Here is a 122,196-nt window from a genome sequence, read left to right on the forward strand (position 1 = left end):
TCCAGGGAGGAGGGAGAGGAAGACAGTTTATATTCACAGCAGGGGTTTGAGGGGGGTCACAGCTCTCAGATGAGGGGGGAAGTTGGGAAATAATGGGATAGGAGGAGGAGGAGGAAGCATCAGGGGGATGACAACTGACAGAAAGAGGCATAGCAAGCCCAGGTGGTACCCTGTGCGAAAATATTTTTGTCACACACACACACACACACCCCACATCGACAGCTCGGGGTAAGCTGGGGAGTCATGGGCAGGCGCCGAATGTCCCCCTGTCAGCGATTAAACGGGTGGTCTGCCTCCTTCCTACACCTCCGCGCCTCTGCGCCCCCACCCCCACAACTCCTAAGTACTCCGAGCCATCAGGGGAAGTGGGGGAGTTATGCTGCTTTGCTGGGATGCTGACAAAGCTGCGAAGCTCATCCTCTCGAGAGCCACAGCTCCCATCCATCCCCCTCCCTCCCTTCCTGGCTCGCTGTAAAGCGGCAAAGCGGGAACCGCTTACAGCGAGTCAGGGAGGGAGGCTGGGAGGGGAGGCCCTGGCTCGCCATAAGCGGCTCCTGCTTTGCCACTTTACAGTGAGCTGGGGAGAGAGGGAGGGGGGGCCGTGGCTCCCATCCGCCCCTCCCTGGCTCACTGCAAAGCGGCAAAGCAGGTGCTGCTTGCGGCGAGCCGGGGAGGGGGGGAGGGAGTGCTCCAGCGGTGCCAGCAGCAAACCGCTATGTACAGCGCATGTGCAGTGTCGCTATGCACAGCACATGCGTGCGACAATGTGCATGCATTGTACGTAGCAATTTGCCGCCCAAGCACCGTTTGGACAGTGACAGGATCCTCTGATCGCGGCTGCAGCCATGAATGGAGGATCCTCCACATGCGGCTGCGGCGGCATGATGGCTGCTTGTGCCGCTGTGCCCGGGGGCGGTGGGGCGAGCACCCCATGGGGTGCGTTCTTCACACACACACACAGAGCACACAGGGCGAACCACTCCCTGCCCCTCCCTCGTGATGCCACTGCTGATATACACAGTGTCTTTAGAAAGCATTCCAGACCCTCCCTCTCCCAGAACCCAGTGAACATTAAAAGTAGGAGAGCAAAGAGCTCAGAGGGCATGAAGCACCACCCATAGAAGTGATGAATGAGGAAGTGGGAGAGACGGAGGGTGGAGATTCACTCAGGACAGTGCCATTAGCCTAGAGGCTGGGTTCTATAACCTCTCTGTGTAAATACTGAATAAAAAGAGGACAGTAAGAAACATTCCCTTGTCTTTGTGAGTTCCTTGCAAATGGCTGGGAGTTGCAGACAGCTGCCTGACACCATGATAGTTTTGCACAGGCTCTCTATCACAGGTCTGTCCCACCCACTTTTTCTGCAGATTTTAAAAAGAAATGCATGGAAAATCCAGATTCCCATTCTTTTTTTTGTAAATGTATACATTTCTGTGCACTCTCTCACACAACTGAAACGGCGCTGAAAATTTCGAAGAAGCCATTCTGCGTATAAACCTGAGATGGGTGCATGAGTCTAAAATGCAGACCAGACAGATCTCTCCTCCATCCGTGTGTGCAGTCTTAACCCAGCACACTTCTTCAGGTAGCCTAAAGCTCTACCGCTTTACTGCCCAGGCTGTAGCTTCTGTTCCAAAGCATCCAGGGAAAGCCTCGGGTTTTGTGAGACGCGGGAAGATCTGCTTTTGTGTCACCTTTTCTGGCAAAGCTTGCAACTCTTACATAGAACGAAGGAGCAATTGTTGCTAAATCATTAGTGGAAAGAGCTTATGTTTGCTCCTGCGATGGAACAGCTGCTCTCTTCGTGGGAAGGAAATGTCATTCAGTCACAAGTTCTGCACCTGGGGTTTGTCTCTGGCATTTTTGTCTACAAGGCTGCAATAAATGCAAAAGGTTTTGTCTTTTCCCTTTGCCTCCAATCCCTTGTGACTTATATAGATGACTTCCGCCAGGTTTTGCAGTGGCATTGGATTGGACCTTCTTCCTCTCCTAGCTAATTGTCAGGGGCTACCGGGACTAGATCTGGGATCTGACAGATCTGTTTTGTGCTGCTTCCTGTCTGTGGCAAGCATTTCTTAACTGAGAAAAATAAAGAATAGCATCCAATTCACTCAGTAAACGCATTGCAATTACCGGACATGACTAACTTATGTCCATGAATTTCAATGGGTCTACTCCGAGTAAAATATCATTGGCTGCAACTGAAGGGGAAATGCATATTAACAAGGGAGAATTGCCCTTTGGCTTTGTTTTGCAGCATGTCGGTAGGTAGATAGAGAAGGACTAGGAAAGTTTGTGGTTTGTGCTACAGGATGAGCAGTCTGTGCAAAATATCTAGCTTGTTGCAAAAGTCAGTGCTTGGGTAGCTTGCAAAAAATGACAAAATTGAGGACAATAGATAGTTGTCAATGTGTTGATCAAACTGAGAGGTTGCTGAAGAAGAAGAAGAAGAAGAAGAAGAAGAAGAAGAAGAAGAAGAAGAAGAAGAAGAAGAAGAAGAGTTTGGATTTGATATCCCGCTTTTCACTACCCTAAGGAGTCTCAAAGCGGCTAACATTCTCCTTTCCCTTCCTCCCCCACAACAAACACTCTGTGAGGTGAGTGGGGCTGAGAGACTTCAGAGAAGTGTGACTAGCCCAAGGTCACCCAGCAGCTGCATGTGGAGGAGCGGAGACGCGAACCCGGTTCCCCAGATTATGAGTCTACTGCTCTTAACCACTACACCACACTGGCTGAAGACTGCCCCGTCACAATGCACCTGCCCCAGGAGTTGGGGTGATGTTTGCCATGTGCCATAAAATGTCACGTATGCTCTAGAATGCTACGATTGGATGTTTTGAACCATTCCCGGTTTTGTGAAGCTATAATTGTTTGCTTCCACAAATTTCAGTGTGGTCCGTGCTCCTTGCACTCCACCTGAGCACTCAGTAAACTGTTTTCCCCTTCAAGGATGCCTCTTCTCTGGGGCCCCAGCCGCCGAACAGTAAAAATTCTCGGACACAACCTATATAGCTTCTAAGAACATAAGATCCACCTGCTGGGTCCAACCAATGACCCATCTCATCCATCGTCCTGTTCTCACAGAGGCCACAGGCAGGATTCAAGCACATCCCTTGCTCATGTGGCCAATTATCAGGTACAAAATGCACCTGGTGCCTGGCTAATTTCAGACGCATTGAGGAATGCTGTTCTTTGCTGCCTTCTGCATCCTCTCTTATATCCTGCTTTTGAGCTGCTGGCAGCCTTTTGCTGTTGCTGCTGTGTAGATAGGGGTTGTTATGATAATTATAAGGTCTAAGATAAGGTTACCAGACATCCCCGTTTCCTGGGGACAGTCCCCGGATTTACAAACCAGTCCCCGTGCAAAATCCATTGAAGATGAAAAGTGTCCCCGGATTCATTGGGAAAAAATCTGGTAACCTTAGACTCTAAGATATAAAATAAATGTTCATAAATGGTACCAGGCAAACACATACATAAATATATAAACCACATGTCTAAAACAGTACAGTAAAAACAATCCTAAAGCCATTCTGACTCTTTCAGTGACCTCAAATATTCTACTGCAGTTTGGATGGAAATGGGAAAAGTCTCCCCATTGTCTCTGCGCTCACAAATCCTTGCCTTAAGGGCACATTTGTGTATGAATAGGGTGAGCCTGTGACCTGGACTCAGGAATTAAGTATTTATCATCACAAATGAATGGCCAGCCCTGTCCTGGTAAACCTATTAACAGGTTTCCTGCCAGACAGGATTCTGCTGTAGACTGCCCTTCTGTGATGTATGTGTGATTCAAAAGTCTATATAAGGGCTTGCACACCATGGTTCTGGATTCCTTCTCCCTCCTGTGTGTGTGGGGGGGGCGGGTGAGACCCTGTTGCAACAGTTTAATGAACATCAGGCTTACTAGCTGCTTTGCTTCTCAATATTCTCTGGTTGTTGTTGTTCAGTCGTTCAGTCGTGTCCGACTCTTCGTGACCCCATGGACCAGAGCACGCCAGGCACGCCTATCCTCCACTGCCTCACGCAGTTTGGCCAAACTCATGCTAGTTGCTTCGAGAACACTGTCCAACCATCTCATCCTCTGTCGTCCCCTTCTCCTTGTGCCCTCCATCTTTCCCTGCGTCAGGGTCTTTTCCAGGGAGTCTTCTCTTCTCATGAGGTGGCCAAAGTACTGGAGCCTCAACTTCAGGATCTGTCCTTCCAGTGAGCACTCAGGGCTGATTTCTTTAAGGATGGATAAATTTGATCTTTTTGCGGTCCATGAGACTCTCAAGAGTCTCCTCCAGCACCACAATTCTCTGGTTGGCCTCTGTTATTTTCTTCTACCAATAGAGAACCTACATAAGGATTCTATACGGGCTCTTGGGTACCGAAGAAGAAGAAGAAGAAGAAGAAGAAGAAGAAGAAGAAGAAGAAGAAGAAGAGTTTGGATTTGATATTCCGCTTTATCACTACCCGAAGGAGTCTCAAAGCAGCTAACATTCTCCTTTCCCTTCCTCCCCCACAACAAACACTCTGTGAGGTGTGTGAGGCTGAGAGACTTCAAAGAAGTGTGACTAGCCCAAGGTCACCCAGCAGCTGCATGTGGAGGAGCGGAGACGCGAACCCGGTTCACCAGATTACGAGTCTACCGCTCTTAACCACTACACCACACTGGAAAAGGAGAAGTTTTGTTCCTGCCATTTTCATCTAGCACCTTCCTCATGCATGCTTGCTTAGGAGTAAGCCCTGCTCCGCTTCACAGGAGTTGCTCCCTGGCAGGAGTGCCAGAGGATTGCTACCTTAAGCCTCTCTTCCCTGTCACTGTTTGGCAGGCATTATGTAACTAGCCAAGGAAGAACTACTCCGATAATGGAGTTTTTTTAGAAATGGGGGGATTATTGGTGCTTCTCTCCTGCTATGGCGCCTCGCCAAATCCCTTCCGGTCCCTGGACTATTGACCCGGTGTTGTGAATGGCTTCCTCACAGGCATTGTTCAGAGAGGTAGGGGAGCTTCAGAGTGCAGCCACCAGAAAGGAGAGAGGTAAAACAAAGCAGAGAACATCGGACAAAAGAAAGAGCCCCAGAGATAAGTGGAAGAATGCAAAGGCATTTTATTACTTCTGCTGAAGCAGAATCCCAGGGCTTGAGCTGAAACTGATCTCCCGATATTATCTTCTCAGTCTCTCGGCTTCTAAAGATGTCCCAGCTAATCTCCCTGGGGACCAGAGCATCAGGCCTGCGAATCGGTGAGCCTGTCGGAATAGGAGTTGGAAGGTCACCTGCTCTTGACACTTCCATCAGCTTTCTTTACCAGTTCTTTAGCCGCTGGCCAGATAGAATGACAGAGAGCCTTGCGGCATCTTAAAAGAGGAACACCTTTATTACGGCAGAAGCTTCCTTGACCGTTGCAAGCTCTTGTTAATTAACTAAATTAATTAATACACCGCTTATGTGCTGAAATGGCTTCTAAGTGGTTTGGATATTATGAATTTAATTTTTAAAAAATCCCTCCATAATTAAAACAATGAAACAATCCCACCAAAACATTAAAACACCTATTATTATTATTATTATTATTATTATTATTATTATAAAACGGACAGGTAGAAGAGCATAACAAAACAGTTTATTGTTGTATTCATTCATTTATTCCTAAAGGTGGTGTACGTAGGTCTCCTCCTGCCCATCTCATTCTCACAACAACCCTGTGAGGGAGGTTGGGCTGAGAGGCAGTGAGTAACCCAGCATTCCCCAGTGAGCTCCATGGCTGAGTGGGGATTCAAACCCTGGTCTCTCAGGTCCTAGTCCAACACTCTAACCACTACACCACACTGGTTCAGTTGAAAAAGCAATTAAAACAATTAGATCGCAAGTTCAGGGGAAAGCTCTCTTGTACAGGTGTATCTTCAAGAGGGCCAGTGCTGATGGGGCTTCTCATATTTCAATCTGTGTGGGGTTCTACAACACTCCTGCAGCCATAGTCCCACAAGCTAGTAATCACCAGGCACATTATAGCTCTGCCATATATGATGAGTTACAGCCCTATAATATAAAGACGTGGTTTGGTGGTGGAAGAGTTGTCAAGAGCAAAGTCAGAGGGAAAGGAAATGCAGAAAGCGCAGAGACAGTGATGATTATAACATAATTAAGAGTAGTCATTCACAGAACAGTTGTTGATAACCCAGACATTCTGGCATTGGCAGGCAAATGGCCATGTATAGTGTGGCAAATGTCCTTTATCTCAACTCAGTCCACGAGTGATAGTGCCAGTGCTTTTTTTCTTTAAAAAAATGTTTAGGGGTACTCTCATTTTCCTACTCATATTGAAATACTGCCCCTCAATGAGGCCAAACTTAGATTCACAAAATGTTTAGGGGTATGCGTACCCCTGCATCCCCCCAGAAAAAAGCACTGGATAGCACTGAATCTAAACTAGAAATCATGTGGTTTCTAAACTAGAAGCAGTTCATATCTAAAACCACTGTTTCCAAATGCAGATATCAAGGCTAACTGGTTTAAGGAACGAAGAGGCAAGTCAGTTCCCGCAGGCCTGCAGTTGAGGCCAATCTCTATGCCAAAGAATAAATGGACACAAATGTGATATCAAAACTGGCAATTAGCGTTTTTCAGGAAGCGGAAGAGATCCTGTGGGGAGACTGCCTCTCTCTCTCTCTCCTCTGACAGTTGCCATGGCGTCAAGGTTACTGCGGGTGTGCGGGGCCCTGTGAGGCCTCAGCGCGGGCCAGAGTTCCCTGGGCCGGGGGCCGCTGCACCTGCCGGGGGCCCCCCGCTCCATGGGGGCCGGAGGTATCCCCACTGATGAAGAACAGGCTACAGGAATGGAGAGGAAAACCATGAAAGCTTTAGAGAAGGGGCTGGATCCTTACAACATGCTACCACCCAAACGATATGCTGGGACAAAGGAAGACCCCAACATAGTCCCTTCAATTACAGACAAGAGGCTTGTGGGCTGCATCTGTGAAGAGGACAACAGCACTGTGATCTGGTTCTGGCTACACAAGGGAAATCCCAGCGCTGCCCCTCCTGTGGAGCCCATTACAAGTTGGTTAGCTACCAGTTGCCCTGATTTGGCTTCAAAGCTTTGCTGAGCTCTCCATTTATGATTTCTGGATACAGGGCTGAGCTATGTAGCTGTATCACATTCCTTGAAACCTAATAAAGTCTTTGACTCATAAAAAACAAAAACAAAAAACTGGCAATTAGCACTTTCCAAAACAGTACACAAACCTAAACACAGAAAGCTTTCGAAATTTGCATTTATCTGAATTTTGCAATGCAGTTCTCTGGCCAACTTATGGGTGCAAAAATGCCTATAGTAGGGTAAAATGTGAATACAAACGCATACTTCTATGAAAATAACAAACAAAAATGCATGTTATTCTGGAGAACAGCTTTAAAAATGTGTCTATTAGGCAAAATTGCACGCAAGCATATGTCAATTTGCAGAAATCCTGAAATGCTGATGTATTTTTAAGAGGTGTTGTTTTACCATCACAAACTATTGGGTAAATTGGGAGGAGAACTGAATTTAGGTTTGGAAAAATGACAAGCTGAAATAGACAGATTTTCCCATTCCTGGGTACAAGCCATCAAAAGTCCAGTGCTTTTCAATGGGAGAGCTGAGGATATTTCAACCTGTTGAAATCAGTGGGATTTTTGCAGTGGGGTTTTACGTTTCGAGAATTGGTCTTGCACTCTCTTTGCCTGTATTTTGTTTCTGCAGCAGATGCCCTCAGAGGGAGAACTCACCTGCTTCTTAAATAGGTCAGTCAATATGCAAAGGGGAATTGGAACTGGCTATTGCAGGTAAGAAAAATGGAGATTTTCAGTATCTGCTGAGGCAGCCCATTGGGAAAACAACATCAAAGAGGGGAAGAAGGGAGGAAACCACCCACTTTTATGAAAAGAGAAATAGTAAATGTGAAGAAGGAGAATAATAAGCTATAAATAGTGCAGACTCACATTTTTTTCCACTCAAGCCATTGCGATGGTTTTGCAGAATTTACTTCTATAAAAATTGATTTGCTGTCCCTTCTTCTGTTTGATGGAGGCTTCATTTTTTCTCCAACTCTTGCCATGCTGTGGCTGATTAGCTGTATGGAAGGTGATGTCAGCAGGCCTGGTGGGTGTTGGAGCTGTTGATAGTCAGTGTAGACATGACTGTGCTAGGAGAACCAATGGTCCAACTCAATATAAGGCAGCTTCCTATTCTCCAATGGATTGTACTTTTCTTTTATACACACCCAATATTCATTCTCTCTCTCTCTCTCTCTCTCTCTCTCTCTCTCTCTCTCTCTCTCTCTCTCTCTCTCTCTCCTGTTATGGATTTGGGGTTTGCCTCTTTAATTGACAGCTCTACTTGTACTGCCTCATTTCAGAAGAAGATGGGGAGACTTGCAAATGCCAGACAACCTTGCAATCTCATTAGCAAAGAGCACGGAGTTTTTCTATTAAAGTTGTCAAAAGAATAATGGGCGTCAAACAAAACAAAGCCAAAAAACGGTACCCAGGGCCTATTAACAAACAAATTGGGGTAGACAAGTTGGCTCCTGCCCACACTTGTTTTCTGTCTCCAGCATCATATGTTTATTAGCACCAGGACAAGGCTGCATTTCACGCAAAAGGTAGTCACAAATGAACAAAAAGAGACTTCCTTATCTGGAAAGTGAATGTTGTTGTTGTTGTTGTTGTTGTTGTTGTTGTTGCTGCTGCTGCCACTGCCACTGCCACTGCCACTGCTACTGCTACTGCTACTGCCACTGCTACTGCTGCTGCCGCCGCCGCTGCTACTACTGCTACTGCTGCTGCCGCTGCCACTGCTGCTGCCGCTGCCGCTGCCGCTGCTGCTGCTACTGCCGCCGCTGCTGCTGCTACTGCTACTGCTACTGCTACTGCTACTGCTACTGCTACTGCCACTGCCACTGCTACTGCTGCTGCTGTCATTATGGTCCATTACCTTGGGCTCTGACTTTCCCTTTGCAAGGGATGTATTGTGGACTTGGAGTAGCGATGGCTGGTACCCATTGGTACTGGCAGGGCCAAATGCAGGCCGGCCAGTGGTAAGTGCTAGCAACAGACAGACACAACTAGTCCTACTTTTGTCCCCATTCTCCGCCCTGCTGAGTTCTACAAAGGCAGCACAGAAACGAAGGTGGAGGGAGCTAACAGCTAGGAGCAGTTGTATGCAAGAAGGTTGCAGATGGAAGGCAGGCTGAGGTTGGCGGGGCAGTTCTCCCTAATGGACTAGCCTCTGTTGACTTGCAGGTCTAGTCACAGAGTAAGAGGGGAATTGCCAGGGGGGGTCCCCACACCCTCAGAAGTTCCAGCACATGAAGAAGTCATTCTGCCAACACCTTTCTAGTCTGAGGAGGTTGCACTGCTGCGCTCTGAGGACTCCAGTCCAGAAGCTACAACAGAGCTAGCATCTCCCATGTGCCTCAGGAGTTCCTGGCTGCTGACCCAAGCAAGGCTTCTTTTACTGGAGTTAAGAACTCAGACCAAGCTGTAGCCCTGCTTCAGGTTCAATCTAGGGCTGACAGCTGCTGAAGCAACATACTCAATTTGCCCTGGCTTGAGCTGTACACAGAGCTGGCCACCCAGAACGCCTTGCCTTATCTGTCTGTTGGGGCCATTCCTTGGATCTGAACAAGTATGATCAGGCCCAAGGCCCATCTGGTCCAGCATCCTGTTCTCACAGTGGCCAGCCAGAGATTCCTACGTAAAACCTGCAAGGAGGACCCTTGCAGCATTTCCCACACTTTCATTACTGGAAAGGCTACAGAAAATTGAGCAATTGCATAGCCTGATTAATAACCTGCTCTTTTTATTAGCATGTACTGTATTTTCCGGCGTATAAGATGACTGGGCGTATAAGACGACCCCCAAATTTTCCAGTTAAAATATAGAGTTTGAGATGTACTCAATCGCAGATTCTCCACCCGGCATATAAGACGGCCCCCGACTTTTGAGAAGATTTTCCTGGATTAAAAAGTAGTCTTATACGCCAGAATATACAGTATATGTGTCATGCACATTTTGCCAGCTTATTTTTAACACAGTAGTTTGCCCTTCAGATCCAACTCACGACAAGTGGAAAATGAAAGGTTTAAGTTTTACAATTGATTTCCCCCCCCCCCCATTTATCATCACTGGACTGATCTCATCTGTTCAAGGGCTCAGAAGAATTTGCCTTAAAAAAAATCCACATAGCCATAAGTGATGTAATGTAACTCTTCCATTTATGTCCTACATACATCATCCTATATTCTAATTCTGATTCAATTCTCTTGAGTGCCATTGCTTCTGCAGCCAAAAGGGTAGCAGGCCTCATGAGATGGAGACACCAGTAAATTCAGGGTAAGCCAGAGGAGGAGGAGGAGGAAGATGCTGACTGTCTGTTAAGGAGTGGAAATAACCGGTGGTCACTTATTTCTCCCGTGTCTAGAATGGAAATCAACCCAGTTAATACAACTGATATCCAGTTGTTGTTGCTGCTTTCAGTATGCAGGCAATATATATTTGATTACGTGTCCTGCCCCCAATATGCATTGCATTTCCTTTGCATTGAAATGAATGGGGCAGAATAAAATAATGACAACATAATTTTTGCAGTTTACATAATTCTGTATGTGACCTCATTGCACCACAGCGGCATAGCTGTCAAGTTTCAGATTTGAAAATAAGGGATCAGCACCCTCAGTCTACGGTTCTCAGGGACAGTCCACACCGCGATAATCCCGCCAGGCTACAAATTAATTTACACCAGGAAAGAGAAATCAGGGAAGAGAAAAGAAAGCACTTATTCACGCAGCACACAGTTAACCTCTGGAACTCCCTGCCACAGGGAGCAGCGATGGCCACCAACTTGGATGGCTTTAGAAAAGGATTAGGCAAATTCATGCAGGAGGAGAGGACCACTGATGGCTTCTGGCCAGGTTGGCTCTGCTCTGCCTCCAGTTAGGGGCAGCAATGCTTAATCTGAGAACCTGTTGCCGAGAAACATTCATCTATTTTATCTTCTTTATATATCTGTCTGTCTGTCTGTTTGTTATTAGGTATTTATATTCCACCTTTTTCTCCAAGGATCTCCCTGGTCCTAGTCCTCATATAATCCCCACAACAGTCCTGTGAGGCAGGCAGGCAGGCAGGCAGGGCTGAGAAATGCAGGGACCCAAGGAGTACCCGGACTCCAACTCTCCTTCCCGGAAATAAGGGAAATTTAAGGGATATCAACAATAAGGGATAGCAGCAGGAAACGGCTTGGAATAAGGGAGTTTCCCTGCAAAAAAGGGAGACTTGACAGCTATGCACAGTGGACAGCGAAAAAAGTACCATCGCTTTCGGCAGAAGATGAATTGTATCAAAATAGAAACAGTGCTGCGTGAAATGAATTCAACACAGATCACCCTCTCACTGCCCAGATCAGAAAACAAGGTCCAGAGTGTGGCCTGCCACATGTGCTGGGCCAGTGACATTTGTGACAGCCCCATGGTCATCGTGGCAGTCGTGAAGTCCCGAGCCACCCCAGAGCCAGCTTCCTCGGCATGGATGTCGAAGTCCACCAGAACCAGCAGTCTGGGAGTCCTCAACACTGCCTCCGAGACCAGCTCAGTCAGATCAAAGGGTTGTATCCAATGTCAGTCCTGCTCAGAGTCAGTGGTGGCTGGTAGATTAGTGGAACAGACCCTTACCAGAGCCAACCACAGGGAGAACCAACTCATTCTAGTTTTGTCCCCATCCTCCTCCTGCCTGCTGTGTTAAGGGGAACACTGAGACTAAAGAGAAGGAAGCTGGCAGGCTGTAAGTAAGAAGGCAGACAGGTGGGGCTGTGCCCCCTTTGCCCTAAGAAATCAACCTCCAGGAAATTGCATCAATCATTGTGCCATCCAGCAGATCTTTTCCAGGCAGTGTGGGGCCTCTTGCAGTCTGGCCTGAAGGAGGTGGCAGAACCAACAGTAGCTCACTGTGACTTGTTTGCAAAGCGTTTTGAGGATCATTTTCAGTGGCAGAGGAAGCCTCTTGGCTGCCTGGGGCGGTGCGCGGAGGCACCCCCCTGGGGGCAGGGTGTCGCGACGCACATCGGACGGGCTGCACATGTGCGGAAATGCCGCGCATGTTCAGTCCATCTGGCCCGGCTCTACTGCTCCCATGGCGACTGAGGGAGCCACCGGGCGAGCGGCGGCTCGTGGGACTGCCCTGGCCATCCATGGAAGAAGAAGAAGAAGAAGAAGAAGAAGAAGAAGAAGAAGAAGAAGAAGAAGAAGAAGAAGAAGAGTTTGGATTTGATATCCTGCTTTTCACTACCCGAAGGAGTCTCAAAGCGGCTAACATTCTCCTTTCCCTTCCTCCCCCACAACAAACACTCTGTGAGGTGAGTGGGGCTGAGAGACTTCAGAGAAGTGTGACTAGCCCAAGGTCACCCAGCAGCTGCATGTGGAGGAGCGGAGACACGAACCCGGTTCCCCAGATTACGAGTCTGCCGCTCTTAACCACTACACCACACTGGCTCTTGGTGCAGCACGGACGGGGTGCTGGGCGGCGGGGAGTGGCGGGAGGGGCAGCAGAGTGTCACCCCCCTCCCCTGGAACACGGGGCGCCCTGTCCTTATTGCCCCTCCCTTGCTACGCCACTGATCATATTGCTTGCATCCACCGGGATCTTGACTCCACTGTTACAGCAGAAGAATCTCAAGGGGTGTCCAGAGTGCTGTCTAGTCCTGTTGCATTGGATGAGTTTCAGCTAGTAAGGCTTGGGGATTTGGACAAGGTGCTTGAATTGGTCAGCAGCCAGGTTCCTTATAGCCCAGAATTGAAAAGGGGAGAAAATACCAACAATTCAAGAATGGTTGATTAAATTCGTGGAATTCATGAATTTGGCTAAGATGACGGCAGCAATTAGAAATATATCAAAACAAAGATCTAAGGCTGAGTGAAAATATGTGGATGAGGTGTAGCAAGTTTTATTTTATTATATAATCTAGACATAATAATCCACAAAAGATAATATATGAAAAGACAAAGAACACAGGGGGGGAAACAAAGAATTAGAAATAACAATTAAAAATTGACTTCCAATTGTCTGCATATCGCTTCCCTTAGTAATAAAATAAAACTTGCTACACCTCATACAATAATTGAAAAGTAAATAGCTAAATAAGTAGCTCACATTTAAATATAAATCTCCCCACAGATATCTCAGTCTAAGCAAATCACCAAATCCGTTCTTATACCTTCTTTTTTCAGATAGTCTTCCACATATTTTCACTCAGCCACTGAGTGGGTGGTTGCAGGCCTGGACTGGGTGCTATTGGAGGAAACTTAGGTCCATTTCAGTCGTGGTTTAGGTCTCGTTTAGGCACAGAAACTGCTTTGGTTGCCCTGTATGATGACCTCTGTCAGAAGGGAGACAGGGGAAATGTGCTCCTCTTAATTCTCCTTGACCCATCAGTGGCTTTTGACACCATCAACCATGGCATCCTTCTTGAGTAGCTGTCTGAGTTAGGGATGGGTGGCATTGCTTTGCAGTTGTTCCAGTCCTACTTGGATGGTTGTGAGGCAGTGGAAGTGCTGGACCAGCATCTTGCCTCGGTAATGGACTGGATGAGAGCCAACAAACTGAAGCTCAATCCAGATGAGACTGAGGCACTGCTAGTGGCTGCCCCTGACTACATCTCCTATCATCCCTGACCATTGGAGTCCAGCATCATCTGGATGAAGGCAGGTTAGGGAAGGCTGGTGTAAATTGTCAATTGCCCCTAACATGAGATCTCACCACAACATAAGGTCCCCTTTCCCCTGAAAAATGAAAGCTGCAGAGTTGACTACTATATCAGCCAAACAAATTCAATATAGGGCAAACAATTTGGCTGGAATAGCAGAAAATTTAGCAAGGATGACATCTGTCACCAAGGGCTAGCTTTGCTTATGGAGACATAAATCCAAGGAGACAAACGAAATGCTGCTGTTTTGGTATGTGTAGCTTTCTATATTTGGCGTCTGAGGTCAGGATTTGCTTTTTTATAAGGCAATAATTTATCCACAAATGTTTAGCAGCATGCAGGTGTTTTTTCTTTAAAAGCGGCAATTCGCTTTGGCAGATATTTACGGGGCTGAGGGGCAACCCAATTCTCTAAGTCCACCTTTTGCTGTCATAGTGCAGTGATTTGTGCTGCTGTTGTGAAAGCAGCATCCATCATATGGCAAACATTTCCTTTTGCATTAAATTTGAACCCCACACTTTGCAAAACAATACACAGATTGAAACACAACCACCCTCAAAATGCACATTTCTCTGAATTTTGCAATGCAGCTCACCAGCCAAATAACGTGTATGAAAATGAATAAACAAGGGTAAAGTGTGTAATAAAACATATATATTAGTGAACATACAATACAAAGTGCATTAAGTTATGGGAAATTGTTTTGCAAAATTGTTTATATTGGGCAAAATTGCATACAAAAATGTATCTATTAGGAGAAATTCACACTAAAATGCTGGTGAGGATTTTTTTTAAAATGAAAACTTATGTGGAAGTATGGAGAAATGAGTAAGGGAGAGAAACTCAAACTGATAGATTCATTCATCCCTATTCCTGACAAATTCTCCATTTATCCATTAGTATTATTGTTACAGAGCAATCCGCACATCCCTGATGCTGCGCCAGGCTGGATAGACTGGGTGAAGGTACTGCTCTCTAAAGCACAGGAGCAGCCCCATCCTCTCCAATGGCAGCCCTGTTTGATTGGCAACAAACTCCTTGTCTATGAAATCTCCAGCCTTCCAAGCTGCTTGACAGACAGAATTGCAACAGGTAGTGCAGCATTCCCTAGCTTAGAAATGCAGCAACTGAGAAAGTCGCACGTTTTCATCTCTGCTCCTTGCAAAGCTTTAGAAAGCACAGGTGATGCTGTTCCAGAAAAAGAAAATGGTAGCAATTCTGGGCACAGTGAGTGAGGGAGTCTGTGGTCCTTTGGATGTTGCTGAACTCCACCTCCCATTGGCCATGTGGGCTGGGACTGGGGATCCGACAACATCAGGAAGGGACCAGTTTCCCGGCCATCCTGTCCAACCTTTCAAATAAATGTTCTTATGCCTTGAACTTCAAAAGGGGATAAGAGTGGAGAGGAAGAGGGTTTCATGATTGTCATGAAAGTCAGAGGTAAACAAGTTAAAGGGCCCCTGGATGGTAAAGTCCAGTCAAAGGAGACTATTGGGTGCAGCGTCTTTCTGGGTCACGTGGCCAGCAGGACTAAGCAGCACCAGGCCCAGTATTGTCAGCTTCAAACAGGGGAAACAGGTCTCCTCTCTCATCAAACCCAGGGGACGTTTATGGCTGACCAAAATGCATCCAGACCAATTTGGCTTAAGGGATAAATGAATAGAGCAACCTATGTTTTCTCTCTTTGCCACCTGTTTTATGTCTGTCTGTGTGTCATCTGAACACACCCTCTTCCTCCCAGCCCAGGCGCAGATCACTCGCCCCAGAGGGTTTCTCCCCACCTCCTTACGTTGGCTGTCTCTTCTAGTTCTTCCTCCCACTTGCTTTTTCTCTCTCCCACCTTCATAATCTCCCTTCAGGCTCTCCCTCCCGACGAGCTCCCTCCACACCTGAAATCGAGCAACTCTTGAGCAAGTACAAATTGAAGGGCATATGGAACTTAGAATTCTTCAGCACTGGAACTTGGAAGGGGGAAAAGCTAAGCGATCTTGCAGATTTTTTGCTCTCTTCGTCTTTTGCTTCCTGTCACCCACTTTCCAAACCTACTGCCCGCCCCCGCCCCCTGGAAAGAATTATCCTTGTCAAAGAAACATGAGATATAATCAGTGGGATTACGGGCTTTAGAGAAAAGATTGATAAAAACCAATCAGTTAACATTCACTCAGTTTATATTGAATTTTAAGGGAAAGGAAAAGATGAAATATTTTAGAACTACCGTTTTGCAAATGGTCATGCAGCAGTTCCAAGGACACTGCCCAGAGGATTATAGGGGTTTAAATGGAGAAATATACTTAAGTGAGACACACAATATGTTGTCATGTGCCCTGGCCCCTAAAAGTACTCCTGTTGAGGGTTTCCACCAGCCTTGAAGTCCACCAGAATAATAAAAGCTGCAAGGGGTTTAAAGCTGCTAAATTTATCCCTCCTTACTTTTCATCAGTCATTTCCAGCTGACACTGAACAATTCATGTCTCCTGGAGGCCAGCAGTAAGTTCAGTTTTCACTGGGCTATGTTTTTTCTTTCTGGCCCCTTTTGGGTTTCCCTTTTTAAAATGTTCTGTATTTCTCCATAGGTCAGGGTTCATCCAAGGATGCAAATACGCCTTTCATTTTTCATTGGCCCTGTTGTGGATCCAATGCTGTTGGCACAAACCACAATTCCAAGTGTTTTAAGTCCTAAACAGCTTCAGCCCTATATACCTGAGGGAGGGTCTCCACCCCCATTGTTCAGCCCAGACACTGAGGTCCAGCTACGAGGGCCTTCTGGCAGTTCACTCACTGTGCAAAGTGAGATAACAGGGAACCAGGCAAAGGGCCTTCTTGGTAGTGGTGCCCGTCCTGTGGGATGCACTCCCATTAGATTTCAAGGAAATAAGTAACTACAGTTGTACCTTGTTTTGTGACCGGGATCCATTCTGGAGCCCCAGCCGCTAGCCAAAAAGGACGCAGGGCAAAGCGCCGCACCTGCGCACTGAGCGGTTTGTGCTTCTGCACATGCGTGAACGACAAACCTGGAAGTAACCCATCCTGCGGACGTTGGCCGACGAGGATGCTAGACAAGGTGGATGTTTGCAGAGGTATTGCTGTATACAACCAAGTAACTATCCCTTTATAAAACATCTAAAGACAGTCCTGTATGGAATTTTTAACGTTTAACATTTTATTATTATTTTTTATATGCTGGAAGCCATCCAGAGTGGCTGGGGCAACCTGGTCAGATGGGTTTGGTATGAATGAATGAATGAATGAATGAATGAATAAATATTATGTCCACATGACAAACAGTACTGATGCATTAGATATTGTTGACAGCAATTTCTCAGTTGTGGTCTTTGCCTAGCAGCTTGAGATAACAAAAAAAGTATGGGTGCAGGAAGACAAGAACTGCAACAAGATCTCAGGCAGCTTCTGGGCAATGATAGGAATATGAAACAGGATAAGCAAGCCAATATGGTAAGTAGAGAAGTACTGTAGTAGTGCTTATAGTAAGACCAAGTTCAAATCCCCACTCAGCTGCAAAGTTCATTGGTTGACCTTGGGCTGGTTACAATCTCTCTGCCAACCTATCTCAAGGCTGAATGTGAAGATATGGGGAAAGAGAAGAGAGCAATTCAGGTAATTCAACTGAATGTCTGGATAGGGTTCTGGTAAAAAAAAGCTGCTTCGTGTTTTCATGCTTAAAATTACTACTGGAAATATTGCAAACACTCATATATGGGTGTGTTATGATGGATAACAGAAAAACAGCCTCAAAGTCTTGCTTTTATCAGTGTTTTATTTTTAAAAACAGGTGAATCCACTTTTTTATACACATCATTGCACTTCAACAAGTACACACATCACAAGTTCATGCATCTACAGGTATGCCACAATCTAAGAACCCTGTTATGTCTGTGACTCTACAATCAATCTTTAAATCAACATGAAAACTTAATGTCAAACATAAACAAACCAGTTGCATAGAGTATCACCATGCTCTAACATTAGCATTTAAGCAAAGTAAATTATAAAATTCTGCCTGAATTGAATGTACAAGAAGAATGTGAACACATCAGTGCAAAAGGATGAGAAATTTACATGATTTAACAAAAAAAAATCACTTAAAAAGTAATCATAATATTTATAAACTAAAGATTTTTACTGCAGCTCATCACCACCAATCAAACTATTCCAGTTCTTGCAGTCTTTGATAATATAACCAAGCCCATCTTTATAGATTAAGCCCTTAGGATAATTTATGTAGCTTCTCTTAAGTACTGGACATAATTCACTTATCTCTCAGACACAGAATATAATGAATGAATTCAGCATCTTAAAAATCAAACATTTACTGTAATTTGGTTTCCCCTCCCAAAAAATATAAATATATACTGTATATATTTTAGGTTTTGCTGTACTTTTACAAAAGTTATCACTAGATGGCAGCAGTGCATCTTTGAGTTTTGCTAGTCTTAACAGCTACATTAAGTAAAAAATGCTGCATGCATGATTGGACTTTTTTTACTTGTAATACTTAATAGTCTCAAAGAAAAGAAAGCAACAGTCACAGCACATCAAGCCAAAAATAGTTTACATCCTCTATACTGAAGCATTATTAAATGTGTTGGATAGGTCATCCTTACTGGAGAGGCTAAATAAGGCATGCTTTAGACAGTCATTGTTGCTCACTTGAAAAGAAAAAAACACACATCAGAGATGGGACTGGAGTTTGAAAACCAACCATTTCAATTATTCAATTTAGCCGGTGATATTCCCTTCAGTCTCTCATACTTAAAGCTCTGAAAAATGAGAACAGTTCAGTGGTTAACTACATCACAAATATGTCATCCAAAAAAGCACAGTAAAAAAACATATAAAGCCAAGCAAACTGCATTTATATCTGTTTTTAATAGTTCTTTTCCATATGTTATCTAATCACTTAAACTATCAGAAAGGAAAGTTATGTAGTAAAAAATATGTTCAGAAAGCACCAGATAAAAATTCCAAACTGTTTTACAGAATTGCTAAACAGTATTAAAAAAAACAATGTCACATGCATTAAAAACATTCAACCACACTGAAAGCTCAACAGAATAGAAAGGTCTCAAGAGCATGCCTGAAGCATAAAGGGAACCAACTGCCCTGTCTATCGGCTCTATAGGCTCATGTGGAAGGAGGTGGCCCTTCAGATACTGTGCTCCCAAACCATTTAGGGCTTTGCAGGCAAGAGTCAACGCTTTGAATTGAGCCTGGTCACAAATTAGAAGCCAGTGCAGATGAAACAAAACTGCATTCTGGAGACAAGCGTGGCAGCCGCATTTTTCAGCAGCTCACATTTCCAGATGCTTTTCAGAGGCAGCCTCACATAAAGCACATTACTGTGAACCAACCTGGGTGTGACCAGGGCATGTATAACAGACCCATCAGAAGTCAAGGGAATAGACAACTACCTGACATTTAGAAAATACCTGAAGGCAGCCCTGTTTAGGGAAGTTTTTAAACTGTGATATTTTAAATGTATTTTAATGTTTGGTGGAAGCTGCCCAGAGTGGCTGGGGAGACCCAGCCAGATGGGCGGGGTACAAATAATATATTATTATTATTATTATTATTATTATTATTATTATTATTATCATCATCATCATCATCATCTAGGAACAGCTGGCTCACCTGTTGAAAATTTGCAAAAACCACTCCTGGCCATAGCCACCACCTGGCATCAAACAGCAAGGCTAGGTAAAAAGTACTCCCTGGTCTATGCACTCGCAGGGGAAGTACAACCACCTTCCAGAAAATTGTTTCCAAAGCAACTTTTCTAGTTCTTCCCAACTTCTAAACCAGGGATCCCCAAACTCAGTCCTCCAGCTGTTTTGGGACTACAATTCCCATCATCCCTGACCACTGGTCCTGTTCGCTAGGGATGATGGGAGTTGTAGTCCCAATACAGCTGGAGAGCCAAGTTTGGGGACGCCTGTTCTAAACCATTTTAGAGTGTCTCCTGTGCAGTTACTGGTGCCTCAGCGCACTGATTTCAAGTGTTTTCAACAAGTGTGTTGAGACCTCATGCTGCAATAGATCAGGTTCCCTCTCTTGTCTAGTTAAGTTTGTCCTTCATTTCTTTACCTAGGGTTTTAAAAAGTCACAATACGAAAAAAGATATAGTCGACAGAACTCAGATTTTAGAGAAGGCTTACATTAGCATTATTTTAATTTGTGTTTCTCTGGCGTAGATTTTTGTCTTTATGGTTGTTTGTGGAGTTGGTTTTCCTAGGAAAGAAAAAAGGCATAGAATTAAACTTGTGAAAAATAAAGTCAGCAAGAATAAACCTTTTTAAGATACTGAATGGATACAGCACAAAAGAAAAGCAGCATGCGTACAAAAATTGCAAGAGTTTTATGGATAGAAAAGTGGTCAGGTTCCGTAGCAGTCAGGCAGCTGAATGAACAATTTAGACTTTTCACACAGCACATCAGTTTCTGGGCGATTACAGACAATAACTGGTTCAATTTGCATTTCTTTGCTTCTCACCCTTTCAAAATTGGCCCAACCATATATGTCAACACTATTTATTGATGGTGTCACCTTTGGATTCCTCCTGGCTATGTCAACTGTTAAGCCACCTATGAATCTAGAGATTATGCCTAGTATTGTAGCTATCAATAGATTCTACCTTAGTGGATCTCCCTTTGGAAGCTATCAATAGTTAAAAGGAATTTGCTGTATTCTATAATGGTGAAATTGCTGTATTCTTTTTTTTTTTTAATAAACCTTCTTCCTCTATAAAACAGCCAGTTAAAGATAAAAACAAAGTATTAGTGTTAGTTGAACAATTTAAGACCAACAACATGTAAAACAGCAAACGCCACACTGAAATAAACCCAAACTCAGAAATCCAATCCTAGCATTTGTATACTGGAAAAGTTTTAACTGTTGCACATTGTTAACTTTGAATTGCTTATTCTATTTTTATATTGTTCTGTGATTAAGTTATTGTGCTGGGATATGTAAGCTGCCTTGTGAGGGCAGTGTGTCCTGAAAGGTTTAGTAAAAGTGTATTAAATAAGCAGCAATGCCAACTCTCCAAAGATCAGTTCTTCTTTACCCTCTGAATTCAGCATCAATTTAGACCACTGGCATTCTAAGGCCTAACGCAGTAATTTTTCAAACTGGGTTTTGAGCTCCGTGGGTTCCTTGGATGATTCAGGGGTTTCTGAATGGGAAGTACAATTGTGCCAGAGAAACTTCCTTGGAAGATAGCTTGTTCATCATTACCAGTCGTCCTTTGCAATGTGAAGCCATGGAGTGTAAAATGCAAGCTCAGCACACACAAGGCAGTGGCACGGTCTAAAACACTTGCCCAAAGCTCTCCAGGACCTATGTGAATGCTGTTGATTAAATTTATATTTATTTAAAATATTTATACCCCACTCTGCATTACCTAAATGAAACTAATTCATAATTACATAAGAATACATACTGTAAAATAAACCAACTGAACAAAAACAACATATAAAGCTACTAAAACAATACCCAAACACATCACTAACAGAAGTTTTAAACTGCTTAGATAAACAAACAAAATTTTTTCCTAGCACCTGAGCAATAAAACTGGGCCTCCTTGGGGATGGCATTTCCACAGCTGAAAAATACTTCCTTGTTGACATCTGTTTCACCTCTGACTCGGACAATTTAGCAGAGATCTTGGAATGCAGGCAGTTTGATATAAGAGCAGAGGTTTCATCAGGTAGCTGGACCCAGATGCTTATGGCTCAAAAATTCAGCGCTGCCAATTTTTAACTGAGCTTGAAAGTGAGCCTGTGGAGCCAGTGAAGCTCTTTAGAGGCTGGCATGATATGGTCAAAACAAGGCATGCCAATTAATAATAATTTTATTAACCAACATTTAATTATTTGTACCCCACTCATCTGACCAGGCTGCCCCAATTCTAGAAGGTTCTGGAAGACGTATCTCTGCGTAACTGAAGCTTTTGTAACACCTTAAAAGGTAGTTCCACAAGTGATGCAGTGCCTTGGAACCATGGTAGACAGGTGATCATAAGGATGGGTTCCCTGGAAGGTGGAAAAGTCTAAAAGTCATTGCCTCCCATATGAAAAATATGTAGTCAGTTATGAAATACTTACATTGGCCCAACTGGTTCATCATCTGCAGCAGGAATTCATTGTGATCCAGTGAAGGAAAGAGAGAAGGAAAGAAGAGTCTAGTTAAGAATCCATAGTAAACTTTTACTGGGCTGCAAACAGTATTATCTACAGACAGCATTTATTTAAAGGCCATTCCATTTGTATTGCAAGGATTCATGAAGTTATTTTTTCTGGCTTTGAGTTTAGATGACAAGTATGTTGTTCAAAATGATTTCAGTTAACACTTTTAATGCTCATCATGAAAAACTGCAACTGTAGTGGACAGATTGTTGCAATGTGGTCATACTCATCTTGTCCCAAAGTTCCAGTGGTTCAATCTTAACAAGGTAGATGAGAAGACAAACCAACATTTCAGTTGTAAAATCCTGCTGTTTTGTTTCTAAAAATAAAGGTTTTCCCCCGCCTCTTAACTGTTGATGGACAAAACACAGGAAATCATACCACCCTCTTCTCCTAGACCATCTTTCACACACTTTTGCCTGATCTCTTAATAAAATTAAGTTCCAGAAAGTGGAAGAGGCAATTTTGACTGATACTAAAAAGGCAGTCCTTCTGATAGCAGCAAACTTCTGTGATTCCATGTATAAATATGAAAAAAAGTTTCTGGCAAACAGCATAAAGGTTACAGTTCACAGAGACTTCAGCTTGTGAGATGGGAGAGCCAGAAAGTTGTCCCATTTTTAAGGTATATTTTTTAGAAAAAAGAAAAAATCAACATGTGGCTTTTCACATAGGCTTCTTTCATTGAACATTTCATTGATGCTTTAAAATGATGCAGTACATTAAACAACAAAAAGGCATTTTTTGAACAAGGAAATACCCAATCCATAAACTTGTGAAAAAACTTCTGTAGAACTTCTACGGATGACCATGTTTTCTGCATTTCATCATTTTTCCAAGCTAAAAAAAACTTTCTCCAAAATCTTTATTATTATTATTATTATTTTAAACTCAGCAGGATTCCACAAGGGGTCTTAGGGCACACAAAGCAGTTATGGAAACTACAGTCTTAACAGTGTTGGCAACTGCATGAGCACACACTAGGAGTAATGTTGATCAAAGCTGAACATTACTCCACCTGTACCTTCGAGGCAACGGATAGGCAAAGCCACCGCCAGCACAGTTATCAGAACAAAAATAAATAAATAAAACATTCAAAATAAAGAGAGCTAACCACAAACCAACAGCTTGACAGCCAAAATAACACACTAGCAACACACTAGTGTCCACAAAAGTCTGTTACTAACAGTAAACTATCAGAACAAGGTACAGAAAGAACTAGGACTAGTAAGGACAACCAGACATCAATGTGCTGTATATACAGTGGGGATATACAGAGACACATCAGGTATTGAAACATAAAGCACATTAGAGCAAAACTAAGTCTCCCCTCAAAATGAACACCTTTCAATCCCCAAAAGATTTCAGAGGCACCCTAAGCTATAGACTCTACATTATAAACAGTAGATTTAAGAGCCATTTACTAGAATCTGTGATACCTTGGTGAGAGTTCTTAGGTTTTTGTTTTTTAAACAAGAAATGAGCAGGGTTAGTAGTACCACATTAAAGCAGTCATTCTACTCAAATCCTTGCTTTGGTCACGACAGCCTACAAAAAAAAGACACCCGAAGTTCTGTCCCCTATGCAGTTCTGAAAAAGATGCAGGCTCCTGTCCTTCTCTTAATCATTCTGCAAGCTCTAATTTGTACCACCTGAAACAATGATCCTCAAGCATTCTGGGTGGTAAAAGACAGCTTGAAAACAGAGGTTTTGTTGAATAAGCTTAACCAAAAGGTTTTGCACTTTACAAAGTCAGGTAAGTGCTCTGGCACTTATGCATTAGGTGCTGGAGTGTGGCCTGCACTGTTCACATGCGACAATCCTATTGGACTGGCAGGACTTCCATCACCTCCCTCTATGTCCAGTAAAGCATGGTTGTCAAGTGAAAACCTTAATACACCACTAGCTTGTGGGTCAGCCGCTTGAGCATTACAAAATCGGCCCCAGCATGGTACAATACGTGACAGACAAAAGGACCGAATCCTAGAGAAGTCGACCAATAAAAGGGAGGAACAGAACTACAGAAAAATGGTACAAATTAGAAAATGAAATTCAACAGCAAACTTAAACCCAAATTAGTTGTGAACGTGAATGAGTAAAACTAAGAAAAGTGTTAACATTATGAACTGTGCATTGTATAGACTGAAGCGGAGATTAAACAAACTCCAAAGCATGCAGATCTCTCACTTACCACCATTTTTAAAGGAATGATGCAATTGAAGGGGGAAAAAAAGAAGTCATAGTAACTGACAAATAACAATACAACTCAAACAGCATGATCTAGTAATAATCTAATTTGCTAGTAGTTGAGCTGGTGGACACACAAGACAAGATGTGCCTCTGTATTCCAATCTGATGGGTGCAGGTCCAGAGTAATGTACCTTGCCCATTTTCTGGCCGCTGATAAATATGCTTCCATCACAGAAGGTACTCTGCCAACTTCTTCATTAGATTTGTAAACTATAAAAACCAACTGCAGGCACAGGATACATGTGCATTTGAGAGAGATATTATATGCTCAGCAGTTCTTAAGGGTCATATTTCAAAAATTAAAAGCATGCATTGTGCAGTTTAGTGGTGGAGAAGGCATTGAACAGCGTTCCTACCTGTCTGAAATTCTGACTTCTGACTTTACACTTTTGTGTATGTAAACATAAATACAGTAACTCTGAACTAGTCTGAAGAACAAAGGTATGTTTTCCTCCCCTTTAAAGCCCCTTATAATCCTCTAAAGTAAGGCCTCAATGACTTCCTAGCTGCCACTTAAGAATATTTCTAAAAAGAAACATATGCCAACTTTACCTACAGAATCTTACAGATACACCTACACACCCCTTGCGAACCTGTAAATTCAGATTTTTAAAAAGAGATGTTTGTAGCTGCTTTGGGAAAATTATAGTTGAAGAGCAAGAAAGAAGTACAAAGATCAAAGTAATGGCTAAAACGAAGTGCCTCTATTTTGTTCACCAGCATCTGTACCAGAGAAACAATACAAAATGTAAAAGTGAGAATCCACGCCAAGAAGCCAGAGCACAAAATGTATTGTCTTAAGGTGGTGTGATGGAACAGCACTACTCATTGACTCTCCCCACTAGAGGAGCTAGATATGCAGCAATTACTGATGAACTATATATATCTTTTTACAGCTTTGGTACCCTGCTCTTAAGCTTAAAAAGCTCCCAAAGTGTCTTTCATACTATCAATTAAAACTAGATAGCCCTGGCCTGCAGGCTTCTACTTGTAACAAACAGCAATCCAAGGGCTAAAACTGCTCCCTCATGTCTTCAAATAGCTGGGGGGTGGGTGGGTAAAGGGAGGAGAAAAGTGATAGAAGCAGGAGAAAATGAACAAAAGGAATCACCCACTTCTTAATGGCATACCCAGGCCTGTATCTGCATTAACCACCATCCTCCTTAATAGGAAAGGAGGCAGTGTTGAGAACCAACACCAGCAGAAGTTCATTCCTTCTGCAGTTGTGCTCCTGTCTGGGCCCCCATTTTCACATAGTGTAGTTTGGATTTACTGTGAAGCAGCTGATCCACCAGGGATGGGGACAGGGGACTTTAACCTCACTCCCTGCATGGGTAATCAGTAAAAGTAGTTGCCAACTGAGATGTTATATAGAGGGGAAAATATTGATGAAAAGACAAGAGTACATTAAGCTAAAATGAAAGCCCTAATTTTGTGGATGCTATGCTGAACCAAATTCTGAGCAAGAAACAGGCAGATGCTTGGGGTGGGGGGAGAGAGAGGGTGGGTGGCAGCTGTAAAGAAGTACCCTGGAAACCATTAAGGAATGAATCTGAAATGTTTGCTTCAATTAGCCATATTATTGGTTAATTTTTTAAAAAATTAACATTTCAGGGGTCAAAGAAAATATCTGGCACCCAAAACATATTTGACTTTTGGACTATTTCCCCAATTGCAAAGTTCTAGCATGAACAGTGACTGAAATATGCACAGGATTCAATCACATTACACATTTGTGGGTTGCACTTTCCATACACAAAAGTATGTTTCACATAAAAATTAGAACATGACAAATGTCCAAATTTTAAAATGCAATGATCCTATGCATGTATTGGCTGCTCAAGTGTACAAATTCTGTATCAGATTTTTTCAAAGAGAGAAGCTACAGAAGGATAGTCCATAGACTTTTTAATTGAGATTATTTCCCCCCACCCCCCAGTTCCACAGCATTCTAACATATGGGGGCGCATTTCAAGAGCAGCCAAGCCTGCTCCAGATTAACACCAAGCTCTACATTCTACACTGAAGAGCAGAAATGCTTTCAACTCGTTTCCCTGTTTTCCTAGAATCACACCCCTCAGCAACAACACTGGAAATAAAATGGAGTAAGCTTGAGAGCTTCCTACAGTAAGTACTCTAAGACTTAACACAGCTGAAAGTTTTAACATAAAAAGAAACTGTTGAGAGATGCCATTAAAGGGCTTTTGAGAAACATTTTACAACAGCTTTTGAGTTGTTATTTTTTATCAGTATATTGAAATGCCTGAGATACATAAATGGCATTCTATTGAAATAAATGGTATTTCAACAGAAATACCAGTGCAACCCATCTGAAAGAGAATGGAGGGACAAACTTCTAGAAGTGGCAACGGTCTGGCCACAGTCAGTCCAAATAGATGTGGAATAGCACCTACCAGAACTAACAAGTTAGGGAAGGCAATTAACAAAGCTATGCTTTTGGGGCTGCTAGAATACTAGAACTCCTAGGCTGCAGGCAAAATTACGGTAGTTCCTTTTCATTCAGAAATGAAGCCAGTTTTCATGAAGTATAGCTACCTTTTGCTAGGAAGATTAGATGTGCACAGAAGTGAAGGATAGGAAGAAAGGCGGGGGAGAAGACAATTAGAAGTTTTCTTAATGTTACTATTTATAAACTAGGATCAAGGCAAAAAAAAAAATTAGTATCAGAATGGAAGTAGGACAGTGGAATAAGACTGTTGCACATCCAGTGCAGAAGAACACACATGAATTTTTATTACACAAATTAGGTGTAATTAGGTGTAAGTTCACAAATTAGAAAAAATAATAAAAGCAGTTACCACAGCTTAATAAACTAAAATATATGAAGCAAAAAGGATTCCAAAGTAGAAACCATATGTTTGTCATGTATATCTGGATAAAAATAAGGAGTCTTTATTTTTTTAATTACCCCCAAAACACATAAAGAAGAAAATGCTACATGCCACCATTTAAGCAACAAAGGCTACATTCAGACAATGGCCATGTTTGGACAATAAAATCCTATCTTAATGAGACAGGATAGGCACAAGTTCCATGCACCTCTTGGCAGATGTGGGGAAATAAACTGGAAGCTGCCTGCAGTTAAAAACAGAGCTTCTCAGTATGTCCAAACTGGGAACTATGGTTAATGGCTTTGAAGCAAGTCAGGATTCATGAGCCCACTTTAAAGCATGGCTTCATATTCTGGCTAGTCTGCAAGTCACAGTTTCTTAGTTTGGATTTATCAAGAAGCTATGCGGCTTCCTGGCTTGTTTCCATGTTCATGTGTGAGTGCATGGAGCATGATCAAATCCTGGTCAATGTAATAAAACCTTAAAACCCCTTTGCCCCCCCCATCCTGAACGGAAAGAAAAGCAGCCAATAAAAAAGGTGCCAGTCATGTAATTATGATCTGATGTCATGTAGGAAGCTGAGGAGGATCATATTATGAGAGGCAGTTGTATGTTTCAGTCACTTAGTAACACTGAATTTCCAAATAACAAGCATCTTGTTGCCTCTGTGACCAGAATATCACAGGGAACAACAGGCTGCAGGTTCTTCATGTTGGAGCTGCAGGCAAACAGCACAGATGTGGGGGTGCTTAGCTGTGCTTATCAAGGCTGGATTGGCAGATTTCTTTCTCAAATCCTGCCCCCAAAGCAGTAAATTCAACGATGCATCATCAGTGGAGCATAGAACAAGAGAGGAAGCCGAGAATGAGTTTGTCACTGTGGAACATTGTACTTGTAGGAAGTACAATGCTCATTCACTACTGGGGGACGGGGGACGGGGGGCTTCAACAAGCATAGCAGAAGGCCAAGTGTTTCATTTACTAACATAATATACACCAGTGTCTATGGGGGGAAATGTAAAAAAATAAGGGTGTGGTAAACAGAAGCCACCGACTTACGTGGATCAACTCGATGCAATTTTGTTACAGGGAACTGCTTACCCTTAAACACAGGAAATATTTATTTTGTTTGTGGCATATATATCCCACCTTCTCCAACACGCTCCAGGTGGCATACATAGTCTTCCCCTCTCCCTATTTTATGCATATGAAAGGTTCATGCACCAATTAGGCATTCAAGTGCCAAGGTAAAGAATACTCAGCCACTTGTAAATTAGGACACCAATTACAGCAGCATCACTCAGGCAGTAACATCTCTCAACTGAATCTGAAGCTAGCATACCACAGGTGAACTGTCACTGGAGGGGTAAAAGAAATATACTGATCCTGGCCTGATTCACAAAACCATTTAAAACAATGTTATAATGAGTTGAAGAAAATTTCTGACACAAGGTATGTAACTTCTTATTAGAAGTCAGAAGGCACCAATATAAGGAAAAGGCAGAGGGAAGAAACCTTTTGAGTACTCTTTCATTTGAAAACTGGTTGTTCTAACTTTGTTGCTCTGGATTATGTCACTCTTTATAGTAGTATGTAAGATGTGTTTGGAGAGCTGATGATAGACTGGTCAGGCTAACAGGTTAACTACATGACATCAACCCAAGGGTTCTCTTCTCTCATTGCAAATAGATGATTTTGGCCATCTTTGCACAGGCCAGTTATCTCTGAAAAATGAAATTTTATGGTTGAAACTTTATTATTTTGGGAGGAAAAAAGAAAAGAAAAATGCTTATGAAATATCTAGCAGGAGTGAATCACCAAGCAAAGGCCTTCTTCTGAAGCAGTAACTGAAAGTTAAAGTCAGCACGAACATAGCGCAATTCAGTCAAGTAACAATGAAACATTCTTTTGCTGAGGGAGAAGCAAAGAGAATGATCACCAATTTATGTTTGGAGTGTGAAAAGATACATACACCCTTATTTTTCAGAAATCAATAATATGTAGCTAGTGCAAACATGGTGCATGTTGGCATTGGTTTAATTGTATTTCAAGAAACCTCCCTTCATGTGATTATGCTGATGTGCAAACAAGATATTACAGGTAAAATGGAAGTATCCATAGGCTATGTAACTCTGGCGGTAATGGTAATATTCTTGGTGGAAGCAACCTTATACTGACTCAGACAACTGGTCCATCTACCTCAGTATTCTCTACACTGACTGGCATCAACTTTCCAGGTTATCAGACATGGTTCTCATCCAGCCCTAACTAGAGGTGCCCAAGAATGTACCTGGGACCTTCTGCATGCAAAATAGATGCTCTACCACGGAGCTATGATCCTTCAAAGTTCATAGGCAAGAACCTATACGCATATGCAAGAGTATTTGTTACATGGAAAAAGCTTTGCCAATATATGTTTCACTTTGCTACATTCGTCAGAAAGCATATTCTTTGTTTACTTTCTGATTATCATCCAAGGGAGTTGATACTAACATTCCTGTACTACAAATTACAAAGACCTTTGGACATGAGGAGGCACCTAGAATATTATGCAGAAATCAGCCCTAAAAGTGGGAAAAAATATAAATCACCTGTGGGAAGAGAGAATATTACAAACTATTTACATCACCTGTTACAAACGGATGAAATCAGAGGTTATATTAGAACTGGCCTGGTTAGGCTGTAATCCACAAACCAATTGAAATGGCATATGTACTTGATCGATTCAGTTAACTTTGGTTATCTATCGGGCATAAGTCCACATCAGCAGACTATCCACAAGGATAATGATTCAAGATCTCCTTTTGTTTTCTTGACATTATCAATTATTGGGATTGCTAACTTGGCTTAAGGAAAGCTAGCTTCTCTTTTATTCCCCCCGTGAACCACTCTAAATTTGGATGGCTTTCCTCACAGCAAGAGTTGAACAAACAAACAAACAAAAATATTTATGGAGCCAAAAGGAAAAGGCAGCCAACTCCTGACAGGTACACAACATGAAACCTACTCCCGTTAATGAAAGGGGTAATGTAGATACTGGGATTTCTTCAAAACATGCAGCCTTGATGTTTCAGAACTTCTATTAAGCTTAGAAGGAAGCATCAATTCCATAGCTAAGAAATATTGCTATGTCAAAATAAGGATTCCAATTGTGAGCTATTTGGCCAACAGCAGCAGGGTGCCATCAATATCAGGCAACAGCCCCCCCCCCCTACCCTCTTTCCCCGATTTCTCAAATAGCTGAGAACACAATAGGGAACACCATCCTGGCACATGCATCTTTCTATGAGTGCATTAAAATGAACCCAGCACATTGGCAAATGCTTATAATCTGATCAAACAGTAACCAGCATCTTCCAAATAAGGCCATGCACAACTATTTTCATGCCAGACTGCAAGCTGCAGCCAACCAATCTGGCTCTAGACCTGCTTGGGTCTTGTTAAGAGGTGGTAAAAAGCTTTAGCATTAATCAAACACTTCCCTACAGAGAAGCCATCTGCAGAGGAAGCGGCAATCAAAATAACACAGCTTTCTCCTGCTCCTAGCCTTTGGCCAAGTGGGAAGGACTTGCACAAACACACACTTTTCCATGTTAGTATGCACAAACACACACACAAGCAATCTTCTCAGAGCTGTTCTATAGCCATCCTGCAGTGTTAGCTCTACATAACCATAGACACACATGCCTAGTAATACGACTGCTATTTGCACTTTGAAGAAGCAGAGCAAAAGGAAAAGAAAGGTAATATCTTTTGGCCTGCTTAAAGTTGCTTGTTTACATCTGGGACTAGTGTCTTCTAGTCTCAGAACATGCAATCCACTTGAGCGAGCATGTCAGAGTCAGTCTTCCTGTGTGACCACACAGACATATTTTACAGCTGGGAGAAGCAAAATTTCCATTACAGGGTTTTACTCAAAAATGTTGACCTTTTTTGCTACAAACTTACCCAAGAAGCTTCCCTTTGAGCACCAGACATGTTCATCTTAAATAGGTGAATATTTTGACAAGTTAGCTGTGCAAAAACAGGACTATAGGACGGAATCCATTATGAGATCTTAGGTTGAAGCACTAGTTATGTCCATGATAGTAATAATGCTTTTTACCGTGTCTTACACACTCTAAGCAGGCCAGAATTATTACATTTTATAGGCAGCATTTACCTCTATATATTTCCAATAGCTATTTAAAAGCATTATACTGCCCACATGATACCCAGTATCACTCACCCCTGCTGAGGAAACGAAAGCTATCTTACACAAGACCCTCCAGCTGGTGTGCCCACCACTAGGTGTGCTTCCATAATCATACAGTGGTACCTCTGGTTATGAACGGGATCTGTTCCGGAGCCCCGTTCGTAACCCGTGACGTGCGTAACCTGAATAGCCGCGTCTGCGCATGCGCGTGACGCAATTTGGCGTTTCTGCACATGCGTGTGACGTCATATGACGCGCTTGCGCGAATCATCAAACCCGGAAGTAACGCATTCTGTTATTTCCGGGTTCGGCGCGTTCGTAACCCGTGTTGTACGCATCCTGAAGCATTCGTAACAAGAGGTACGACTGTATTTGGTTCATTTTTGTTTAATTTTGTTACAAAATATTTCTATGGTGCCTTTCCTTTAAGGTTATACCTTTTCAAGGTGGCTTACAATATGAAAAAGCTGATCTGGGGGATTAAAGTCTCTTACAAATCTGGGTGTTTTAAAAATAAACAAAAATAAGGAGTGTATGAACAACAGTTTTTTCACTACAAAGAGTTGCAGGTGCTTTTAGGTAACCAGTCTTTACACTACACAAGCAAAAGGTAGCCTTGTGAGCATATTTGATTAAACATCTGTTTTGTTAGAAGTATCCAAAATGTTGTTCTGAAAGACACCACAACATTGAACTGAGGAAAGGAAGCTGCATTTGAGCAAAATCAACTAAGTAACTTCTAATGTTACCTTTAAAACCATCAATTCCCCTATAATTATTTCAAGAGGCAACAAAAACCATTCCATGTAATATGAAGCCCTCCCTCATTTCTTAGTACTGCCCAGCAGCTCAGCTAAGCAATGCTTCCTAAATGATCTCTGCTGAATACAATGTCAAGTTATCTTGACTGTAAAGACACACATAACCAAGCAGACTCCTTGTTCTGCAAACCACATATTATGAAGTTGAAATTATGGTCCTATAATTAACCCATTATGAGGCAGAAGAGAGGCAAAGTTTATTATGTAGCCTGCAGCACTGTGGATTTCTGAACTACTGATTTATGAGGTTCCCACATTTTGAAAGGAAGTCTCTTCCTGAAGCAAAGAGGAGGAGGCTGGTTCCCCTAGGAAATACAGTTAGTTGAGAAAACACTCTTACCGTCAGGGACCTCGTCTGGCCGCTTCCTCTTCTCATAAACCACAATGATAACAACAAGAATTATAATCTCCGCCAGAATCCCCAAGAAGGGCCACAGAGGAGCCAGGTGACTGCGAACACGCAGGATGGTTTCTTCAGCCTTCCAGCCAATTGAGTTGGTTGCATTGCATTCATACACGCCAGGATCCTCATCGATCTGTAGGTTCACTATGACCAGTTCAGTGTAGTTATCTTTATTGGTAATGAAGAAGCGGCCAGTAACATTTTTGATGGGCTAATGAAAAGCAGTAAAAGAGCAAAGGCCAAAATAATAATTGTTAGCAAGTGTTGTAGACAACTGGCTCATTTACTACACACACATATTTTTTTTAATCATTCTTTGTGTTCTCTGCCATGCAGGCTTAACACCAGTCATATGGGAAGGAGTGAAGTATGACAGCCTTCTTACAGTAACAATTCAAGGATTTGACTGGCTTTCTTCTGAGTGTTTAAATGTATAGCAATGCCAAGGTTAGGCCCTATTACCACCACCTGCTGGCAACAGTGCAATCACATTTCAGTCACAATCTCTGATAGAGACTTTTATCATTCATGCACTGCTATAAACTATGTAACACAAAACCCCAGACTTGTCTCAGAGGGGAGCCCCCACAGACAAATTTGTAATGTCCAAACCACAAATCCTATGAAGGAGAGGCCCACTGTCTTTCACATACCTCAAACAATCCCATGAAATATGATCAACCGTTTCTTCCACTCCATAAAACTCACAATATCCAGTCTCAATCCTCCTAGCCAGATACAAGCCACTCTGAAAGGCACTATGCCCCATCAGAAATCTATTCAGATTAAATCAGGGGTTGGCAAGGCTTACCGGGCATAGGCCAGGTCACTCCTGCGGAGATCCTCCATGGGCCAGGCGGGCGCAGCGTGACACCCTAAATCACATCTGTGCATATCCGCAGCACCGAAAATCGCTTCTGCGCATGCCCAGATGCTGAAAATCATGCCTGTGCAGAAGCGATTTTCAGTGTCTGGCCATGTGCAGAAGCAATTTCCGGGGCCGCTCGGCAAGTCCCCGTGCCGCATTGCACCAGTTTAGCGCAGTGCGTGGGGACTCGCCGAGCAGGCGGCTCGGTTCGGGGGCAGCTCATGGGCCGGTTAAGTGACCCTCATGGGCCACTTCCAGCCCATGAGCCTTAGATTGCCGACCTCTGGATTAAATTGGCTCTGCCACTGTCTCAGTTTAAAAATTCAGAAATCCTCAAATGATGAACAAAAGGAAAATATCCTCCTACCTATAGAATCAAATACCCACTGTCTGTGCCATTCACCTAATAAGTCTTTTGAAACCAGCTTTTAACTTTCAAGTAGCATAATGGTAGCACAAGATCTGTGTCCCTGTGTCCTAAATTCTTCCTAGCCATCTGATCAGCCATCTCATTCCCAAAGATGCCCACTCAAGCAGGAATTCAACAGAACGAAACCAGAATGCCCATTGACTGTCTTTTCCCTACCTTTTTGCAGCCTTTGCAATGAAAAATAGGATTTGTATCACAATAAAATAAACATCCAGGCATGGTCAGTATGTTATCTAGCAGGGTTTAGATCAGGCAGAATAAGATAAAAACCACCACAGGCTAACTCTCATAATAATTAGTAGAACTGAGACCTGAAATAAATTACCAAGTTTTAACAGCAACACATTCAGACTTTGATTCAGGCACCATTATAACAAGGGAGCACAGATGCTTTGCATGTAGCAGGCCCCAGGTTTGATCCCCAATATCTCCAGCTAAAAGGAGACCAGTGGTAGTGCTGGGAAAGATCTCTGTTTGAGTCCTTCAAGATTTGCTGTCTATTGGAAATAATACTACTGCTATTATCTAACTGATCTTAATGTGTTTTATCTCCTAACTGAAATGTCAGCCAGCAGCTCAGGCTTGCCTAGCAGCATCACATCTTATACTCACCTCAGAAAAGCCATTATTCTTCTTATACCATGTCCATTCAGGGTATGGGAAGCCTACAGACTTGCAATACATCAGTGCTTCCTGTCCTTCATTCTTGTTCTCACTTCGTTTGTGCCCGGTAATATCAGGAGCAGCTAATATAGACACACGTACACAAAAAGAATACAGTGCTCCTAAAAATTTATGTTTTGATAGTAGGTTCAAGAAAGAGTTAAAAGCTTTGATTATGGTAAAAGCTTCAATTATAGATTGTCATTATCTTGTGGTATGTTCATATGTTACATTAGGTTTTCCTTGTCACCAGATCGTGCAGATTTCTCCCATTAGAAACTGTTGTATTTATTTAGCAGTAGTTCCTTCTAAGTCAAAAACGAACTGGGTCCGATGAACCTAAAAGCCAAGAGAGATGCAAAGAAGGTCCATAGTTCATGGACAGTGAGAACTAAATGTCTCTAGTTTGTAAGATGATCTCTAATTAGTTGCCTCTTTGACGACATCAACTAAAGTACAGAAGAGCAAAAGAAACACTTGTTGGATAAATTTTTAGGAAAGCTTATTAAATTTGTAAGACCATGAATACTGGTTTAAGATAATCAACTGTATAAATCTTCTCTTCTGTATTACTGAATCAAGGTTTTTTAAAAGCTTTTTTTAAATTATTAATAATCATTAACAATGGGAGCTGAATAGAGGAAGCATTTATAGAACCAATAAGATGTTATTCTTTTAAAGCATGGCCAACACCTGTAAGATGTAGCAAAAGCATATGAAAATAACTAGAAATGTTTATACATGTATAATGTATAAACACTACCATCATTATTTAATATACTGAATGAATTTCTCAGGTATGACTCATAAGACATCCTGAATTAGTTGTCCTTCTACAGTAGAAATGTTAGCTTTATCTATTTTAAAATCAAGCCTATTTTAAAATCAAGCAATTTATTGTGAATAACCAAAAGCCTTTACAATGTACAGCAGGTGATAAGAATAATACTTTCCTCTGAAATTATACAGCAGGACCTGTAAAAGTTTACAGCAAAAAATTTTACACCATGGGGTTATAAAATTAGGAATCATTAACATATCTAGAATGGAGATTCTTAGCTGCCAGAGCAAATTTGGCTACCAGGTGTGTAATCGGAAGATCTTTATCAGCTAAGAGTTCAACTGTCACTTCCTGGGGGATCTGCCTGAGAAACAGTAAAGAATAGATGATAAAAAAAAATTCTCTGGGTGCTGTATATAAGGGGCAAATCAACAGGTCAATGCAGTATATCCTTGACCTGATTGCATCCATAAATGCATTCATGTTCCATATGGGGAACTCCCACATACCTCCCCTCTAAATATGCTGAGGTTTATTTAATGGGGCCTGCTAGGGCCTGATCTGTTAATCCAGCCAGAGTCCAAGCCCAGGTCTCTGACACATATCAAATACACATCACAGCATACAAGGAATCCTGGCTTACTGTTAACACGCAGCTTGCTGGTGCACACTGCGCATTCACTCATATTCCATTCCTTTTTTGGCAAGACTGGGTAAAATAAACCAGGAAGTCACAATTATATTTGCCTTCCCATGACATACAAACCTGGCATCCTGGTTTGTTGTTCCCAAACAAGCCACGATCAAGCCAATATAACAAGTGCTGAAGTTGGATTTAAAAATTCTGGCTTATCTGGAGCAACAAAATGGATTCAGGCTTTGTACATCATGGGAAGCCAACCTCAACTGCTGCATATTGGTTTGTTTTACCCACTTGCATGAAGGAATGAAAAAGTTACGTGCACCAGCACACTCTTCATTCACAGTAAATCCTGCCTTACAATGGTGTGTGAAAGTGGCCTTTGTAGCCTTCCCCCCCCCCCCCATTTCCTTTTTCTTAAGAGACACCACTGAATAACAGACCTGCACATTTAGGGATATGAAGAGTATATAAAAGCCAATCTTTCTAGTGCATAAGAAATAATAATTCAATATATCTTTTGTATATTTTGCATACAAGGAAACTTTTCACACCAGGAAAACTAACTCGACACTTATAAATATATATTGCTTCTTTTCTAAACAAGTCTGTAAGTTGTCTCCAGAAGCATCTGCACATCTATGACTCATGTTTAATGTGTAATTCCAAAACAACTGAATGTTTGACCTACAACAGTGTGAAGAGTAAATGTTGAATGTAAGAAAGAAGGGGACACGCACAAATTATCTTTTGGACTTTTTATAACACTCTGCTCAGTAATGTATTTGTTTAAACCAGCACAATTTTGACACTTGAAAAGGTAAACTTTCATGTGAAGCAAAGAACTTCTTCACTCTTAAAGACCCCACACCATCACACTTGCTCCTGCCTAAGCAGGTCCACTGCCACTCACTTGGCCATTTCATTAACTCCCAAGACCTGTTGTAGAGTAATACTTTCGAGAGATTATGTGAGATCAATGAACTGCCTGAGATGAACCTTCATTAGCAGATGGCTTGGTATGCTTCAGTTACCACCTCTAAAACCCATTCGCTTTCAAGGCAGCTAATTTTGTCACACGTGTCCTTCTAGGCGACTGCAAGGGCCTGATCTGTTAATCCAGCCAGAGTCCAATCCCAGGTCTCTGACACATATATCAAATACAATGGAAGTTATTCAAGGGCCCATTCATTCTTTACTACATACAAAAGAATGCAGAATCATGAGGTTTTGCAATGTTTTGTTTTTAAAAAAGCTCACTGCATAACCACAAAAGTATAGTCCACAAAAATAGATTGCTGCTTATCCAGTGGGAAGAATGATGAGTGTTGTAGAACAGCAATACCCAGAGGGTCACAGGTTGCCAGTGGGAGGACAAGAAAAATGAAGGACTAATAATTTGTGACTGAATCCTAAAAAGACACGCCCTATGAAAGGGTGGTTCCAAGTTCAGGGATCTACAGCTGACAACTGTGAGAATTTTTTGTTTTGATGAAGTATGAAACAGGATGAAATCCAGGACATATTGTCTAACAAACTGCGGTGTTCGGATAAATTGTTATTAACAGTCAGAAAACCTGGGGGGAAATGGAATGGGTTCAAGTATCTTGAAAGAAAGCATGGCTGGGTAGCATGTATATTGAACAGGAGAACTCACACAGACACATTTTATTGCACTTGTAAACATGCTAAATCTCATCTTCATTGTTTGAGTAGTGGGAAATCCTCATATTTTTTCCAAGAAGACCCATGCACCCAGAAGGGTTACAAATAGAGGCAGGAAGAGACAAATAGACACACACATTTGAATAATCTAAAGTTTGAAATGAAAGGACCAAAGTGAAGAGACATGGTCACATAGAAAGTTGAAGATATGGAAGGTTGCAGTCTGGACAACAATGATTTTCAATTAAGTAAAGAGATCCTCAAAAAGTATTTTATAATAATCAGGTTTAGATAAAGTAAGTGAACAGAGTTCTAGCTATCCTTTGAAAAGCAATAAAATATTTTCAGAAAGCTGATTAGTTAAAGAACCTGAATTTGTAGCGAAAAAGGCAAAGAAGCATCAAAGATCACAGACAGGTTCTTGTCACAAAATATCAACAGGAGTTAAACAGAAGCAGCTGAGAGAGGAAAAAAGAATTTGCATTTTATAACAATTCAGCAAAGCATGATCATTCAACAAGAAAGGACAGCAAATTGAAGATAAGGCAAAACCTTTGATAGAGAACCAAGTCTAAAGGAGTGTAGAAATTATAGTTAGTACAAGAAAGTAGTCCAGGTGGCAACAGGTGAAAAAAGTCTCTGCACAAAACCCTGGAAAGTAGGATGGTTAGAAGCATGAAAATCAGCTGATGAGCCCAAGAAGGGGAAAGAAAGAAGGTGCTGGAGGATGAAACAAACCGTTAAACTTTAGGGGGAGGGGCGGGAACCTAGATGTAGAGAGAAAATTAAGAAAGTAAATGGCACTGTGCTGAAGCAGAAATGGGGAACTTCAGTCCCTGGGGCCAGATGGGAACACTGTGCAAGCAGTTGAGAGAATTGAGTTATTAATTTACACTTGGTAATGATTAAGCAGTCATGTGGACAAAATACAAAATCTATAGGAAACAGTGTACTTAACTATTTTTCAACTTGCTATGTGTAACATTTACGATTCAAAGTTAGAGACTAGATTTAATGTCCTGTGCCCTATTGCTCTTTACAGCTCTAAATGATCACCATTTAAGTATCAAGGTAATGATGACTATCATGCCCCCAAGCTTTTCACAGTGCTGTAGAGTTACTTTCTGCCTCTCTTAAAAAGAAAGTAGTTTGAGCACCTTTGAAATGTTGTGGGGCAGAGAAGGGGGAGCCTGGGATTCACAGAGTATTGGACTTCTGCAATACTGTACGGCACTCTCTTCTAGACCCAATGAAGATGCACAATAAGATCTTTACAGGAGAGTCTTTCACATTCGCTCCTGAACTGGCCCCACCCAAAACTCTATTCTGAACCTAAGGAGAGATATGACATTTTCTACAAGGAGACAAATTCTGAAGAGAGCTGAAGCTTGGAGAGACTGATTCTTAGCAGCAAGGGAAATTGTTCTGATAAAACATAGTTGGGCAGCTGATTAAGCAGGGTAAAAGAATGCAGCAAGGAACAATACCAATGTACACACTATTCTAAGAATACAAAGTTTACTGTGGGCAATTTAACTAAGCAATTCAACATATGATTTAAATTTATTGAGACACGTGTGGAAGATGACCACTCATGCAGTAAGATACAACTGTGAGATGGCAAGAACTAAATAAAGTGATTCAAGATAGTGATACAAAGAAACAATTAGTAGAAATTAAGCTTTTTAAAAAAGGAAGCAGAAAATAAAAATAAAGGCATACCTTTCACTTCTATAGTGGCATTTGCTACAGGGGAACCCGCAAATACGAACACACACAAATATTCCCCTGAATCATCTGCTCTGGGCTTTGGAATTCTGCAAAGAAAAGAAATGTGGGTCCAGATAGTTAGCTCACAATTGGTAACAAATCAAAAATTGAGCAGTAGCTCAATCATCTCTGGTTTATTCTGTGAATGAAAAAAGTGAATTTAAACCACTCCAAAAATGATTATGTTACATATAGTTTAAGTTTTCTTCTACACAAGAAAATGCAGGAGTCAAATAACTACTCATGGCACATATTTAAAGCGGGATCTTGTCTAATGCTGTGCATTTTTTTGTTGGTTTAAGGTAGCTTACTGGGAGATGCTTTGGCTGGAAATTAAATAAAACCTTTCTAGTGTTCAAGATGGTTAAGAGTGATTTTAAATCACTTGTCCTACCTTTCTGCACAGCAACCTCACTAGATTATGAGTTATGGGCATCACTAGCAATCTGGTAAGTGCTTTTATAGAGAAACAAACCATTTGTTTCTCAAAGATTCAATGCCACAACTGAGTAAGTTCTGCTATGTGGAAAGCAGAACCCCCTGTGTTGGTTGAATTTTAAAGCAGGGGCTCCTCTGTAGATATTAACAGTTAGAAGACAACTGGGAATTTTAACAAAATGTTGCATTGTAAAGTGCTCCTGTTCACTGTTTCAGTCAGTCCTACACTCCTGCATGACACACCATCCCACGCCCAGGTGGTTTTCAGTTTCCTTTTCCAGTCAGCCAGAATTCTGTGGGCACTGAGCACATTCAGGTACTTTGGCAACTTCTGAAGAGCTTTTCAAACAGCAGCCCCACATAATAATCTCCTCATACCACAATCTCCCTCCAGCTCACCATGTCTTTAATCAATTTCACATCCACTAAACGCCCGCCCCCCAGCGATATATTGTAGTTATTAAGCACACATCAGTTATAAAGACTGTTTTCCCCTGCTCTGAAGTTAAGGACTAGAATATGAATATTTCTAAGGTGACCAACAGTGCTAACCAAGTTGTATTCCAGCTTCTATTCTTAAACTCAAAATTAGTGTGCCGAGTTGGGCAAAATTACCCAATTTTAATATATATTGCAACTCAAGTCACATATCCATATACTTGAATTTTAAACACTGACAAATACTATACATTGCCCCAAAGATCATGAAGACCAGACAATGCACTTGTGTGCAGTCACTGCCATGTTGAAGATGCTAGTAGCAAGGAAGTAGCTACTATTTCTAAGCCAGGCTGATACCCCTTTAAATCACCATAAATTAGAGTACACCCTTAGAAGTTCTCTAGCAGGAGCTAAAGGTACCCAAAGTTCTGTCAGTACTATGCCCTAAGCATGGACCAAACCTTGAAATAAGCCACAAACAACTGGGCAGCAACTGCTAGCTCTAGATTTGATCCATTGTTGGAACACAGAACAACCCAACTGCCTGATCTGGAGCATAGAACAGAAATATGCAACCCTAGCATATAGTATTGTCTAGATTGGACTTTTCACATGCTACAATTTAAAAGAAAATTGCACCAAGGGAACTCAAATTCTATATGAGTCTTACACATACTACAAACTGAGGAGGTTTGCATGTGATTATGTTGCAGAGTTTACTCTTATTAAAGGAAGATGAGATAAATTATACAAAAAAGAATATTCACAGCACAGAAAAAACAACTTCTGACCAGCAAAAACTGTATTACTTTGAACATTACTCCTTGATGACATAATGCTCAACATGAATCCACAGTAATGGGTCTTAAATGTCACCTAAAATTTATTAGCCACACATGTCAAATTTCACTGGAAAAAGTTTAGCTACACTGTAGCTTCATTCATTTTTTAGGGACAATACCAAAGCCACTTGAAGGCTTACCTGTACTGGGTAGTGTCTGTGTTCTCTCTAGTATCCGAAATCTCTACACCATTTTTCACCCAATAGCTGTCAGTGAGAGGGCTGGGAAATGATGTGAGGTTGCACTGTAGTGTGATGGGAGGTGTAGTGTGTGGAACGATGATTGTATCATTACTGGCATTGATCCTGGGCTCTAAAAAAGAAGGTACATTAAAAAGAAGAGTAATTAGTTTCTACACACTAAAATGCCCTACACATCACAACTAAATGGCAGAGGAACTGGGAGAGGGAAGAGAACTACACATGGAACACAGCTTCACTAGCTTAAGAGACATCAAGAAAGTCATACAGCGAACAGCTGAGCAGCAGAGAAAGGCAACAAGGACCAGTCCCCCTATATGAAAAGGGAAAAAAGAAAAGAATGAAATACATTCTGGAGTTTCTCATATTTAATATAATCACACGTAAGGTTAAAGTTAGTAACATGTACACCTTATCAGACTCAACAATGGAAGAGGCATAGTTAACAGCTATGCAAGCAAAATAAGCTCCATCCAAGTAATAGCCAATTCACCATTGTGAAGTTTTGACATGTACACATAACATCAGTTTGAAACACCTTCAACCTCATTTATGCAAGCAACATTCAGCCTATTCCACTAAAATAAAATAAAATACAGAGCTGTATCCAATATAGCGCTAAGTAACTTGTTTCATTAGCCCAAGGATTTACACTTGCACAAAGGAACTGCCCTCACCCCACATGCCCCATAAATCTGTTCTGGGGGTTTCCCCAACCCTCTGGATCAGGGGGTCAGCAATTTTTTTCAGCAGGAGGCTGGTCCACTGTCCCTCAGACCTTGTGGGGGGCCGGACTATATTTTGGAGGGGGGGTGAATGAATTCCTATGCCCCACAAATAGCCCAGAGATGCATTTTAAATAAAAGCACATTCTATTCATGTAAAAACACCAGGCAGGCCCCACAAGTAACCCAGAGATGCATTTTAAATAAAAACACATTCTACTCATGTAAAAACACGCTGATTCCCAGACAGTCTGAGGACCAGATTTAGAAAGCAATTGGGCCGCATCCGGCCCCTGGGCCTTAGTTTGCCTACCTATGCTCTGGCTCATGTACAGTGGGAAGAGAGGGTGTGAAAGTTGAGTTTTACAAGCATAAATCATTGTGCTGATGGGATGCAATAGTTGGATACTACTGATATTTTGGATGCTCTCATATACACCACTATAGATAAAATGCTGTTGCTGAAACAGACAAATACCCTATTAAACATATCAGTAAAGCACAATAAGCTGTGTCTCTGCTAAACCCTGTATAGAGTTTTCCAAACTGAGTTGCCAATGCCAAACTTCCAAGAAGCTAACAAAGAAAATCATTTCATTATCAGACACTTAGATTGCATATAATAAATACTTACATAACTTAAAAATACCAAGATTGTATTATGATATATACCAAAATACAATCTAAAAGAGATCAATGCACCACTTTAAACCACAGGCACACACTGGTGTTTTGTTTTTAAATTACGTGTCAGGTTATGATATAAATAGAGGAAAATTATAATGTTTGCATGCATATGCACATGCAAACAACCCCACACAATATCTAGGACTAAAGAGGTTACTCTGGAACAAGCAGCAACTAGTTCAACCAAACGGGCATGGAACAAATCCATTTGCTCCAGTACCTTAACCTCAAATATTGTGATATCACTTTGGATCCCTCCAACATTGTTCCTTTACCTTTTAAAATTTGCAATTTGGGTTCACCCACACTGTATTTTATAGTGTGCAACTATGCATCACAAATTCAACATGAAATTACAACAGAGGATATGTGAACAACAGTTTATATATAGTGACGTGTCCTTACAAACACAGCCTTGGTTTATGGGGACTCTAAGTTTTATATACCATAGAACTGAAGTGCATTAAGTTCAGTTCTCAATAACAGTTTTCATTTCAACATTCAAAGGAAAAAAGAATGGAAGTTCTTCTGATCCCTCTTCTTTATACTTTTAAGTTAAAAACAGACATTCTTTTGAGACATTTCCAGAATAAATCAAGCCATGGCAGTTAAGCAGTCTGTAGATTTTTTTTTACTGTTGGATTTTTGAGCCCTTAAGGGCTCTGGGGCTAATTTATACAAGGCATGGGAGATCCATAATCAGGTCTCCCAATGTTTTTATTCAGGTTTTTTTCTTCAGCCAGAACTCAACAGAATTCTGTTCTGGCACCTCTCAGGTGGGCACCACTGGCATCGTAAGAGAACAGGGTGAGTTCCGGAACCTCTTTTTCCTAGAAAAATAGCACTGTTTTTACTTTTATTACGTATGAAGTGCTAATAGGTAGCAATTAATGTTTCTTCTGAAAGGTTCTACAAAACTTGTTTCCTGCTTTAATATGTTCTGAAGTCACACCAGAGAAGATTTAAAAGGTCCATCTGTGTAAACACTCTGAAAGCAATGTATTAATTGAAAGGTAGAAAAATTATTTCAATAGTTGTTTGCATTTTATGCCTCCATTAACAAAACATGTCGTTTTTGCCAGTCTACAGTGAGAAATTTCACTATTTTAAATGTTTCATTTCTTTTCCTACCCAGCCACCTGCCTGCCTGCCTGCCCCTTAAGAAAAATAGTAAATGTCAGAATAAGTTAGATTTTTAAAATAAAGTTTTTGTATTTTCTGTATCCTGTTCAGCATTAAAATGTATTAGCCCTTCAACTCTGTCCTGCAGCTACAGCTACTCATGTATAAGGGCCACAGGATTATAACATGGCAAAACATTTTAAATAGCAAGTAGCAGGTCTATTTTTGAAACACCTCTTTCCAAACCAGTCTCTCATTTCATGTAATACACAAATCCATACTTCTGGTGAACTGTTGGGTGGGGAGAAAGTACAAGCAGATTTATAGAAGAGGAGTGAGGAGGGAGACTGAGGAGCACAAAGAAGACGGCCAAAAGATAAGGGTACAATTTGGGGGAGTTGAAGATGGGGGGGGGGGAATGACTCAGAAATTATTTTCAGGAAAGGAAAGGTGGTGGTGGGACTTCTATCCCAATTTAGGATTCCATGTAGGAACTGATCTAGGTACAACTGTGGCCCAAACAACTACAGGGTTACTAGTGCAGGATCCTCTTGAAGCCCCTCCCTTGGTGCTATGACAGGTGCTATTATGCAGACGTGATTAAAGAAGGGAGGAGAACAAGAACTCTATAAAAGGTGAAAGTGTGTTTTAAACTGGTTTATAGTTCATAATTTATTTTAAGACTGATATTTAGGAGACATAGTTTCATTAGGATTTTCCCCCCCTCTCCTTTCATTTGGCATCATGTGATTGTCAAAGGGCAGCAGTCAGAGCTATCAGCAGGTATTTCCCATGATTCCTCTAAGTCCAAGAGATAGATCTATATTGCATTCTCCCATATTGCAAGTTATTTGCTACACTTTTCCTACTGCAACCTGAACACCAGAAATCTAAAACTCAACTGAAAATGAGAGCAGAACATCAGCAACTAAATGTCCTCCCAGCTCCATTCTTCAGGTGCTGTTACCTTGACGTTAAAAGGTTACACATTCTTGTTACCCACAAACCGTGACCAACCAAACTCACTCGTACAGTTGCAGCAATAAGAAAAAATAAAATGAATAGCAGTTCTAGATCAAAGATACTTGATGAGCCAGTTATTACTGCATGTAAAAAATGATGCACTGTCAATATTTGCAAAGGACACACCCAGACCTCTATTAGGAAAAGTTGTAAGTATATGAACAATGTTCCGAGTGACTGTTAAGCAGGAAAACGTGGAAACCAAAGCAGAAGGAAGGGGGAAGGGGAAAGATGCACAAGACTTTGGGAGATATCAAATGGCATAGTTACTAGTTTGTCTCTTGGAATTATCCAGCTTAAACTGCAGAAGCATTGTTTTGTCACAAGGTTGTTATCTGTATTTTGGAAGATTCTAATTACCATAATTGGAAAGAAGCATATTTATAAATCTGAGCTCAGAACATGAAGCCAGTACTGTAAGTCAAAATATCCTCATCAAATTGTTGACCATCTACATTAGCAGCTTTACTCATGACTTGTATGTTGACCCAGAGCCATTTTCCATTTCGTGTAGGAAGATTCTGTAATCCAATGCAATATGCTGGCTGCTTTCTTTTAATGTCTTTTTTTTTAATTGCAAGAGCTGTTACCTTAGATAGCTTTACATGTTTCCACATCCACTATCAGTTTTACATAATTAGGACACCCTTCCAGTGCTCTATAAAACATAAGTCTCAAAATTACAAATGAACACAAAGCATATCTTCCTGACGTACAGTATTAAACTTTGTGCTTTGAGTTTATATGAAAGTTATACACAACACTAAAAACTGCATTTCAGAAACCCAAGTAAACTATAACAGAGAAACTGGACAATGGCAAAACAGATGGAGTGTGATATTTGACTAAGTTTTACTCAGCATAGACCTACAAGAATTAATGGATCTAACTTAGTCATGCTAATTAATTTCAATGGGTCTACTCTGAACCAAACAGTCCTCCTCTGTGTGTTTATTACTGTCTTTGTGGGGCCTAAAATGGCTAGCATCCACTTACATAAACTCTATTATAGAGAACTACAGTATTGTCTTGCTCACCATTGTCTTGGCAAAGCAGCACTGTAAAATAGGTATGCTGGGGATGGCAACTGAAGTTCTGGCTTATCAGTTCCTTGTCACCCAAGCTGCCTGCCTGCCTATGTTAGCCACTACACATTATCTAGCACCTATTTGTAGCTAATGGTGACCCTATTGCTTCACCCTATATGGACTTCCACTTCTTTGACCAACACCTTTTCCTTCCACCCTATACCGGTACTTAACACAGTGTTTTCTTACACTTAAACCATAGAACTCTGTACCCACATTTGTTCCCTTGCTAGGCTTATAGCTCCAACCATTTCTTTTACTGTGGTCTAAAATGTACATTTCTTTGAAGCAGGTTCTGTATGTTACTGAGAAGACACTACTGTAAAAGGCCATGACTGCACTGTATAGAAGTGTAATTTCTGGCCTGGACTACCAGTTTTACCCAAGACTCTATTCCTCAGGCAGAGGGACCACAGCAACTTAGCCTAGTTATTTTCAAATGGTATGGGCTATATGAGGAGAAATGAAAGAAATGCTGGTGAGCTAAAGGAAGAAGTACCTAGAAAAGAACAAAGCCATAACTGCACACACATGAACATACAAATTTCACACAAGAATGATACCTTCTGCCATGCCAGATTCTTCTTTTACCCATTTGCCTTTGAGATTCTTTGGCATACTCCACTTCCTCCCATCCACATTCCCAGCTACTATGTTCTCAAACTACATACACATTTCCCCCCAAATACATGTCTATGCAACAGGTATGTACACACAAACCCAGATGTTACATTACTCACTCATATGCTCTTTCCAGACAAATTGCAATATTAAATGAAGTAATTATTTCTACAATTTTTTGATTTTTTTGTGCGACTATATTCTTCTAGACCTGTTCTATTTTTGTGTTAAGATAGGAAACTTGAAGCGATACTTTAACAATAACAAACATTATGGAATGAAGTTTGCAAATAGGTTGTGCCAAGGACTATAAATTAAGAAAAACAAAGGCTCAAAATTTGCAGGTGGAAGAAACAGCAGCAAAAATGTTGCATCACAAACCCTGTATGCTCTCTAAGGTAAACTGGAGCAGCTCTCTTGCACATTTCACTTCTGTCCGAGGCATGCTCAGTAGGAACATGAGAAAGGGCCTTTTCCATAGTGACACCCAAGCTGTGGAACTTCATGCCCTGGAATAAAAGTCTGGCTTTCCCACCTGACCTGTATTTTAATTGCCTTTTCTGGACCTTTTATTTAGGCAGATGTTTGGCTAGCTTGCTTTTTTATAGAGATGTTTACATCTGCCATGTTCATATATTCCTTTTCCAATGCTAGGATTTCATGATTCCGAATTGTTTGGGGGTCATTAGATTTTGATGAATCATAAGCTGGGGTACCATGAATGGAGTTGAGGTTTGTCTGAAGTGACGCGGGATCGGTGCTAGAGCATTCACGTCAGAGAAATGAATTCTGACAAGTTTCACAGTGCCTCAGCAATCCAGACATCCAAAATTGCTGCAGATGAGGATCTACTGAAAGCAAAAGTGTGTCTCCAGGTCTATCATATTTAAGGAAAAGGCAAGAACGTTTGCGGGGGGGGGGGGGGCCAGCATTGCAAAAGCAAAACCTATTATTTATTAAATTTATATACCACCCTTAATCTGAGGATCACAGGGCAGTTTGCAGTACAAAAACACAAAAATACTTAATATAACAGCAAACAAAACAATCAGACGCAACCCATCAGAATGGAAGCGGGTTAAGCTCCTTTGTAACCAACAAGTTTAGCTTGTATTTAAAGTGAATGACTTTACCTGGACAGCTCATCATTTTAGATTCTTCCTCCTCAAAATCAATTTTTGAAAGCTGCCTAGCACAAAAGCTCCTGAAACTATTCAACTGCAATTTGAATGTTTTGTTTGTTTGTTTTGACCCAGGAGCACCTTTTGCGTCTGCAATTTTTAAACCAACTTTCCATAAAACACCAGGGGAGATTAAATAATTCCTCCTTTTTTTACACACACAAAAACTGTGATAGCTACGCTTGTAAGGACAACCACTGCAGCTGCTCTTCTGAAATTTGGCAGGATTTATGCCCTAGCAACCTTGCTTGCAAATGTCACCCAATTCTTACACAAAACCAAGTTACAATATTTCTTGTTGAAAAAAGGTCCAATTTCACAAGTGCCTAATACAAAAAGGCCTTGGACCTATTTGTGCGCATTTGAAAAGCTTTATCCAGAATGGAGGGGCAAGTGAATTGGCAAAAACGTTATCCACTTCTCTCAAAAGTTATAGCCATTTTCTAATTTCCCAACAGTGAACTAGAGGGTGGGGGAACAAAGCAGACTCAGACCCTGAAACAAACTGAGTATCCTTCCAAGAAGCTTGGACAGCAAGCAGGTCTGAACTGAAGATTGTGGTTGGTTGGTGTAGACTTTTATCATTTTAATTTGGTTGTCAGCTTAGCATGAGCTGCTGTGGGAGACAGAGCAGAATAGTGGCACAACTCTTCTGATGAACAAGACAAATGAGAAAAGGGATCTATGGGAAAGATAATATGAAAATGTTCTAATAATAACCTTACTAATATTTTATCTTGGTTATTTCGGAGACCAAATTCCATTCTCTAACTGGCTCTGTTCTCTCACATATAAACTACAATAATTGTAGGGTACAGAAGATTGAAAGCAGATTTGACAGTTCTTCACTATGAATCCCAGCTCATCCTTGTACTTACAGGCTGGCTTGAGCATGTTATTTTCTCTGCCACAGCTCACCCATTCCCAATGGGGGAAGGAAATTCACAGAAGAGAATCAGGAAATACTGCCAATATTAATTTAAAGGAAGTGGTGGCCTTCAGATACAATCAGCCAAATACATTAAATGAAACCAAGTTGAACAAGAAGATGCCCATTTTAAATCCTGCATCTTTGTGAGGACTTTCTTTTCTTCAAGTTATCCATCAACATTTTACTATAGCCAAAGTGTTGTGTTTATCACAAGTTATCATTCCATTCAGCAGTGACAGACACTTGATTCTTCCTGCTTTAACATTCTCTTAAAATTATTATTAATAAATACAATTGATCCAGTATTTGTTCATCTACTTCTGCTTTATCTATCACTGCCAGGAATAGGATGCATGCTCTTAAACCAATGATCAAAATGTCGCAGCTTGGGGGCACCAGGTTCTCAAGACTGCTTTCCAAAACATTGGGTGAGATCAGAATACAGTTTAATAATAAATGGAAGCATAAAGTGTTTTATATTATTGTGGGCACTCCCTCCAAATGTAGAGTCTCATGAGTATGTGTCATCTAAGCTGCAACAGAAAACGAAAATGGAAGCCCAGGATGTGATGCCTTGGGACACAGCAGCAATTCTTAGAGAGAGGTAAACAATATTTTAAAACAATCTGACCAAGTAAAAATTCAGCCTAAATTTGTATCAAAATATATAATTTGTTACAAGATGGACAGCTCAATGGTAGCTTAACACTGCAAATGAAATGTGTATGTGTCAGTTCTATTTCTGCTTACTTTATAGCAGATTCTTATTGATTTACCTGTCATTTGTACAATGAAGCCATTAAGGACCCAGCTCACATGGCATGTAATAAAATCAAGCCCACTATCATTCAGCTTTCCATGTAAAGATGCTTAACGCATGCCATAAGCATGAGAAAGGGGAGATTCTTGGCTACCACTTCTACATGATAAGTAATGAGCAGGACTCACTTTTTATATCCTGGGGCAAAAACATCTGCATCCGTAATCAAAGGACCAACTTTTGAGAGGTCTGGGTATATACATATATGCTATTTATAAAAGTAAAGTGCTGTGACTTGAAGGGAAAATCCAGGCTTTCACATGTAACAGAATTCAAATGGGAAGGATTTATACAGAAGTCTATGAACTCAAAATCATGTGAAAAAGAAAGGCATTCCACGAGATCCCAACAAAAGAAAAAAAATGGTTAGAAATGGTTAGATCAGGGAACAACACAAAGTAGAAAGGCACTCAATGAAGAAGCCAGCATTAGGATAGCAGGAAGCCTAATATAGAAAGTAAAAGGGAGGTAACAAACAATCCAATACTGGGCTTGTTTTCACAGAGGAACTAGAAGACAGTTCCAGAGATTCTCCCCAGTCCTTTGATCCTAGGAAGGAGGAGACACAGTAAGAAGGTGGCAAACACAGTAAAGCACTACAACCAGAGGAATAGTCTTGGGTTCAAAACCAAAAAATGTGACAAAGACAATGGGTGGGTTATACCAGGGTCACAGGAGGGGTAAGGGTCACTTGACTGCCTCTAGATACTACAGTACTACCACTGTAGGGTGCTGAACTCACTCTGAAGGACGCTTATGGTAGCCTGGGCTCGTATCCACGTTATGGCAGGATTTTGCCTCAAGTCATTCCTTCTGGGATCGTTGCTCGCCCTGCACTCATAAGTCCCAGAGTCTTCCAAGATAAGGCGAGTAATTCTCAGCACGCTCACGCCATTCACCCCGTAGGCAGTGTTAATGGTGACACGGCGCTTTCGAGCACCATCCCATAGCTGTTTGAAAGATTCAGCCCGGTTGACTTCAGCATACCACCACTGGATCTCTGGAGTGGGATTCCCAACCACGTCACAGTACAGCTCAAAGGCGTCCCCCGTGAGTTTAGTTTCTGACATGGGCGACTTGACAAACCCAGCTAGAGGGAGGGGCAGCAGAAATGTAGTGACAGACCAGCAGAAAACAGATCTTATAAAGAATAAAGCAAATGAATTGCAGAAAAGAAAAGAAAAACAAAGAAAGACATGCTCATCTGCAATAGCAGCTATTACATGACTTTTAGAAGAAAACAGACAGAGCTTATAGCTTGCAGAAAGCTTTTATTTTGCTTGCAACCTTGCAAAAAGCTGAGCTCTTGGCATATGAGCCATCAGGTTTTAACAATTTTACTGGCTATGAGAGTAAACTGGATTGGAATAAAATATTGCATCTGGAAAATGCACACATTTTCTCTTTACTTTCTAAAATGCCTAACAAATGGCTAGTGGGGCATATAAAATAATACTTCAATAACAATTGCTTTTGTTGAACACAAATACATTCTCTTATTACAACTTTTGGGTTTAAATGCTGGTATTAGGAAAAGCTGTCCATCATAAGAAATGCTCTGCTATGACTCTGCTTTGACCTCATTATGATGTATCAGGAATTCAGAGATACAAAGTGACCTAAATTTCCTGCAATGGCCAACAGCCAGATATTCTAAGTTACAATCCTACCAGTACAAAGAATATATTACATTTATTTAAAAGCTATTCTTCCACAGAACCTATCTAAAAAAGATTACACAAGTTGTCATGCTACAATGTTTTTAATTTATGAACTCTCTGAAAGTCTTGGTCATTATTTATGATATTCAGTTTCCTTTAAACAATTTTGGTAAAAGTGGAACAGATTTAAAAGGTATTCTCCATACACAGATTTCCAGGGAAGACTGCTGATCACACAAACTGTGTAAAGACTTATTAGAGCTCTGTATCAGTTATCAAGTCCTAAAGAACCAGCTACTAACAGTTACAACCAGGGTCAACTCCACTCAGCACATGGGAAAAACCTGAAGCCCCCATAATTCCTCACATATAGGATGTAAAGTTGTTTTGACAAAATAATCCAAAAAATAAAATCCAAATATCATGTTACACTCCTTTTATTCAAACAGGCCCATAAACTGGATTGTCAAGTAAGTTCAAGATAACTGTTATACATATGTTTGTGCAGGAACTACCAGTACATAGCCCTTCTAAGAGTTGGTTTTGTCAGATGGCCATTTTTACAAAGGAATGTGCTGGAGTGGGTCAAATCTCTATCTGCCCTCTGGCACCCCTTGACCTGCTTCCATATTCCTGCATATCCATGCTAGTCTTGTTCCTTGGCTTGGCAAAACCTGAACTTTGTTTGTTGCCGACTTCTTACGGTATAATAAAATTGTCTTTAAAGACAGAGAAAATGCTATCATTCTACAAAGCAATATCTAATACCAGAAAACATGCAAAACTAGAGAACCAGTGAGGTAATATTCACAATTTTCTTTTGCTGGATATGACACCACAACAAGTACCAACACTTTGTATGTCTACTTAAACATGAAGCTCACTGGCTAGCCTTGGGTAAGTCACTATCGTCTAGCACAGGGGTGGCCAACTCCCAAGAGACTGTGATCTACCCCCTTTTTGGGGGTTCGGGTCAAAGTTGTTGAGTTTTTTCAGGGAGGAGGTAAAATATTGAGCTTTTTTTAGGGGAGCCACAGTTCAGCTTCTTTGGAGGGGGAGCCAACGATCTACCAGTGATCTACCGCAGATGTCCAGTGATCTACCGGTAGATCATGATCTACCTGTTGGACGTGCCTGGTCTAGCATATATCAACAAGTAACAGCAGCCCTCTAATTCTGCAACATTTTTGATTCCCTAGAAGCAGGGGTGTTGTCAGTGGATGGCTCCAGGGGCTCAGGTTTTTTGCACTAGGCCGTTTATCTCCTTCCTCTTACTTCTCTTTTTTAAACTCATGAAAAAATGTTCTTCACAGGGTGGATTTCTCCCTGAAAATCAGCCTATAATAGCACCTATACTTACAAATTAGCATGTGCATATTTGTGCCATGAGCTTGTGCCTCAACACCCCACCTGCAGCCTGAAGGCATACTGTGAACTGAGATGCTACCCATCTCCTCCCTCTTTGAATCTGCTTGTTCCCAGCAGCTCTGAAACTTAGCACTTGTTTGGTTCTCTTTGAAGAGTACCGAAAATTAGACATTCACATTCCAGCAGCTAGCCTTCCAACAAAACCACAGACACACACTATTATGTAGCAACAGTTATATGTTCAGTTTCCCATAGCCTTACTCCGTTTGATATTAGAATACCAAGCTTATGGACTGGGTATTTCAGATTGTTTTCCCCAGTCTCCAGACTTTAAAATATAGGCATATATTGGAAACCTACTCTGCAACTCCTGTAGCCAAGCTGGTGCCAAACTTGTACTCTGCTTTCCTCTGGACTACATCAGTGAGAGTGGGGTCTTCTCATCTGGGCAGCTCAGGACCTCCATACATACTGCCCAGGCTTGCCGCTCAAGGTGATCACTTTGGCCCTGTTAACACAGCGGTTTGACTTCACCCCCCAGAGGTGCACTACATGGTAACTCGTGACAGTATGTCAAAAACTCCTTGTTAAGTAAGTCTGGATCACTTTAAATACATCAACCTCTGTACTTTTCTTGATAGAATTTAGATTAGTTTATCTTCTAATGGAAAGGAACACTGCAATATTGTACAATTTAGTCTCTTGCCAAACATACACATTCATGCAAGAACCATGGCTGACATTCTGAGTTACTAAAAATTAAACAATATGCTGGGGTTTTAATAAATTCAGCAGAAGTTTGAGTAATTTGTTTAAAATTTGTTTGTATTTATAAGCAGAGGGAAAGGATGAAAGGTCCTCCAATGCAAATATAAATCCCAACATTAAAACATAATGTGGTTCAGTTCTCAATTTCTACCTAGCTAGTCATGAACTGGATCACATTATGTCTTCTTAATAAATTTATAATGTGACTTACTGAGAGCTTTTCTGGATAACATTAATGCTGCAGAAACATAATACATGCCTGTGCTGCTTTCCTATCATGCTGAGCCACTTCCATTCAGTCTGAAGAAGCTGCTAAAATATACATAGCCTAAATATAAACACAAATGTATTTTTCATCTCTTAGGTTCCAGCTCAACTAACCTCTGCATATGATTCAGGCACCAGTTCAACTACTTCTAATACATTTCATAAATACTTATGCAACTTATATGGCTAAAGAGAGCCAGTGTGGTGTAGTGAGAGCCAGTGTGGTATAGTAGTTAAGAGTGGTAGACTCGTAATCTGGTGAACTGGGTTCACGTCTCCACTCCTCCACATGCAGCTGCTGGGTGACCTTGGGTTAGTCACACTTCTTTGAAGTCTCTCAGCCCCACTCACCTCACAGAGTTTTTGTTGTGGGGTAGGAAGGGAAAGGAGAATGATAGCCGCTTTGAGACTCCTTTGGGTAGTGATAAAGCAGGATATCAAATCCAAAATCTTCAAATTCTTCTAAAGTGCAACTCCTTAAATCAGAAGTGAGTATTGTTTAAAAACAGTTTATATGCATGCATTAATACCACAATCTCCAGGACTCTGTCAAGCCATGCCTGACCACTGAGAAGACACAGTAAATATCAGCCTCCAAAATGATATTTCTATGCCAGCACACAAAAAGGAAGCAGCAACAATTCTAGCATCAATAAGCTTGGATCTTAAAGGTTAGTTAACTTAAGCAAGTTCACAGAAGGCAAGTTTCCCATCTCCTCCTGCCCACTGAAGGCACCTGTAGAAGCCCTTACAGAGCATAAGGGAGAAGGCTCTTCTGAATTGTGTGGGATGGGGTGCTGTGGACTAAAGGGCTAGTAGAAACTTGTCATATGGACTTAAAGGCTGTTGGAAGCCATTAACACTCAAGGCAATTGGTTCAAATAATTAAAAATAACAACAAATAAGCCTCTAAATGGTTGGGGGAATCTGGGTTCATTTTCATTCTCGTCTACATAGATTGCTTTTATTCTTTTTTCATATTTTAATTCTAGTGAAGCACAGAAGGCTAAACTGAACTTCTCCAAGAGTATTCAGTAATGTTTTTAATGTCAGCACTGTAAGTGACAATTAAGCAGCCCAGTCAGCATCAGGATAGAGGTAGAGGAAAGCCCAGCACGTGGCAGGAAGCAATGCTCGCAGTTTGGCAGCAAGAACATCCTCCCATTGAATGTAGTAGAAACATTGCCAAGCTGAGGCGTCATTTTGAAATCTGAAAACAAAGCTCTAACCTAGTACTACACACTTACAAAACTAAGTCATGACTGCTGTTAAAAACATAGGAAGAGTTCAAAAAGAATGCTAAGTCTTCATAGATTCCGGCACTTGCAAATCAAATCACCAGAGGCAATAGCCCCAACTCAGCAGTACACATGCCCCCTCTATGCAGCACATAGGTCTTTGGATCAGCCAGAAACAGCATGAGAGATTTGCACTAGTTCTAAACAAAAGAAGTTACTGGTACCTTAACCCAAGTCAGGCTACCGGTCCCTATCAAAACTCAGTATTGTTTTCACTGACAGACCATACTGTCTCCAGGGTCTCAAGCAGGGGTCTTTCTCAGTCCTACCTGGAGATAAGCTAAACCTGGCAAAAGTAGAATGTGCTCTGTGTGGTGGTGGTGAGAAGAAAAGCTGGATGGAACTCTAGGTCAGACCCAGCAGTGCTCACCTTACCCTGTGCCTCTTTTTTCTTTGAGGAATTAATAATAATGATGGTTATGTCTCCATTTATAGCCTTCCTTCCTCCCAAAGAAGCCCAGCGTAGGTCTGAGTTGGCTGGTACTGTATTGGGGAAAGTACTCTTTAAAGTACCTGGGTCCCAAGTCATGTAGGGCTTTGTATTCTAGTACTATTATCTTGTATTTATGACAAGTGAGACTCCTCCATCAAAGTATAAGCAATTGTAATGGGTCTGTCTTCCGTATTGTATGACTCTTGGCACCATCCCTCCTTTCCGGCAGACAGAAGTTGCCTTATTTCTTCTTTAGAGCTGATTTTATTTGATTTTGGCCTTTGTGTCACACCCTTCATAGTAGCTCCCCTCTCCTTTCCTCCTCCTCTTTAAGAGATCCAACTTTTGGGTTTCAGTATTGGAGAAGGGAAGGTTGCTAGCTTCTGACTTAATAACATTGGAGAAGTTGAGAACTGAACTTTGATGTTCATCTTAAATCATATTTTGCTTTTCTTTCAATCCTGCTCCTTTCCAATCCTACTAACTTCTGAGACAAAGTAATTCCCTTCCTTAATTTGTGTTGTCACCTAAAAGCTATTTATAGATCAGTTATATTCCACTGAGCCTTCACTTTTTGCAAATTTAGTTCTTACTCTTCACCAGTCTGTTGTGATCATTTTATACATGTTGCCTTTATTGGCATTTTGCCCAGCTTTCTTGGATAGCCTATCACCATGGTCATGGGAAGCCACAGTTCACACTAGCCATAGCTGAAAATCAATGCACAGTTTACAACATTTTCATGCCACTTTGCAAGATACTGAAAGCAGCTTCCATAATGCAAGTAACATTTGAGCTTCCAAACAAAGCGTCTAGAGTCACAGCAACAACCGTTAACTATAGTTTGTCAATTCAATCATGCCAAAACATAGTTAATTCAAATCATGCTTGCTAGTTCAGGTTTATCACTTCCAACATCACTGCCAAACTATCATGGTTTTTGGCACAGTCTGTTTGGAAGCAACTACATTGGCACCACAGAGCAGTATTAGTTTTCTTACATGGACGCTGGGTACCCTCCTGTATCTCCTGTGATGTGCAACCATTTTGAAATATTGTCAACCATTCAATCAAATAGTAGAGAATGATATCCAACTCATTTTAGGGGGGGGGGGGTTTAAAAGGAACTATGGAAAGTCTTCCAGTTAATAGAAAGCACTACTCCATCATTCAAAACACACATTACTGAGGTAGTATAAGTCTCAACTCCCATTTGTGGGTTTTCTTTTACTCCTCAGGGCTTTTAAAAATGATAGTAATTCTGAATCTTTTAATTTAAAAAATCAGCATAACTGAGCTAACTGACCTACCTGCTTTGCATTATGTGTTATGAATTTTATTTTAACAAAACCTGCTGTAGGATTGTTTGGGCAACGAGAAGCTGGAAAGAAATGTTTTAAATAAATAAATGCTTTAATAAAGGCAGATTTTAATTTCTGAAACACGATCTCAAACTTTTGAAAAACCTTGCAAAGGTGTTCTAGTGATTCATATTGGGAGGCTACAATAAAAGGTAAAGGACCCCAGGATGGCTAAGTCCAGTCAAAGGTGACTATGGGGTGCGGCACTCATCTCGCTTCAGCCTGAGGGAGTTGATGTTTGTCCATAGGTCATGTGGCCAGCATGACTAAACCACTTCTGCCACAACAGAACATGACGGAAGTCAGAGTGCATGGAAATGTCATTTACCTTCCTGCCGCAGTTGTACCTATTTATCTACCGGGTACTTGCACTAGCATGCTTTTGAACTGCTAGGTTGGCAGAAGCTGGGACAGAGCAACGGGAGCTCATCCTGTTGTGCAGATTTGAACTGCCAACCTTCCGATCGGCAAGCCCAAGAGGCTCAGTGGTTTAGACCACAGTGCCACACACATCCACAATATTGCTTCCAAAGAACAAATGCATGCTTCAATAATCATGTTACATGGGCATGAATGGATAGAATGAGACAATGTCCTTCACTGGCAGCTCCACCTATCACAGAAGCTGTGACTTTGCAAACCGAAAGAAAAAGGTTCTTCCCAATGAAAGCCAGTGTGATTAGTGTGTCTCCAAGACCAGGACCTGGGAGACCAGTATTCTGTTACTGTTCTATACATGCCTAAATTTAAGTCCCACTATGCTCTCTGTGTGACCTGTTTTGCTATGGCTGGTCACAACCCTCCAAATACCACAAATTGCAAAAAAGAACCAAATAAATTCTCAATGAAAAAAAGGACAGAAAGTGTTGCAGCATGGGGGGGGGGGGTGACAACTAGCCATTCAGTTTTTGGGCCCATAACCTAGGTTCCAGGAGCCATGTGACAAATAGCTTTTCTATCCCAGTTTCTAACACTGGTCACAGTTGGTTATTGGAAAGACTGCTCCTCCCCCCCCCACACACACACATCCCTGCCTATTCACTACATTCAGCTGGAGAATCTTTATTGGGGACACCAAATGCAGCAGTTGACAGGAAAGGGGCATAATGCCTTTTCTGGCTAGTTCCCTTTATGGAGCTTCATTCTATGCATATAAGTCACAAAATGACTTTTGCTATTAGTAACGTTTTTACACAAGCCTTTTCTGATTAAGGTGTACTTTTATCTCTTCACACATTGTTTCTGGTGTTAACACATTTATATATATTGTAACTGGGATCTGTATCTTAACTTATTTGCACTGGATATACTGTATTGATTTCACTGTATGCTGCTTAGATACATTAGTGGCATCTGAATTCATCTCCAGTATCCAAAGCTGAACTCTGTACATACCGTAATTTTGCTGTCTACTTCAACTTCGTACACCTTCAAAACCAAAGATATATTCTGATCTCATTTTGAACAGCAGAACTTAAAACAGTGCTGATAGAATGCGCAGTACCCCAATATAGAATTTTGAGTCTGAAGTGACCAGGATAGAGTGGGCTGAAAACCAGGGCCCATTTATAATTCGTATAGTTCTTTTGTTTTATTTATTACCGGTAATCTTTCATTTTATAGTTCTTTTGTTTTATGTATTGTTTTATTTAACAGAATTTATATACTGCTTAATCATCAAAACCTCTAATCAGTTTACTTAGCTGATTATCAAATGTTCTGCCTTGAAGAATTCAGTAATGAGTCTTTCAAGTCCAAGCCAGTGAGAATAATACAGTATCACTGGCATGTACTGTAGTAACTAAGAGATTTCTGAGCAGACCAGTCTGAGCAAGTGGTGTTCTCAAGCAGAGTTTTAGAGGAGAGGTTATTTAAATAAACATTAAACTGCACAGGGGCTAGAGCACACCTATGTCATCCAGACAAATTAGGGGAAAGAAATAGGATGCTGTAATTATAATATCTGCATAGACAAAAGCATCACCACCTTCAGGAGTTATAAAAAGTTGTGTGCACAGGATTGGTTTTTTGTTGTTTTTTAAAAGGATTCAATTGGTTATTTTCCAGCTAGAAACAGAAGATAATAATTACTGTTAAGTTCATTTCAATATGACAACAACCAAATGCAAAAATATGAGCATTGTAATCTTCCAATTACTGTTAATAATAGGAAAAAGAAAAAGAAACAGCAGCATCTGATAGTGACCGTTAAGTAAAATACTAATGCACAAAGAGGCGAGGGTCTAATAGTCCATTTCAATTCTGAGATACTGGCATGAAAAATTATACAGATACTGCAAAAGCATATGGGAAGGTTGCCTCAGCAAGGAGACATCCAGATCGTTGCCTCTTGCCCTATCAGTGTTGGTAGACTGGGGGCAAACCAAATGCTCCGCAAGAAAACAGCTACGGGCAGAGTAGCTTGGACTTCACCTCAGTGACAAGACACTCAGTGAGGTAAAAGGACTATGTCCAAAGCTTTATAAGAGCAGGAGCAGGTCTACTAGAACCCAGTGTCACCTAACCACCACTGTATTAGAAACTGCAGTACTAGCCAGGTGGTACAGGCATCCCCCATTTTAGGCACGACCAATGTGTGTGTGATTGTGCGCACGTGCAGAGTGCTGACCCGGAAATATCCTAAAAGATGCCACTAAAAGGGCAGAACAGAGGAGGAGCAGGTTGTTTGCAGGCTTTTACAGAGTTTTTTTTTCCAATTACAAGTGATTTCACAAAAGCATGTGAAGGCCCAGAACACAAGACCCATGTAAATTGGGGGTTGCCTGTATTAGCAACACTTTGTGTGGTATCAGCAGCCCCTCTTCTGCAAACTGTTGTGGTATCACAGATTGAAAGGCACAGGGGGAAAGCCTACACTCTTCCACTCTCAGAGCCACCCTCAGCCCATAGTTGCTTCTTTTTCCTTTCTAAAAGTAACTACTAGCAAATGTGAAGTAAACCATGTCTACATCATAGACTTGTCCCAAAGAAGAATGGAGAGTATACCTAAAGTAGACATTTTTAAAATATTGGGAAAGCAAACAGAGCTAATATTTTCTGTTCGGTGCTTGGTTCTATTATTTAAGTCCAACTGATAAGGGTATTCTAAAGTTTACAATTTGTCCTACTACTTGGTTGCCTGCACCATATTGTGGGTTGTCACTGGGGATTTCATCTTTGCTGTACATGGCTCACAAGAACACATGCTGAAAGATCCAAATGAATATTTTGCTTAAGTTGTTCACTCTAAATCTTTACTGACTTCCAATTCTACTTTCACAGGGGAGTGTACATGAGATAATTATGGTGGTTTTACTGTTAGCAAGGTTCTTCAGGCAGTTTCCAGCTGCAATCTAAATAGCCATCAGTTATATAGGAAAAACCCAACCCACTGAAGGAAAAAGCCTGAGGGCAGGGACTAACTTACCACTGATTTTTATCATTCATTCCGGGAAACTTTTTGGCTTAAAAACCAGGGAAACACACTTTAAATCAGGCTTCCTCATCCTCGGCCCTCCAGATGTTTTTGGCCCACAACTCCCATGATCCTTAGCTAGCAGGACCAGTGGTCAGGGATGATGGGAATTGTAGTCCCAAAACATCTGGAGGGTCAAGGTTGAGGAAGCCTGTGTTAAATAAATAAAATAAAGGGAGAGGGCACACCACATAATCCAATCTACACATCATAGGTGCCAATGTATGCAATACTAAGAGGCTCACAACGGCAGGCAGCTTTATATTAATTAAGGCAAGGACTTATTCAACAGTTAGATTTTTTTGAAGACTGAAAGTTAACTTTCAGAACAGCCACTCTTGGAACAGAGTGCATTCTTATTTTTAATAACCATCCCAATCACTGCAATAAAGCATTTGAAACCCTTCTCTTCTCTTCCAAGCACCAACAATACAAAACTTGTGCTTTATGAACTGTGCATGCCAACAGGGGGTTTTCAAGTCCAGCTACAGCCATTTGAATGCAGGGATGGGGCTTCTTCAGCCCGATTCCCCCTCCATGAAGTAATATTGCCTCTCCTGCAGGCATCTGCTCACTATAGCAAAGCGAATGTTTGCAGAGGTCCAGTCTATTTTATCCTAACAAAGTCAAATGCCATCACTTTATTCAAAGCCTACGGACACATTCATCATTTAACTCAAATGTGACGAGACTGTTCACCTCGTTTCACCTAAACAAAAGAGACAGCATAAAAGATGAACACTTCAGACAACAGCTAGCATAAAAATCTCCAGATCTTTATTGTCAGGCAGCATGTCTGACAGACGTAGAATACTGTATAGCCAAATTACACAACTGTGAAGTTATATAAGGAATGAGTTTCCACTAATTTTCTGAGGCATTTCTACACTTATTTCCAAATCCATGTCTTCAACCCTACAATTCTCTTCTACCTTAAATGGGTTGCACTAACCTAGTCCAGATTTTCAGGCATTGCTTCTCTTCCATTCTTACTTTCTTTTACTAGCCAATTTTTTTCTCACCAAGATTGTCTGAGTCAAGGTTCATAAATTAAGTACTCACCTAAGCTAAAAACCAACAGCCCAAATTACAGGAGAAACACATTAACCGAACTGCTGTACATAGCAAAACAAACAAAAAAGAAATCATACACAGGGTCATTTGACTTCTTTAAAAGGCTACCCAAAAAGCCATTGTCCAACATTAGAAGATACTGCTTATTCAAATATATTTTTCAAGCTGGGGAAAAAAAACTATGCTTCTACACCAATAAAACAGTTTACAATGCCATTTAAATTATATCTATTTTTATCATATAATACTGCCCCACAAGTAAACACCTACTGAGCAAAGATACTGGATTTTATGTCTAAATACATGTTCATGCTCAGCCATCCCCAGGTATGCTGAACTTGCCTTTAATCAACCTGTGCTCTATTGGCTACACTAGTAATCATTATGCACTTGGTGCAAACCAATGTCAAGGAGGAGACATATACAATGCTAGATTTCTTACAGCACTCTTTAGAAAGAAAAAATGCAGGGTTTCCATCACAGACCTATCAAAAGAACGCTTTAGTTGCTAAGAAACTAAAAAAGCAATTGCATTATAAGTCATTTAAAGAAAACCAAAGATGCAGTAGGCGGTTAGAGATGTACCAGGAGAACCTCACACACTGTTCAAAGTGGCACACCCCAAGAGGCTACGAGGAAGGGGGGAATGGCTACCTAAAGCTTGCACCTACAGACTCCTTTTGGTTTAGAATTAGATGTATCTAAGGATTTTAACAGCCCTCTGTTTCTGACTTGATACGTTAGGTACTATGACAAATTATTAAAAAAGAAAAGCTCATGATGAGGAAAAAAAAGGCTGTGAGAGTTATAAAGTGCTCGCTCATCAGCATGTATTGACATACTCTGCCAAAAACCTATTGCAAGATCCCTCAATCCCTACCGTATCATGTTCACCAGACTGTGAAACAGCAGTTTCATTGGCCATCTGAAGTAGCTCATGACTACATGTTTTGGATCCTTGGTTTTCTTCTTCCACTCTCTTCCCTGACCCACCCCAAGGCTTCCCTCTTCACAGCTTTCTACAATTCATATTCTCTCGGCTGCCATTTTCATTTACTGTATATCATTTTTTATTCTTCCCCTTCCCTCTGCTCCAATGAACTTAGGTCAGGACACACTGCCCTGCCTCCTCCCTTTAATCCTCACATCAGCCCTCTAAGTTATTATCCTTATATTGCAGATGAGAGACATGGTCCAGCTAAAGGTCAGTTAGGAAGATATATGGCAAGGTGGAAATTTGAATCAGGGTGTGTGTAGTCACAGGCCAACATTCAAACCACTCTGCCACACTGATTATCAGCAGTCCTTGAGCACACTTAATACACTTCAGGCAATTACCTTATTATTCTTACAAATAACTCTGCAAGATATAACAGAACTGCTCTTTATATACATATATTTAATTTAAAGCATTTGTATATCACCTTCCATAAAGTACCCCACCCCAAACAGTTAGCAGTCGGTATTTATTTTATTTTTATTTATTTTTAAATCCACTGTAAACAGCATTAATAATTATAACAATAGAGCTTGTCTGATCCAAGGTCACCTGGTGGGGGTCCCTTCCTGCAGCAGAATTTAAAACCACATCCCTTTGGTCATCTCATGCTCACCCCCCCTTCTTCCACACCCACCCCACTGCCCAGTCTACGGAAAACCCCAGTACCCAGGCTTGCCGGCCCTCAAGTTCCCCCACCCCACCCGCAAACTACCCTGATAAAACAGAACCACCAGAATGAGTGATGAATGCGAGGCCGCCTGGCCCAAGGTCACTGTCATGTTAATCCAGTGGGCTGAGCGCAGCATTTGAACCCAGCTCCCGCAGGGAGGTGCTCCTCCCCTCCCCCTCCCTAGGCTCCTCACACACACACACACACACACACACCTGAAACGCCCCGCCCACCGCGCGACAACCTCCCACCCCTTGCGGCATCCCCCACCGCGGGACCAAGGCGCCCCCTCCCCCCCCCCGCCTGTCAATCACCGCCTCAGGCGGGCTTCGCTCTCTGGTTCGCTTCCCCCACCACTACCACCACCGCCGCCCCCACCCGCCCTCCCCTCACAGGCCCCGGCCGCCCTCTCTCACCGTTCTGCGCGCCGGCCGGCGTCGGAAAGAGGCTCCCCGCCGCGGCCAGGAGGAGGGAGAGAGCCGCGGGGAGCGGCCCGGAGCCCCGCAGCAGCATCCCGGTCCGCAAGCCGGCTGGGGAGAAGGAGGGCAAGGAAGGGAGGGAGGGAAGAAAGAGAGAGAATGAGAGGAGAGAGAGAGAGAGGAATGAAGGAGCGCGAGAGGCGGGGGGGGAGAGGGAGGGGGCGCTCAGGCAGCAGCAGCCGCTCGCTCGGTCTCCGCCGCCGCCGCCGGGCGAGGTTCCTTCTCCGCCGTCCTTCCCGTCGCCTTCGCCCGCTCGCCCGCTCCGCCTTTTTCCCTCCCTTTTCGCCTCAGCGCAGCGGAGCAGCTCCTTCTACCGCAGCGCCGGAACCTCGCGAGACTTGCGGCCCCACTTCTCGCGCGAGGAGGAGGAAGGAGGATGGAATCTGCAGGGGCTTGAGGGAAGCGTGTGGGCGGGGCGAGGGCGCGGAAGCTCCGCCTTCAGCCGCTTTTTTTTTTTTCCCCAAGGGGGCACGTGAAGAGGAGAAGGGAACCGGTTCTGGAGCAAGTGCAGAGCCGCCCGCCTCTAAAAATAGTGGGAGGGGGAAAAAACTGCAATAGGAATAAATGAGGAACTGGCCAGCCGCAGAAACGCCCGCGGACCTCATCCGGGGCTCTGCACAGATGCTCAGGAAAATCTGGCCCGAGGCAAATTGGCGTGAGATCATGTGAATGTATTTGCATACACGACTGGGAAATTAAGGTGGCGGAGGTGCTGCCCTGCCCTGCGCTTTGCGGTGCACCGCCCTGTAAGCAGACGCCTGTGTGTTTTAAATGGCTTATAATTATTGGGGAGAGGGGTCGGTTGGGAGGAAATCTGGGCTCCAACAAACCGAATTCGCTTCTGGATTTGTGGGGCGGGGGTGCATCTGACAGAGGCTTGAAGCAAAGGGTAATATTCTGTCTGACTCTCTCTCTCCCTCCCCCCCCACCACCCTCCAATTTCATGTATAGAGCTGCCTGAATTGGCAGTTGACTCTTTCTTCAGACAGCATTTTGCACTTTCAACCAGACAGCATTTTGCATAGGGGGCACAGTCTTCCAACATCTTTGCTGACCCCTTGTCATTGCCAATATCCGAGCCATTGCCACACTCTGCCTAATGGTGGGACTGGTTCTCCTGACTGGGGTGAACAGGAACCCTGTGTCTGAGCTTGGCCACATCAAGCTGCAGGTGAGGACTTGTTCAAGACAGCTTTGCTAAATAAATAAATATCATTGTGCAGCAAATAAGAATGTGTGTGCAATTGTGGAGACTACGCTCAGTGTTGGTTCTTGGTCTGGTCCAACAGGACTCTTAAATTCAAGGGGGAGAGGTAGGAAGTGGCCTCATATAAAGCATGATGTAGCAATCCCGTCTAGACCAGGGGTCAGCAAACTTTTTCAGCAGGGGGCCAGTCCGCTGTCCCTCAGACCTTGTGGGGGGCCAGACTATATTTTGTAGAAGAAGAAGAAAAAATGAACGAATTCCTATGCCCCACAAATAACCCAGAGATGCATTTTAAATAAATGGACACATTATACTCATGTAAAAACACGCTGATTCCTGGACTGTTCATGGGCCGGATTTAGAAGGCCATTGGGCCGGATCCAGCCCCTGGGCCTTAGTTTGCCTACCCATGGTCTAGGCGCACTTGGGACATGGATGACCGGAGAGGTTTGGTCTGGTGTCTGTAGGATAGGATGCAACTGGAGCACCAACAAAAGCTGCTGAAAAACAGACTTAAATCACCACCTGGACATTCAGTACAATTTCCACATCAAGGAGTGCCTCATGCTGCGTACATGATCCTTAAGGGCAGGGTGGTACATTTTAAGTTGGTTGGACAGCTGAAACTGGATTGGCAAACTCTCTAGTCAACAGCATGAGGACAGGTTGCATACAGCAGGTTCTGCTTTGTTTTGATGGCCTGTGAGGGTTCCCATCAACCTCTGCTACAGTTCAGTGACTGCATCCATACTAAATAAAGTTCTCTAAAAATAATATCCCTGCCCCTGGCTGGTAATTGTAGTCAGAGATGGCCCAACATTTTGGTAGATGAGGAAAAAAATAATCATCCAAATATTACGCTTGCTCATTATTTTGTGAAATTTTGGTTAGCTGCAAAAAAGGGATCTGTGAATCTTAAAATCTTAACACTAACCCAGCTGCCACCCTAGGGTGCTTAAATAACCCAATTTAAGTTCTGTGTCTCTAAATCTGTAGACTGCAGCTTGTCCCCTTCAATTTCTTCTCAGAAACAGCACACTCACTCAACCTGATTTGTTTGAGGGGTCTTGCACAATTTGCAGGAATGCAACTGAATTCCACTAAAAATAGCAATAGTTTGGAAGCCCCCCTAGAAGACTGACCTTCAATGCGTGGGTCAGGACCAGCTTGTGGGTCACAGCCTGATCTAAGCTGGGTCGCAGTGGGAGCTTTACCTCCATGCACATACGTGGTAAAAGATTACGAAATGGGTCCCGTAAAAATGCATTTTTTGGTTAAAAGTGAATTACAGCTCTGAAAGGGTTGAGGAAATGGTTTAAAATGGTGAGCAGTTAAAAAACACAGTTAAATATCAGATCAGGTATTAAAACTATTTTGAAGAATATTACAATCAACACTTGCATAAAGAAATAACATGTAACTTCCATGTGCCTTGTCTGAACAAAAATGTGTTAAGCAGGTACCAAAAATTGAAGGCACCTGGCAGATGTCAATATGCAGGGAGTTCCAAATAAAAAAAGATCAATTTCTTACCAATTGCTGACACTCATTATTTCCCCAGAATCTGTTCCCTGAAGCATACCACCCACCTGTGCCTATAACCAGCAACAAATGTTTTGTGAAGATGCTGAGATGGCCCAAATTACTTAGACTGAGGATGGTTGTCCTGAATAGTCTGCCTCTAGATTCATTTAATTAAAGAACCTTTTAATGAGGGTGAAAGAGGAGAGTGCAAAATATGGTCTGAAGCTCAACATCAAAAAAAATCATGGCAACTTGTCCCATCACCTCCTGGCAAATAGAAGGGGAAGAAATGGAGGCAGTGAGAGATTTTACTTTCTTGGGTTCCACGATCACTGCAGATGGTGACAGCAGTCACAAAATTAAAAGACGCCTGCTTCTTGGGAGGAAAGCAATGACAAACCTAGACAGCATCTTAAAAAGCAGAGACATCACCTTGCTGACAAAGGTCCGTGTAGTTAAAGCTATGGTTTTCCCAGTAGTAATGTATGGAAGTGAGAGCTGGACCATAAAGAAGACTGATAGCCGAAGAATTGATGCTTTTGAATTATGGTGGTGGAGGAGACTCTTGAGAGTCCCATGGACTGCAAACAGATCAAACTTATCCATCCTTAAAGAAATCAGGCCTGAGTGCTCACTGGAAGGACAGAACCTGAAGTTGAGGCTCCAGTACTTTGGCCACCTCATGAGAAGAGAAGACCCCCTAGAAAAGACCCTGATGTTGCGAAAGATGGAGGGCACAAGGAGAAGGGGACGACAGAGGATGAGATGGTTGGACAGTGTTCTCTGCGGGAGGCAGCGGAAAATAGGGGTGCCTGGCGTGGTTTGGTCCATGGGGTCACGAAGAGTCGGACACGACTGAACGACTGAAAAACAACAACAGATTCCTTTCTTTCTCAAGATTTTTTCTCTTGTTAGTTAATCCTCACCAGTTCTCCAGATGTCTGCAGAAACCATGTGGGAAACAGCAACCAAACAATAAACACCCATCGGTGTTTCTCATTCATGTTCCAGGCAGGGAAAATATATTTGGACCCTTCACAATGTATCTTGTAAGAATGTGGATGTACAGTTCTTCATAGCCACTTCCACATCTTCCTGCTGTTGGCTGCTTAACAGGAATTGCTCTCATTTCTAGATATTTATCAGCACTTGAAGAAAGCTCCTGCTAGGAGTTTGCCTGAAAAGATCTCCATCTGTTTTGTAGGAGCAGACCTGCAGACAGCGCAGCACAAATGATCCTATGGGGAAGAGCTCACAAATACTATAACATAGCCAGGTGCCTCCCAGCTTAAAATTAATAGATTAGATCTCTAAATTTCAGTGAGTCTGAGCAAAACTTACTTCGATACAACTCTTAGACTGCAGTTCAGTGCACTTACTAAGAGTAAATCCAATGGACACCAGTGGGTCTCATTTCTAAGTAAGCATGGCCTGGATTGCGATTTTAGTTAATTAATTATACTTGTGTTTTAGTTTAATTGGTTTATGGAGCAGTTCAATTTGCACACAAGGACAATAACAGGTTCACTGAAGAAAACCTAACACTCTGTCCTGCAGGTGACAGAGACCTGTTATAGTAGGTATATTGTTCAGCTGGTGGCCTTTACTGGGTGGGCTTCAGAGGGATTGGAATTCATTTCACAGAGTGGGGCAAAATACATTAGTGGAAACAGAATTGCACCTCACAGGCTCAATTTTGACACTTTCAGGATGCAACAGTAGGTGGCGCACAAAGACTTACTTGAATACATGATAGGATAGGACTGAACTTTTGAGAAGGACATATGGGTAAAATAATATTTTTTTAAAAAAACAACAACAACAGGGATGGGATATGTGAGAAGATAAAATGGGGCCATATCTGGAGACTCATTCCACTGGGGAAGGAAAACCATTCCGAAATGGAAGTACAGTATTACACCTCAATTATGCATATAGCCAGTGCTTTTTTTTTTTTTTTTTTAGGAAAAAAAAGTTGCAAGTACTGTACTCACCATGAAGTTGTTACAGTGAGTGCCACACTTAACATTTTTGGGCGGAGTGGGGGAAAGGTGCCGGTGCTGTGTACTCTTGAGTACCCTCAGAAAAAAGCACTGCAAATAGCCCATCTAAGATGATATAAAATCATTTGCTGAGTCTGAGAACATTTACTCTCCAAACCACCCTAGCCTAGACCCTTTCCCCTGAATTCACCATTGCTGTCATTGGTTCACTTACAGTTCCAGGGAATTCATCCAGAGCCTTTCTTAAATCATTGTATCCCCGTGTTTTATGTGTTATTCTCCCACATTGTTCTCTACCCTTCCCCACCCCTTCTGATTTTTAGGAAGTCTCTTTCTGCTATAAAACATCCTGTCCATTGTGGAACGGCAAGATGCTATGAGGGCTTTTAAGTGAACTATGCCTTGAAAACTGATAGCATTTTTGTTTGCACATTCAAATTGTTTGTTGCTGTGCAATAAGACCTGAATTGCCCCCTGATTGCCCCATACAGTACTGTATTTTGTTACCTTCTGTTCCCCAGGGAGTTGTTAAATCACTGGTTTCTTGCTATTTATCTCTCTCTCCTCATTATAGCAAATAAGAGGTAATTTAGCCCTAATCCCTCAGCCACAAAAAGCAATGAAATGGGCTGAATTTGCAAACAGGGAGTTTTCAGCCAGTACTGGAAAGGCACATTACTGAATGGAAGCTACTGTACTTGTGATTAGATATTGAAGAAGGATCTTGGGAAGTCCTATGAGCTTCTCAATAAGGTTGCCACATTGTTTTAGCAGGATTCCTAAATCTTTTTGGGGAAACCCTTGTCTCAGGGTAGAAGCTCTCAGGTTTGATCCCCAGCATCTCCAGGTATGACTCTTGCAGGAAACCCTGGAGAATTATTAACAGACAGTACTGAGCTAGAGGGACAAATGATTTGAATCAGCATAAGACAGCTTCCTGTTTTCCCATATCAGCAGTTCAAGAGGTATTCGTCCTCATCACTGCACCTCCATGCCACAGGATTCTTGACCACCTGTGTTTTTTTCTATGTCAAGAAGCTGTTAAAGGGGAGAGGGGAGCCAATGAATGAGGCATTTGCTGCTTGGATTCTCCTTACCTTTTGGTAAGCAAATTGGCCTGGCTGCTGCTTCCTTTCTTCCTCTCGCCCAAAAGGCCTGTTTTTCACAACAAAGCAATTATTTGACATAGGTAAAGGTAAAGGGACCCCTGACCATTAGGTCCAGTCGCAGACGACTCTGGGGTTGTGGCGTTCATCTCGCTTTATTGGCCGAGGGAGCCGGCGTACAGCTTCTGGGTCATGTGGCCAGCATGACTAAGCCGCTTCTGGTGAACCAGAGCAGCGCATGGAAACACCGTTTACCTTCCCGCTGGAGTGGTACCTATTTATCTACTTGCACTTTGACTTGCTTTCGAACTGCTAGGTGGGCAGGAGCAGGGACCGAGCAACGGGAGCTCGCCCTGTCACGGGATTCGACCCGCCGACCTTCTGATCGGCAAGCCCTAGGCTCTGTGGTTTAACTCACAGCGCCACCTGCATCCCATATAATATGCCTACATGTTCACAAATTCATGGATGCAGAGGGGAAATGCAATTCATGGTATTCAGGGGGCTAATGCAAAGCATGCATGCATAGGGGTAATGCAATTCACAACCAGGAAGAGGGGCCTCTCGCATGCTCAGCAGAAGGGGTGGGCAGTTCAGCAATTGCAGCTCACGGGGGCTATCTATGTCACCGAGCAGCTTCTGAACCACACAGCTGATTGCCTTTCCCTGCATCCTAACTGTACATCGATCTGTGATGGAACCAGCCAACCAGAAACGCCAATACTTTTGCTAAACGTTTTTAATTACAGTGAAATTAATACAATCAAGCAGCAGTATCCTTTGTATGAGGCGGCTGTTGCCAGCTGGTCAGTACTGTGGGTTTTAGCCAGCTAAGTTATGCTTGTGGCTTGATTAGTCAGTGGGTCTGCTCTGAGTAGGACTAACTTCGAATACCATCCTGAGATTCTAAGTTGTATCCTCCAGCACCCATTCAGTGGCTGACCACTTAAAGCTGGTGTGATGTCCCCAGGGTCCCTCAAAAGGTCCTGCCCCCAGGTAGTCTCTGACGTCAGTCCCTCTGTTACTCCACTGAATCCATACTTTCCCCAGAGTATCTGCTGTCATGACCTACACACTTAAACCAAAATAACCAAGATTTGTTCTGTGCCCTTTTCCTTTAAAGTTCTGGTTAGCAAATTCTTGGGCATTTCAAAGCTTCACTAGATTTATTACAGAGTTTCCAAAGTGCCACAAAGGTGTAATCCAGGGGTCGCCAACCTAAGACCCATGGGCCACAAGCGGCCCACGGGGCTCGTTTAACCGACCCACGTGCCACCCCCGAACCAAGCTTCTCACTCGGCAAGTCCCCGCATACTGTGCTAAACTGGCACAGCGCGGTGTGGGGACTCACTTTTGCAGCGCCGGAAATCACATCTACACAGACGCTGGAAATCGTGTCTGCGGAGACGCCGAAAATCACGTGCGTGATTCGGCCCACGGAGGGATCTCCGCTGGAGTGAACTGGCCCAGGGAAGGTAAACCTTGCCGACCCCCGGTGTCATCTATGCACGTTCAAATTTCCCATATTCTACCTTCCCATATTCAACTCTTATAGATTAATGTCTCCAAACTTTTCATCCTACACCACTTCTAAACTACAGGTAGGTAGCTGATTTGGTCTGCCATAGTCAAAACAAAATAAAAAATAAACAAATCCCTTCCAGTAGCACCTTAGAGCAGTGTTTTTCAACCACTGTTCTGCGGCACACTAGTGTGCCACGAGATGTTGCCTGGTGTGCCGTGGGAAAAATTGAAAAATTCAAGAGAATTACTTTATATATAGTCAATATAGGCACAGAGTTAACTTTTTTAACATTTTCTAATGGTGGTGTGCCTCGTGATTTTTTTCATGAAACAAGTGTGCCTTTGCCCAAAAAAGGTTGAAAAAAACTGCCTTAGAGACCAACTAAGTTTGTTCTTGGTATGAGCTTTCGTGTGCATGCACACGAAAGCTCATACCAAGAACAAACTTAGTTGGTCTCTAAGGTGCTACTGGAAGGGATTTGTTTATTTTTTATTTTGTTTTCACTTCTAAACTGTGACTCTATCTCAGACGTTCAGATTTCTGTCCCCACCCTACTAAATCATAATTGTATTCAGTTTTAATTCCTGCAGATCAGTGGTACAGTTCGCCACATAATTCTGAGCCACAACATGGTTTATTTTGCATACCCAAAGCATGGAGAAGATATTTACTGTCAGTGTCCTTATGGGATCTGAATAAATTGCTCCTGGTAAGATCTGAAATTAGACAGGAGGCATGCAAGAACAAGGCACTGCCTCCTCCTCCCTCTTCAACATCTCCACCCCGCTGAGATTCTGGGCTGTCTGTGGCTACTGCTGAATCAGGGCATCATGTGGTCTGCTTACAAATGAGCTTCAACATGTCTGCAGGGCTTCCTCCATTCCTTGCTCCTCCGCTCAGAAATGAGTCAGCAGCGAATGACTCAGATCCAAGATGCTTCAAAAGGAGCACATATCTTCCTCATGAATTTAATTCATAGTCTCAGCCACAGGCAGTTTTTTTTAAGGACTTGGCAGCAACTATACCTGTAGTTACATGGCTGCCATGAATGGCTTGGAACTGGGAAAGTTTCCTCCATGCTTTCTATCTTCTGCTCTTTTAATGTCAAGAAGTTTATAAATTCAGTTCTGGAAATGGAACATGGGCTGTTTGTTCCCTTTAGTTCATCTGTGTTGTTTTCCCACCACTCTCCCAGACCCAGATTCCTGACACAAGTGTTTCTTTACAACGCTCGGCCAAAACCATGGTTTAGCACAAATGCACAGGATCTTGGGGGGGATAAGACCACAGCCATTTTGCTCCTCCCCAGGTCCTTATAACCCACAAGGTTTATTCTTGGCTACAGATCATGGCTAAGAAGGAAGGGACTTCAACCACAAGAAGCCTGGGTTCAGAAGATGCTCTAAACCAAAGATTGACTTAGGCTTAGTTGCTGCAGTACATTGAACTAAAACAGGAGTCAGCAATGCGGGCATGCGCAGTCCATCCCGCTGGCGCTGCTGCTCCAGCGACAACCCGCCAAGCGAGCGCCGGCTCCTGGGGCTTCCTCGTCCCGATCGCGCAGGGCAGCCCCATAGCGGTGCCGGCGGCCAGACCCCGGATGGGCCGTGGGGTGGAGCGGCTTTGCTCTGTGGCTTGCTCAGGGCCCTCCGGTGGGGTGGGGCTGGCCTAAGTGTCACCTCCCCCTCCCCTGGAACCCAGAGCGGCGCTGGCGGGCGGACCCCAGTTGGGCCGTGGGGTTTCGCTCCGCAGCTTCCTCGGGTCCGCCAGCGGGGCGGGCCTGGCCCAAGTGTCACCCTCCTCCCCTGGAACCCGGGGCGGAGCGCCCCCACCGCCCCCCTCGTGATGCCCGTGCATGTGTGCCTGTGATTTTCAGTGTCTGCGTCTGTGCAGATGCAATTTTCGGCGCCGCAGAATTGAGTCCCCATGCCATGCTGGTTTAGCACAGTGTGTGAGCAGGTAACTCGGTTCGGGGGTGGCTCGTGGGCTGGTCAAACAACCTCCTTGGGCCGGTTCCGGCCCATGGGCCTTAGGTTGCTCACCCCTGAACTAAGAGGACTGGGAAAGAGCAAAGCCAGTTCCACTGTGATCCAGTGTGGTCACCTCCCCCTGGTATGCAAAGTCCTGGGTCCTGTTGCACTCACTGGTCCTGCTTGCCAGTTTCCCACAGGTTCCTGGTTGGCCACTGAGAGAACAGGATGCTATTAAGTAACTCCGTGGCAGGACTCTTCCAGCCAGCCCATCGCCTGATGCTGGAAGCCTTGTAAGAATCTGCTGCAGGAAAGGGACTGTGAGTAACACCATGGGAGGAACTTCTGCTTCAAGGGTGATGCCAACAGGGCGGTGGTTCTTCAGGGAAGCTGAGAGCTAGACGTAACTTGAGCCTTTGGCTAATTTGTAGCAGACACAGCAGCAGGATCCAGGGCCAAGGTGAAACTCCGTCCAGCTCCCCTTGTTAATTTTTTTTTTGCTGCTGCTAGGAAGTGTAATGTTGCTACATTTTTATATGCTGTTGCATTTACTTTATGGAGCTGTTTTATGACTGCTGTTATAACAACATTGTTCTTGCAACTGTTGATTTTGTGATGTATTGGTCTCAGTATTGTAAACCACTTTGAGCATTATGTATTGTGGAAAGGCGGCATACAAATAAAGAGGTGATGATGCAGAAGTTTGCTTAATCATGAAATGGGAGCCAGGTCATTCATTAAATACTGCAAAAAGCAATGTTGATGTTACAACCGTAGGGTTCCAAATGTTTTGTGCATTTTCTTTTTTACCGGTGTTCATATACCATGTGTCGGAATTGGTCCAAAATGAGAATTATCCCAGATTAATAATGCACACCACCACATTTGCTACAGTTTCCCATCATTCTGTAATGAATGAGCAATTAAGGGTGTAATCCGGTATCCACCTACTTACTTGAGAATAAGCTCCAGGCTTATTGTTTAGTAGATATGTATAAAATTGTGCTGCTAACCTGTAACAGTCATAGGCACCTCAGGTGCACTGATTTCCTTATTATTTACATTATCTGCATATAAAACTAAAAGGTTGTATTCGTTATTCAGCTAGACATAGGAAAACTAGTTTTCAAATGATCAGAATAGGGTGAGGGGAAACCAGCATTTAAATTATCCAACAACATGTTTTTATTTTTAAATGATAATGAGCAGGTCTTAATTTAAAAAATAATATTTATTAAGATTTTCCAATTTTAAACAAATTACAATACATGATTAAATTTTCCAAACTCCCCTTTCTCTCATCAAGGGGAGCAAAGCAAATCACACACCCCTCTCACTGGGGTATTTATCAATTCTTTCCCAATTTAACCAATTAGCCTGTACATATCAGGTCTTTTTAGACATAAAATGGAATCATGAATTGCAGTTGATTAATCTGCCTTAAGTATTGATTATGGCATTTCTGTGTGCTGCTCTGGTTCACCAGAAGCGGCTTAGTCATGCTGGCCACATGCGAGATGAGCGTCGCAGCCCCAGAGTCGTCCACGACTGGACCTAATGGCCAGGGGTCCCTTTACCTTTAAGTATTTATTATGCATTCTGCTATTTTATTTTTACTGCACAATATCACTTTCAGATTTACCACTGCTTTTTTCAAAAGTGCCATTGCCAGCCACACTTCAATTCTACATAGCTGAAAGTTTGGTGGAAGAACTCTAGAAGATGCTTGATTACAATCAAGTGGTTCAAATAATAATAACAACATTATCAAGTATTTTTTAATGTTAAAAACAGCTATTTAAAATAATAATAATAATAATAATAATAATAATAATAATAATAATAATTTATACCCCGCCCATCAAAAATAAATTAAATCAACTATCTGAAAACCAGATTGAAACATATGCTGACATTTCTACATTTCTGGCTAGACTTGTCTAAACAAGAATGTTTTTAGTGAGTACTGAAGAGTACAGCAAAGGCACCTGCCTGGTGTCAATAGGCAGGGAGTTCCAAAGTTCATGTGCTGCCACACTAAAAAGAAATGATTTCTTACAAATGCACAATGAGTATTATGTAGCACACAGTGCCAGTTCGACAGATCAAAAGTGCCAAGTGGGCAGGGGTAACGCGATCTTGCAGGTAAACTAGTCCCAAGCTGTTAAGGGATTTATATACTCATAAGAACACCTTGAATTTGACCCAGAAGCAAATCAGAGAGCAGTGCAGATCTCTGAGCAGAGGAGTTATATGCAGGCAGAATCTCACCTCTGCCAGCAATTGTGCTGCTGCAGCATTCTGAACCAACTGCAGCTTCCAAATCAAAGGGATAGTGCATAGATAGCCACAGTTTCCCCCACTTCCGTGAGCTGTGTTCCATTTCTGTTTAAATGATAGCAATTGGCTTTTCCCCAATACAGCGCTAGGTAGACATCCTGTCGGTGCAAGGATTTACACTTCTGCAAGGAGACTTTCCTTCTCTCCTCCCCCATGCATGCCCAGCACCATCCCCAGATCTACTCCGGAAGGTTGGGGGAAACCCCAGAACAGGTTGAGGGGTCGTGAAGAGAGGTGGAGAGTGCAGGAAAGTCCCATTGCAAAAGCAAAAATTATTGTGCTGATGGGACAGATACTTAGCACCGCATTCGATGCTAAACTTGCATCTATATATAAAAATCAGCACATGCCGTTTTTTTAATAGAAATGCGCATCTCCTTTTGTCGTCCTTTTTGCACAAGTGACCCTCCTGGGGTTCCAGCAGCTTTTCAAAGATGCTAGGCCTGATTTGGAGCCCATTGCAACGGGAGCCTACTATGGACTTTACTGTATGGGAATTGGAAAGCTACAACATTTGCCCGCTGGATTCCTAAAGCAATTCCCTTGGTTTATATAACACTTCTTGCTGGTCGGGAGACTTGCCAATGGGCGGGAGGCACGCAACAGAATCGCCCCAACAGGGATGGCTGGGAAAGTCTGCTCCCCTTCTGACTCATAGAGGCCCCATTGCTTTTAACATCTCTTGCGGGGGAAATTGTGGAGAGGATGCTTAACAGAGGGTCAGTGGCTCATTGGGAGCAGCATGGGCCATAAAACTGAAAATGGCTGGAGGAAAAGGCGAAACACACTGAATAATATTGAGCATTTGGAAAGTGATGCACAGAAAGCCCTATGTAATTGGGTCAATATGGCAGTTTTTGTAGCTGGTGCAAACAAATGCATAGGATATGGTGTGGAAGAAAGGGTTGCTGTACAGATTGGTAGGTTTAGGCATAAAGGGTCAAGTTCTTGAGTAAATGGCGGGCTTTTAATATATTATATATGTTAGTCGCTTATGACATAAAAAGGTCTCCAAAGAAAATGCTTTGGCTGCACAACTAGCAATAAACCCCCATCTCTGTAATCCACTAAAAAGCAAACAAACCTAGCGTTGAAAAGATGTCAGCGATGGTGCCAGGTGAACCTCACTGGGGAGAGAGTTCCACAAATGGGGAGCCACAATCTGGGACCTTCTGCATGGAGCCTTTTGCCACCCAAGCATTACAGTAGACTGGCCTTTTTGGCGAGCTTTGAGAAATGCTGTGTCTGAAATGCAATTTCTTTGAAATGCAAAGAGCTATCTGTGCAGTAGATGGCGATAGATAACGGGGCCAGTTTTGATTCTGCATAGGTCAACTGGCAAAGAGGGGAACCGCAGTCCAGCCAATGGGAGCCTCTGCAGGGAGGAATCCTTGTGAGATCATTTCAGAAAAAGGCCTTCCTTACTCACTCATCAGCAGGAGACAATAGCAGGCTATTTGTCTGCAGACCATGCTTCATGGTTACTTTCTGCAGCTGTTCCTAGGAGACAGATTTTTCAGCAACCTCCCTGTCCTCCCTTCCCAACTGAAAAAGAAAATAATCAAAGGCATGAATAGGGTGTTTCAAAATCAGATCATCGCAAAATAATTATTTTATTTTATTAAATTGTGCAGCACATTCAGTTCTACTGCTGGAATTATTACTCGTGTATTGAAGGTTGGGTCGGAGATTTGAACCTTGCAGCAATGCCACAAATATAGTCCACTGTGATTGTCTCTCTGTTGCAAATCAGGGAAGGGCCAATTTTGACAAATCATGAATTACAACAGCTCTGCAATTATCTGTTGGGGATAATTCAGACTGAAATCTGCAGGTGTCAAAAAATGTTATTTATGTATGCCACTACTGTGGCCCGTGTTTTGTTAGCTAAAAAATGGAAAATGAGCGAGGTCTCAGCCAAAGAAGAATGGCAACTTAAGTTGACAGAATACGCGCAGCTTGCAGACTTAACATACAAAATAAGACAACAAGAAGAACATACGTTTAGAGAAGATTGGAAAACGTTTACTGAATATATGGGAAATAACTGTGTGCAACTGAAAACGCTGGCAGCGTTAAGATAAATTCAACAGTGTAAATAAGTTTTGATGGATGTAATAATGGAATACTGAATGGTATAGTTTCTATAAAATATGCAGGGATTTATGATATGTAAAATGAACCATGGAAAGAGAAGGGAAGTCATGGATATGCATGTAAAAATGAGTACAGCATTTTAAATGTAAAACAGAAAACTTAATAAAAATTATATACAAAGATGAAGAAGACAACATTCCAGTTGTCCTATCACGGGGCACTACCAGGGCTGAATTTAGGTTTGATGAGGCCCTAAGCTACTGAAGGGTAATGGGGCCCTTTATATGTCCAGATGTCCTTTGTCAACAATAAATTGTCGCTGGTTTTTGTGTTGAATATATGCTATATGGTAATTTGTGGACCTAACAGGTATCTAAAGCCATTTGCACATGCAGAACGTAGGCACCCTATATATAGAAATGAGCAAACCAGTGATATTTTTGGGAGCAGGCTAGCAGGCGGGGCCCATTAGTTACATCATAGGAGCCTACACAACACAAAACACCGTTGCTGTATGTAGGTTCTATTTTATTTGTTTTTGTATCTTATAGTTTGGAAATGTACATCCAGGATTTTTTTCCTTTATTTTTTTGGGGGGGGCCCCCCAAGAGAGTGGGTCCCTAAACTATAGCTTGTTTAGCTTATACGTAAATCCGGCACTGGACACTCCGTGGCACCTTCCACCTTGCAGCGGGTTGGACTAGATGACCCCCCGGACCCCTTCCGATTCTAGGATTCCCTGATTCCATTTGCAGGGCAGCGGCCACATGGCGCTCCGGCCCCGAATCAACCCGGAAGCCAGGGGGGCTCTCGCTCCTCTCCCCGCCTCTCGCTCCCCAGGCTCGCTCCCGCGGTCTCCTCCTCCTCCTCCTTCCCCCGGCCGGGATCCGCGCACCGACCTCTGTCCGCCGGAGGGAGCTGGGGGGCGACGGGTAGGCGAGCGAGCGAGCGGGGAAGACGGTCCCGGGCCGGCGGCGAGACCCGCCCTGCGCCTCGGGCGCTGCACAACGGAGGGCGGAGGGCGAGCCGGAGAAACGGCGCGCCTTTGTCCAAAAGCGGAGTCGCTCCCGGGCAGGACGGACTCTGGCCGAGTAAGTGCCTGCTTGGCTATTGGTGTGAATGGGGGGTGGGAGCGGGGGAAGAGAGGGAGGGACACCCAGGCGAAAAGAAGCAGACAAACCGCCTTTCTTTCCTTCTTTCGGCCCCTCTTCCCTTCCTCCAAAAGCGTTGCCAGAAGGATCATGGATTCTTGGTGCTGCTGCAAAACTTTTCGTTTTTACTGGGCGTCTTCACTTGGACACGCACACGCTTACACTGAGTTGCCTTTTTTAAATGCTTTTAAAGATCTATCTATCTATTTATCATCTGTCTCTAATGTTACCCACAGGGGTGCCAACTTGAATAAAATATTGGGGTGGGGGAGAGAAGATAAGCCCAGCCCTATATACTGTAATCGATTAAAAGCGCACACTCCCATTGGAATGGCAATGCCCATTAAATTGGGGGGAGGCAAAAAATATTTTATGGGGGGGGGGCAAAGGGACATCGGCCGCTAGAAATTGGCTGAGAGAGAGGGGTGTGTGTGTACAATGTTACCCATACCCAGAGCATACCCATTGAAGTGAAGGAACCTGGTAAAGTTAGGTTCCTTGATTTCAATAGGTCTACTTTAGGCAGGTCTTAGATTGGATGCCAGCCAGATTACTTTACATATGCCATTTGCCAGCTGCTTAGGATACCTCTTTAAAAAGAAATCTGAGGCAGGATCTCTCAATGTTTTAAATAAACGGCTTTAATTATTTTGCTGCTTCTGCCTTGATAACAATACTGTACAGGACTGTTCCGCCTCAACTTTTTTTTTGTATCTTCTGACCAACAGTTGAGAATGGCCAATACAGAGGGCACTCCTATGCCTGTTTAAGTTAACCCTGTAGGATGCAGTGAGGTCTACTTCTGAGTAAAGTAGCACAGCATTGCCTTACAAGGCAAGGTGTGTGTGTGTTTATAGCTGTATTGTTCAGCCACCCCTCCCTTTGCAAGGCTAATAGCAACGTGTGTGAGTGGCGCTTTGAACAAGAAAGATCTACCTCTCTGCTCTGGTCAATTATTTTTTAACAAAATAAAATGGACCTGTGGCACACAGGGATTGACTGAAAACAAATGGTGGCAGTGCTGGTGAAAATATGGATTTGTGGTTTTGTGTTTGAACTATGAGTCCTTCCAGACAAGATGTTTGCTGACTGTTCATTTTTGTTCATGGGGAAGTTAGACGACATTCTATCATGCAATAGTAATCTCAGGCTTCCCAGAGCATCCCCCCCCATCTCATCACTTCCCTTATCACAGAAAATCTGATATATATATATGGAAGAAGGTTTGTTGTGCAAGAGCTCCAAATCAATTTTAATTGTGCAACCTGAATATTATTCTTTTTGGTAGGGTGGGGACCCTGCAGTCATGTAGTCCAAATGTTTCCTAAATTGTGGTACGGATGCCCCCAAGGGTATGCAAAAGGGTTTAAAATAGTACAGGGTATTTGCCCTAGTCTGGATAAAATAGTATTATTAAAACTACCCCCAAATTACCTTTGCTTGAGAAGGCGTGTGCAGGTAAGACTAAACCTTCAAAAGCCATACGTAACTGCCGCAAGTTTGGGAAACATTGCTGTAGCTCTTTGGATTTTCGAAACAGGCACCATCTGTTTCTGTATGGCAGGGATGTCCAACCGGTCGATCGCGATCTACTGGTCGATCGTGGGGTGTCCCTGGTTGATCCCGGTCGATCGCACAACAACTTGGATGAAGCTTCCCCCCAAAACAACTCTTGTCAACCCAATGGGTAGATTACTGCCAGTTGTTTTTTTTATAGTGGGAGTAGATCTCAGTCTCTTGAAAGTTGGACGTGCCTGCTGTATGGCATTTGCCAAGTTCTTCCCCATCCCCAGTTTGAGGATCTGAAACAAGTATGTCATCACTTCTTGGGGATGACTAAACAACTGCTCATCAGTAGTTCCCAAGCTTATATTTTTCCAGTTGCCGCTTGAAAATTGCTTAACGGTTTTCCTGCCTGTTGTAGCAATTGTAATGTGCTCTGCTAGATGATGTGGGATTTTCTAATTGTATTGCGTTTGCTTCTTCTATTTTGAACCCCACAGAATTTTGGATCACAGCACAATAAAAATACAGTATAGGAAACCAAAGAAGCAATAAGAATACAATTGAAAATCAGCATGAATATTCAGTCACAAATCCACAGAAATGCTGTGGACCACATGAAGGAAGCTCACAGGCCACTTGGTGGTTCATGGACCACAGTTTGGAAACCGCCGCTTTTAAAACCTTTTTGACATTAATCCCAACAGCCACGCACGCCCCTCAACTGTGTGCACTTATTTTTGCAACCCTGACAAAGCATGCAAATAAAAGCTGCGGCCATACATATAATTGTGTCTCAGTAATTTCTGCTGATTTCAGTACCGGTAATTTATTTTTGCATATATAGAGCATTATCACCCCACTCTTCAGCTGAAAAGGCTCCCAGAGTGGCTTGCAGAAGATCAGTAACATACAAGCTTTTCCTGCCCATAGGTTAGCGGTCTAAAAGCCACGACACAAAAGAAAAAAGGGATGGGGAGGGAAGAGGAAGATGAACAAACTCCAGTGGCAATTATTACATGGCAGTTCTTATAAAAAGCCAGCTTGGATGGAACAGTTCAGGGAGAAGGGAAGCCCCCCTTGGAATTGGTCCCCCTAGCCTACTTGGTGGAGTGAGCTTCCCATTTTTTCTTCCTGCTACGGACATGCAGAATGGCAGCTACCATTTTAGGTGTAGGGAAGGACTTTGAGCTCAGTGTTTAAGCACCCACTTCACATGCAGTCCTAGGTTAAATCTGTTTCCTCAATTCCAAGAAGAAAGTCCAGGTGTTGTGAAAGACTTGCTTTGGCCAAAATGATGGAAAAGATGTTGCTAACCAATACAGGGCTGCGTGAACAGCATGGCATATATAGGATAATAAATTAAGGATCAAATGCTAGTTTGGAGACCCTGCAATTTTAAAAGGCCAAGGGGGTGACCACCTGTGCAATGGGTGGATGAATAATAATAATAATAATAATAATAATAATAATAATAATAATATATTTATACCCTGCCCTTCTGGTTGGGTTTCCCCAGCCACTCTGGGCGGCTCCCAACAGAATTAAAGCACAATAAAACATCGGTCATTAAAAAGTTCCCTAAACAGGGCTGCCTTCAGATGTCTTCTCTAAAAGTCAGATACAGTGGTACCTCTGGTTACGAACGGGATCCATTCCGGAGCTCCGTTCGTAACCTGTGACATTCGTATCATGAAGTGCCACGTCTGCGCATGTGCGTGACGCGATTCGGTGCTTCTGTGCATGCGTGTGACGTCACTGCATGCTTCTGCGCATGCGCAATGCGGCGAACCTGGAAGTAACCCATTCTGTTATTTCTGGGTTGCCGTGGTGCGTATCCCGAATGTACGCATCCTGCATCTTACGTAACATGAGGTATGACTGTAGTTGTTTATTTCCTTGGCATCTGATGGGAGGGCGTTCCACAGGGCAGGCGCCGCTTGTTTGCAACAAGCAAACAACAGAGAATGCCGGAGAGAATTTGAAGAGACATCTACTCAAAGATGGACGTGAAACACTGTGGAAGAGGAATAAATGTGCTTCCTACATCTGTAACAGAGCCAGTGTTGCATAGTGGCTCGGTCAGTCTTCCCCATTCTGGTACCTTGCAAGTATTGTTGGACTTCCATCAGACCCAGCCAACAAGATCACTGGTCATGGATGATGGGATTTGCAGTTGGAAACATCTGAAGGTACCCGAAGGAGGAAACCTGGGCTAGCAAGTGTATTGATGAGAATGGTGCTGCAGGCGACAGATCTCGAGAACTGGGTACCACTTTGGGCAGCCTTTCTCAACCTTGGGTCCCCAGATGTTGTTGGACTACAACTCCCATCATCCCTAGGTAGCAGGACTAGTGGTCAGGGATGATGGGAGTTGTAGTCCAACAACACCTGGGGACCCAAGGTTGAGAAAGGCTGACTTTGGGGGATGTTTCAGATGTCAGCCAATTTAAGCGCTCTGTTGCTGACTAATGCAAGAGGCTGTACTGTTGGGAACCACAAGAGCCGGTTTGGGACCACCCCAGCCCAGCCTACAGAGGAGACCAACCAGCTCTTCACTTGGTTACAGTGATGAACATCCTCCCGCCCCCATTCAATTACTGTTAGAAGCATCATATTGCTTTAGTGTTTTGGAGAATCGGGCCTCGTGAGTGTAGTGTTGCCTGGAAGATGCAGGTGGTTGCAGCAGTGCTGGGAAGTTTTAATTGTGGCCCTGGGCTTTCAGCCAGAGTAGTGGTGTTCCAGGATGACTGATGCTCAGGGCAAGTCAACATTAAATTGTAGATGTTCTAGAAACAGTCTCCCCTCCCCTCCCGCTTTCATAAAATGCCTTATACAAAGTCAGACCTCTACTCCACACCGTGGCTTAAGAACATTAGGGCCAAATTCAGCCCCCCCCATCTTCTCTGTCTGGACCTCTGATTAGGATACACATTTCACCCTGAGAAATTTTGCCGGGTGAGTGGCGGGAGGGGCTGGGGAGTATCACCTCCTCCCCTGGAACCCAGGGCAAACCGCCCCCTACGCCCCGCCCTTCCTACGCCACTGCTCACAACCAACGTAGGTATCATTCGGGTCCTTGGGCTAATGCCCTTCAAGAGCCCAGCAATTGCCTTCTCCTTCAGCCGTTTCTGTGCCCTGTCATTTTCTCACATTTCCAAGGCAAAATCGATGTGTTACTTTTCCAACAGGTTGCATCCCTGTTTGTTTGCCTGAAGGGTCTGAAGCACACACGCACAGATTCGTTCTCTCCTTGTAGCTTTCAGTAGAAGCCTCCAGCAATAACTTCTTCCTCCTTTAAAAGGTTTTATTGACTACTTAAACCAGTACAATAACATCAAAATTTCCTGGCAATAGGAAGGTGAAATCTATGTACATATTGAATATCAACATATTATTAGAAAGTAATAGAAGACCAAATTGGATGTAACAAGACCTGTGTGAGAAAAAGGGTTAAGATAAAGAAACAAAGAGTGTAAACGGAAGTCAAGCTTATGTAATTGCGTATTGTATTGTAATAATGTTGTAAGTTGTAACCTTAATCTAGACTTTTTACTTTTTTTTCTTTTTCTTTTTTCCTTTTCCCAATTTTTCCTTCCCCTCCCCCTTTTTTCTATTTCCTTTCTATCCTTTTTCCGTTTGTCCTCTGACCCCCCCTTTTAGGATTAGTTCTCCTTTTTAAATACCGTCAAATTATGTGCGGGTTGTATCTTTTTCTTTATGTGTGCTTTGAAATTATTGTGTATTCTGTCGAGTTCTGTGTATGTGTGTATGATTTTGTTGTTTAATAAATAAAAAAATATATAAAAAACCAAAAAGACCTAAGACCAGCTCTTGGAGTTAGGTAATACGCCGTGTTGTAATTTTATATAGTTGAATTGAATTCCTCACACCCCTCTGCTTTATGACCAGTTCTAGGAGAGCTTGCTGCCCTTTCCTTAGCCAACCCTGTTGTGTTGTCTGTAGAGTAACCTACCGTATATACTCGAGTATAAGTCGACCCAAATATAAGCCGAAGCATCTAATTTCCCTACAAAAATGTGGGAAAGCTTATTGACTCAAGTATAAGCCGGTTCACCTTTGCTGCTGTGGTAGAGGAGGAACGAGCGGCCCAAAGCAGCCCTTCGGGCTGCTCCTTCCTCTTCCTCCTTTGCTGCTGTAGAGCTCACCCTGTCGCAGGGTTTCGAACCGCCATTCTTCTGATCAGCAAGCCCTAGGGCTCTGTGGTTTAACTCACAGCGCAATGTTCCCTTGTGTTATACAGAGAAGGCTGGGATCCTGTCCTGTTTAAGCAGGAGCCAGGGAAAGTGAGCACCTGTGGGGTTTTAATACTTCCTTAACTGATAGGCTTTCTGCCTTCTGGGGTCTAAATTTTGCATTTATGTGAGCAGTTCAGGAATGGAACAAGCTGCCTGGGGAGAGTAAAGAACCACCGTTCTTGTACACTTCTTAAGGAATGGTTGACTTGAGTATAAGCCGAGGGCAGCTTTTAAAGCACAAAAAGTGTGCTGAAAAACTAGGCTTATACTCAAGTATATACGGTATCTAGTGTGTTGGGGGCATGGAGATGACTTCATCCAGTAACCCTCAAGCATCTCAGACTTGACAATTACAGTGGTGTGTTGGCGAGGAAAGGCAAAACCAGGAGAACTCTTGGAGGAAGAGGCTGCATCATCCTATGGCTTAAAATACAAACACAGACAAGCTTTTATAAATAGATAGTTCCAGGGTTTATATAAAAATAAATACACCCGCTGCAATGAGAATCATAATTAGAGTGCCAGGAATCTGTGGGGAAAGGGCAGTGGCTAGAATTAGGCAAGTCTTTGATAGTTGTCTGTGTTTTGTAGAATGTCCTAGGTATCTTCCCAGACATGTTTGAAGCAGTATGGGGACACCTAGACCAAGTTTTTGACTTACCAGCCGAGGATTTTCCATACAAGCTGCCCCAAACTAACTAAACACCACCAATTTATATATACAGGTGAAACTCGAAAAATTAGAATATCATGGAAAGGTTCATTTCTTTCAGTAATTCAACTTAAAAGGTGAAACTAATATATGAGATAGACTCATGACATGCAAAGCGAGATATGTCAAGCCTTTATTTGTTATAATTGTGATGATTATGGCGTACAGATGATGAGAACCCCAAATTAAAAATTTCAACTTTGGAGTTTTCATCAGCTGTGTGCCATAATCATCACAATAATAACAAGCAAAGGCTTGACATATCTCGCTTTGCATGTCATGAGTCTATCTCATATATTAAACTCCAGTAGCTAATGTAAACAATTGCTTACATAAATGGACTTTTCTACGATATTCTAATTTTTCGAGTTTCACCTGTATATATAACCTGCCCATCTGGCTGGGCTACCCCAGCCACTATGGGTAGCTTCCAACAAAATATAAAGGAACAAAGGTAAAGAGGTAAAGGGACCCCTGACAGTTAAGTCGAGTCACGAACAACTCTGGGGATCTCGCTTTACTGGCCAAGGGAGCTGGCGTTTGTTCCGTAGACAGTTTTTCCGGGTCATGTGGCCAGCATGACTAAGCCGCTTCTGGCACAATGAAACACTGACACCAGAGCAGCGCAAGGAAACGCCATTTACCTTCCCGCTGGAGCTGTACTTATTTATCTATTTGCACTGGCATGCTTTCAAACTGCTAGGTTGGCAGAAACTGGGACCGAGCAACGGGAGCTCACCTCATCATGGGGATTCGAACCGCTGACCTTTCTGATCAGCAAGCCCAGGGCTCAGTGCTTTAGACCACAGCGCCCCCCGCGTCCCTAAAGGAACAAAACAAAGCATCAAACATTTAAAGCTTCCCTCTACAGGGCTGCTTTCAGATGTCTTCTAAAGGTTGTATAGTTACGTCCTCGACATCTGATGGGAGGGTGTTCCATAAGGTGGGTGCCACTACTAAGAAGGCCCTCTGCCTGCTTCCCTGTAACCTCACAGCGAGGGAACTGCCAGAAGGCCCTCGGTGCTGGACCTCAGTGTCTGGGCTGAATGACGGGGGTGGAGACACTCCTTCAGGTATACAGGGCTGAGGCTGTTTAGGGCTTTAAACATCAGCACCAACACTTTGAATTGTGCTCGGAAACATACATTAAAGAACCATGGCTTTCCCCTGAAGAATCCTGGGAGCTGTAGTTTGTTAAGGGTGCTGAGACCCTCCTCAGAGACCCTCCTCAGAGATCTATAATTCCAGAGTTGCTTGTAAAGAGGTATTGATTGTTAAACCTCTTGGAATTGAATCTGTTTGGTCACTCTTTGGTTATTTAGCACATTTATATTTCACATTTCTTATGTGAATAATAAGTCTCTTAATAAGTCACTTCCTGTTCTCTGGGGTGGAGTCTTTAATGGCCTCTTTCATTTGCATTAGCCCCGCTTTCCTGTTTATTCAAAACACACACAGAGAAATGTTTAGATATAAAATCAGAGGAACTCAGTAATTAAGGGCAGTAATTAACTCAGTATTCCAAGGGGAATAAGAACTGCCCAATTAAGAGGCAATTAATTGGTAATACCATTGCTGCTCTGAAGAGAATACAGTTAGTGACAGAATAAACCAGTGGAGGAAGTTTCTAATTAATAGTGCAGAGGACCTTTCATGGCAGAATAATCTCAAGGAAGAAGCTTATAATTAATGGTGTAGGAGACCTTTGAATGGAATTTGCCTCAAAGTCAACATCATGGCGGATCTTGCCATGGAGGTGAGCAGTCATGGAGATTGTAGCTATATTACGTTTTATGAGGATCTGCTGTGTTAATTCTGTTTCCAGTTGGCAATATGGGCTCTTGGGCTGAAAGCAACATTGACCACCTTTCTTAGGTTTTAACATAATACCATCTAGATTTCTTGAGGGGAAAGATACCAGAATATACAGGGTGAGTCCTTTAAAAGAGGCCCCATGGATACAGAATACACATGTTCCACAGGGCCTCTTTTAAAAGACTCACCCTGTACATTGTAATTTAAAGTTGCATACCTCTGGCTCTGCTTAAGATGAAAATTTTGTCTGATGCATTACTTCTTCTTTTTTATGTCCTGTTAATGTGCATGTTTACATAGCCCTGATTACTGGTTTGTATTAGCAAGTAAATTAATGATTTATTGGTTGAATGACAACAAGTATGCTATTTGAGGCAACAGCTTCCACAATTTCTGGCATAGATGTTTAATGAAAGCCATACTCTTGATTTGCCATCTGGATCAACTCAGAGAATAAACTTGGGATTTTCTGTATTGGAAATACATCTAAAAAAGAAAAATGTTTTAAGATTTCTGTTACTGTATACATTCTGTTTACGATTTTTATTCTGTTTGTTGTAGTTCGGGGCTAAAGCAGCTCAAATTGATTGACATCCTATGCCCTTTTAAAATGTGGGGTCTTTTTGGGAGGGGTTGTTGTTCTTATGTTGATTATATATTTTGTGGTTTTATATTTTGATTTTGTTCTGTGAACAGCCCTAAGACCTCTGGGTATAGGGCAGTATATAAATTCAAATAATAATAATAATAATAATAATAATAATAATAATAATAATAATTCAAACCAAATTGCTATAATATAAGATACAAGATTTCTTTATTGTCATTGTGCAAGTGCAATGAAATTGGATGCCATCCCATAAAAACAAAATAAGTGGAGTAGTTCTTTTCCAAGTTCACTTGTAGCTGGTGTACTTGGTGACGGCCTTGGTGCACAGCAGCAGGAGCACAACAGTCTGGATCTCCCGGGAAGTGATAGTGGGTCGCTTGTTGTAATGGGCCAGGCGGAAAGACTCAGCAGCGATGCGCTCGAAGATGTTGCTGACGAAGGAGTGCATGATGCTCATGGACTTCGATGAGATGCCCTTGTCTGGGTGGACCTGCTTGAGCACCTTGTAGACACAGATGCGCTTGAAGATGTCGCTGACGAAGGAGTTCTTAGATATACAGTGGTACCTCGCAAGACGAAATTAATTCGTTCCGCAAGACTTTTCGTCTTGCGGAAATTTCGTCTTGCGAGGCACCGTTTCCCATAGGAACGCATTAAAATTTAATTAATGCGTTCCTATGGGGAAAAAGTCAGGGAGCGCCGGTCGGAAGGGGCGCCGGCCGGCACCGGAGCCGCGCGGCGCCGCATTTTAAGGCTGCAGCGAGCGAACTGTTCGCCCGCTGCAGCTTTAAAATGCGCCGTAGCTAAAAAGGCTTACCTTTTGGCTCCGGTGGGGGGGGTTTCCGAGTCGCGTCCGCCATTTTGGATCGACTCAGACATGCGCAGTCGATCCAAAATGGCGGACGCGACGCGGAAAACACCCCCCCACCGGAGCCAAAAGGTAAGCCGCGCCCCTCCCGACCGGCACGGCGCCGCGTTTTAAGGCTCCGGCGAGGGCTGCAGCTTTAAAACGCGGCGTCGCGCCGCAGCTAAAAAGGCTTACCTTTTGGCTCCGGTGGTGGTGGGGGTGTTTTCTGCGTCGCGTCCGCCATTTTGGATCGACTCAGACATGCGCAGTCAATCCAAAATGGCGGGCGCGACGCGGAAAACACCCCCCCACACACCGGAGCCAAAAGGTAAGCCTTTTTAGCTATGGCGCGATGCCGCGTTTTAAAGCTGCAGCGCTCACTGCAGCCTTAAAACGCGGCTCCGGCGGCTCACAGTGGTACCTCGCCAGACGAATTCGTCTTGCGAAAAACAGCCATAGACGAATTCGTCTCGCGAGTCAACTAAAAACTCGCAAAACCCTTTCGTTTTGCAAGTTTTTCGTTGTGCGAGGCATTCGTCTTGCGGGGTACCACTGTAGATGGAGTAGCTTTCCTTCCTGCTCTTCTTGCGTTTCTTGTCGCCCTTCTTCTGGGTCTTGGTGAAGCCTTCTTCGGCCCAGGTTGACCTTGTCTCTTTTACAATACTGGGAAGGGCATTCATGCTTAACTGTGCGTTTTCAGATATGGGAGCGCTCTGAGACATTACAGGAAAAAAAGAAACTGTCATCTTGTGTGATGGTAGGATTTGTGTGGCTGCTGACCACCCTGACTGGTCTGTGGTTGAGTCACAGAATCACAGAATTCTAGAGTTGGAACGACCCCAAGAGGAATCCCAACTAAAGAGTCCCTGACAGATGGCCATACAACCTCAGTTTAAAACCCCCAAGGAAGGAGAGTCCACCACCTCCCAAGGGAGACGGTTCTACTGTCCAACAGCTCTTACTGTCAGAAAAGTTCTTCCCGATGTTTAGCCAGAATCTCCTTTCTTGTCATTTGAGTCCATTGCTTCAGGTCCCAGCCTCCAAAGCAGGAGAAAACGAGCTTGCTTTTCCATGTGACAGCCCTTTAGATATTTGGCTATCCGATCTCCTCTTAGTCTTCTTTTTTCCAGGGTAAACATACCCAACTTCCTCAACCAATTTCTCATAAGGCTTGGTTTCCAGACCCTTGATAACCCTGGCCATCCTCCCATGTAAATGTTCTGGCTTGTCAACAATCTTCTTAGATTGTGGCACCCAGAACTGGACACAGGACTCCAGGTGTGGTCTGACCAAGATGGAATAGATAGGTACTATGTAATTCTCTTGATCTGGATACTAGACATCTGTTGATTAGACTCCTAGAACCTTTTCACATGCACTACTGTCAAGCCAGGGTTTCCTCACCCTATATTTGTGCATCTGATTTTTCCTTTGTAAGTATATAACACAGGCATAGGCAAACTCGGCCCTCCAGATTTTTTGGGACTACAATTCCCATCATCCCTGACCACTGGTCCTGTTAGCTAGGGATCATGGGAGTTGTAGTCCCAAAGCATCTGGAGGGCCGATTTTGCCTATGCCTGATACAACCTTTGTCCCGACTGAAATTCATTTTGTTAGTTTGGGCCCAGTTCTCCATTCTGTTAAGGTGGACTTGAATCCCGATTCTATTTTCTGAGGCATTAACTATCGGTACCTCTCCTAGTTTGGTGCCATCCACAAATTTGATTAGTGTGTTACAAAAAAAGCATTACAACCTAAATATCCATAGAGCCAGTGCAATAGAATGGTTATTGAAGTGTCAGACTGGGACCTGGGAGACCAGGGTTCAGATCCCCACTCAGTTATGAAGCTCACTGGGGGTCCTTGGGCTAGTCACTGCCTGTGCTGGCCCCAAGGGTTTGTCCGTGAAGCGAGGTCCAAGTCCAGTCCTGGGTCTAGGGGTCCAAAGGAGGTCAGTCCGGTGGGGAGCGAGGCAGGAAGCAGGTCAAGGTCCAAGGCAGGTGCAGGCACAAGGTTGCAGGTTGAGCACACGCTTGCAACTAAGTTGCTCACGCAACTTGGGTTGAGTCTGGCTGGCTTTTATCTGGCCCTATGCTTAGGGCGGCCCCGATCCTCCGGAGACTCGCCTCTTCTCCGGGCCTGGAGGCGAGCACTCCTCCTGAAAGCACTTAGCTCCCTTCGCCTCTCTGTCCTGAGCCTCTGCAGCTCAGGAGAGGCTGGTGGGTTACTGGACCCAGGGGATGCCTCAGCTTCCTCTGAAGAGGCTGGGAGTGGAGCACCTGCAGGCAATGGGTCCTCCCTCCCATCAGGAGCCAGAGCAGACTCTGCTGATGCCTGCACCTGGGGATCCAGCACAGGTGGGGATCCTTCAGGCTCAAGCCCTGGCCCCGGCTCAGCTGCTTCTGGAGGCGGGGAATCCTGTGCAGGCTGGGATCCCTCAGGTTCAGCATCAGAGTCTGACTCCCAGGCCATCACACTGCCTCTCAGCCTAACCTACCTCACAGGTTTGTTGTGGGGATTACATGAGGAAGGGGGGGGGAACCAGGTGCGACACCTTGAGCACCTTGGAGAAAAAAAAAAGGTGGGCTATAAATGCCACAAATAAATGGATAAGAAAATGCACATTAAAACAGTCCCTTTGGTCAGCCACACTGAGTGTCCTTTGCAAATTGCACAGAACTGGTAGGTAGGTAGTTTATTTTGGCCATTTGGCCCATATCACATAGCAAAAACACATTCATCATAATACACGCAAAATAAAACAATTTAACAAATTTACACAATACAGTACAAAACCAATTTTAAAGTAACCCATTTACACCCTTCCATCTAAGTCAAACCGAAATCTGAGTAGTCCAACTGAACTGAACTATTTTTTTTAAAAAAACCATTAAAATTAATTTATCACCTATTTTATCGCCCCATAATAGCTCTTAGTTATTTTCTGCATTGTCATAAATGAGCAGAGAACCATTCCTCTTCTTTGTAGATAGCACATTAATCAAAAACCTAGCGACCGTATGGGTTCTATTTGGTTCCTCGTCATTTAATAAATAAATTAATTTAGCATCCTGGGTTCCATCGTGGGTTTTCTTCAAAAGTGGAAACAAAAATTTGGACCGAGCTGCCGAATGAATTGGACAGCAAAAAAATATGTGCACAGGACTGGGGGAACATACCCAGCTGAGTTGCAGCTAGCGGAAGCCTGGCACACAACTTAGTGTGAGACAAATGAATCTCCTCACTGTTTGGATGTTTCCTCCGCAGCCACAATATCCTCCCCGCCCCCCCCCCTTGAAAAAACCTCCACAGCAAATGGGAGGAAGAGCAACCCAGCTGCAGCTACTTCCTGAGCTGGTAGCCCCTTCCATCCTTTTCTGTCTCCAGAGCCCCCAGGAATAGGATGCCTGCAGCTGTTTTCAAAAAGCATTTGCAGCCCACAACTGGGTCTTAGACCCATCAAGGCCTGCCAAATAATGGCCAGGTATTTAAAGGACTATTTTAGTAGAACAAAGAGAGGGGGGGGGAGGGAGGGAGAATGACTTTGGGGCTTTTAAAAGCCCAAGTTAGTTAACAGTCCCCCCCCCCCAATGATGGAGTTGAATTCTCAAGCATTGTAAACAATTCCTTATAACTTAACAACATAATGCAAATACAAGATGTAAGTGGGAACATGGACAAGAGAATGAATCATTCTTTCCTTTTACCTCGGAAATTCAGGAAATAGCACGCATGCTTACAGATTCTGAAATTGAATGAAGAAAACATGCACACCAAAGAAAGTAGTCTGTTTCCAAAAAGTAGGCAGGGTTGTAGTGCAGGGGAGGGGGAAAATGTATGTTATTTAGATCTTAGGAGACCATATCAGAAGGCGGTGGCCTCTTATTCGGAAGGTTGGATGGCCATCTGTCAGGGAATCCTTAGTTGTGATTCCTGCTTTGCAGGGGGTTGGACTAGATGACCCCTGGGATCCCTTCCAACGCTGCAGTTCTATGATTCTATCATTCTTATACTCCGTAAATAATAATAATAATAATAATAATAATAATAATAATAATAATTTATTTATTTATACCCCCACCCATCTGGCTGGGTTCCCCCAGTCACTCTGGTCGGCTTCCAACAAAATATTAAAATACAATAATCCATCAAACATTAAAAGCTTCCCTAAACAGGGCTGCCTTCAGATGTCTTCTAAAAGTCTGGTAGTTCTCTTTGACATCTGGTGGGAGGGTATTCCACAGGGTGGGTGCCACTACCGAGAAGGCCCTCTGTCTGGTTCCCTGTAGCTTGGCTTCTCGTAATGAGGGAACCGCCAGAAGGCCCTTGGCACCGGACCTCAGTGTCCGGTTAGATCGAAGGGGGTGGAGATGTTCCTTCAGATATACTGGACCAAGGCCGTTTAGAAGAAGAAGAGAAGAAGAGTTTGGATTTGATATCCCACTTTTCACTACCCGAAGGAGTTTCAAAGCGGCTAACAATCTCCTTTCCCTTCCTCCCCCACAACAAACACTCTGTGAGGTGAGTGGGGCTGAGAGACTTCAGAGAAGTGTGACTAGCCCAAGGTCACCCAGCAGCTGCATGTGGAGGAGCGGAGACGCGAACCCGGTTCACCAGATTACGAGTCTACCGCTCTTAACCACTACACCACACTGGCTTTAGGGCTTTAAAGGTCAGCACCAACACTTTGAATTGTGCTCAGAAACCTCTTTTGGCATTAAGCAGGATAGAAATTCCATTAATAACAATCATGTGTGCCTTACTGGTCCTTTGGCAATCTCTGACACAGCCAACGGGTCTTGCAGAAAGAGACTTTGTTTCGTTTCTGTGTCCTTGTTTTGTATAGAAATGCTGACATGGCACCATCAATGGGGCTGGGGATAGCACAGGACCACATCTTCCACTACCCCTGACCATTGGCCCTGCTGGCTGTAGCTGATGTGAGTTAGAGCCTGACAGTATCTGGAGGCCCACCGGTTTCCCAGCCCTGCTCTATAGAGAGAAGCTCCCTGCCCCAAAGAGATTCCAATCTAAAATCCGAAAGGGTCAGGGGGCTGCCGAGGGATAAGCAGAGGCAGGATGTGTGATTATTTCAGGAGTGGTGACGCTGCGACCCTCCATATGCTGTTGGACTACAGCTAATCTCATCCCTGACCATTGGGCCTGCTGACTGGGACCCTGGGGAGTTGGAGTCCAGCTGCATCACAGAGCGACAGGTTCCCCAGGTGTGCTTTGCCCCATCTTCTCTAGAAGTCCCCGAGGGTTATCAAAAAGAGCTGAGTAATCCAGAGATGGAATCGTCTTTTGAGGAGTCTGCATTCATGGTCCTTCCCCCCTTTTTTTTCCTCCTAGGAAGGTGTGAAGATTTGCACTCACTAAAATTGCATCCCAGCGCTCTGTCCCTAAGGGAACAAACATTGCCAGAAAGATGTGCTTCCAGTTGTGGATCGCTGGTCTTCTGCTGTCAGCTCTGGCTGGTAAGGGGTAGGGATGCTTGTGGGTTGTGCCTCTGCAAGATTCTGTCCTGGATTCGGGGGGGGGGGCTCTGATTTTCAGGAGTGAGACCCAGACCTTCACACATATTTCAAAACGTTTCCAGGATTTTGCAGGCTGGAAGAGAGGGGAAACTGAGGCTGTCTGACCATGCCCTGCTCTCTTGAGCCTTCGGTTTGTCCTCCGGTTCACAGGTGGCCAGGGATGAGAGAGTCTCCTATCTGAGACCCTGGACAATGGCTGCCAGTCAGAGTAAGCAATACAGTGGTACCTTGGTTCTCAAACGCTGAAAACCTGGAAGTAAGTGTTCCAGTTTTTGAACGTTTTTCGGAAGCCGAACGTCCGATGTGGCTGTTGGCTATTGTTTCCGGGGCGCCTGCAGCAATCGCCTTGGTTTCCAACATTTTGGAAGTTAAACGGACTTCCAGAACAGAATAAGTTTGGCATTTTTTTTTTTTTTGCTATTTATTTTGCGTTTTTGTTTTTGAGGCTTTTTCGGTTAATTTGTTTTTTGTGCCTGTGCGGAACGCAGTTCAGCTACTGATTGATTGATTGATTGATTGTGTGACTGAGGAAATGGATAAAAGCCCCTCATCCAAACAATGACCATCATCAGTGCAGGTAAGAAAAAATTTAAATTAAAATTTTTATCATCTGCAATACTCTCTTAATTATTTTATAGTGCAGTACATTGATTATTGCTTTCATTTTATGGATCATTGGTCTCATTAGATAGTAAAAATTCATGTTAAATTGTTAAAGGGGTTGTTTTTAAAAGCCTGGAATGGATTAATCCACTTTGCATTACTTTCTGTGGGAAAGTGTGCCTTGGTTTTGGAACGCTTTGGTTTTGGAACGGACTTCTGGAACGGATTAAGTTTGAGAACTGAGCTACCACTGTACTGGGTTAGGTGGCTCATGAGCCTGGTTCAGTGCAAAATAGTTTCATACAGGTGAAACTCGAAAAATTAGAATATCATGGAAAGGTTCATTTCTTTCAGTAATTCAACTTAAAAGGTGAAACTAATATGTGAGATAGACTCATGACATGCAAAGTGAGTTATGTCAAGCCTTTATTTGTTATAATTGTGATGATTATGACATACAGCTGATGAGAACCCCAAATTAACAATTTCAACTTTGGGGTTTTCATCAGCTGTTTGCCATAATCATCACAATTATAACAAGCAAAGGCTTGACATATCTTGCTTTGCATGTCTTGAGTCTATCTCATATATTAAACTCCAGTAGCTAATGAAAACAATTGCTTACATAAATGGACTTTTCCACGATATTCTAATTTTTCAAGTGTCACCTGTACATTAACTCAGGACTGAGGAACTCCAGGCAAAGGCACTAAGTGTGGTTTGCGGCCTTCTGCAACTCTCCTCCCTTTCCAGGTTGGAAAGGAATATTACACAGGGTTTTGCATGTAGCTGAATAGAAAACTCAGAAAACCCAATTGGGAGCCCTCCTCTCTGGAGTTTACGTTGGCTTGGGAGAACATCTGGAGGAGGAGATTTAGGCGGAAGCAGGAGGGGCCGAGAGCTAGTCTTTGCAACGTCCCCTGCATGCTCTCAGCTTGTATGCTATATTCTTGAATAAAAATCTGGCTTCAGTTTGAGTCTCCAAGTCTCCGTTCTGACCTGCTGATGATCCAGCCCTGACACTCAGGGGTAGAGCATCTGCTTTGCATGCAGAAAGCCCCAGGTCCAACCCCTGGCATCTCCAGGAAGGGCTGGGGGAGACAGCCTTCCCGAAACCCTGGAGAGATGCTGCCAGTCAGTGCAGGCAGCACTGAACTAGGTGGACCATTGGTCTGAGTCAGCAGAAGGCAGCTTCTGATGTTCAGTTAGCTGTATGACTGGGTTTTTATGTAAATTTGGGATCTGTCCGGGATACACACACACGGGAGTAGTCGTACTCTGCAGTGATGTCCAGCCCTCAGATAGAGAACTGTTCCCCATGATTTTCTTGGATGATGCTCAACGCTGATAGACAACGCACCACTCAGGTTCCTTTTGCCACGACTTGGTTCATAAAAGCAGAGCAAGGGTGACATCTAGTGTGCAAATGGAGGAACTTCCAGTCACCGTCTCTCCCCGCTACATAATAAGGCGACTGAGGCGAAGTCAAACTTGGGAATTGCTTAGAAACAATAACTAGCCTGTTTAGTAATATGCACTATGGGTAGTCAGACGCTTCCTTACTCTCGACCTGCTCACCAGGGGAAGGAAAGCGTTCCCTGTAATTTCAGATTAAACAATCACTGTTTCTTGGAGAAATATTTCTGTATTTGGGTGTATTTGCATAGGCAGTTGCTCCTGAACTTACCACAGTTTTGCTGGAGAACATGCCTCTGCTTTGGGTCACACAGTGCATGATTAAACAATGGAATTAATTATCTCAAGGTTCATTTCTGTTTAAAAATGCAGCAATATTGGTCTTTTGGCCGTAGTAAGGGCACAGAGAATCCATTTACGTTGTCCAGTTGTCAAATCCCATATAGTGGGTATATAGTTTAAAATAAGAATATCCTCTGAAAATGTTAGCTTTTTCGCACAGTCATGTTTATATAATCCACTACGTTCTCCCAAGACTTAGTAAGTGCAGGACATTGTAAAAACCTGTTTTAAAGAAGCATTATACTTATTAAAGGTAAAGGCACCCCTGACCATTAGGTCCAGTCTCGGACAACTCTGGGGTTGCAGCGCTCATCTCGCTCTATAGGACGAGGGAGCAGGTGTTTGTCTAAGCCACTTCTGGCGAACCAGAACAGTGCATGGAAACACCGTTTACCTTACCTCCGGAGTGGTACCTATTTATCTACTTGCACTTTGACGTCTTTCATACTGCTAGGTGGGCAGGAGCAGGGACCGAGCAAAGGGATCTCTCCCTGTCGCGGGGATTCAAACCACCAACCTTCTGATTGGCAAGCCCTAGGCTCTGTGGTTTAGACCACAGCGCCACCTGCGTCCCATTATCCTTATTACATCTCCAATAAAATGCTGTTCTAGACAGTCCTGTTCTATACAAACGTATTGGAGTCCAATAAATTCTAAAAAATGTTTTTTGTTGTATAAGTTGTAATTTAATGTCCATTTGTGGGAATTATAGTTTAGCCAGGCGTTGGCATACCACGCCGCTCTTGTCTAGATAGAGTAATTAGAATAATTAATATACAGTGTTGGCATACCACACTAAATTAGGTAAGCTACAGAGCTTCATTTGGCATACCATTTGGCTCTGTGGGCACCAAGTTGGGAAACACATGTTTAGGCAGAGCAGGAGAACAAAGGAATAGGTGGAAAAGTACTGGAGATCATGAGGTGTTTAGAGGAGGGGGTGAGTGATAGAGCTGTAAGCATGCATCAGGTCACGTACTGGATGAAGGGAGGAAAAGGTGTGTTATTAGGAGGGGCTTTCCATATTTGGTATCAGAAGGCACACCTTTCCTTATTTGGTCTTTGGAGTTCTCTGTGTATGTTAATGGTTAACCTAGCTGTGAGTTTTCAATAAAAGGAGCCCCCTAGAATGCTCTGGGCGGCCTTCCCTTCACATCATCCTGTTCATCGCGTCAGTTAATTTCCCACGATCAACAATATCTAATATTGGTTTTAATATCTAATATTCCATAACAACATCCATTGACACCTTTGCTATGGAAATTAAAACCATCGCCCATTGACTAGGTAATCCTGGTTGACAGGTAAAGTATACATCCCTTGCTCCACCCACTTTCGCCTCTAGCCCTGCCCACCCCCAGCATGTTGCCCCAAAAGTTTGCCCAGAAAGAAATGTGTCCCTTGTCCTGAAAAAGGTTCTTCGCCTCTGCTGCAGTGCTCTTACTCAGATGACACGATTAGATGAATTCCCAGAGGATAGCTCAGTTGGTTACAGCATGGTGCTGATAACGCCAAGATTGCAGGTGTCAGGAAACCCCCCCTCCCCGCGCTCGGTGGGATCGCGGGAGGGTCTGCAATATAGGGAACCCCCTGTGCATTTCACTAGCAGTTCCTCCCCCCTCCTCCTCCGGAAGCTACCATTCCTCCAGTGGGGAGGGGGAGTCGGAGGCAGGAAGGCGGTGCAAGGGCTCTGACAGGATCGCAGAGCCTCAGCATCGCAGGGATAGCGGGGAACGGGGTCAGGTTCCCACGCTCCTAAGGGGGAGGCAGGAAGGACGTGGCAGGGGCAGGCGGGGGTTCAGGATCCCTCTCCTTTTTTGCTGGCGAAAGAACCGGAAGAGGTCATTCCTGGACTCTGCAGAGTGAGGAGATGGACGTTGAAACTTTTGCTCCGCTGTAAATAAGGTGCACAATAAATAACTTAGCTTAGAAGTTCTGCGTTTGGCTGATTCTTCATGAGCAACCACTGAACGTCCTTACAGCAGGTTTGATCCCCATATGGGACAGCTGCATGTTCTTTGTTAGTTTTTGTCTGACACTCTCCTTTTTTTAAGGCTTCCCCTCCATCTGGTACAGAAAAGAGAGGGCAGATACACCCTGCAAAAGAAACCTCGAGCCTTTTGCTTGTTGCTGTCACCCGTACTTGATTGATGGAAGGTGGCTGTGGGCTTTGCACCTGCAGCTAATGCTATTGTCAGTGTCTAGTCCCCATGCTTCTTTCGTTTGTCTTTTAATCAGGAAAAAGTTGAAACACCTCCTGCTGGGCAGCAGGGGGTAGCAGTGCTCTGCCATGGCTCCTGTCTCCTTTTGGTCCCAGTGCTGTGTTCTGGAGCTGAAAGGGTCACACCGCTTGCTAATGCCATGCATTTCCCCTTTGATTCCTTTCCTCTGGATCGATTCCCATGCGGAGGGATGCTGCACTGTGTAGGTGGTGTCGTCGTTCAGGTTAGCCTTGAGGACCACGTAGTTCAGTATCAATGCAAGCAGGCCCTGGGCTGCCCAGACGACAAGACCCCTTTCTCTAAAGGAAAGCAGAGCAATACATCAGACACCAGCTTGGCTGCAGGAGTTGCTGGAAGGAGGTTTGCAGGGCAAACTCCACTGGATTTGTGTAGGTTTTCCTCCATAGCCTTTTCTTCTCCTGAAGATAATCCACGAGGCAGCGTAAGTTTAGGACCAGAGGTTTCCTTCTCGTTGGGCTCCCTTCCCAGGTTGACTAGCCCCATCTGCCCTTCACTTTCCTCTACAGGAAGGGGAGAACCTGTCCAGCAAACTGGGTAGTCCACTTTGAACTAGCAAAAAGTCCAGCACGCTTCAGCTGTGCCACTTTCTTCCCCCCAGTTTCCTGGGCTGTTAGCAGAGAATGACTTCAAAGAGTCTACTCATGCAGCAAGAAGCAGGTCTGTTGTGTAAGGCATTCGCAATAAATCTCTCTGCAGCCGTCTTCTTTCTTATCTCTGTTAGAAGCGTTTATTTACAGAAACATTACAACTCCTGGGAGAGGGCAACGGCATGCTTGCTCCCAGTACTGCAGAACATAAGAGAAAGGAAAAAACCACGCCCCAAACTCCAACTCCAGGAAGCAACAGAAACCCATTTATAGGCACACCCAGATTACAGCACGTCATGTGACCAGAGCAGTTTAACAGTTTAACCCTGTAGGTTCTGGAATATATCACAGAACCTGCCTTCTTGACTGTTGTATTCACTGTTGATCTCATCTGCTCCATCCACCAGGGCATGCCTTCACCTGCAGCAGAATCCCGCAACCCGCCAAAGATTTGAGACCCATCAGCTATCCTTACCGAGCTTTGCCACCCAGTCGAAGTCATTTCCTGGGTGTGGCCGCGGTCACATGCTGACAGCTTCTGGAAGCCACAGGCAAGAGCTGAGTGCAGGGTGGGGACCAAAGGTGGACAAACCACCCCAGAAGGAGCACGTCTGAGCTCCTTTGCCCCCCACCCCGCCAAGCGAGGATAGCTGCCTTGCTTCCCAACCTTGGCTTGCTGAGTGAGTGCAAGCTGTCGCTGGCACCGAACAGCAAACTCTGGTTTGCACAAACCAGGATGTAGCTAATACAGGCAATTCAGTTGCCGAGTGAGGAGGCCGTGAACGAGAGCACGAGGCTCGTTCCAGGGCTTGGTGTTTGTGTGACCTTCCCTTTTGCTGCCGAAATCTCACTTCTGTGTGCCTTCTCTCTCCCCGCCTCCCCCCTTGCAACCAGGAGCTGTAGAAATCGTGGTCCCCGACGATCCCGTGGTCACTCTCTTTGGCCGCGACGCGACTTTGTGTTGCTCCTTCTCCCCGGACGCCGACTTCAGCCTGGACGAGCTCAGTCTCATCTGGCAGCTTACAGACACCAAGAGGCTGGTGCACAGCTTTGCGGGAGGTCAGGACCAGCTGGCCAACCAAGGGAGGAGCTATACCAACCGCACGGCTCTCTTCTACGACCAGCTGCCCAGGGGCAACGTCTCTCTGCTGCTGCGCCGTGTCCGGATTGCGGACGAGGGAAGCTTCACGTGCTTCGTCAAAGTCCAGGGCTACAGCAGCGCGGCCGTCACGCTGCAGGTGGCAGGTGAGAGGGAGGGCACCAGGGCTCCCCTCCCTCAGAGAGTCCATAGGCCAGCGGTTCTCAAGCTCCCCCCCCCCCCGGGGACACCCTTTCAGAATAAAAATTTGCTCATGATGTACCAACATTTCTGTCGATAAGAAATGCATTGTAAAACAGGCAGAAACAGCCCCTAGCAGTGCTCGATTTGTAACACAGAATGCAACTACTTTATAATATGACTAGTGGTTTAAGCCCGTTACAATAACGGGCGCTAGAACATTTGTGGAGGGGGCTGGCCCCCCACCCCCCGCCAAAGCCTGCTTTAGCGGGAGGTCGGGGGTGGAGGAGGCAAACAGTGCTTTCTCCGCTTTAACGGAGAAGCCCTGCTTGCCCGCCCCGCCCCCCGCCAAAGCCTGCTTTAGCGGGAGGTGGGGGGGTGGACAAATCCGGAGCCAGCCACCCTCTGCGCGCGTGCGCGCCTTGCCCTCCGTCTGGGATCCCCGGCGCAAGAGGCGCCTCCGCTGCGGGGCTGCTGACTTGCTGCCGGTGCTCCTGCTGCCTGGCCTCGCCTCTCCGCCGGCCATGTCTCCATGACAGTGGGCTCGTGTGGGCGGAGGGAGCAGGGGAGCCCGGGGCTTCCGCGGGCAGAGCAGGCCTCAACTCTTCCCCATCCCCCTCGCTCTCCGCCAGGCTCGCCCCCCCTGCTGCCAACCCCCTCAGAGCCAGCGGCAGCAGCAGCAGCGCCATGCAGGCCAATGGGGCAGGAGGGGGTCAGCAGCAACAGGCTCTCGTCGCGGCAGGAGCAGCAGCGTGGCCTCCTTTCTCGGCCTCCCCGGGCCACTGGAGAGCCAGCGTTCTAAATGAACCGCCCCGCTTCAACTGTCGCTGCTGCTCCCATCCATGTCTCTCCATCCAATCCCTGTGTCCCTGGGGCACATGCGCAGTAGCGCAAACCCAGAGACACACGGACTGGACGCAGAGACACTTGCATTTTATATATATAGATCACGGGACACCTAGAAAGTATAAAACCATGCAGCTACATATTCTGCAAATAAAAAATAACAATATTTTGATACTATATCTGTTTTATGCCCAGTATACCTGAAGGAGCATCTCCACCCCCATCGTTCAGCCCCGACACTGAGGACCTCCTATGAGGACCTTCTGGCTGCTCCCTCACTGGGAGAAGTGAGGTTACAGGGCCTTCTTGGTAGTGGCACCCACATTGTGGAACACCCTCCCATCAGATGTCAAGGAAATATCTGACTTTTAGAAGACATCTGAAGGCAGCCCTGTTTAGGGAAGTTTTTAATGTTTGATGTTTTATCGTGTTTTCAATATTCTGTTGGGAGCTGCCCTGAGTGACTGGGGAAACCCAGCCAGATGGGCAGGGTATAAATAATAAATTATTACTATTATTATTATGCTATACCACACTAAAATATTTAAGTGTTGATTGTCCTGGAATCTTCCTGCCACACTTGCCACCCTCTCCTGCCACACCAGAGCAGAGGAGGAATGGTGGAGACCGCCTCCCCATCCTAGCCCTTCCTGGGAGGAGGAAGAGGAAGACAGGATAGATTTACAACAGGGGGTTGAGGAAGGACACAGCTCAGAGGCAGATGAGGGTCAAAGCTGGGAAATCATGGGAGAGCCGGAACAACACCCAGCTGAAACACCATTAGAAAGAATTCCAGACCCTCCATCTCCCAGAACCCGGCAAGCCTTAAAAGTAGGAGAGCAAAGAGCTCAAAGGCAGAGGGCACGTAGCAGCACCCGTAGAAGTGATGAATGAAGAAGTGGGAGAGATAGGGGTGGAGATTCACTCGGGACAACGCCATTATCCAAGAGGCTGGGTTCTGGAGCCTCTCTCTGTAAATACTGAAATAAAAAAGGACGGTAAGAAACTTTTCCTTGTCTTTATACTTTCCCGGGCAACCAGCCGGGAGCTGCTGACAGCATCCTGACAGCTACATCACGCACTTTGAGAACCATTGCTACAGGCTGAGTCTTGGTCCCCCTCCCCAATCTTGCATTTAGTCCCTTACATTTCTCCATCAGTTTGCAATTCTTTAAACAGGAAAAAGATCACAAGGATTCCTTAGCATTCCAGTGAAATTTCTTTGCTAATGTATGCAATTTATTGCAAGCAATATAATGCATTTGGTATAATGTGAGTTTTTAATGTTACCTTTGTTAATATACGATAGGGATGTACTTATTAAATTTGCGGGCTGAACAGCATCCCACCTCCTCATCTTCCAGCTTTCTACTCCAAGCCCAACTTGAACCTGGAGCCCAACAAGAACCTGAAGCCGGGAGACCTGGCCACTGTGATATGCCACACCTCTTCCGGCTACCCTGAGGCGACGGTGCTGTGGCAAGATGGCCGCGGCAACAACATAACGGAGAACATCACCACCTCCCAGGTGGCCAACGAGCAGGGCCTCTTCGACGTGCGGAGCATCCTGCGGGTGGTGCTGGAGCCCAACAGCACCTACAGTTGCTTAGTGAGGAACCCTTTGCTGCGGCAGGAGACCCACGCCTCTGTCACCATCACAGGTCAGCTCTGGCAGCCGGGTGGGGTGGGAGCAGGGAGGGGAGAATGGCTGGGGGCTGGCATGCGGCTGGGGGTCTCTGCGTGAGAAAGGTCTGGCTGTTGCTCGGGAAAGCCATCGGACATGGGTTGGCAAACTAACGCCCGCGAGCCGGATAAGGCCCAATTGCCTTCTAAATCCGGCCCGCAGACGGTCCGGGAATCCAGGCAGTTGGCATAGCGCACGAACACAATGGTTTTTGCGACTCGGCCAGGCTGGGGGGTCAAAAGTGAGGTGGGTGGCTGTCGAGACAAGCCCCTTCTCCGTCTGTTGCGTGTGCGCAGCAATCTTTTCTTCCGGGGTGGGGAAGAGGGAAAAGGAGCCACAGTTTGGATTTCCACCATGGAGCTGCTGGTGACTGACCTGCGGTGGCAGGGGCTCGGAGGCGCCTGCTGGTGTTTGTGGCAGCAGTGCTCCCCGCCAGAGGAAGCGGGGAGCTGCACTCCAAATCAGTTCTGCGCTTTGCTGGGGAGGCCGCTTGTTAGTTGCACGGTGCGAGACATGGAGAGGTAAATAGCCGCCGCCGCCTCGCCTTCCCTCACGCGGGGAAAAGAACGTTTTTGATTGAGTGGCGCCGGCTTGACTTAGCGTGGCCAATGGTCGAGAGGAAGCTTTTCCCTTCACCCACGCATGCGCACACGCTCTCCAGGGCTGACAGGAATGGCGCACTTACCTCAGCCCCCCTCCCCACCTTACGAGATAATTAATAACCGTCAGTGCGTAAAACACAAAGGAAGCGTCGTGGGTGTATCAGGGAACCACCACCCCCCATCACATTTGGGCAACGTTGGGGTTGGTCCCAAAAAGGGGTTTTGCAAAAAATGCGGGTCATAATCGTGGCAACATATTGTCCGGCCCCCCACAGCGTCCGAGGGACAGTGGACCGGCCCCCTGCTGAAAAAGTTTGCTGACCCCTGCCATAGGATCAAGACAAGAGGTGGGGGAAGGGATGCCTCTTGCCAACCCTCTGCAATGCAGGAATCGCAGCTCAGGAATCCCTATATATAAAATTAAATGTTCTGTTTTACAATTTAAAATACTCATTTTACCTCCTTAAGATATCAATGACTTCCCTTCTTCTCTTTCCATGGTTCATTTTACATATCATAAATCCCTGCATATTTTACAAAAAACCCATACCCATCAGTATTCCATTACTGCATCCATCAAAACTTATTTACATTGTTTAATTTATCTTAATGCTGCCAGCGTTTTCAGCTGTACACAATTATTTCCCATATCTGTATATATAAAATCCTTCAAGCTGCATGTTTGTTTATTCTCGCCTTTCTCCGTAACCGCTTAGCCAGTTCTGTTCAAATTTGGACACAACGTTCCATGGCCATATAGGAGGGATCATATGTACTTACATTGTACAAATACCACACCATTCCCGGGTAAAAATGTGAATTTGTGCAAGCAAATCTAGCGCCCTCCAGTGGACATCAAAGAGCACAGCAGTCATCTCATTTCACCTCCACACCCCACCCGCCTCTGGCCCCTCCTCCTGCTCCCCCTACATCATCACCACCACCCTCCCCCTACACCTCCTCCTCCTCCAAACCACCGGAGAAGTGGGGGGAGGGGTAGACGGCAATGGCGGTGGGGTGTGTGGGGGTTGCTGGGGGGAGGGGAGCAAAACGCCTCCCCCCCGGGGACATGGGTTGGGTTGGTTGGGAGGGTCCCCAGACTCACCAAGACACATACGGAGCCCTGCAGACGATTCCCCAGCCAAATAGAGCACATGGGAGGCAGAAGGCCAGGTGTGGTGGTGCTAGGATCCAGGAGGGTCGCAAGACTGTAAAGCCGGGCATGGAGACAACTGGAGTACGGGGGGATTGCTGGGGGGAGGGGAGTGAAACGCCTCCCCCCGGTCCGTAACATGGGTGTGTGGGTGTGTGTGTGTGGTTGGGAGGGTCCCTAGCCTCAAAAAGACACATATGGAGCCCTGGAGGGAAGGAGGATTCCCCAGCCAAAGAGAGCACATGGGATGCAGAAAATCAGGTGCCGTAGTGCTAAGATCGGGGAGGGTCACGAGACCATAAAGCCGGGCCGTGGAAAAACAACTCAGAAACTCGAATACCAGTAATAATAAGTTGTGTGTGGAGGAAGCCGAAAACGGGGGGGGGGGGGAGAGGAGAGCAGGCAGGCTGAACTTCACCGAGAAAAGGTGTGGGGAAACATACGCTTTCTCTTTTATACTGTCCCTTCATTTTATGTTTCACCAAATCAGCCACAGCAACGCGTGGCTGGGTCAGCTAGTATCCAATAAACGTTTTCCAATCTTCTTCAATTCACTTTCAATATTATTATTATTTTTTACAATTTACTTCCCATCCTTAGATCCATGATGTCCCAGTTGTTTTCCTTTATCAGCTGCCACAGCTGCCATTTATTGTATTATAACACATGTCACAGCCGTTTCTTTGTTCTCCTTCCTATTATTCAAATCCTGCTTGTGATTACATTTGAGTATCTCTTTTCCCCCCTTGCATAGTCTGAAAAGAACCTCCAGCAGAGTTCTCATCTTTTTGATCTCTTATTTCTGCCGCCAGCTTCGCCATCTCTGCAGAGTCTATTATCTTTCACTTTAAAACCCATTCATTCTTCTTTCGTTGGGACTTCTTTAGAAACCTCCAATGAATGAGCTTCAAAACCTTCAATGAAGGACAGCCCGCCAGCTTCCCAGGTGGTCGGTTCCACTGTTGGACAACTCTTATTGTCAGAAAGTTCTTCCTAATGTTTTGTCGGCTAGTGGCCCATCTAGTCCAGCGCCCTGTTTGGATAGACAGGTGTAAAGTCCTCGGTTACTTGCTCATGTTGTTGTTCAGTCGTTCAGTCATGTCCGACTCTTCGTGACCCCATGGACCAGAGCACGCCAGGCACGCCTATCCTTCACTGCCTCCCGCAGTTTGGCCAAACTCATGTTAGTAGCTTCGAGAACACTGTCCAACCACCTCATCCTCTGTCGTCCCCTTCTCCTTGTGCCCTCCATCTTTCCCAACATCAGGGTCTTTTCCAGGGAGTCTTCTCTTCTCATGAGGTGGCCAAAGTACTGGAGCCTCAACTTCAGGATCTGTCCTTCTAGTGAGCACTCAGGGCCGATTTCCTTGAGAATGGATAGGTTTGATCTTCTTGCTTTATTGTGCAAACTATGTACAGTGCAGAGCTAATAAGTTCATGTCTGTATCAAGCATTGTCAGAATCTGGGAATGGCCCCTTCTGGTTCTGACCCCAACAAAAGAGTTTCAGTATACGGAAACCCCGCCTCCCATCCTTTCGTTTCACCCCTCGACGCCTTTGGGGTGCCAGAAGCTGTGCGTCTCCTTCATTGCCCCTTGAACTAGTGGAGTGCAGGGTCTCTCCAGCATCCTCAGAGCCTCTTCCCTCCATACCCTGAAATGCATACCACTCCTCCCTGGAAGCCTCGCTGCTTCCTCTGCTGCCAGAGGAGGTGCTGCTGGTCAGGTGGGGCCGGGGCTCTCTGTAGCATCCCGAGAGCCCTTCCACCACCTTGCGCTGCACCGGGGACAGTTCCCTGACAACAGGTGTTTGTAGAGAAACTTGCCAAATCTGCAAACATAGAATTTATAACAATTGCTCTGCATAGTTCTGTCTCTGCTCGTATCTACTGCCTGCTTGTGGCCGCTGGAAGGTTATCTGGAAGATAGTGTGGCCCCTGCACTGAAAAGGTTTTCCCACCCCAACTTTCACCCTGCCTTTGATTTGAAAGCTGAAGAGGTAACCTCTCTCCCTGACTCCCTTCCTTCCACTCGGTCTCGGTCCAGTATACCTGAAGGAGCGTCTCCACCCCCATCGTCCAGCCTGGATACTGAGGTCCAGCGGCGACGGCCTTCTGGCAGTTCCCTCACTGCGAGAAGCCAAGTTACAGGGAACCAGGCAGAGGGCCTTCTTGGTAGTGGCACCCGCCCTGTGGAACGCCCTCCCACCAGATGTCAAAGAGAACAACAACTACCAGACTTATAGAAGACATCTGAAGGCAGCCCTGTTCAGGGAAGCTTTTAATGTTTGATGGATTATTGTATTTCAATATTTTGTTGGAAGCCGACCAGAGTCTTTTGTGTTCCCTCCCATGATCCGGGACAGAATTTCTGAACAGGTCCCAGCCCTGTTGCCTCATCCAAGCCCTCATTGATCTGCATTATTTGGGCTGTGGTTAACTCAGTGCTCGAAATGCCCTGGCTGGCTGTCGGCAGGCACTCGGGAGCGGATGTTTGATGGCTCTTGCAGGGCTCTGGGATGCTGCTACTGCCTGGTGACAAGCTCCAGGAATAAGAGCACGGGAGAGGCAGATGCCGAAACAACTCATAAATAACGGCAGCAGGGGCACTTTATGAAGCGCTGTTTATTGTACAGGACGTTCCTTCGGCAGGGCTGCTTCTCTGGCCATTAATGTCTTGATTCTATGTAAGAGTTTTCAGTGCTGTTTATTCCAGACAGCCTTAGTGTGGAGGGAGGCTCCTAGAACTTGTGCAGTGAAAGGGATGGTTTGAGGGTGGGAGAAAGTGGAGAGGAGAAAGGGCTGGGCACAGGGAGCTCATAGTTCTGGACCAAACACTTGTCATCCGGGTGCGTATGGAAGGAGTGGGGTCATCTGTTGTTCCACTTTCCATTCTTCTCATCCCTGATCCTTGGCTTTGCTGGCTGGGGCTGACAGAAGTTGGAATCCGTCTGTAGACCTGGGCGATATGCTGGTAAATTGTCTGAAACTGGTATGGTGTTCATGTTACGATACCAGTTTCAGACATTTTGAGCTGGAAGTGCATCGTGGTGGCTGGGGTGCCGTGATGTATTCCCAGCAGACGGCAAAGGCACAGGCAGGCAGGGAGAGGTGCGATCCAGGGAGGTATGGGGGCTTGCTCAGCAGGGCTGGGCGATGTATCTTGGCTGCTTCTTCCTCCCCTAAGGTGGGGTGGAAGAAGAAGCCGAGATACATCGCAGACATCGCAACGTATTAGCATATCACAGTATTTAGAGCCAGTGTGGTGTAGTGGTTAAGAGTGGTAGACTTATAATCTGGTGAACCGGGTTCGCATCTCCACTCCTCCACATGCAGCTGCTGGGTGACCTTGGGCTAGTCACACTTCTTCCTTCGGGTAGTGATAAAGCGGGATATCAAATCCAAACTCCTCCTCCTCCTCCTCCTCCTCCTCTTCTTCTTCTTCTTCTTCTTCTTCTTCTTCTTCTTCTTCTTCTTCTTCTTCTTCGCTGTTGATATATTGATGCTGAGGGACCCAGGTGGCACTGTGGGTTAAACCACAGATCCTAGGGCTTGCTGATTAGAAGGTTGGTGGTTCGAATCCCTGTTCCGGAGCCCCGTTCGAATCATGAGCAGTCCGCAACCTGCAGCGCCACTTCTGTGCACACGCGGGTCGCGATTCTGCGCTTCTGCACATGTGCATGACGTCATTTGACGCACCTGCGCTTGCGCTAACCACCAAACCCGGAAGTAACCCGTTCCGGTACTTCCGGGTTCGGCGCGTTCGTAACCCGCAGCGAACACAACATGAGGTACGACTGTATAAAGAGGGCGCCAGGCAAGCCTCCCTGGGGAGAGCATTCCACAAACGGAGCCACTGCAGAAAAGGCCCGTTCTCATGTTGCCACCCTCTGGACCTCTCGTGGAGGAGGCACATGAAGAAGAGCCTCAGATGACGATTGTAGGGTCCTAGTAGGTTCATATGAGGAGAAGTGGTCCTTGAGGTATTGTGATCCTGAAATGGATTAGAAGCCAGCATGGAATTATCCCAGGAGTTCAGAACTTCCAAAACAGAGGCTTTCCCCTCTGGTCCTATTAGCACACCATATGGAGGAATTATGCACCAGCCTGAGGATGATTCCTGAATCTAGCTGCAATCGCCGCTGAGACTCGCTCCATTCTTCCCCTCCCTTGACAAATATAACTCGTAAGTTCTGAGAGACGGGGGCCTGTCTCTTTTGCTTATGCTGAGCATTCTGTGCATTGATGCCCTCTCTATTCCCTAACCTAGTGCCTTCCATATGTTAACTGAGCTACAACCTCCCATCTTGCCTGACTGTTGTCCATGCCGGTTGGGGCTGATGGGAGTTGAACTCCAACAGTATCCAGATGGTGCCAGCTTGGGAGAGCCTGCCTTCTATAAGTGATAGAATCATAGAATTGTAGCATTTGAAGGGACCCTTAGGGTCATCTAGTCCAACCCCCTACAATGCAGCAATCTCAGCTAAAGCATCCATGACAGGATCACCATCCAACCTCTGCTTTAAAACCTCAAGGGAAGTAGATTCCACAACCTCTGGTGGGAGATCTTTCCTTGGCTCAGATCACAGCCGACTGCTTAGTATAGCGTCTTGGATTTTAGACGGATGTTGTCTACCTTTTATAAAACTTTCCAGAGGTCAAGCATGCCTGTGCTTGTCTTCTCTTTTAAAAAGGGTCTGCTTTATAATATTGCCCTGTGCTAAAGCTTAGGGACGTGGGTGGCGCTGTGGGTTAAACCACAGAGCCTGGGGCTTGCCGATCAGAAGGTCAGCAGTTCGAATCCCCGCAACAGGGCGAGCTCCCGTTGCTCGGTCCCTGCTCCTGCCAACCTAGCAGTTTGAAAGCACGAAAGTGCAAGTAGATAAATAGGTACCACTCCAGCGGGAAGGTAAACGGCGTTTCCGTGTGCTGCTCTGGTTCACCAGAAGTGGCTTAGTCATGCTGGCCACATGACCCAGAAGTTGTACGCCGGCTCCCTCGGCCAATAAAGCGAGATGAGCGCCACAATCCCAGAGTCGTCCACGACTGGACCTAATGGTCAGGGATCCTTTTACCTTTTAAACCTTATTGGGTTTCAGGTTAGGATCAATATGGCAGTTCAGTCCTGCCTATGTTTGCTTAGAACAGCCTTCCTCCAACTTTTGACAACAACTCCCATCATCCTTGACTATTGGCCATACATGGGAGTTGGAGTCATACAGTTTTCCAGGTAAATATGTTTAGGATTGCAGTTTTTGCAGTAGAAAACACGGATCGGTGGGATTTACTCCTTGGTAGGCGTATATAGGAGTGCAGCCATTGATCTTTGATGGAAGTTCGATCTCCCTGTGAAATCCTGTTCACATGACTTCCCCCGGTTCTTCCGTGTGGCTTCCGGTTGTCGTCACGCCATCTCAACTTTTATAGACACCCTGAAGCTCTTTGTAACCTTGTTCACTTGCAGGTAACATTAATTAGTGTTTAATTATCCTTGGCACAGCAATTGCTGGCTTGTGAAGGAGGGTCCCTCAAGGAACATAAACCTTTTGGCTAAATGCATGGCGCCACTTGAATGGCGATGGAGAATGGCTGGGCCTCGCTACACCTGGCAAAACACCCTTTCTTGGGTGCAGCCTAAACAGTATGGCAGCCACGGCTGTTAAAGAGATGCTTATGGTAGCCCTGTATCGCAAAGGTGCAATTGTGTGGTGTATGTGTATGCGTGTGTTTGCATTTCTCCTGGAACTCTATATGGAATTCTGCACCTCTCACTTTCTGCAACCTGAAAACTCAAATTCTGCGATGGGAATACATTTTACGTAAACTTAGCAGCATCACAGATTGTTTAATCTCTGTGGTTTGGTTTGGTTTTTAAAAAATAGTTTTACTGTGGTTTTTAGTTTAGCTGCCTTTTAAATATCTGAACCAGGAGATGGTTGGGCTGAACCCACGGCCTGCCCTAGGGGCTGCTGGTGAGAAAGGAATCATAAAATCATAGAGTTGGAAGAGACCACAAGGGCCATCCAGTCCAACCCCCTGCCAGGCAGGAAACACCATCAAAGCATTCCTGATAGATGGCTGTCAAGCCTCTGCTTAAAGACCTCCAAAGAAGGAGACTCCACCACACTCCTTGGCAGCAAATTCCACTGCCGAACAGCTCTTACTGTCAGGAAGTTCTTCCTAATGTTTAGGTGGAATCTTCTTTCTTGTAGTTTGAATCCATTGCTCCGTGTCCGCTTCTCTGGAGCAGCAGAAAACAACCTTTCTCCCTCCTCTATATGACATCCTTTTATATATTTGAACATGGCTATCATATCACCCCTTAACCTTCTCTTCTCCACGCTAAACATACCCAGCTCCCTAAGCCATTCCTCATAAGGCATCGTTTCCAGGCCTTTGACCATTTTGGTTGCCCTCCTCTGGACACCTTCCAGCTTGTCAGTATCCTTCTTGAACTGTGGTGCCCAGAACTGTGGCGCTTGAACTGTGGTGCCCAGGAATAGCACTCTGCACATATTACATATATAAAGGCATTTCCTTCTTCTTTTTCGCCTTTACTTTTATTTTACAAAAGTGCCAAGTAAATCTTGGCAAACACACAAAACACCAGGATACTCTCAGAACAATATATGTGCACGTGAGATGGACGGATTGTATTTTGTCCTTGTATCTATCAATGGACACCAGAAATCTTCAGCCCTATTTGAAAGCCATAGCTTGGTGCAAGACCAATGCTTGGTGTAAGACCAATGAGTAGCCATGTCCTGAACACCAGATGTGCTCACTAGCCTTGCCCCTAGCACCCACCCCTTATTTGTGGACGCCAGTGGGTAGGGCTAATCTGCACTTTTGAATAGGAGAGAGGTGGCAAACCTTTTATTTACTTATTTTAGCCTGAAGGCCACGTTCCCTTCTGAGTGTGCCAGTGGTGTGAGAGGCAAAAGTGGACAGAGACATGCATCTAAATTCAACATCTCTAAAACAGGCTGGCTTCTACTTGCGCACTGCTCTCTGTGTCTCCCCATCCTGACAAGCAAGACGCAATATCAGAGTTCCAGGACATGTTCCAGCCAGGCAAAAACATTCCAGGAGGATGCAAAGCAGGGCTGGTGAGCGGTTTAGCCTGGGGAGAGTCTGGAAGGCCTGATACAGATGGCTGCGCTCGTTGGAAATATTGGTGCATATGAGTTTGCACAGTTCCAATCCTTCTTCCCTTGCCCTCTTCTTGGCGTACATGGAATTGCTGCCTATGCAGGAGATTGGTCCTGTTTTAAAGTGCCTTTAGCCGAGACTCCCTTCTCTAGCAAAGTGTGACAATCAGCATCTATTTGAATTTATTAGCATAATTATTTAAAGGTTAATGAAGTGTTTTACAGGGTAATTTCAACCTGCTGTTTCCTTGCCTTCCCTGGTGTATCCGCTGGCCCTGTAGAAAGGCAGCGATTGGATGCATCCATTTGACCCCTGACTCCCAAAGTCTGAGCGAACCATTGTCTTTCCACCAGCTCTTATTGGGCGGGGGAATTTTGGCTCCTGAACGTGCAAAAGTACACGATTGACTCCAGTTTTGCAGGGAGTGTCCCCTTATTCTCCACTTCTCCAGCTGATTCTGCTTCTTCCACCCCAGAAGCCCTTTAACGAAACTTAAGAAGCACATTCATCAAAATTCTGGACATCGCCGTCTGTGTGCAAGGCTTATCCATCCCATTTGTACAATTTGAATTTGCTTGATTTCTCCTGCTCTGGAGGGTAGGACTCAAAACCATTGGCTTTAAGTTACAAGGAAGGAGATTCTGCCTAAACACCAGGGAGAACTTTTTGGCAGTAAGAGCTGTTCGACCGTGGAATGGTCTCTGTCAGGAGGTTGTGGACTCTCCTTCCCTGGAGGTTTTAAAGCAGAGGTTGGATGGCCATCTGTCATGGATGCTATAGCTGAGTTTCCTACATTACAGGGGTTTGGATGAGATGACCCTTGGGGTTCCTTCCTCTACGATTCTATGATTCTACCCCTACCTTTCTTCCAAGAACTTCAAGGTGACAGGTATAGTTCTTTCCCAACCACCCCTCTCAACAACCCTGTAAGGTAGGCTGCTGGGAGAGAGAGTCACTGGCCCATGGTGAATTTTGATGGTTGGGCAATGTCAGGTTTTCTGGGCATCTTAGAGTTAATGATGCAAGAGGCGTTCTGATCCTGGGAGCCTTGCCCACTGTAATACGGGCACTTTTCCTTTGTCTAGAAAAGGGGAGGTTTGGTTTCACTTTCCCCTTAGTGCTTAGTGTGCTTTGTCCAGTGTGCTTACTGCTGAATGTGTTTGCTTTGCTGCAGACATGCAGCTCGAGTCTGTAGGACTTCTGTGTGTGCTACTAAATAAAGCTACGTTAGTTTAGTAGCACTGGTGTCTGTCGAGTTATTTCAAGACACCACGAAGAAGCAGACCTCAGCAAGCCATCCTGTCCTGCATTTTACTCTGCTACTGAAGAACGCTCAGAGCGCAGCGAGAAGTGTGCCTGGGCACCATTGATGTCAGAGAAGATTGTAAATGTGATTGATTGCAGTGCCGGTCAGCAGCACCACTTGGGTCAAAGGTTTTATGACCCAATACTACAACAGGTGGCGCTGTGGGTTAAACCACAGAGTCTAGGGCTTGCTGATCAGAAGGTCGGCGGTTCGAATCCCTGCCATGGGGTGAGCTCCCGTTGCTCGGTCCCAGCTCCTGCCCACCTAGCAGTTCGAAAGCACATCAAAGTGCAAGTAGATAAATAGGGACCGCTCCAGCAGGAAGGTAAACGGCGTTTCTGTGCGCTGCTCTGGTTCACCAGAAGCGGCTTTGTCATGCTGGCCACATGACCCAGAAAAACTGTCTGCGGACAAACGCCGGCTCCCTTGGCCTATAAAGCGAGATGAGCGCCGCAACCCCAGAGTCGGACACGACTGGACCTGATGGTCAGGGGTCCCTTTACCTTTACCTTTACTACAACAGGCAAGGATGTTTCCCAGGTCCCAGGGCCTGATGCAAATATCATTGTTAAGTGTGGGGTGATTGCAGGCTGGACAGCGCCCGCCACCCCACTACCTGGGGATGAATTGGCCAAGTGAGAAAAATAGATCACAAGGGGGTGGGGCCTGCAATATCCTCCTCCCCCAATTCTCCAAACGCTTGCTACTCTGACCTACACCAGAGTGACACCAGAGTTGTCAGGCAGGACAGTGACCTCTATAGTCTTCAACTTGCTCAGTTGAAACAAAACAAAACAAATAAATCCTTCCAGTAGCACCTTAGAGACCAACTAAGTTTGTTTTTGGTATGAGCTTTCGTGTGCATGCACACTTCTTCAGATACACTGAGACGGAAGTCACCAAACCCTTAAATACAGTGAGGGAGTGGGGAGGGGTTTAAGACAGAATCAGATAAGTGTTGGAGTTGCAAGGAGGTTGAGGGAACGTTCTTTCATATGTGGTGGACCTGTAAAATGGTAAAAGGGTATTGGGAAATAATTTATAATGAATTTTTTAAAAAGGTGTTACTGGAAGGAATTTGTTTATTTTGTTTTGAAAAAAAATCACTTTTCAAAACAACAAACAGAGTCCTTTTTGTTGGGGATAATTCGGATGGAAATTCCTAGGTGTCAAAAAGGGTTATTTGTGTATGCCACTACAGCGGCCTGTGTTTTGTTAGCTCCAAAGTGGAAAATGAGTGAGGTCCCAACTAAAGAAGAATGGCAGCTTAAACTGATGGAATATGTACAACTTGCGGATCTAACTTATGGAATAAGAGAACAAGAAGAACCTTCGTTTAAAGAAGATTGGAAAATGTTTATTGAATATTTGGGGGAAAGTTGTGTACACTTGAAAACGTTGGCAGTATTAAGATAAATTCAACAGTGTAAATAAGTTTTTATGGATGCAATAATGGAATACTGAATTATATAGTTTATATAAAATATGCAGGGATTTATGTTATGCAAAATGAACCATGGAAAGAGAAGAAGGGAAGTCATGGATATTTTAAAGTTGTTTAAATGAATATTCTAAATTGTAAAACAGAAAATTTAATAAAAATTATAGATAGATAGATAGATGGATGGATAGAGTAGCAAAGCAGAACATCTTGCACAAATTCTGCGGGAATATTTTCATACATCTTAAATGGGACGTCTGTTAGGATCTCCTTGTCTAAAGTGAGATCTGGTATGTGTGCAGATGACCTTGTGGTACCCCAGTGGATTTACCTGTTTCCCTTCAGAGACATTTCCCTCCTTTGCTTTCCATCAGTGGCACTGACAGAGACTTTACCATCTTCTCCCTGTTTTCTCCTTTCCAGGTCAACACCTCCTGTTTCCTGCTGTGGCTCTCTGGGTGACAGTAGGACTGGCCATCTGCCTCGTCGTCCTACTGGTTGCCCTGGCGTATGTGTGCCAGAAGAAAATTCGTCAGAGCTGCAAAGAAGAGAGGGAGAGAGCTGGTATACATAAATATAATCAAAGTGAAAGAATGTCTTTGTGCAAGTCCCCATTGGAGGGTTTGCAGCGTTGCATCACAAACCTGGGTTTGCATGAAGTCATGGCAGGGGAGGGGAGCACAAGGGACAGTGTGGCATGGGACCAAGAAGGACGAGACACTGAAATTTTGGTTTAAAACAATGGCAGAGGATTGAGTAAAGTACTATGGGATATTTGAGGATGCCACATCCTTTATCTCCCACTCATGAGACAGCCGAGGAATGGAAGATGCAGAAGTCTGAGTACAGCAAGTTGGGAAAGATGCTGAAAGGAGAAAAAAAAGAGAGGATGTTTTAAACAACAGCAGATGTTTGAGTAAAGCAGGGATGGAAGGACACCGAGAGGGGGAAATTGTGATTTTTAAAAGTGGCAGATGTTTAATAAGAGTGAGCAGGGTATGAAATTAAGGGGACGTGGGTGGCGCTGTGGGTTAAACCACAGAGCCTAGGGCTTGCTGATCAGAAGGTTTGAATCCCCACGACGGGGTGAGCTCCTGTTGCTCGGTCCCTGCTCCTGCCCACCTAGCAGTTCGAAAGCATGAAAGTGCAAGTAGATAAATAGGTACCGCTCTGGCGGGAAGGTAAACACCCATTTCCATGCACTGCTCTGGTTCGCCAGAAGTGGCTTGGTCATGCTGGCCACATGACCCGGAAGCTGTACGCCGGCTCCCTCGGCCAGTAACGCCAGATGAGCGCCGCAACCCCAGAGTCGGACACGACTGGACCTAATGGTCAGGGGTCCCTTTACCTTTACCTTTACCTTGGGATGAAATTGAGGAGGAAAGTGGCAATTTAAAGCAAGTTTTTAGTACAGCGAGAAGGGAGTTTGGAAAGGCTCTGTTGTGTTAGCTTCTTGGTGTTAGTTTCTGAGTTGTACCCATTTTTTGCTATTTCTCGTTGCTAAAAGTGGCTTGTTTGCTTGTTAAAAAAACAACCCCTTCTGTAGTGTGGACCAGCTTTCTCCTGCATGGTGTTACTAGACTACAACTCCAGTGCTATTTTTCTAGGAAAAAAGAGGTGCCGGAACTCACAATGAAAGCTTCCCTTGTTCCTTTATAATGGCAATGACACCCACCTGAGAGGTGGCAGAATTGTGTTCTGGCAATTTCCGGCTGGAAAAAAAGCCCTGCCCATTGGCAGGGGCTGATGGGAGTTTGAGTCCCACAACAGCAGGAAGACCATATGTTCTCCCTCCTTGATGTGTATCTTCATAGTATCAGTGAGTCCAGTACTACACAGCTCCGCCTGGCCTGATAATGGGGATATTTAACCACTGGATGGCAGTGTTTGGTTTTTATTTTTTAACCTTCCTTTTTTGCACTTTTTCCCCCCAGCAAGAGAGGAACAGGATGAAGGAGAAGGATCCAAGACAGGTTAGTCGGATTTCGTATCTTTCTGGCAAGAACTCTGGGGTGTGTCGTGTGCTAACAACTATAGCTTGCCAGTTTACGGATCCCGGCCAATGTGAAACTGCGCATGGGGGGGGGGGGAGCAGCCGGTCTCTGATTGTATGTTCTGGGCTGAAAAGTCTAAAAAATAAAACAGTGGTATCTTGTTTCTCAAACGCCTTGGTACTCAAACAGTTTGGAACCCAAACACTGCAAACCCGGAAGCGTTCCAGTTTGCGAACATTTTTCGGAAGCCGAATGTGCTCTGTTTTGAGTGTTACGCTTCCGATTTGAGTGCCACACTTCCTTTTTGAGTGTCACGCTGTCTTGTTTTTGCTATTTATGTTGCGTTTTTGTTTTTGCGGCTTTTTTTTGTTTTGTTTTTGTGACTGTGCGGAAACCTGTTCAGCTACTGATTGATCGATGGATTGTGTGGCTGCAGCACATGGGTTATTGCTTTCATTTTATGGATGAACGGTCTCGTCGGGTAGTAAAATTCATGTTAAATTGCTGTTTTAGGGGCTGTTTTGAAAAGTCTGAAACGGGTCAATCCATTTTGCATTACTTTCTATGGGAAAGCGCGCCTTGGTTTTGGAACGCTTTGGTTTTGGAATGGACTTCCGGAATGGATTAAGTTTGAGAACCAAGGTACCATGGTAGTAGCAGAGTACTAGATTGGGTCAATATTATTCCTGTTGTTCAGGCTAGGAGTTCTGTTGAATTTGAAGCTGGATCAGCCCATATTTTTCCTTCTATCTTCAGTGTTTAGGCTAGGGCTGCTGTTGCATATGTAGTCGGAATGGTACGACACATATTGCTTTCTTCCAACACGGAGTGCTTTGAGAGCATCACCACCATGGATGCTTGCCTAAATCAGTGGTAGAGCTCAGGCTTTGCATGCAGGAGGTCCCAGGTTCTATCCCCAGCATCTCCAAGTGCACCTCTTTATTTTGCCTTCGACTGCTGAGATATATACGACCTCATCTGCACAATAGGGGTTTCGTAACAACGCTCAACACCTTTTGCAAACTACAGTTCCCAGGAGTCTTTGTGGGGGGGAACCAGGGCTGTGTTTTGAGTGTGATGATAATGCTTTAAATGTGTGGCGCAGATGGGGCCTATATTAGGACGCACTCTATTCTTCTGATGTAAATTTAACAGATTTTAATAGGGTCTCTTTATGTGATTGTAACCCACCCTTGTGAAGGAAAACTTAGAAATCCTATAAATTGCACAATAAATAAGCTTGAGTGGTGGGAACTGTGTCGGAACCCTGGAGAGCTTCTGTCAGCTAGATGGACCAGGGGTCTGACTCTGTCCAAGTCAGTTTCTTTATGTCCCTCCCACCCACCGATATTGACTTGGAGCAGAGAATTCCCTGATATGCTGCAGAAAGATCTCAGCCACGCAGGCCTCTGATAAACTGGATTATCATTTTAATAAACTGTGATAGCTGCACTCGGCTGTAATCAAATGGATTAATTATAAGCCTGGTGATTCCCTTTATCTGCTTCTGAGCACAGCAATAGACACGTTGCTGGTTTCTAATCTTTCCTTGAGAGTGTGGAGGCTTCAGGCATCGTTTTCTACCTGTGTGACTGCGGTATTCGGAGGGGGGAGGGAAGCAGGCAGTGAGGTTTGCAGATTTGTCCCCCTCCTTTTGAGAAGTACTCCTGTCGTGCTTCACACCCACAAGGATGCAAATTGAGGGTCCATAGCTCTGTGGCGGAGCACACAGGTAAATTCTCCGGTTCGAAGGATCTTCAGGTAGCAAGTGGTGGGAAAGACCTCTGTCTGGGAGCTGCTGCCAGCCAGAGCAGGAAGCAGTGGGCCAAAGGAGCAAATAGTCTGCCCTTGTGGGAGGCAGTTTTCTGTGTTCCTACCAGATTCCATTTTGAAACCTTAGCTTCTCATTCTGCTCCTGTGCACCACATACCGTAATTCATTACCTTGAATCACAGGCGCTGCATTGCCCCCAAGATTGGGGGGAGGGGGGCGGCGTGTGTGTGATGTCATCCGTGTATGTGATGTGTGCGTGATGTCACATGATGGGCTTGAGGGCATCCTGATCAAGTTTGCAGATGACACCAAATTGGGAGGGGTGGCTAATACCCCAGAGGACAGGATCACACTTCAAAATGACCTTAACAGATTAGAGAACTGGGCCAAAGCAAACAAGATGAATTTTAACAGGGAGAAATGTAAAGTACTACACTTGGGCAAAAAAAGAAAGAAAGGCCCAAATACAGGATGGGTGACACCTGGCTTGAGAGCAGTACATGTGAAAAGGATTTAGGAGTCTTGGTAGACCACAAACTTGACATGAGTCAACAGTGTGATGCAGCAGCTAAAAAAGCCAATGCAATTCTGGGCTGCATCAATAGGAGTATAGCGTCTAGATCAAGGGAAGTAATAGTACCACTCTATTCCGCTCTGGTCAGACCTCACCTGGAGTATTGTGTCCAGTTCTGGACACCACAGTTCAAGAAGGATACTGACAAGCTGGAACGTGTCCAGAGGAGGGCAACCAAAATGGTCAAAGGCCTGGAAACAATGCCTTATGAAGAACGGCTTAGGGAGCTGGGTATGTTTAGCCTGGAGAAGACAAGGTTAAGGGGTGATATGATAGCCATGTTCAAATATATAAAAGGATGTCATATAGAGGAGTGTGAAAGGTTGTTTTCTGCTGCTCCAGAGAAGCGGACACGGGGCAATGGATTCAAACTACATGAAAGAAGATTGCACCTAAACATTAGGAAGAACTTCCTGACAGTGAGAGCTGTTCGGGAGTGGAATTTGCTGCCAAGGAGTGTGGTGGAGTCTCCTTCTTTGGAGCTCTTTAAGCGGAGGCTTGACAGCCATCTGTCAGGAATGCTTTGATGGTGTTTCCTGCTTGGCAGGGAGTTGGACTGGATGGCCCTCTATGATTCTATGATGTCATCTGTGTCTTCCAATGCCATGCAGACTGAACCGGTGCAGCCTAGTCAGGAGACCCCCTTTCCACTTTCTCCACCCCACAGATAGTTTTGTGCCCCTGTATCCTGCACTTTTCTGAACCTTTCCCATCTCTGAAGCAGCCTTTCTGAGTTGGGTCTGGGGAGGGAGGGAGTCTGCTGTCTCTCTGGAGTGGGGTACGGCACACACGTTTGGGCTCCGCGAGAGTTGTAGACAGAAAGTCATATTCTCCACGATTCATGCTACTCTGTTCAGTACATTTGCTCAGTGTTACGCCCTAGGGCCTAATAATCTCATGTGCCGTGCTCTCTCTTTCTCTTCCCCCTGACAGCTTTGCAGCCTCTGAAGAACACGGAAAACAAAGAAGGTAAAGGAAAGTCTCCTCTTAGTGGTTGCTACCCGTGTGTTGAGCTGCTTTGAAGTGAAAAGCAGCACTTTGCAGTCAATGTGCAGATTGTCACTTCCACAGGTCCAGCGTGATAAGTGCACCCTGGCAGAGCTAATAACCCCCAAATCTTTGACCTCCTTCTTTGCCACCTCCTGATGGCAGTAGTGATTGCCTTCTCTGCCCCACTTGATGCCAGAGTGAGGGCAGGAAGCATTGCCGTCTGTCTGAATTGGCTTCAGTTTTCATTGCAAAGCCAACTCAGCGTGAGAACATATTTTGGGTAAAAAGAGAAAAAGTGCCCACACGGTGGAGCCCTGCTGCAGAACCGACTTTGTGTGTGTGATGAGGGGCTGTCTGAAACCTGCAAATGCAGCAGTGAAGTTGGGTGGAACCTTCCCCCTCCCCTCATTCCTCCCCTGATCTCTCTCTCATCTACCTAGTCCAAATGTTTAGAGCCAGTGTGGTGTAGTGGTTAAGAGCGGTAGACTTGTAATCTGGTGAACCAGGTTCGCATCTCCACTCCTCCACTTGCAGCTGCTGGGTGACCTTGGGCTGGTCACACTTCTTTGAAGTCTCTCAGCCCCACTCACCTCACAGAGTGTTTGTCGTGGGGGAGGAAGGGAAAGGAGAATGTGAGCCACTTTGAGACTCCTTTGGGTAGTGATAAAGCGGGATATCAAATCCAAACTCCTCCTCCTCCTCCTCTTCTCTCATCACTACATAACGCATCAGCAATGGGCTTCTGAACATGGCCCCATAACTGCTTCACCTTGTAATTGGCCTGCAGGAGAAAATGTATACACCTCCCCTCTTTTTTCAGTTTGGTCAATCACCCATTTTCGGTGTGGTTTCATTTACTCCCCTCCTTTTCTTTCCAGACATTGGAGAAGAAATTGACTGACCAGAATTGGAAGGGAAATGCAGTTGTGCTACCACAAGGCTCACATTGGCAAGCTGTGATCCTGATCCTGATCCTGATCTTCCATCAGTGGACCGGCGAAAATGTGACAGATGCAGCATGCACAGAGACCTTTCACCTGGTGCCTGCTGCAGTTTGCTGATTTTTTGGCCATGACCAATTGCCTTCTCCCCCCCCCCCGCCACTTCTCCACAAAGCTACAACCCTGTCCCCTGTCCCCGTGAGACTCTCTTCTTCCCATTAGAAGCAGATTGTCGCTTACTGATGACATCCACCCACCGCCAGCCTCCCAAGACTGGGATGCTCTGAGTTCCCATTCCATAGCCTTACTGGGATGCTCCCAAGAGTTCAACCACCAATGATCCTGCTTGAATGAGAGTAATTTTGGACAAACCACGTGTACTGTAAAGAAAAGGGGAGAACTCACAGATCAACTTGCCACTCTAACAGAGGAGATCGTGGCACTCAAAGCTGTTTTGAGGGTCAGTTTTCAGTTGGATTTGCTTGTAGGCATGCCACCTGACCAATTTTAGATCAGCACGACTGGCTTGTGTTGTGTTCTCTCTTATGTTTGCTGGAGGGTGGGAAATGACCATTGACTACATCAGTATCTTTATAATGGGCAGGGAGCCCCTTTCAACCTGAGGGCCGCATTCCATTCATTCAGGGTCCGCATGGCCCTGCTGGATAGGGCTAGGAGCAAAAGTGGGAAGGGCAATGAATGTAAAATGTAACTTTCTCGGCTAGTTTCACATGCACCTCCCTGGCCTTCATCCAGAGAAGGAAGAGGCACTGCCAGAGAGTTCCAGGGCACATTTCACCCAGGAGAAAACACACCAGTTAGATGTGAAGCAAGGACACTAGGGGTGTAACGTGGAGAGTCCTGGGGGCCAAATAAAAATGACTGCAGGGCCACATTCAGCTCCCAAGCCTGAAGTTCCCTAACCCTGCTTTTTAACCTAACGGCATAAGTCAAAGTCGCAATCTTTGATGGCTCCACCTAGACGAGTGTTGTCAGGAAGCACTGCTAGGGAAGATCTCTGCTGTAGATCCTGGAGAGATTTGGATCCTTGGAATCAGCAGTGCTGGGCCGGGTGGACCAATAATCTGACTCAATGTGGGAGAACCTCCTATTTTCCTAACTGAGCATAACAAAGAGATGCACGAGAAGGCATTATGTTTTTTTTGAAAAGAAAAACCATGTAAGGTGAATTGCTCTTTGAGGTCTCTTGGAAGAAGGGGATAAGATTCAGCACTAAGTCCTGCTGGATGAAGCCATGGGCCCACCTCAAAGGCCTGTGGGAAGCAGGGCAACCACAGCACTCTCCCCACATGTGAGCCTCAGCAGTTGTTTCTCAGAGGCTAAGTCCTTGTGGCACTGCAGGTAGAAGCATAGCAGTTGCAGCCAGAGGCCCTTGAGAGGCTTCTCCATGAATTTATCCAATTGTCTCTTAAAGCCTTCCAGGTTGGTGGCCACCCTTTTGTCTCGTGGCAACAAATTCCATAGTGTTCTGTGTCAAAGTCACTCCTTTTGCCTGTCCTGAATTTTCCAATATTAGCTGAATGATGGCCTTGAGTTTCTAGTATTATCTTTGTGAAGCTCGCCTTCAGGTGTCGGTTTCTTCTCCCTATCACCCTTCCTTCCACAGCTGGAAAACAATCACAGGCAAAATGGGTAGCCTCTTTCCTGAGCTGAAATAGGAAAGTGCCTTTACTCAAACAACGGCCCCACTTGCTGAATGGGGCTTACTCTCAGCCAAGTCCGCATAGCGTTTCAGAAATCATCTCCCCTTTACACCTCTCAACTCAAACCCAAAGCCTTTATTCTGTGGAACAGAAATGTTTCAGAA

General features: G+C 44.2%; 4 protein-coding genes across 6 annotated transcripts; 2 read left to right on the forward strand and 2 right to left on the reverse strand.

Moving 5' to 3' along the window:
- The first annotated feature begins 6,665 nt into the window (after positions 1-6,665).
- On the forward strand, positions 6,666-7,138 carry LOC117057072 (cytochrome c oxidase subunit 5B, mitochondrial-like). Its single transcript, XM_033167845.1, is given in 2 exon segments — positions 6,666-7,002; positions 7,005-7,138. Coding segments are annotated over 2 exon segments (396 nt in total). The 5' UTR covers positions 6,666-6,674; the 3' UTR covers positions 7,073-7,138.
- A 10,344-nt stretch (positions 7,139-17,482) lies between these two features.
- NPTN (neuroplastin) lies at positions 17,483-63,509 on the reverse strand. 3 transcript variants are annotated; one of them, XM_033167412.1, is made up of 9 exons: positions 63,173-63,509; positions 50,124-50,471; positions 41,124-41,295; positions 39,215-39,309; positions 34,356-34,489; positions 32,383-32,656; positions 21,845-21,854; positions 19,897-19,969; positions 17,483-18,501 (listed from the first exon to the last, which is right to left on the reverse strand). In XM_033167412.1, the coding sequence occupies exons 1-8, from the start codon at positions 63,267-63,269 to the stop codon at positions 19,909-19,911; spliced, it is 1,191 nt and encodes a 396-aa protein (XP_033023303.1). In that variant the 5' UTR covers positions 63,270-63,509; the 3' UTR covers positions 17,483-18,501; positions 19,897-19,908. The 3 variants fall into 3 exon arrangements, with proteins under 3 accessions (XP_033023303.1, XP_033023302.1, XP_033023304.1); XM_033167411.1 differs by having other exon boundaries at positions 21,845-21,866; positions 63,173-63,508; XM_033167413.1 differs by lacking the exon at positions 50,124-50,471 and having other exon boundaries at positions 21,845-21,866; positions 63,173-63,504.
- Positions 63,510-77,932: 14,423 nt separating this feature from the next.
- On the forward strand, positions 77,933-120,890 carry CD276 (CD276 molecule). Its single transcript, XM_033167291.1, has 8 exons — positions 77,933-78,098; positions 93,260-93,384; positions 99,530-99,880; positions 102,125-102,421; positions 114,520-114,660; positions 116,031-116,069; positions 119,371-119,406; positions 120,306-120,890. The coding sequence occupies exons 2-8, from the start codon at positions 93,336-93,338 to the stop codon at positions 120,326-120,328; spliced, it is 936 nt and encodes a 311-aa protein (XP_033023182.1). The 5' UTR covers positions 77,933-78,098; positions 93,260-93,335; the 3' UTR covers positions 120,329-120,890.
- Positions 87,344-88,584, reverse strand: LOC117056917 (histone H2B 1/2/3/4/6-like). The gene is made up of 2 exons (XM_033167612.1): positions 88,458-88,584; positions 87,344-87,567 (listed from the first exon to the last, which is right to left on the reverse strand). Exons 1-2 carry the CDS (start codon positions 88,582-88,584, stop codon positions 87,344-87,346), a joined length of 351 nt encoding a protein of 116 aa, XP_033023503.1.
- Positions 120,891-122,196: the final 1,306 nt, after the last annotated feature.

The sequence above is a fragment of the Lacerta agilis genome, chromosome 13 (assembly GCF_009819535.1).
Source record: "Lacerta agilis isolate rLacAgi1 chromosome 13, rLacAgi1.pri, whole genome shotgun sequence".
Lineage (NCBI taxonomy): Eukaryota > Metazoa > Chordata > Lepidosauria > Squamata > Lacertidae > Lacerta > Lacerta agilis.

Bases quoted from the DNA above. Each gene is read 5' to 3' on its own strand.
- LOC117056917 (XM_033167612.1), bottom strand. From the start codon at position 88,584: ATGAATGCCCTTCCCAGTATTGTAAAAGAGACAAGGTCAACCTGGGCC. The intron at 87,568-88,457 runs GTGGTACCCCGC...AGCGCATCTGTG, and splicing joins GGAAAGCTACTCCATCTACA to TCTACAAGGTGCTCAAGCAG.
- NPTN (XM_033167411.1), bottom strand. From the start codon at position 63,269: ATGCTGCTGCGGGGCTCCGGGCCGCTCCCCGCGGCTCTCTCCCTCCTC. The intron at 41,296-50,123 runs GTGAGTTCAGCA...CTTCTTTTTTAG, and splicing joins TACCATAAGCGTCCTTCAGA to AGCCCAGGATCAATGCCAGT. The intron at 21,867-32,382 runs GTAAGAGTGTTT...TTCCTGCTGCAG, and splicing joins GCCAGACGAGGTCCCTGACG to ATGATGAACCAGTTGGGCCA.
- CD276 (XM_033167291.1), top strand. From the start codon at position 93,336: ATGTGCTTCCAGTTGTGGATCGCTGGTCTTCTGCTGTCAGCTCTGGCT. The intron at 93,385-99,529 runs GTAAGGGGTAGG...CCTTGCAACCAG, and splicing joins TCTGCTGTCAGCTCTGGCTG to GAGCTGTAGAAATCGTGGTC. The intron at 119,407-120,305 runs GTAAAGGAAAGT...TTTTCTTTCCAG, and splicing joins GAACACGGAAAACAAAGAAG to ACATTGGAGAAGAAATTGAC.